Source organism: Cydia splendana, chromosome Z (genome assembly GCF_910591565.1).
Source record: "Cydia splendana chromosome Z, ilCydSple1.2, whole genome shotgun sequence".
Lineage (NCBI taxonomy): Eukaryota > Metazoa > Arthropoda > Insecta > Lepidoptera > Tortricidae > Cydia > Cydia splendana.
The window spans coordinates 34,671,096-34,815,274 of NC_085987.1; the positions used below are offsets into that span (position 1 = coordinate 34,671,096).

General features: G+C 37.0%; 2 protein-coding genes and 1 long non-coding RNA gene across 10 annotated transcripts; 2 read left to right on the forward strand and 1 right to left on the reverse strand.

Moving 5' to 3' along the window:
• Positions 1 to 2,063: 2,063 nt before the first annotated feature.
• LOC134803920 (neuralized-like protein 4) lies at positions 2,064 to 34,821 on the forward strand. Of its 3 annotated transcripts, none has more exons than XM_063776735.1 (31): positions 2,064 to 2,554; positions 2,804 to 2,905; positions 3,529 to 3,642; positions 3,801 to 3,962; positions 4,782 to 4,920; positions 5,000 to 5,066; positions 5,570 to 5,702; positions 7,147 to 7,302; positions 11,163 to 11,303; positions 12,082 to 12,169; positions 12,401 to 12,503; positions 12,728 to 12,904; positions 13,580 to 13,670; positions 14,018 to 14,135; positions 14,373 to 14,481; positions 14,873 to 15,066; positions 15,347 to 15,532; positions 15,890 to 16,014; positions 16,296 to 16,408; positions 16,996 to 17,128; positions 17,269 to 17,410; positions 17,512 to 17,690; positions 17,905 to 18,117; positions 18,635 to 18,869; positions 19,096 to 19,178; positions 23,276 to 23,431; positions 25,356 to 25,541; positions 25,699 to 26,683; positions 26,831 to 26,993; positions 27,123 to 27,182; positions 30,809 to 34,821. In XM_063776735.1, the coding sequence occupies exons 1-31, from the start codon at positions 2,402 to 2,404 to the stop codon at positions 30,909 to 30,911; spliced, it is 5,109 nt and encodes a 1,702-aa protein (XP_063632805.1). In that variant the 5' UTR covers positions 2,064 to 2,401; the 3' UTR covers positions 30,912 to 34,821. The 3 variants fall into 3 exon arrangements, with proteins under 3 accessions (XP_063632805.1, XP_063632807.1, XP_063632806.1); XM_063776737.1 differs by having other exon boundaries at positions 30,812 to 34,821; XM_063776736.1 differs by having other exon boundaries at positions 5,003 to 5,066.
• Positions 34,822 to 35,014: 193 nt separating this feature from the next.
• Positions 35,015 to 97,501, reverse strand: LOC134803933 (neprilysin-2). Of its 6 annotated transcripts, none has more exons than XM_063776758.1 (17): positions 97,258 to 97,501; positions 82,359 to 82,412; positions 62,091 to 62,227; positions 58,734 to 58,778; positions 57,139 to 57,384; positions 54,802 to 55,013; positions 53,914 to 54,090; positions 53,546 to 53,631; positions 53,236 to 53,341; positions 52,970 to 53,154; positions 52,245 to 52,334; positions 49,923 to 50,073; positions 46,204 to 46,372; positions 38,441 to 38,559; positions 37,861 to 37,992; positions 37,634 to 37,774; positions 35,015 to 37,384 (listed from the first exon to the last, which is right to left on the reverse strand). In XM_063776758.1, exons 1-17 carry the CDS (start codon positions 97,266 to 97,268, stop codon positions 37,184 to 37,186), a joined length of 2,262 nt encoding a protein of 753 aa, XP_063632828.1. In that variant the 5' UTR covers positions 97,269 to 97,501; the 3' UTR covers positions 35,015 to 37,183. The 6 variants fall into 6 exon arrangements, with proteins under 6 accessions (XP_063632828.1, XP_063632824.1, XP_063632825.1 ...); XM_063776754.1 differs by having other exon boundaries at positions 58,734 to 58,841; XM_063776755.1 differs by having other exon boundaries at positions 58,734 to 58,841; positions 97,209 to 97,501.
• Positions 97,502 to 116,933: 19,432 nt separating this feature from the next.
• On the forward strand, positions 116,934 to 117,788 carry LOC134805238 (uncharacterized). The gene is made up of 2 exons (XR_010146257.1): positions 116,934 to 117,284; positions 117,335 to 117,788. It is a non-coding gene; the product is annotated as an uncharacterized LOC134805238 (long non-coding RNA).
• Positions 117,789 to 144,179: the final 26,391 nt, after the last annotated feature.

A 144,179-nucleotide genomic window follows, 5' to 3' on the forward strand; every position in this document is an offset into this window, starting at 1 on the left:
CTATAGTTGGGTGGTTTTACTGGTTTTACGGTACTTACGTCTATTGTGCAAAGGTACTTGAATCATCGTAACTATTTGATCATGTTCATTTGTTACGTTTTGTGTCGTTCGTCCGTGCCTTGTCACTGTTAACTTGTTAACAATAGGCACTACAAAAGGTACACAATCCGTCCGCAAGTGTATTTGAACGTACACATCTTATTTCATTACGCCGTGCTTTGAAGTAGGTATGGCCATTATAATTATTGTATTGTATTGTATTTCTTTATTTCAGACTTTGTTGTCCATAGGGTTATTATTAGTACAACTATGTTAGTAACGAAGACAAAACACTTAATAATTAATATAAATTTTAAACTATAGGCCTTACATATACTTACTTATAAATATTACATCTGGACTCTAAACGAATAGAGTTCCAGTGACAGTCTGTTTTTTTTTTCTAGGTATCTTCGATGTATTAAGAAAATGTATTAGTTAATGGATATTAGGCATGCTCGTATATAAAGTACAAATAGGCTACATTTCCATGTAGGTATACTCTGGCAAGCAAACTATACTTGGTCAAGCAGATCTTGTCAGTAGAAAAAGGCGGCAAATTTGAAAAATGTAGGCGCGAATGGATATCGTCTCATAGAAAATTTGAATTTCGCGCCTTTTTCTACTGACAAGATTTGCTTGACCATCTATATGTCAGTAGAAAAAGGCGGCAAGCCAGCAATTTAAAAATATACGCGCGAAGGACCTAACTAATTTAGAATTTCGGCCAAAGAATATCATACTCACTATTTCGGCCTCCTTCTACTGCCAAAGTTGGCTTGCCAGAGTATAAAATGTAATGCCGAGTACACACATATACAGGGTGATTTCGGGGTCTTGGAGCAAGAGAGCCAGACATCATACAGAATCCAAAGATGAGCCTAATGATGTTGTTAATTATTGTTTATCACCAATAATGATGATTATTTTCCAGATGACAAGTAGGAAAAACATTTTTGCATACAATTTGGTGACCCTACTCAATGTGACGTCTTGTCGCATTCCATACAGCGTATGTCAAAAGTCATAGGGACCATAGGGTGACCATAATTACTTAGTATAACATTAATATTACTTGAAAAATAAGAATAATTAAAGTAATTATGTTTTAATCAAATACTACCATATGTTAATGTGGATCATTTACCGAGTCAGAAAAAGTGCTTCTGGGTCACGACCCAGAAATCACCCTGTATATGTGACATATGGGCCCAACACAGGCCAATCTAATAGTGTCTACAGACGACCGCACTAGACCGCGACCTTAGTGCGGTTAAAATGTCTCTTTCTCGATCTCACTTATAGCTGCGTCCTTAACGTGAAGCCCCCTTCAGACAATGCGCGTGAATCGCGGGCGAAGCCGCGATTCGCGCACGAGTGTGGAGCGGGCTTAACGTTACGCTGTGTGGCGGACCATCTTCATCTTAAGCCTCCTCCACACTCGTGCGCGAATCACGGCGCGAAGCCGCGAACGCGAGTGCGCATTCGCGGCTTCGCCCGCGATTCACGCGCATAGTCTGGAGGGGGCTTTCCACACGATCGAATGTGCGCCGGATCACACCCAGATCGCGGACCGATACGGCCGTCTGTAGAGCAAACGATATTTCTATCTCATTCCATTCATAGCTAAATCCTTATAGCTAGATATCTCGTTCTCGCTTATGGGTGTGGCGCACAAAGGTCGCGGTGGGGTGCGGTAGTCTTAATGGCTATTAAAGTTGGTCAAGCAGATCTTGTCAGTAGAAAAAGCGGTAAATTTGAAAAATGTAGGCGCGAAGGGATATCGTCTCATAGAAAATTTGAATTTCGCGCGTTTTTCTACTGACAAGATTTGCTTGACCATCTATAGATTGGCATAAGCCCACTCCACACTCGTGCGCGAATCGCGGCGCGAAGCCGCGAACCAACGCACACTCGATTCGCTGCTTACGCATGAGTGTACATTAGCGGCTTGCAACACTGTTGTTGCATAGACAAAAGAAGTATGTCATATAAGTCAAATTAGTTAAATGTCAAACATTTTCACAGTGACTAGTTTTCGTATGACTTCGTTTTAAAATTGGGAAATCATAAAATAAAACTGGTCTGTTTTGCTTCTAAAGACAAATGCAAAGATCTGTTGTGATGTGTTCTTTCTTATATATTTTCAAGAGTGTTACTAGTCCATTGTAATGAATGACAGGGGTTTTAAAAGTAATTAACACCCCACCACCATGGGGTGTGGAGTGAGAATGCGGTAATGAAGAAATTGTGTAAATAAATAAAAGAGACTATGATGTTTGGCTGTAAAGGGACTTTAAGCTCATTAAGAGCCCAAATGCTATAGTTACAGTATGTATGGCTAAAGGAGCAAGAGTAAACCATGAGATTTCATAGAAGGTGTGGTGACAGAGTCACACTTCTAAATGACAACACTACAGCTGTAAGAAATTTTGTTGAGTTCAATCATGGTTTGATACTGAGCGCAGAACCCTTGAAGGATGATGTTATGTTTGAAGTGTGTATTGATAGAAAGGTAAGGCAGCATTTCATGAGTTCTTGTGTCTGTGGTGTCTTGGTGTTCACCTACATGTGCAGTTAACGATAATTTTTTTTAGTTTACTTCTTAAGAATGTTATTTACCTGTATTTTTTTAAATGTGTATTCTAAATTAGTGTCCATATAAATATATCGAACGTCGATAAATGAGAAGTCCCTAATGACAATTCAAACTGCCACAATAATTCCGGGCTCTGGTAATAACATAACTGTTATTGTTGACTAGGTCAATGTGTGGAATGGAAGCCTTGAAATTGGAGTTACCACCCTGGACCCGGAGTTCATGGAACTGCCGGCAACAGCTACAAAATTGAGGAATACAGCTTGGGTATGACTTCGTTTTATATATTTTATAAATTGTTTGTCAGTTTGTTATGTTAGTCCTTGTAATAAACCTACCTACCTTAGCAAAATAAAGTGAAGTATAGTTGTGTTATCACTCTTTGTTTGATGGAATTAATAATTTCAATATTTATCTTAGATTTAACTATGTAAAATTTGGCATAAAGATTATATGATCTATTACTCAGAAATAATGTTAAATTTTGCTTAAGTGAATTGCAAGTGAGCCTTAAGAGTACCAGATGATTAACTATTTACATTATATTACCATATTTATTTTGTTTTTCTCCTAACAGACAGCATACTTTTACATATTATAATAATAATATTACAAAGTAATTGGTGTCATTTATTAGATCTCACAAAACAAATCTTAAAATGTATAAATTATTCATGAATTATGTACTTAGTTGGATACTTACTATTGGTTACTATCTTCATACAATAAAGTTTCTATCTTTTTTTTTAATTTAAAATAAAAGATGAAAATGATTTGTACCCAATATATTTTATAGACATAGGCTCATTCAGGCATACACATTATTATTTGAATATTTGACAGAGTAAGAAAGGTATTAAACTTATATTTGATTGCTCTTCATGTAACAGATAATGTCTGGCAGCTCAATCGTGAAGGATGGTGTGACACTTGTTAATTCCTATGGCCCCGAACTCGACACACTCAGCGAGGGAGACTGTGTTGGTGTTATGAAAACAGCCAAGGTATAATTGGTGATATTCCTGTCACACATTTTTCATAAGATATAATTTTTAAGAATATATGATTGTGATCATGAAGATACACTAAATTAGGTAATTTTTATAATTAATCTTCATTTAACACCAGATTATCAATGTTATTAAATAGTATTTTGTTACAGGGGGAGTTATTGTTTTATGTGAATAGTCGATGCCTTGGGGTGGCAGCTAAGGACCTGCCTAGTAAACTGTTTGCCGTCATAGATTTATATGGACAGTGTGTTCAAGCTTCTATCACTCATGTACATGGCATGAGGCCTATTATGGAAACGAGTATAGATCAGGTATCAAATTTTATTTCTTGATGTCAAAGCAATTTGTAATTTTTAGTTTACATCCAGGAACCCTATCATCTAGCTTACTTTGTGTATTACGTTATTACAGTAACTGTTGATTGGTGTAGTAATAATTTAATACCTATTCAACTAGGGAGCAAATAATAGTTATTTGTATTACAAGGGGGCAAAGTTGTGGTAAAGCACCGCTCATGCTAATATTGATACCTGAGCAAGCGCAAGATTCCAAAATAGAACCACAAGCATAGCAAGTGGTTCGATAAATGGATTCATGAGCGTTGCGAGGGTTTCAAAGCATGAGGAATAAACAAAATTTGCCCCTGAATGAAACACAAAATTTTTCAACCAACACAAATCAAATATTAAATGTAAAATATCAATCAAAATCAAATCAAATCCAAATGAATGTTATTAAATATTTATCATCCAAAATCATCATTTAAAAGTCAATTCTACCAGCAAACATAAAAAAACAACTCAAAATTTGCATTTAATTACTTTGCCTCACATGTGAATAAAATGCAACTTTGCTATCAGTTTTTGAAGTGCAAAGTAAGCCTTTCCGAGCTGGTATAATGAAAAATTATTTCTATAAAATATTTTGATTTGTGTTTTTAAGTAGTCACACTACAATGTATTAATTATAAACTGAAATAGATGTCATATACTAAAGAAAAAAATGACCAAACTGGCGTGGCAGAGGCTGGAATCAAACCGGTGTCTTCAGATTACGTGGCTAAAGTTTTAACCTTGAGGCTGCCCCGCCATGCCGTATTTCAGTTTATAATTGAATACCTATTGTTGCAGTTGGAAGAGGACCCCAACAATGATGACACTTTAACATCGAGTGACATGGATGTTGTGCCCCTACCTCCTGACCTGTTGCAACCTAAGCCGTCTCAAGATGTTTATGTCCCGATCACCTCCGAGGGTGCCTGTGCTCTTGGTAAGTCACTATTTTTATATGTATATGTGTTTTGTTATCAGCCTGTTGTATGTAAAACTAAAATGTGTCTTCTTTACAGTAGCACAGGATCGTTTAAGGTTTCACCCAAGATGTGGGATACTTGTAAAATTATCAGCTAATAATAAGTAAGTTTCATTACGGTTTTTTAATGGTTTATATCTGTCATTCTAAGTATAAGTTTCTTCTATGGCCGTACCTTTTGATTTTATCAAATTGTAGATATAACATAATGCAGGGGTTTACCAATGAGTTTCTACAGGGGTCCGGTTCTTAAAATAATATGACCATTGCGGTCCGTTTGTCCTTGAGTTTATTAAATAAGTAAAAAAAGCTAGCGTGCGCCATTTGGTGACTTCTGACATAATGCATGAGAAATGTTAAATATGGGTGAATGATTTATCTTGTCACTCGTTGCAATGGTTACGGTCGCCTGGGTCACTTTTTAAACCCTGGTTTTATTTATAAACCCTTTTCATATTGGGTCAGCTACTTCTTAGCATATTAGTAGAACACAGTGTAACGTTTCTTCTAACAAACTATGCTACTATTGTCGCCTGGGTGACAGGACAGAATAACAAAAAAGAGTTGATCCACCCATATACAAACATCGTGTTTGGTTGCACTACAGATCAGCAGAAAGGGCCAGGCCTTTGGATGACTACAACAATGGCGTGGTGATGACGCACCGACCACTGTATGACAACGAATTGTTTGAGATACGCATCGACAGGCTCGTCGACAAATGGAGTGGCAGCATTGAGGTAACAAACTATTCAAACTACTAGCATTCTACTCTTCTACTTTATTAAATTCTTTTCCTACCAAAACCAAATCCAATTTCTAACTTCTGAGCGTTTATTCTCTTTTTCGTCTTGGCACATAACTGGTTGCTATCCAAAATTTGCCATACGCACGAGGCACGAGTTATTACAAAATTTACGGCCATTAATAAATCAGAGATCTCTAAAATTGCAATAGTCTTACGAATCCGTCCGCCCCTACAATAGTCTGCTGCTGGTCTGAACAGTCTGGACTGAATTCGATTTATAAGCCCATGGAAAAAACCTAGAGTATGCCATACTTGTTGGCTAACTCACTTGACTGTTGAAAATTTTAATGCAATATTAAGACCTGTAACTAGGTTCAATAACTGCTGTCATCCATGATGTAATATAACATGTGATACTACCCACAAGCTCATGCTTATGAAGTGATGTATATAAAGTGTATTTGAGTAATTCCAAATAGGTACTTGGTACTCTGGTTTTAAAGTTGCTTTTCGGAAGTAGCAGAGTAAACCTTAATACAAAAAATAAGTATTTGGCAAAAATGTTACTTTTTGGTACAAGCTTTTATCGCCGACTGTACTTTTCTTTCCACAGGTAACTAAAAACCATCGCAACAATTTTAAAAACCCCAAACATAATTAGGTTGCGTTGTTTTATCACAGAGTTCCTATGGCTACCTCCTGTCCCCATCATCAGATCAGCTCGATATTAATATTGCATTGTCATCCGACTTACATATGTTGTATGTAAATTTTCAACTTCATTGGAAGTGGGTCAAAGGACCATGGGCAAATTTGTATGGGCACTGTCCCCACCCACCAACAGAAATGAAACATGTCTCATTTAATAGATCTTGGCAAACTGATGATTTTTTACTATGACGAGAATCGCCCTATGTATGGGGTTTTTTTCTGTCCCTAAGCAGTTATGTTTTCATGGCGGTGTTCCGGTTTGAAGGGTGAGACATGGCAGTGCAATTACTGGGTATTGTGGCATAAGATCTTTACGTCACATGGTCGGTAACGCGTATTACGTGATAACCATGAGTTGTTACATCCGTCTATAGGCTGCGGTGACTGTTTACCATCACGCAGCCCCGCATGCTTGTTTATCAATCAACTAGTATAATAAAAAAACAAAAACTTTCAATGAAATGAGCAAAAAATATGTTAAAAAAAACACGGTTTTCCAAGAAAACCCCATACATATGGCGATCCTCGTCATAGTAAAAAATCATCAGGTTGCTAAGATCTATTAAATGAGACATGTTTCATTTCTGTTGGTGGGTGGGGACATTTCTGCCCATGATCCTTTAACTAGCAAGATTTGACCCGTACAAACATAGTTACGTACATACTTACTTACATATGTACATTGCAAGTTTAATAAAACTAGTAAAATAAGGACTGTTGCGCAGGTCGGTGTAACATCGCACAATCCGGCAACAATCAGATTTCCATCCACCATGACGAACATGGACTCGGGTACGATCATGATGTCGGGCTGCAAGGTGCTCATGAACGGGCACGGCATGTGCATGGAGTATGGAAACTTCAATCTTGATGAACTGAGGGTAAGTTACCATACTAAGCGGGGTACTCATTAGCGAGCCGTAACTGTAACATGCGTGATACAGTAACGAGGTTCTAGTGTGTACGCGTGTTACAGTTTCGGCTCGCGACGTCGCCGGAACGCTATCACCGAGCGTACTCATTTTGCGAGCTGTAACTGTAACCAAACAGATACAGTACGAGGTTCTTGTGTGTACGCATGTTACAGTTTCGGCTCGCAACGTCGCCGGAACGCTTTCACCGAGCGTACTCATTTTGCGAGCTGTAACTGTAACCAAACAGATACAGTACGAGGTTCTTGTGTGTACGCATGTTACAGTTTCGGCTCGCAACGTCGCCGGAACGCTTTCACCGAGCGTACTCATTTTGCGAGCTGTAACTGTAACCAAACAGATACAGTACGAGGTTCTAGTGTGTCCGAGAAGGCCACTGACAAGCCGGATCTGATCCGCAGTTTTGGTTTGTAACTCCACGATGAAGTATTTCACTCTTGTGCATGTGCAGCATACATACTAGATGGCCTAGATGCCTACTCGATGATCATAAACGGCCATCGGGAAAGAAGATCCATAGAATACTTACTTAGTATACTACATAGTACACTATTTTCCCTGTAGGCATCTATCAGCAAAATACATTTATCTTCTGACCATTCACTCATGACGAAGAAATACTCGAATAATATAGTTGGTTCGCAGTGGCTAGCAACAACTGATCTTGACGTCCTCGAGCGCACTGCGAGCGCCCTTTGGTTCGCGGCAAAAACCGACAATGGTCGGATCGCTGCGAGTCGCTCGTGTAGCGTTCGTTGCAGGCTCGCGAACCACGTACACACTATGTTTTTGGTAACAGTCACAGTTACAGTAACGTGCAACGTTACGGGTTCAGAAATGAGTACGTTGTAAACGTCGGATCGCTGCGAGCCGCTCGCGTACCGCTCGCAGCATGCAGGTTTGCGAACCACGTACACACTATGTTTTTTGGTTACAGTATATGCAACGGTTACGGTTACAGCTCGCTAATGAGTACCCGGCTTAGTTTTTTATTAACGGTTTATAAAAAAACCGGGCAAGTGCGAGTCGGACTCGCGCACGAAGGGTTCCGTACCATAATGCAAAAAAAAAAAACAAAAAAAAGCAAAAAAAAAACGGTCACCCATCCAAATACTGACCACTCCCGACGTTGCTTAACTTTGGTCAAAAATCACGTTTGTTGTATGGGAGCCCCATTTAAATCTTTATTTTATTCTGTTTTTAGTATTTGTTGTTATAGCGGCAACAGAAATACATCATCTGTGAAAATTTCAACTGTCTAGCTATCACGGTTCGTGAGATACAGCCTGGTGACAGACGGACGGACGGACGGACGGACGGACGGACGGACGGACGGACGGACGGACGGACGGACAGCGAAGTCTTAGTAATAGGGTCCCGTTTTACCCTTTGGGTACGGAACCCTAAAAATTAACTGTTTATTTCTTCGAGCAACACCGGCTTCCGACACATCGGAAGGGAGGGGCCCAAGCGATATCTTACCGTACAAATCTTTCTGCCATTTTTTGCGGGGGAAAGGTGCACACAGTCGCACTTCTCACACACTTACATACAAAATCCAATCTGTAATGACGACACAAATACATAGAAAATGACACACGTCAAAGACAAATCTTGCAAACCTCGATCTCTTTTTGTGTACGCACGAGTCACAAATGTCACAACACGCACACTAACACATTTTCGTCGAAGTATTTTATTGTATTCTGACAGATGAGAAGTCGGATTTGTCGCTCGACCGATCCGCAATTTGTACTGGGCGAGCAAAATCGATAAATCCAACAATTACATGAGACTAAAATATAATAATTGTGTTTAAATGTAATTAAACGTATGATATGTAAAAAAAACATTACATGTGAAATGTAACACCTTTTTGTAAATTTGATGTCTCCGACCTCTTTTTACGACATAAAACCGAGCAATTAGGCATTTTTTCTGCTGCTGTGTTCACGCGCGCGTCTGGACTCGGTCTAGTGAAAAATCCGAGCGCAACTAGTTTTATTACCCGTGCTAGATCAGTTGATCTTGTACCTATGCAGAGGGGAAATAGTGCGAATGCCGCCTCCCTTCCGTGTGGCTCGAAGGTTTATTTCAATAAAAAAATTACATTATATAATATTAAACTTAACTACATAAGATTAACCTTAACATCAAGTCCTTGTAATGTGATAATGATAAACAATAAAATGTCTGGTACATTTATTTACAATATCCATCGATGTAGCATTTCATTAATAAACTGACTATGCTAGTGAACTGTTTCACCATACGTGATTAAAATATACTGAAGTTCCCAGAATCCAACAAAAACATATATTTTAAAAGTTATGTATACAGGGTGGAAAGGCACGACGATCCTTCCCGGAAGTATTAGGTCGTTTAAGTGATACAGAGACTATTGGTAATGGTAAGAATCGTTAATTGAGTAAAAAATAAAAATTGCAAAAATACTACTTTTTAACTGTGGTGATAACCCTATAGCATGTGCACATGACGGCTAGATTAAGGATCTCCGTCGGGAAAGCTCGGGACTTTACACTTTTTTCCGATCGTTGACAGTATCGCAATGATGTATGAATGACGCATAAATGTCAAATAAATCAAATGCATGCAAAAATATTACAAACAATTTTATTACTTTCTTAGATAATTACTATTTTCCAATATTTAATACTATCTTCTTTTCACATACGGTGTTCAAATGTACCTCCGTGTATTACAACGCCGCCGCAGCCCGTACCCGAGTATGTCGATGCACATGCGATATAGTGTATGCTCTTCGTCATTTATCCTCCGCAGAAAGCACCAATTAGCCTTTGTCTCATTTCGTCCGCAGTTTCACATTCCGTTTGGTTTGGTACACCATATCTTTTACACAGCCCCACAAATTTAAATAGCCACGAGCATCTAACATTTTTATTTGAAGAATATGACATTCAATAAGTATAGTTCAATGAAAATTTAATTTCAAACATCAGACGTCTTGTCTATTTCCTACCACGCAAGAAGGTTTGTTAGTTTGGTATTGAAGAAGTATTTATTCTTGATTTATTCTTAGTATTTAATTTTTGCAAGTTCATTTGGTGCAACTAACACAACCTACTTGTTATTTTTAATTATTTTAGATAGTTTCCAATTATTCGAAAATAATTTTGTGAAACGTGTTAAGAAACTAAAACCTTTTTATCAGTCAAGGAAACCAGAGATATTTATAAGACGATTGCGTACTTTTGAGTGGTTGTCAATGTCACCATTTGAACTGTCGTTGTAAACAATGTTGTGGTTAGTATTATTAATATTAAGGAATAACATAACTATTTCATTCAAGTATTGAACAAGTGGAACCACTAAGAAAGCAAAAATCCTGCAATGATTCTTACCGTGCTGTAAGCAGACCTAAAAATGGTTAGATGGCAACAAATTAGCATAATTTCCTGTCGAATACTGATTGTTTACAAGTAAGTTCATTGACCCTGTCACCTGTTAGGGTTAGAACAAAGTAGTTTTTTGCGTGGATGTTTAAAAGGTCATAATTTAGAAACGGTTGCCCATATTAACATAGTTTCTATGGAGAAAATATAGAGCTTAGGCTAAACTATCTCCCATTTCCGGAAAGGATCGTCATGCCTTTCCACCCTGTATGTATCAAGGAGGCGGCCCTGGATAGAGTCAAATGGAGAGAGCTACACCGACAAGACTCTAACTCTTAAATTTACGACGATGTATATGTATAGTGTATCACTATACATATACATCGTCGTCACTATAACTAAGCTAACTAATAAATATATACAATTGATGGACAGGAAGGGGATACCGTTGGTATGATGAGAAAGAGCACTGGCAAACTGCATTACTTTATCAACGGCGTGGACCAAGGCATAGCCACAGATAAAGTGGAACAACAAGTCTGGGGAGTTGTTGATCTCTATGGCATGACTGTAAAGGTATGTAGCAAAAGTAGACTCTCAGACTCCTATTTTGTTTGTTAAGGTAAGGTAGAGAAATTGCCTTAATGAGATTCACGTAGCCGTGCTAGAAAAGGTAATTCTCTTGCTTTCCCATATCTCTATTTGTTCGTAAATTTGACTAGTAAGAATTACTACTTGATTTTTTTTCTGAAATATACCTAGCGTCACTTGCACCATTCTACTAACCCAGGGTTAACCGGATAAACCTATAGTTACCATGGTTACCGGTACAATTTGACACTGGGTTAATGGTTTAACCGCATAACCCCGGGTTAGTGGGATGGTGCAAGTGGAATAATCCATCAAGTAACTCCCAGTTACACGTCTCTCATGGACCTTCTTTTCTTTTTTTAGTCCGAGGCAATTTTGGCCTTGTTCCACCTAAATCACCATTACAGGAGCGCGAGGGTCAGATTAAACTGAGCTCTTCCTGTGTACTATTAGGCCCATACGCTCTTGTTTGTGGGACCTTATTTCGCTTCTTATTTCTTATTTAAAGTATTAAACAGTAACAGATTCTATTATATAATAGCGTGATATTAATACCTGATCAAAATTATTAAAATAAACAAAAACACTTTATATCGGACATGACAGTACAACGTTCAACAAATGATTCGCTTTTAGGAATTGAAACTGACTTTCAATCTAATCTTTGCAATTGGCTAATCAAATAACATTTGCACAAAAAATAATTACCGATCGCCATCCTGGAACTGAATGAAAGCAGATGGCCTTTATTACGTTTTTACAGGTCACTATAGTGGACCCGTGTGAGGACATGGACACGACCGTTACCAACGCGCCGGTCGTGCTCGGCGCTCCCGAGCTACCTGCTCCGAGTAAGATCACTTTCCACGACTTATATCCAATATTACACACACCGTAGCCGCTGCCGTGTGCATTAATAAACTTTCCTAATATATTATTTACTCATGTATAATATATTCACTGAAAAACTAACAAGTTTATTTTGTAGACTTATTTACGGGATAGTTCAATAATACATCCAGTAATTAATTAATAATTACTTCTGTTATAATAACTTATGTTACATTTCTTCTGATTAACAGGCAGGATAAGACAAAGATTAGATGAAGATAGCCTTTTATTTCATACGCTGCGTGATTCGAATGTTATTATTATTAATGATGGTAAGACTGCTCATAGGCCTAAGTAAGTATCATTTTCTATTTATAATTAAGCTTTTCTAGAAAAAAAGAAAACTATAGAATATTTTGTTGTACGTATTTTGAAAAATATGCTGTCACTACGAAAGACACAACTAAAGTGAATGAATGAGTCATATTTAATTTTGAGTTATTTAAATTCAACTACAATGGATGTTGGTTAGAACATATATGAGGTTATTGTAAAATGTATGTTGACTTTTATTCCAGTGCTTTCGAATACTTCAATAACGGGATAGTGATGACGAATCGCACACTGAGGACGAACGAATTGTTTCAAGTGCGTCTCGACTTGGTTATCCCTAAGTGGGCCGGAAGCATTGAAATTGGGGTCACGCAGCATTCTTCAAACGATTTATTATTTCCATACAAAATGAGCAACGCAAAGTAAGTGTTTTATTATTTATTAGTAAGTAGAGTTATTTTATAGCCCATATTATATAGCCTATTGTGTCCCACTGCTGGGCAAAAGCCTCCCTCTCTTTCTTCCACGCGTACCAAGAAAAGTCTGGAACGATTTTGATAGCAAACGCAGTGCAAGTGTTATTTTAAACGTCAAACTTCTATAAATTATGACGTATTAAATAACACTTGCACTGTGTATGCTATAAAAATCGCTGCAGACTTTTTTTTGGTCTAATTCTAAAAGGAAATGATTTCACAAGAAATGTTTATATCAGATCAGTCAATGATTTTTTTAATATACTTACCTACTTATAAGAAATGGTATTGCGAACCCTGATACATTTGTACACTAGGTACTGGCCTGTTAAAAACCCCAAGCTATTAAATGTGTAAAATAAAATGTTTTTATATAGAAGAATAGTGGCATAAAACGGCCAGGATTTGAAAGAACCTTGTATCAGGTTAATTAATTTTTGCCACGTAAAATTAGAAACTCACGCAAAAGAAGCTTCCAAAAAATGTAAACATAGCTCGCATACCACTCGTCCAATGCATCATGCTGGTAAGTAAATGGATAGTGTATGACATTTTAATTTCTTTGTATAACTTTTTGTTTTTAATTTGACTGCACGAACTAAAATACTATTGTGTCCATAGATCTGGCACTTGGGCAATGACCGGAGAAGACGTAATACGAGACGGGACCACCATCATACCGCAATATGTTAGGAATCTCAACAGACTCGTGGTGAGTATTCTTATTCTTGGCCGCGTTATTATACTATTAGTAGGCCTAGCACAAGAGTGACGCGACAGTATCTCACCCTCGGACCATAAGGTCAAGTCAATGTGTCAATGTATTTTTGGAATGTTGGCTTGTATGTGAACTCGACGGTACCTAAACCGACATATCATTTGATAAAAAAAAAAATGTAATTCACTTAAAAAAAACTAAAGCTAGAAGCAGAGCTTTTTGATTTGATGATATTTTTGCCAATTGACTAAATTACAAATTATGGTTAATTGATGAACTTCAACCGGCTCCCAACCCCAGTACGAGTATGTTGTGTTAACATGGCTCCGTGTGCACCACAGGAGGGGGACACCGTGGGCGTGATGCGCAAGGACATGGGCATACTGCATTTCTTTGTGAACGGCGTGGACCAGGGGCCCGCGGCCTTCAACATCCCCGACCATGTGTTCGGGCTCGTCGGTGGGTGCCACTCATTATACTACATCAACACTTCTTACTTTTGACAACCTGTCTGGCGGGTAATAGTGTCCCCGCCTATGAAACTGATAGTCCCTGGTTCGAATCCCGGTAAGGACATTTATTTGTGTGACAAGCAGAGATATTTGTTTCTGAGTCATGGGTGTTTTCTACGTACTTATATATAAGTATGTGTGTCTTATGTGTAGCTCGTACAGTGTAGTTATATTTGGCTTGCAGACTTGTACGGGCGAGTGGCGCAGGCGACCATAGTGGAGGCGTACACGCCGCCCGCCCCTTACTCGCCGGAGTCTCCTCTCTCCACTGAGTCAAACGCTACTATTTATCCGTAAGTAGTTCGTACTATTTACTCGTAATTAAACTCGTACTCGTAGGACCTCGATATCTAAGTGCTAAATAGCTGCACTGATAAATAGCTCAGAGACTCGAGCTTAAATTCTCAAAGCAGTTTCAATATTCGTTGCCAAGGTGTAGCGGGATAGCCTTTCAAATATTGTCCCCAAAGCTTTCAGTTCGAAACTATTGATGATGCCCTGTGAGGAAAAAACATTATACAATGTTTTAACCCTCTACTACCTTCTGGAATCTCACGGCATTCCTTGTAACCCCAAAACTTTATTTTGTCAAAACATTTATTTCACAGTGTTCCACCACCTTTAAGATAAGTTGTTGGTTCGTATTTGGCAAGTAATGTTTTTAAAAATGTCATGTTCGTGCAGAGAGATGTGCTTCCATCGCCTGCACGGCCGCAACGCGCGTTTGTCCCGCAGCCGGCTGACGGCGTCGCGCGCCACCGTCTACTCGGAGTTCAACGACGCCGTGCTGTTCAGCTCGCGGCCGCTGCGCGAGTGTGACATGTTTGAGCTGCGCATCGACAAGATGGTCGACTGCTGGATCGGCAGCTTGGAGATCGGTGAGTTACAACCTACTCCTATCCGGTCCAGTACTCACCTATCCAATGATAGTGATGGCATGTGCGTCAAAAAACTATTTACCTTTTAAACCTCACACACGTGATGTACCGCATTGAAATGGTGTTGTTATCTAGTGACAAACAGCGTTGCATCAAGATAAGTGACGTTATTTCGACTACTTTAAAGAATGTATCTAAGATACGATCAAGTTTTAATAACGTTTCATATAACCGTTACTAAATAACTATTATTAATTACTAAATAACTCATAATTTTCAGGTGTAACCGCAATCCGTCCGGACGATCTCGAGGCGAACGGCGGCGTCGGCGCCATAGCGGGCACCGCGACCGACCTCAACTGGGACACGTACATCCTGAGCGGCGCCGCCATGATGAAGGACGGCGAGTGTGTCCGCAGCGGCTACCCGCTCGACCTGGACACCCTCACCGTCGGGAGCAGAGTCGGTCAGTGCCACACAACTAGTGCCTCATTTGTGTAGGTCACCTCGATCCACTCAAATGATCTTTAAGGATCTGAGTGGCAATTATCCGCTCGATTTGGACTCCCTCACCGTCGGGAGCAGAGGCGGTCAGTGCCTTGTTTGTTTAGGTCACCTCGATCCACTCAAATGATATTGGAAGATTGGGACACGTACACCCTGAGTGGCACTTATCCGCTCGACCTGTACGGATATGATGGTCGTTTTTGTCTACGTGACAGTGTGATAAAACGGTGTCCGTCACTTTCTATCCCGCGGAATTAAAAAGTGACAGTTATTTTATCACGTGTTGTCGAGTGTATAAAATGTTGGTGTTGTTCAGGCATGATGTGGCACGCGGACCGCAGCCTGCACTACTACCTGGACGGCATGGACATGGGCAAGGCGTGGTACGTGCCGCACCTTAACATCTACGCCGTCGTCGACCTCTACGGGCAGTGCACCCAGGTATGCTCCTGCCGCTTCTGTAAAACTCTTCAACGTTTCCGTACATGATAGTAAGGATATTATATGTACTGGGAACAACTGAATTATTTGCAATCTAGAGCATTCAGGCAAAGAGTAACTAACAACAACATGACACAGATATGACTACTGTTCCCACATCGCTCTATTTTTTAATCTAAGGCTAAGATAATGATAAACGCAAATTATTTTGTAGTTTTTTTTACATCCGTACGTCGTTCTTTGAAAATTATAGATGTTAAATATTTATTTATTGGGCACAGGTTACAATTCTGCAAAACGAAGAAAGAGCTTTCAATTACAACGGCTGCACCAATTCCGATAACTCGCTACTGAGCAACTCGAGAGCATTGTCGTCGCCCCCGCCGCCATATTGGTAAGTTAACAGATGAACTGGTGAAATATTGTAAAGGTGCGTCCAGGTTTGGCTGTAAACGGCTTGCTAATTGCTCGTTTGCATTTCGTAGTACGATGTGCGGTTCGCTGGATTTGGTCGCACCTATGTAGAGCCAACGAACGTAAACTATAGATTGCAGCGAACTATCTTAAAGCCAAATATGAACCAAGTTTTTACGATTATCACCAGAATTGCTTTCTAATAAACTAATAAGGATTGAAGCGAAACAGTAGTAGCATATACATGTATAATATACTAATTCAAATACAAATAAGTATTCGTTAAACTTTTTCTTATGTATTTCAGCCTGAGGTTTTTAAGTATGTATTTTTATTCCTGCTATCAAGCTTTAAATTTTGGAACAAATGTTTGTATAATGTCTATCTATAATTCTATGTTCGATGCATCGTGATTTTCAACGCTTTTTAACGTAGTTTATTTTGAAACTCTAAACCTAACTTAACTAAGCCGTCCTGAATATAATTCTATTGGACTGAGTCGATATGTACCTTCAGAGCGCGATTCTTAATCGGCAGAATACAAGTTAAACGCAACTTGTTGTGCAGGAGTTTCTCGGAGTACTGCGGCGACAACATCTGCATAATGCACGACTACTCGTTCGCGCGCCGGCTCACGCCCGACCCCACCGCCGCGCTCGTCTTCAGCTCCGCCCACTTGGCTGTCGGCGAGATATTCGAGGTACCTCACAACGTCACAACAGCCTTATAGCCGTCGACAACTAAACTTGATAGTTATACCAAGGTTACATTAATTCGCCTTCGTTAATTCACGACCGAGAATGAAAGACAAATTAAAACCTAAATGTGTTTATTGTGCAGGTGAAGATCGTGGAGTGCAAGTCGGGGTACGCGGGCAGCTTCCGCATGGGCGTGACGGACATCAATATCCTCAATGTTCACGTGAACCGCAGCCTCCCCCCAACCGTCGCTCTACTACCACACTACACTGCCTACATAGACGGTAACTTCAAACATAGTCGCCTCCAACACTAAACTTTGTCTGTATTACAGCGTTGCCGCTTTTAGATTTCAGGTCAAACTATATCAACGATTATCTTGCAGGTAAATACATGAAGTACTCGCGTCACAACGAGAAGGAGTACTCGCTGCGCTCGTTCGTGCCGTCGTTCGACTGGCTGCGGCCCGGCGATCGCGTGGGGCTCAAGAAGACCAACGACGGCCGCGTGCTCGTCTACTACAACTCCGAACTGCTCGAGACTGCCTTCGAGAACGTTCCCGATGTTAGTACTATTCGCCAGATTATTAATGTTTTACATCGAACTTAGCCAGATGTTACATTAACATTAAAACTAGTAGCTAAACATCTAAGTATATAATTTTCTACTAAATGATATATCTATATTCTTGTTCGATTTCACATATATATTACCTAATCCAGTTGTAGCCGATTCATTTTTTTCTAATACAATCAAAAATTTCATCACTGTTTTACAGAAAGTATACGTGGTGATGGAAATATTCGGTCACGTGACAAAGATCCAAGCAGTGTCCAAAGGAGCCAACGTGGGGACGGCGCTGCCTCAACACACCATTCCGAACGACGAGTACGTCAAGCCGCCGTCGCTGAGCGCCGCGGCCAAGAACGCGACCAACGCGAGCGTGGCCCAGTCGGCGCAGAACAACGCTAACAACGAAACTGCAGCACAGGTACGGAGTACGGTACTCAGCCTATATACGTCCAACTGCTGGGCACAGACCTCCTCTCATGCGCGAGAGGGCTTGGGCTATAGTCCCCACGCTAGCCCAATGCGGATTGGGGACTTCACATACACCTTTGAATTTCTTCGCAGATGTATGCTGGTTTCCTCACGATGTTTTCCTTCACCGAAAAGCTAGTGGTAAATATCAAATGATATTTCGTACATTAAGTTTCGAAAAACTCATTGGTACGAGCCAGGATTTGAACCCGCGACCTCCGGATTGAAAGTCAGACGTCATATCCACTCGGCCACCACTGCTTCGCTTCTGCTTGCTGCACGGAGAACGCTGAGTTGTTATAAACACCTCACATGCCAGTCATTTGATTAATTCAGGACATCATGCAACATGCCACAATTTTTTCGTAATATCAAAGCGATCGAATAGGTACACCTTCCTAAATAAAGTGCTTCTAAGACGTGAAGATTTTGTTACAAAAATCATTAAAAATATAATTGGTGACTAGGCCCAAGTGGAAGTGACGGAGGACACGAACGAGGAGTCGAGCCACTCGAACGATGTAGTGTCGTCGAACGTGGAGTTCCTGGCCGACGCGCTGGCCGCCAGCAACGACACGCTGACCGTGCCCACGGAGACGTCCACCCTCACCGTGGTGAGCGCCGACTCGCGCCGCCGCCGGAACCCCCTACCCTACACCTTTCATTACGTGCACGGGAAGAATATCAAGCTCTGTAGCTCAGGTAAAACGTCAGATGCTCTTAATCTGCGATTTTATTCGTTTTCATTTTATTTTAGACAAAAACAAATGAACATTCACCACAATAGATGTGAAACATGAACTGCTTCCTCGCTTGATAAAAGTATAAAAATAATTTGACATGGACATCATTGTATAAAATGTATGAAATAGCTGTTTACTTTGAGTTCTATTTGTTTCTTGTGTAATTAATTGCATGAATTTTACAGATACCGTGGCAATGCGTACATCAGGATACAAAGACGGAATCGCCATTGTCAGCCAACCACTTCGCAGGGGTCACAATTTTAGGGTATGTATATTTTCCCTGCTGATTTTCTTGCGACTGCTGTTCATTGTTTATTTATCCTCGTCCTCTTAAAAAAATATATTTGCCGTAATCGCTGTTGCAGTTTCGATCTGTAAGAGCGATTACCGAATCACTATATCAAGTTTTATCCAGGTTATTCTATATGCTGCGATGCTATGTATATGTTTATGTCACTATAACGTGTCCCATATTTTGAGCTATGCTTATTTATTCGCTACGTTGCGTTGACTTCCTGAGAAAATTTCGTAAATTGTTTTTTATTATGATGTCTTATTTCCTTAGTCAGACGTGCCTAAGTAAATGTAATGTGTTAAAACTGGTGGCGTTGTTGTCCCTTTGAAGCCATTAAGTGCGCAGTACTCTGATAAAGATCTTAATGTTCAATTGTCGACGAATGTCATTGAACCAATGACGGGTTAAGTTATCGTTATCGCAACGGCAGATGATAAAGAACACACAGTTGAAAATAAAACTAAGTAAACAGTAATGTTTGTGATCTCATTCTTCTATTTTAATGAAGTGTTTGACGCCCTTTGTATGTCGCTGCTAAACGAATGTAGGTGAATTTTACACGTATGCTAGCTTTGCGAATACATGCCAAAAAATACTTATGACATCTTCAGATATAAACGTGTTAAAATGATCAAATAGGCATATGTATGTTAAATGCATTTATTTGAATATAATCATTGTGATGCGAAAGTGGTATAACATATTGGTACAGGGAAGGGCAGCTGCGCATTTACCACACCAATGGCTTCCGTAGTATATGTGCGTATGCGAAATATGCGAATTAATAATAAACGTTGATTGATTAATATTGCATAGTGCGAGATGTATTATACCAATAACAGTACTCAATATCATGTGTGCACCTGCTTACTGCAAAATTGTATTCTAGTAATTAACGAACAGAATGTAAGCGGTACCTATTCAGCTTTATACCTGCGTGGGTGGATTCAATCCCTAAGAATAAAATTATTTGTGATTTTGAAGTAGTTACTGGCCACTGGAGGCTTGTTCGCTATTTCTTTCATATAGGTATCTAAGTATAATGAGAGCATCTAGTTCAGTTTATGATTTGCATACTAATTGTCAAATTTGATACCAAATCATTTGATAATAGTATTTATGTATGTTCGCCAAGTATTTCTCTCACACAAAGTCTCACTACAAATGAAAACTATTGCATAGCAATTGAATTATTACCAGAGGGCGGAATTGCTCATGGCAAAAATCAAACGTCAATAGAGTTGGAACGTTGAATTTTATCGACTTTTTCAGCTATCGATAAGTTCAGTCACCTTTTACATTTTATACGATGAAAATTAGTTCACAGGTGATTTGAATCCTTAGGTTGTATTATTGAAACTTAGGTAGTTTTAATAATGCAGTACTAAGTTAAGTAGTTTTAAAAATTATCGTTTTATATTGTCTTTTATTTAAATGTTATTCCGTAATGTTCATATGAAGTCTAATATTGATTGCTTATGGATTTGAGGTTTAGAGAGTTTATAGTTAATAAATAAATAAAGAAACGCTAGGTAAATATAATTTCAGTTTATTCGATAGTCGATAAAATTCAACGTTCCAACTCTATTGACGTTTGATTTTAGCCATGAGCAATTCCGATCTCTGATTAATAATCAGTGATTATTATGTTTGTACGACTTAATTAAATCTTTTATATTGAATTATTCCTAGTGTTAAGCCAACGCCTAAATGTTACTTTATTGATAATGCTAATATTCAAAATCAAAACTGAGTGTTGCAATTGCAAACAATTGATTTGAAATAGGTATAAATATAAGATTTTTGCCCTACACTTTTATTTATGGAACAAACTTAGAAATAGTCAAAATGTGTGCATTACAAGTACAAGAAACAGCCATTACTGTAATTAAATGCGAATATGTTTGACCGGTTTTCTGGATCCCACTTTTCTTAGTGTAAAATATGCTGACTTATGCGGCGTTTACTTCATCGCGATTGAATTTGCCAGGCGTAGGTATAGGCAGTATTGCATGTTCCGCTTCACATATTACATTAAACGTAAAGACACCTTCGTCATACATGACATCTTTTTATTCGGGTTCCGTACGCAAAAGTTAAAAACGGGACCCTATTAATAAGACTTCACTGTCTGTCTGTCTGCCACCAGGCTGTATCCCATGAACCGTGATGATAATGATGTATTTCTTTTGCCGCTATAACAACAAATACTAAACAGTACAGAACCCTCGGTGGGCGAGTCCGACTCGCACTTGTCCGGCTTTTTGCATTTATAGTTAAGATAATGTCCCAATAAGATACATGACGCTTTAAGGAATCCCTGCCATATTCGTCAATCGTCGCATAGCGAGTTATAATTTTGGAGAAGTCGTGTTAAAAATGCACTGCTAACCTAGCGGTAAGGTGTGCTCGATCAATCGATCTTGGATATAATGTAGGAATCATGTCTAGATATTTACCGTTTATATACCGTAAATAACTATATATATTATTGTATAACCCTGTTTTACAATGAAAAGTGTCTGTGTTAAGCGTACATATTTGCGTGTATAGGTAATAGCATGTCTGTGTACATATTTTACAGTGGGATCTTCAAAAACTAAGATGTCCCTTCTGTAGTTTTAGCACAGGAGCGCCCCGCCAGCATCTCTGCCGCAAAATAGACTACTCGTTCCTCTCTAATTAATACAGTTAGAAGAAGAGGGTAGTCTATCTCGCGTGCGAGATACTGTCGCGCCGCACCAGTGCTTAGCCCTCTATGTTTTTACGGCTCGATTTTTGTACCGATTTGTTTGATACATCGAGAGAAAATGAATAAATATCTGGGGACATCTTACACAGATCAACCTAGTCCCAAACTAAGCAAAGCTTGTACTATGGCTGCTAGGCGACAAAATACATACTTAAATAGATAAATACATACTTATATTCATAGAAAACACCCATGACTCAGGAACAAATATTTGTGTTCATCACACAAATAAATACCCTCAAATCTAGGTGCATATGGTTTTTAGTGGCTGCATAGAGCTGTAATATTTATATTGTGTAATTTATTGCATCATGCTACTAGCTTACTTTGCTAAATTGCACTCTGTTGCAAATCGTATTACGGAGTTTGCTGTTACATCATGTATCACGATGTAACAGCATGATTCATGATCTCAACAAGCGGGATCTTACGCAGCATTTGTTAGTGTAATGAAGAATATTTATTGAAATATAAAGTGTAATCAATTCCTGTTAGTAAAATATTAACAGTAATACTCGCGTGTTTTCCTAAATTTATACTTGGTGTTTTTTAGCGTTAGTAAAAAGGTAAACAATTTTGACGTGTCTTTTTGTTAAAAATTAAAAACTATTATTTATGAAAGCAAAATAATGTAAATGATCGTATATGAATTTAAATTGTTACGTATAAACTGTGTGTGTGTGTTTTTTTTTAATAAAAAGACACGATAAGATCGCTTACATTCTTACAAATGCTAAAAAAACCAAGTATAGTTAAAAAAACATAATTTATAACCTTTATTTTACTTCTCAACGTTTGCGCTGTCACGTTTGTTATGTCTGAGCGATGTTGCGGTTGAACGGTTCTTACATTTTGTCGTTTTCTCCATGAATCATCGTGTTTATCACACCACGAGACGGAACTTTCATACTATATTTTGATTGTTTTTTACCTATTGTGTATTCCCACTTCTCATGGCCGCATACGGGTAAATGCATCATTGGTGTCCCGTTGGAAACCCATTGAATACGAATAAAAAAAATCGTCAACTTATAGCCATATTTATTGCATTCGATTGTGTTGATGATGTTTATTTTAATTTGATATATGATATGACTGACGTAAAGTCGTCAGCATTTGAAAATAAAATAAAAATTTAAAACGACAATTTCGCTGCGATGCCGCTGAAAATAACATCATCGAGTGCCATACATTAGTGAAAAGGAAATGCATAGTGGTCAAAGCTACTTCTCCTTTTTTTGTGACCGAGGCAAGAAATAAATGAAGTCGGGGCTTCGTTAGGAAGCCCACAATAAGAGGAAGTGGTGTGTTACAGTTCCGCGTGGACAAGGTGGGCGGCGACTGGTCGGGCAGCATCTCGCTGGGCGCGGTGGGCGCGCTGCCCGTCGACACGCTGCCGCACTGCGCCATGCATCTCGACCCGCCCATCTGGGCCGTCACCAGCGACCTGCTGCACGACAACGGCACCTTCGTGAGTACCTAGTGTGCAGTACCGTCTTTACCATAAGGGCACACGGGGCCCGTGCCCTGGGCCCCCATCCTCAGGGGACGGAGGACAGACAGTATCTAGTAGATTGTTAACCATTCCACCCTTGGTGAACCATTTCACTCGAGATATTTTGGCGCTCGAACGAAGAGAGAGCGCCAATAGTTCGAGGGTGAGATGGTTACTTTTACCCGAGTCAATGAGAATAGATAGTATAGAGGGGTCCTGTCATAGTAAATTTTGTAGTCACAGTAAATTTACTGCCATCTATCGACACACGACCAAAACTCAAAATGAGAACGTATAAAACTATCGAAAAAATTTATATATATGGATAAATGATTTTATTATTTTCATATCATTTTGACCCATGTTCATTCACTGATACCTATGTGTTAAAATTGTTAAATATTAAACGGAGTCGTCAACGCCATCTAGCCGACCATAGGCCAAAGTTGTGTGCGCCATCTATCCGAGAATGACTTTTTCTTGATTTCCGAGGCACGTTTTTTTCTTAGACTTATTCATCTTATACGGAGTTACATATGTCTCTGCCCGAGTTAAACACTCTACTTTTCATTTCGACTATGAGAAAAGTCAAACACGAGAAATGTAGGTTTATTATTGGTAAGTATATTTCTTTAGAACAAATTATTAACAGATACCTACATAGGTAAACCACATAACTAAAGTTGGTCAAGCAGATCTTGTCACTAGAAAAAGGCGGCAAATTTGAAAAATGTAGGCGCGAAGGGATATCGTCTCATAGAAAATTTGAATTTCGCGCCTTTTTTCTACTGGCAAGATTTGCTTGACCGTCTATATAAGTCACTCGAATCACTTGAAAAATCCATGTTGAACCAGAGCAAGTAATGTCTCAACAGTTTATTTAGTACCAATACCTATTCCCGCCTTTTCCTAGTTAGTTTTTTTTCTATTTTATTATTTTCATAAAAATAAAAATATTGCTACTGCCAAAATATTTATTATTGTGTATAAAAATTATACTACTTGTATTATATATTAAAATGTATAAAATAAACATATATATTTGTTAATAAATTAATATAAATGACAATGAATGTTTATTAAAATATTATCATTACATTGCATTACATTCATTCATTCAGTTTCACTTTTTTTAAGGCGCGTATATATTAAGGCCGATTCAGACACATCCCAATTTAAGATCGGATTGTCTATGGTTTTAGATGTTTTCCGATCAAAATGTAAACGGCGCCAATTTCAGTCATGCAGAAGCTCCGAGCCGTTGCTCGAAGTAAAAATTAAAAAAAAAAATACTTTCCACCCTAGGAAATGCAATTTTCCACCCGGTTATCAGCCTATGAAAGGTGAACTTTCCGAACAGGAGAGATGAAAAGTATATTTGATTACCCATGCTAAATAGAAGATCATAGTAGAAATATGTTAGTTAAATTATTTACTTTCCAAAAGGGGCTTAAATTCTTATGTGCCCAGGGGCATAGTTTAAGACGGCCCTGCTAGTGTGTCGCAGTCCGCGTGGACAAGGTGGACGGCGGCTCTCACTGTAGGTATAGTGTATCGACACTATCGTCACTGTCGATGGTATCGATCGATTTGGTAGGTAGTTAAGTTATATTATTTTACTGGGCATTACAAAGTTATTGATTGTTAAAGAAGTGTAAAGTGTAAGAACAAATCGTGCCTTCGATTTTGACAGCCGAACTTTTAGCTATCAAAATATAGGCAGGTTTTTTGATTGTACACCTCTTATACTTTTAATTTGCTGGATATGTAAATAAACTGAAGTCATGAAAGTATTTTCGTATACCGCTATTTTTAAATGACATTAAATGATGATCATTTTTGTACCTCTATAAAATAAATGTAATGGTACTTAAACATGATGCATCTTCGTATGTTACAGAAAAAGACGCAAATGGCATCTGCGTTCGACGAGCTGACCGAGCAGTCGGTGCTGACGATCCACTTCCGCTTCAACAGCGAGCTGGTGGTGGACGTGGACGGCAGCGTCGTGGGCGTGGTGGGCGTCGTGCCGCGCGCCTTCAGCCACGTCTACCCGCTCATCGATCTCTACGGCCGCGTGCACCAGGTACACGCCTGCCATGCCACTGATCAACGTTTGCCTCCACGTGTATCGAGACAATACATCAACTTCGCGTGCCCTGATCGCCTGAACAGTTTTATGCGCTACTTTATATAATAGTTATCCAGGAGATTTTAAAGACTATATGTATGTGTACCTACAGGTATCCGTGCTGCTTCATCCGACTGTGGTGGCGAGCGGCGCCTCCCTTGACCTACCCATCATCGCGGAGAACTTGCGCGAGGAGTCGCTCGCTGAGCTCGAGCTGCTCGACGACGACGAAGACGACGATAAGATGCCCAAACTCACTCCCGAAACTCCCGAAATTCACCCTAAGCGCAAAGCCAAAGCCTACAGTCATGACAACCTCACAGGGGACTCCTCAGATCCCCTGTACTCTCAACCCGGCCCCAGCACCCATCCTGACCCGCCAACGCACAGTCTTCCAAACGAAAACGACGCCAAAAATAAGCAAATCAAATGCAGAAAAATTTGCACCAACCGCACCGTTCTTCACCAGAGCTTGATAATAACGCCCACTCCCATCGATAACAACGAGTCCGCAAATCGATGCATACAAAAAAGTCACTCTACGCATAGTTTTTGTCAACTACCGGATGAGAATAATTTAGAGGTGGACAATAAGGACACGGTCAGGCTCACGTTCAGCGCCGGGAGCCGTGTGGGCGACGAGCCGGGCGCGCCGGCCGACGAGCGCGCGCAGTGCTGCGACACCAACATCCGCCACAACGACCGCTACCCGGAGGCCAGTGACGTCGACAGCCTCGACACCGAGATCATGGACGCACTAGCGCTCGAGACCGGCAACTTGCCGGACCTCACCGAGGAGCACTCCTCTTCTATCGACGAATCTACTCGCCGCGACGACCTGTGGACGGAATCTCTCTCCCTCGAGAATCTCAATTACTTGAATCGGATACTTTGTCTGGACCAGCAGAGCTCGGAGGGGCAGAGTCTGGAGGCGGAGTGGGAGGCGCGGGGGGAGAGCTGCGAGCACCTGCACGTGGTGCTGAAGTACTGGCATTTCCTGGTGTTGCCCTATCCCGAGTTGCGGCGCGCCGTGTCCAGCGGTCAGCTGCGCTGCTACTGCCGTAACTGCCAGCCGGATGCCCCATCACCTTTGGCAGGTAAAAAATGTGATTTATATAATCTAATTATTAACTTTTGTTTCATATTGAATGCTAAATAATTAGGTACTGATTTAATGTTGTCAGATAGCAAATTACTACGAGCAAGTCTGCAAAACAGTGTATGTACTAGGGTACGTATTGCAGGATGGGTGCGCATCGAGCACGCGGAGGGCGGAGGGTCCCGCGCGTACTGGCACGCGGTGCGCGCCGTGCTGGGCTCGGCGCAGGCGTGCGACGGCGCGGGGCCGGCGCGCCGCCCGCGCTCGCTCGCGCCCGCGCCGCGCGCCAACCATCCCAACCACGATATGTAAGAAACATTTCTACTCATTCTACGCGACAAGTACGGGATGTACCACTTGAATGAATTCTATTCACTGTACTTGTTGCACAAAATACTATTTAGCCATTGACACTAATTAATCACTATTAATTCCAGATGGTTTGATGAAGAAGGAAAACCTCACCACACAGTTTTGGCTATAGAAATTGATGTAGAGTGAGTATTGCCAAATTAATGTTTATTAATTAAGTCGTCCATATATAACCCGCCTTAGCACGATCCGTCTATTTCCACTATATTTCCCTTCATCTATTTACCTTGTACGACAGACAAGTTTTCAGTGCGATTAATTCTCGTTTAGTTCAAATCAAAGTGTTATTGATTATAGAAAGAAAAATAGTGCCCAGCCGAGTTTGACGGCCTAGACAGCCATAAATAAATGGCCCTAAACGGCGTCTTGTTTTGTGGTAACTCAATTGACAATCTTTGACAAACGGAACCAAACCATAATGATGAAGCCTGCGCCATCTAAATTAGCTGTAAAATTCAAAGCACTGATTTGTCTAAGACTGTACAACTAATAATGAATCTTCGTTAAAATAATGTTCTAAAATCGTACAAGTTTACCGTTACACAGTTATTGTTGATTCTTTGGTTAAAATGATGTTCTAAATCGTAGAAGTTTATCGTTACACAGTTATTGTTATCTGAGTAATAGCAACACTGGTTAATTTGACGGACTTTAATAACGAACGTAAATATCAGCCTAACAAACCAGTGAGGAAGTGCTGCCAGCCTCTTCAGTTATTCGACTTATTTTAGTGTTATTGACCGGAGCGTAGCGAAGGTCTACGTTTCGACTGGAGCATTTTGCTTTTGTATGTCCGGATGTTCTCCTCTACAGGTCGCAATTCTTAAACGAATTTCGTGAAATTTTGTGACTGGATTCTATGTCTAAATAATTTTTTTTTGTCCGTCCGGTTTTTTGATTTTTTTTTAAATGGCGGAGTCGTGATAGCTCGCGCCTAAACAAATAGTGGTATCGGTACCATACGAGTGTTTTCTTTTTGAGATATGTTTATAGATTAAATGGCCATAAATTCAGAAAATTTATTTCGATGGTTTCGGAGGTATTGAGATATTTAATTTTAACTAATTTTAATTTGAGAAGGAGTAGCTAAATTTCGTCAACCCATCTAAGAACTATTTGGATCAGTTTGTAAACGTTCGTTTTTTTCTGTTTGCACAGAGGGTCTGGGTTCGATCCCCAGTAATTGTATGCTGGGATATTATAACTTTTTGTATTATTTTACACATACATTTCGTATTGTTTTTTTTTAATTTACTATATTTAAAGCTCTTAGCACCATGTTATTTAAAGCTCTGCTCGCGAGGTCTACAGCTCACAGAGCCACTAGTTTTAGATTTATTGACCGAAGCGTAGCGAAGGTCTACGTTTTGACTCGAGCAATTTGCTTTTGTATGTTCGGATGTTCTCCCCTACAGGTCGCAATTCTTAACCGATTCTCATGAAATTTTGTGACTAGATTCTATGACTAAATAAAATTTTTATGTCAATCCGGCTTTTGGATTTTTTTTTTAAATGGCGGAGTCGTGATACCTGGTGCCTAAACAAATAGTCGTATCGATATCATAAGAGTTTTTTCTTTATGAGACATGTTTACAGAGTTAATAGCAAAAAATGCAGAAAAAAATTATCGCTGGTTTAGGCGGTATTTACCTAGATATTTAGTTTTAGTCGAGAATAAGTAGCCGAGTTTCGTCAGCTAAGCTAAGAACTATCGTAGAGCATTTTGCAAACGTTTGCTTTTTTTATTTGCACACGGAAGGTCAGGGTTCCATCCCCAGTAATTATATGCGGGGATATAACTTTTTGTATTTTTACACTTAAATTTTGTATTTTTTTTTTTATTATTTTATTTAATAAATAAAAAAATTATATGGAAAGAAAATATATATTTTTGATATATGAATAAATTAAAAATTTCGTATTGTTGATATATCACGCGCGGGCTAAGCGATCCATTTTTACAAGCTTTTATTTAACTATCCCTAAAAAAATTAGTTTTGTTTAGGCATTTTAATTTTCTAATTTTTTCTAAACGGTCGAGTCATACATTTATTACCCGACTACGGCAACGCAAAAGGAGGGTTATGATTTTGACCTGTATGTACGTGGGTATGTATGTTCATTTGTTCCCTATTAACTTCTAAAGTACTCAATATAATTCGACAAACGATGTGTCATTCGAATCGTCTTAATCGTCCGCTGGTTATAAGCTATTGAGGTCACAACAATTTGTTCACGGCGCCCTCTAGAAGTCATAAAGTCACGAACCATAAAAATAAAAATATGTAATGATGTGTTGTATATCATTTGAAAGGGCTTAATTAGTACATTTCAAATATATACATATTGTTAGCTTTTGCACCCGGCTTTGTTTGCTTGCATCCGATAACACATTAATTTATTGGGTAGGTAATTCGAACTACGAATCTACAAGCGCTCTGGATTCTATTCGCGTGTTACCCGACTACGGCGACACAAGAAGGTTTTTGCTAAAGAAATTTGTTTGGCCGCTATACAGCGTGCTTTTTTTATAGGCTGCAATATTTTACAACGTGAATAGTTATAGAAGCCGGGCGCCATTAGCGCCCTCATTCATACCAAAACCGTCGGGCTACGCCCGACGTACGCGTTCCAAAGCCGGGCGCCTTTGGCGCCCCCATACTAATAGAGTCAGGCGTAGCTTGACGTACGTGGCACGCTGCGTGCGGTCCAAAGCCAGGCGCCTTCGGTTCTCTCATACTAAAAGCGTCGGGAGTCCTCAGTACAGAAATGCACGCAGATCACCGCATATATCGGGCTACGCGCACGCGTTCGTTCGTTGCACGCGGTCCAAAGCCGGGCGTCTTCGTCGCCTTCATACTAAAAGCGTCGGGCGTAGCCCGTCGTACCTACGATACGTGGCGCGCTATACGCGTTCCAAAGCCGTTCGGCGCCCCCATGCCAAAGCGGGCGTAGCCCGATGTATGCGGCGCTCTGCCTGCATTTCTGTACTGACGATGCCCTTGCAAGAGTAATAAAAAGTGACTTCAAATATTTATTAACGAAACCCGACTTCAGCAAATCGCGCTCTAAAATGTATTAAACAAAATAGAATTCTTATCTGAAAATATCATACAGGAAATATTATAAATGTTATCAATTTTTAATTAAAAAAATACAACCTAATATTATTTCCTATTTTTTTTATAATATATTTACAGAGATTCAGAGGATAGCTGTGGTCGTATGCCACTTTACCTTAAAGTTTATAATCGAGGCAAACGACCACGGCTATCCTCTGAATCTCTGTAAATATATAAAAAATTGCCTACTCCAGAGCCCACAGTCGCTGTGGCCGAAATCGGTCAGGAGAGCATCATCATCATTACAAGTTGGGTGCTCGAAAATGAACTTTAATTTACGATTACTCCTTACGATATTCATTTAAATTGTATGGTGTAAGGACCATTGTAATTAATTTGTATAAAATGCTTAATATAACTAACGTATTTATGCTTAATATTAACCATCGTGGACATTTTTGTAGACCAATGAAAGTCCGATATGCTCGCGAGGTCTACAGCTCACAGAGCCACTAGTTTAGTTATATTTTAGTTTTACTTTAGATAATTTATTAGTTTCAATCATAATGTTATTGATGAGATGATAGAGATGGAGATGTATTTATTTTTGTTTATAATGAATAATTCCAACTTGACAACCTAAAAGTAAACATTGCAAGATCGCTTGTTGATGTTGTGTTTTGTTTCAGAAGTCCAGACGCAACGCGAGACCGCCTATTAGCGTTCCTGATATTTCTGAAATCTCACTCTGTCCAGCACAACGACGACAACCCGCCGAGCCTCGGTGACTAAGCACGCCGATCTCCACTCTCTACTCAACATACATATTATATATGCGATATTATACATTAATTTTAAGGGGCACAAAAGGTTGTCATATAAGTATTAAATGAAACTTAACGAGACGTCAGCCGTCTGTATATTAGCGAGTAACATGTGTTAGGTATAATGTTATGGTCAAACTTCTCCATCTTACAGATTCACCTGTACACGTGCTTTACTAGTCTTATTATTTTATAAGCACTGTTGTGATCTCAGTCTACTGACTAAGTTATCTTTTATATTATTTATTATTACGGTGTTTGTATTATTCATAGTTATTTAAATAGAAATTTAAGGACTGAGGTTGCGCTCACACCGTATAAACGTGTTTAATGTCAACAAGTATTTCTGCCTGAACTGCCTACAAGCTGAAGTATTTTTTAAGAGGGGGCTTAAAGACAGGATATTGTAAAAGAACATAAAATACGGCGCACCGTGCGAAATCTAGGACGGGAGAATAGATATGGCCATTGCGCTGGTTTTTAACGTTTTACCTCAATAACTCTGAAAATATACTTATGTATATTAATATATTTTTCCTATTTTATACTTACCTACAGATAATTATGCATCTGTATCAATTCAATATAAAAAGTACATTTGCGTTAGCCCCCTCTTAAAAACGCTTCCGCTATTATAAGATGTACAAGCTTTCATGAAAGCAAGCCCCTGTTCTATAATCATTGTCCAATGAAACATATTAATGTGTTACTTTCTTTGCTATTTCGCTGTATTAAGTACTGATCCATTGTCGAGGCGTGAGGTATAAACATGAGCGTATTACATAATATTAGGTCCTTACCTATGAAATTGGCGTTTTTGTTCATAGATATAAGTCTGATCCTAGTTTTTTTTTTTTACAAAAGTACATACACAATTACAATAAAACTACAGTGCACTCAATAAACAACGATTTTACATACAATTAATTGTTATTTTTTATTGTTAAGTGTTCAGAATTAAGCCTTGAAAATAGGTCTTTTCATGTGCTGTCGGTTCGAGTATTAAAATTACTTATATTTTTCTAATGGTACCAATTTTCAAGAAATGGAGATATTGAAAACATACCTTAAAGGTGTCAAAAATTACTGGAAAAATTTTGTTTGGTTTGAATTAGCCATCAAAAAAATATCCGCAAAATTAATTGTATGGAAATTCGTGTTTCGTTGAAATTCTCCGAACAAAACGCCAATTTCATAGGTAATGACCTAATATGTAAGTACCTAGGTATATGACCGAGACTTGAGCTCCTAAGCAGGGTGTGAGCGCAACTGGCCCATAGTAAGCGGAATGAGTCAGGCGGGATGCTGTTTGATAGACAAGATTATTGTAATGTGATATTGATAATTTTACGTTGTTAGGGAACTTCCGATGTGCTGACCTCCTATGCTGGCTGGCCTTGTCTCACTCCCCTTGTTTCTTGCCTCTTCACACTTTGTGGGGTCAAATATACAGTCTCCTCAAAGCCAGTTTCAAGTCAAACAAAAAAGTCACTTTGTGTCGGAAGCTACGCTACAGGTTCGAGTCTTTAACGTATTCTCAACTTCCACATTTCTTTGAGATTATTAACTAACGTGCTTGCTTTTCTATGTTGCATCTTTTGTTAGAACATGTCTATAATACATAATAGTATAATATTACTTAAGTTCACTCGAGCTTCACTGCATTGCAAAAAACACATGAATAACCGCATTTATTATGCACCCGAATTCTCTGGTTGTTTAGTTTCTTGTGCACCTAGGACTGAGAAATATAGTATAATCAACAACAGTGTGGTATCAAGCGCGTTGATCCCATGAATGATTCAAACTTCTTCATACAATAATTGCCTGTAAAATATTCATGTATAACGTAGAGGTAGCTATAACTTAAAAATCTATTTTTAGATTGTCAAATTTTAGCCACTTCAAATCAAACTGCCGTAAGACGATTACGGTTTAGGTACGTGTCATATAAACCTTCAAGATATTTTTGCGACATCACATTTACTGTCCTGTGGGCGCAGCACGGTTCCATTTTTATCGTCTATCACTATGCGCGTCCCTTTCGCACTTACGTACTTGTTAGAACGTGACAGGCATGGTGACAAGGGATAAAAACGCGACCGTGCTAAGCCGCCTGGTTAAACTCCGTACGAGGGTCATTTTATGAGGCCTACCGGTTTTATAAATTAAAAAAGATTTTGTAGGATTTCGACACGCCGATCATTTTATTACTACGTAGCTTGGTAATATTTGCCAAAAAATGAGGCTACAAAAGAAATAACTAAATAAACAAAAGATTTCGATGAATTGAGGACCTCATCCTTTTTTAAAGTCGTTTAAAATTTACATAAAAAAAGTTCCTTATCGTTTCCGCAAGGTTTCTTAACCTTTTGACCGCCAAAGACGCCCAATATCATGAATCTAGTATTTTAACTGGATAAGGCATGATGGGTGGGGGAAATGAGCGAACGGGATAGTATTATGTATCTTTCAATAGGAGTAGCAGCGAAAGCGCTGTTATTGTTTGTCCTTGTCACAGTCTCACATTTTTTTTTATTCCCCACCTTAAATTAGTATGGGCTATGGTGGGCAACAAATAAATTCGACCAATCACAATGTCGCATTGCCTATGTTTTGTCCCTCACGGAGGCACGCGTATACCACTTCTATACGATCCTACCTTCTATGGTGCATTCCGACACGGTTCACGATGACGCGCCGCACATGTGACGGGCGTGGCGTTCATAGGAGTTCAATTTTCTTTGTAATGTAAACATATCTTTGACGTTGATTGTACAAGTATAATTATAAATATTTTATTCGGGCCAGGCAAATTTTAACCTTACATCTAGTTATGACGAAGAAAAGCTTCCTCACATTATCTTTATCTTTTAATATTATATATTTTTCTATGTTATGAAAAACCCAAAATCGTATTGTGTTGGAGTCAGTATTGTTAACGTTTATTATATTCAAAGATGTTAAAACAATTGACGTAAGTTAGGGTCGGTACAGTTGGGCTGCAACCCGAATGCAGCCCGACTGCAACTTGTATGGGAACTGCACGCAGACGTTGCAGTTGGCGTGCAGCCGGCGTGCAGTTCCCTTACAAATTTCAGTTGTGTTGCAGTTCGTCTGTATCGGCCCTTCACTAATACCGTTTCAAAATTAATACCTATGTAGGACCGGCATAATACATGAATATCCGCACTAAAAACAAAGCAATTACTAAAACATAAGAATTTGCATTTAGAGTATATTCACAATAAGGAACTCGTCATAAATATTAGAAGAGAAGAATGAGCTTATATAATAATCCTACAAAAGTAGATTGCAGCTTAATTGACTAATATACTTTGTATTTTTCAACAGAAGAAACTACATTAAACAAACAAACCTACAATTATACTTTTGAACGTCGTTATTGTATACTTTGGTTGTAAATAAATCGAATTACTTATACGCAGTGTTTAAAAGAATGAATCCAATCAAAATGTTTTCACTAGACTCCTATAATACGACGGCACGCCGTCTTAAACGTAAGTAGATGTGATAATTAAAATATCCTCTTGTGATATATTTTTATTCACTAATATACCAATATATAAATAAGACTAATGGAGTAAAGTTATAGAGAAAATAATTTAGTGTTGAGGAATTATATTTGAAAATGTGGTTAATCACAATCAGTGTACCTATACATATATTACATATGCTTTTAGAACTATCGCTTGCGCAGTGTGTCTGCTTCAGAATAGCGAATGTTTGACTGAATTTTGTCCTCCAACATTTGAGTTCTGCGTATACGGATTTAGTTCTGTATTTCAATCTCCCGGCTATGTAGTGAGCTATTTGGCATGTATAATTTATGAACAAATAAACGAATCTTACTACCACTTGTCTGTACTTATTTTACATTTTTATCTAAAAACACCACGCTTGTGACAGTTGTGACCGACACTAACTGCTCTCGATCATGACAAGGCTTTGTCAAGGCAAACATTTCTCTGCTCACTGTCAGGACACATCTAATAGCGACAGCTCTTAGCGACCAAGTTAAAAGGGGGTATATAAATTTAAAGACAGTGATTTTAAAAATGTTGTTTTATTTGTGTTTAAAGACTCACAACAATAAGTTTGTATCCAAAAGTGTAATACTTATCTACTTATGCTAAAAATTAAATTATCAGTGTTCATTTACTTACTTACCTGCTAGGAGCAAGATACTATACATACAGTAGACATAAATACAAGCCGATGTTAAGTAACTAGTTGAGTGTGCTCAGAGCATAAAAAGGTCAACCACGGCGTTGCACGAACAAGATATTTCCTTTGGCAGGATTGGTCCTTAGGACCCAAGGATGGATTTAAGAAGTGGAGCCACCCAAATTTTTGATGCAGGTGGGGGGTGGGGGGGTTTTAAGCGTCGGCGACATCTGATGTTAATAATTGTTTAAGTTTAGGTTCTATCTCAAGTTTAGTATAATTTTCAAGTAAATCAAAGATGTAGACATAGATTTCATCTAAATCGGTTCAGCCGTTATTGATTCCCCATACAATCTTACACCATCCTTTTCACTTTTAAGAGATTTTTTTTTTGAATAAAAGCTATCCTATGTTCTTCCCCGAGACTCAAAATATCTCTATAGCAAATTTTATCTAAATCGGTTCAGCGGTTATTGAATCCCCATACAAATTTCCACCTCCCTTTTCACACCCTTAAAGGATGATTTTTGAGATTTAAAGTAGGCTATGTTATTCCCTGGAACTCAAACTATCTCTGTACCAAATTTTAACTAAATTGGTTTAGCGGTTTAAGCGTGAAGAGGAATTTAAAAAAAAGTATTTTTTTCATATTTTATGTGTTTTTACTTCTGAATGGTGTCATTATGATATCAGAGATGAATTCGGCATCCCCGATTTATACGAAAACTATACCAAACTTGGCCTAGTAGCTTAAATGATATAGACATCAAGATCAAGTTGAGAGCCCCCCCCCCCCCCCCCCCCCCTAAATATTTACATCAAAAATCTCGGTGGCTCCACTTCTTAAATCCATCCTTGGGTCCTAAGGACCAATCCTGCCAAAGGAAATCTCTTGTTCACGCAACGCCGTATTTTAGGCCCAGCACCATCCGCTAAACTATGAGTTTCCGTACAAATCGGCTGTCTTATCCTCGAAAATTGTAATAAATTAGACAACAAATATACCTATTAGAAACTAATAATTATGTCCTTGTAGTTTTAGTGGAACGTGGGTAGGTGCAGTTGGATCAAATAGATAGTGACGGGCAGAGTGGCCAAATACATATATCGGAACACATCCTTATATATTAATTAAGAAGTATTTTTAAGTTACACTCTATTATGAGACCGTAATTATATTTTATAAATTTACCGAGCAGCAATTAATGTACTGGAAACATTAAAATACACGATGACATGACATTACGACATACTGAAAACAATCTCATATCCCGCATTGTATATTTTATTGTGTACTTATGTATTTTATTTTATTACATTGCGGGCCGAATTATTTTGTATGGTTAAAATTTTCATTGTATTTCTAAGCGAAATCTATTTCAATATCTACTTCTTAGGTCCTATGCTAACCACCGTATACATTTTCGCCCGTATTTAATTTACACACCGTATTTGTCCAGTCGGGCCATTGCCATCTATTTGATGCTGACTGTCCATAAGTGGTATGCAGGTATATAAATTTAAACAATTTAATTTACTGGAACTAAATTCTAGACTTTAATTTATTTGTACCTACTTAAATGTACAAGCTTAGAATGTAATTCTACTTATACAACGTACCCATCGACTGACGATTTCGCGCTCGCTCAGTGTAACATTTGATCCTATTTTATAAACACACAATTTGATTAAAAGTCATATGACATAGATATATTTACAAAGGTTTAACTATATAATTGAATACTCAGGTCTCCATCTAAATTTGACAAACATACCACACTACTACCTTTCGCACTATAGTGATTCTACGTCGGCCATCGAGCTAGTACGTTGACAGTACAGACAGATTACTGAACACGTGTTAATCAGGTGCAATGTACTGCGAGAAAACTTTCACGTAGAAGCAACGAACGTTGCTTAAAAATCGGCACGCGGCGTTTTCGTTGAGCTGTGAGGTGTGGTTTTAAAGTGGTAAGACGATGCACGTGCGTGCTCACGATCGAGGGACAGGCCAGCCCAATGTCGATTCAGCCACCTGAGCACCTCCGAGGACTACCAAACTTTGCATTTGTTGACCGGGTTCATCGGGGAGCCGAGCGGGCACTTGAAGTCCTTGGCGAACTCCTCCATGTTGGACATGGGCCCGATGACGCGGAAGCGGCCGGGCGCGTGGAAGCCGGTCGTGATGCGCACCTTGATCGCCTCGTTGCGGTACACCGCGCACCACGTGTTGGCTGCGCTCAGCCAGAACAACTGCGAACATACGGACACACGTCATTAGTTATCTATCGCTTGCATTGAGAGGACTCATTCTGTTTTAATGATACTCTGTATCCGTGTCATGATTAGGCACCTACAATCCGCAATTCCGTCATCAAATAGATTTTGTAGTAATAGTCGAAGTGACTAAATATATTGCAACACCCTTTTATGTCATAGAAATAATGGTGTGTTGCGTTATTTTTGGCCCCGTTGGCTTCACTTATCTGATGCTGCTAGTACCTGTCGAGGAGTGTATTTTTCGAGGCCAGGTAGCCGTTGCTCTTCGCCGTGACGATGAGTCCAGGCCTGGTACGCATAGTACGCCTCCTTGATACCACCGTTGTCAGCGATGTTCTCTCCTTGAGTGTTAACGCCGTTAAGCTGCACATTAAAACATGGTCAGTCACTTATACCTACAATATAGAGGGCATCAATATAAAGATGAACGGTGCAGAGCCCTTATGTACCTTCATTCCGACTTCCTTGACTGTGTAGTTGGAGTACTGGTCTATGATGCACTTGGCTTTCTCCAGATACTCCTGTTTGGTCGACTCCTGCCACCAGTCAATTAAGTTGCCGTTCTTGTCAAACTGCCGTCCCTGTCAAGCAAGTTTAATATGTTATATAAACAGGTTTATATAGGCAGTTAAATAAAACAAAAAAAAATTACGTAAACTTGCAGTTTCTCAAAAATATTATACTCAGGTGTTCAAAATAAGATTTTAAAACGGATTAGCCTCCAGCTAGCGAACTAGCTAAATTTAGCCTAGTGGCCCATTTCGCTAGTTGAAAGCTAACTTTTCCGATGGATATGACGTGGACAGCCATACATACCTATCTATTAGTATCTATACTCGTACCTATTTGGTGTTCTGCCTAAAGGCCGCTTAACACGTTGGGTTTATGAAACGTTACAAGTGTTAGAACTTTAGAATACAGTACATTTGCACCAAAGCCTACATGAACTTAGTTTGTAAACCCTTTTTGGTATTGATGCCAAGGGAAAATACCTTGAACTGTGCAAACGGATACTAATTTCCATGTTACCTGGTCGTCGAAGCCGTGCGTGATCTCGTGGCCGATAACGAATCCTATAGCGCCATAGTTCATGTATGCGGGGCGCTTGGCCGAGAAGAACGCGCCTTGTAGGATACCGGCAGGGAACTCTGCAGCAAGAAATTAAAATTTTTAGTGATTTATTGAACACAATCATAGTGTATATGTCGCAGTCAAAAGTGTGAACTGGTCAAAAGAACTTTTAACCGACAAAAACAGGCAAAACTGCTTTTGACTGAGCATGTTGGTCAAAAGTAGTTTTACTTGAAAATCATTGGTTAATAGTAATTGTGATTGTTACTATCAGTCAAAAGTACTCCCATAAATAGGTAGGTTTAGGGTTATTTTTTTTTTGCTACGGCCTAAAAACGAAACTGTTCCCAGAGATAGATAGGTTAGGGTTATTTTCTTTTTGCTACGCCCTAAAAACGAAACTGCTGCCGAATAGGTATGATTTTCAGGTAAAACTACTTTTGACCAACATGCTCAGTCAAAAACAGTTTTGCCTGTTTTTGTCGGTTAAAAGTTCTTTTGACCAGTTCACACTTTTGACTGCAACATATACATTACGGGCGAATATCTAAAAACGGTGGTTAGCATAATAGTATATTGACATGAATTTTGCTTAGAAATACAATGAAAATATTAAACATATAAAATAATTCGGCCCGCAATGTACCTAAAGCAACACAAATTACGAGATCGGAGCTTTTTAAAGTAACTGTCAACGCTTATTTGTTGGCAGTTGCTATAAAAAAACTCGTATCTAGTAATGTCACATATGTCATGTTATGTCTAGTAATGTTTGCAGTATATTGCTGATCGGTAAATTAAAAAAAAAAAAATACGGGGTTTATAGACCGGGAGATAGTGACACATTTTACTGGGTCATTTGTACCAGTATGGCGGTTCGTCAGGGGTCTAAGCATGTAATGAAGGAAAGAAAATGCTATGACCATAGCGCTGGTACCGGCGGCCCAATCGCGTGGGCGTTAGTCGAACGTGTCGGATAAAATACGAGTGTCGAACGATTTGTTCCACAAATATCCTCGTATTTTCCGATAGTCCATAAAAAAGAAGTAGGCGGTAGCGTAATGCCATACTTCTCCGGTGTGACTTACAGCCCGCCATACTGAGGCGAACACGTTAATTAAAAAAAAACAATTCAACCATTTGTGCCAAGCTAATTTTTGCACAGGTGATCATCGTCGAGCAGCCATTCATGGACATCACCATGCCATACTCTTCGGACGGTTCCAAATGCCCGCCATACCGCCGCAAGGAAGTTATTTTTTTTTTGCTAAACGATTTGTACCAGTATTGCATTTAAATTTTTGGAGAGTATTTGATAAAATGTGACCGTTATTATAATTGCCATACTTATAGTAGGGGGAAAAAGTGCTGCCATACTTGAAAAACTTATTTAATCGACACGTTTCAAAAATACGACTATACAATACGTAAAATATTTTTTTACAGCATAGCATCATCATATTCTGTTTGATTGGATACAATTATACCTAAAAAAAATTATTCCGGATTATAACTACGGGGCGGACGACTGTGAGACTTAAGCCAAGACTTAAAAAATAAAAAAAAATTTGACGATTTGTACCAGTATGGCATTTGGATTTTTGGAAATTAGATGATGCAATGTGACCATTATTGTATTTGCCATACTTCTAATAGGGGGAAAAAGGGGCACCATACTTGAAAAAGTTGATATTTCGACGGGTTTTCAAAGTACAAGACATAAAATCATTTGTTACAGTATGGCATCTTTGTATCCGGATCGTTTGGGTAAAATTCTACCTAAAAAAAAATATCCCATACTGTTACCATGGGGCGGAAGATTGTCACACTCAAGCAAGATATGAATTAAAAAAAAATGGAACGAATTGTTACAGTATGGCATTTTAAATTTACGAACGTTGGAAAAAAACGTTTGGGAAAATTACACCGTACTTATGGTGAAGTGCCAAGGTGGTGCCACCCTCGAAAAATTTATTTTCTACAGGGTTTTTTTAGTGTTGAAAAATTAGCCTATACCGTAACCAGGGGGCTGGAGCTTCCACACTCGCTCTATGTCGACAACCAATACAATATTGAAACCATTTTTCGAAGTAGCCCATGATGCTGAAGTTCGCAACGTTGCAATGCAAGAAAAATATTGATTTTTATTCACGATTTAGTTCTGTTTTTAATTATCCACATTTTTCGAGTCGATATTTTTTTCTGAGTGCAAAAATCGATCGTTTTATCATTCACAATGAAATTCTGAATTAAAATAAAGAGCTTAAGCGAAGCAAAATAAATTCGTTGCATTCCAACGATGCAAACTTCAACGTCATAAATAGCCCACCTGTAATATCGTGAAGGGTATACATGTGAGTATTACCAATTCAATACGAACTTTTCTACCTCAAAATAGTTATAATTCAATATTAATTAATGGGACAGCTTTTTAGAAGACTGATTATTTAAAATAAGCATTTAAATACAATACAATTAAATTGTGAATTAAAATAAAGAGCTTTGGCGAAGCAAAATAAATTCGTTGCATTCCAACGATGCAAACTTCAACGTCATAAATAGCCCACCTGTAATACCGTGAAGGGTATACATTAGGGTGGTTCAAAAAACATTTTTTTTTATTTTCCTACGGGGCACCCCCTTATTTTGTTACACTTATTATGCTGATAAAATACACCAAGTTTCGTAATTTTATCTCAACTACAAGGGGGTGCTACAACACTTTGAAATTTTTCAAAGTTGTATGAAATCCAAAAAAAAAAGTTTTTATTATTCAGAATTTTATTTAAGTATCTGGTTTCACACTATTTGCACATGTGATTTATACGTTTTTAAGTAGAAAATCATTTTTATTTCTATTTTTTATAATTTTTCAAAAGTAAGATTTTTTAGAATTTCGCCTAAAAAAGTCATAAAAACTAGAAATAATTTTTTTTTTACTTAATAACTTTTAAATCACACTTTCAACTAATGTGAAAACCACTACTTACATAAAAATCTAAAAAAAAATAAAAATCTTACTTTTGAAAAATTATAAAAAATAGAAATAAAAATGTTTTTCTACTTAAAAACTTATAAATCACATGTGCAAATAGTGTGAAACCAGATACTTAAATAAAATTCTGAATAATAAATACTTTTTTTTTGGATATCATACAACTTTGAAAAATTTCAAAGTGTTGTAGCACCCCCTTGTAGTTGAGATAAGATTACAAAACTTGGCGTATTTTGTCAACATAACAAGTGTAACAAAATGAGGGGGTGCCGCTTCTTCTAACTAGAGTTTGAATTTTTCCCATACAAACGTGAACCACCCTAGTATACATGTGAGTATTACCAATTCAATACGAACTTTTCTACCTCAAAATAGTTATAATTCAATATTAATTAATGGGACAGCTTTTTAGAAGACTGATTATTTAAAATAAGCATTTAAATATTGTATTTTTAATTAGTAGTAAGTTATTTACTTATGTGCATTCTTCCGCCGATAATATATTTACTATTAATAAAACGTTTCATTTTACTGGCAACACAGTGGTAGATTTGATGTAATTTAATGGTGAATGGAGGTTTACAGCAAGATGAGCCGAGATCTCTATGATTCGAGAAATCGTTCCAGCGGTGGTAGCCGTACAATATTATTCAACATAATATCGCTCCTTGAGAAACACAGTGTCATTAAGCGAAAAACGTGTTTTTTGGGTACAGAGCTTTAAAATTTTCGAAATCTTCAAACGTCTAAAACTGCCGTACAAGAGATAAAAGAAAGAGTTTTTTGCTATATTTTGTTAGATTTTAAACTAATCTTGTGAGTGATTTGAGTAAACTGTGTTTTTTTTGTTTAATTTCTAAGATAATTCAATTAAAAGAAAATTGTAATGTCACTATTCCGTTTAGTTTTGCTTAATGTCACATGACGACTTCGCAATATTGATTCAATTTATGGAACAGTGACACTATATCCAGTTATTTGATATAACTTAACGTTTATTTCAAAGAAAAAGCGCAAATAGAATCATTTTACATGGATGTTAATTAATATTTACTAAAGTAAGCGACTTTCAGTCTTAAAAAATTAGCAAATAAGACTAGTTTTTCTTTAAAACTAGAGTATTCTTAGCTTGTTTCGTTTGGCTATATTTTTACGATCAAAAATTACCAAAGTAAATAAACAAAGGGGAGGATAATAATTGGGGGATGCGATGTAAGAGGCCCGAATGTCATGTAACGGACCCCAGACCAGCCTCTCCTGCACGTGGTCACCCTGTGGAATACCAAAGAAGCCTCTGGCGATCCACCAACCCGCACTGAACCAGCATGGTGGGCTTATGGCCCAATCTCATTTGACATGTACGACTCCTCGTTACGGCGCTAAGTACCCTGTAAAAGTGGTGCTAAGAATCCCCGGGCGGAAGATACCCACGTCATCATCATCCTGCTAGGCCTTGTTCTCATTTACTTGGGGTCGGCCTTCCCTGTTCTTTTCCTCCATTCTGCACGATTGAGTGCAACGTCGGCGTCTATATTGAGGTCTTTCAGGTTTCGCTGAACCGTCGTCAGCCAGGTGGCAGGTGGTCTTCGACGTCCTCGCTTCGTCGTTGAAATATCGAGCGCTACCTTAACCATGTAGTCTACAGGACGCCTCTGTACATGACCGTACCACCTCAGACGTTTTTCCGTTAGCTTTTCTGTTATTGGCGCTACTTTGAAACTACCCGGCGGAAGATACCCACACGCTTTGTCGTCAAAAAGAAGTGGCAGGACAACATTGTCGGATTATCAAATTACTCCGACAAGGTGGCTGTGTTGACGTTAAGCATATCCCAAATCCCAAAGCTATATACCTACCTTAACCGCAATCAAAGCCTACGCATCAACATCTACACATTGCGATGATAAGATTGAAGAGTATTACGAGATTATGACCCTCTAAATAAATCTACTGATGAAAAGCAGAAAACATGGACCATTGTCCTTGGTGAAGTCAGATCAAGCACACATACATACTTGGACCACATATGGCCTTGGCAGCAGAAACGACCGTAGTTCTAGGTGTATTCCATTTGCCTTTGGTCGAAACATGAACGTAGATAAGTAATTCCTCCTTTCTCAAAAAAACTTCAAAGTCGCTGGACCTGGACTTCGCCTGGCGGAATATCACACACGAAATTGACTACTCATATAATAATATTTTCATCTGACAAAAGTTTAATTATATTTATTTATGTAGGTATTAGGTACATCAATAGGTTTAAATTTAGTTCCGATCACAGACCCGTGAGAGCAAAAATAAAGTTTAAGACTTCAATCCACCGTAAGCAATTAATTCATAAATAGGCAAAATACCTAAACAGAAACACACTCTTATTTGTAACGACGATCAGTTTAACTTAGAAAGTAATTTTGACACCTTACAAGAAGAGATACCACAAATACACATTCAGAAGTTCAAATTCAAAATAACAACATTATAAATACTTTAGAAACAGTCAGTAGCAAAATTAAACCAACCCGGAAAAACAACAAAAAACTCACAAGCGACACATTACGTTATTAGAACTAGCTCTTCTGAAGGAGGTACGAATTCTCCATCATCATAAGTATTAACTTTATTAACAGTTTCAACTAAAACAGTAGTATTAACTTTATTAAAATAGCTTTAAACTTTTTTGTCATTCAAGACACATTGAGACATTTTCTACTGTAAGGGAACAATAGTTTTATGGGTAATTAATAGGTAAGTACCTACCTAGTGATAATAATAATTAATGTGTGTTTTGTGTCACCTTGTCAGAAATAAAATTGGAACATAACAGACATCACAAAAATAACTTGCTAATTTTGATGAATGAAAAAGTATCACACAACACATAAATAATGTTATATTATAATTAATAAATATGGGAATCTTACACATACCAACCTAGTTCCACAGTTAGATCAATAGGGCTCGTAATGTGGCTATATCTATCTAATTATAAATAGTCGTCTAGTAGGTACCCATAATACAACTCTATTATGAACCTTATAGAAAAAATACAACACAGTGACATTAAACAACGAGTGACATTCCTTAACCACACCGTTATAAGCGTTCTGTACCAGTTGTAGTGGCTTTAAGCTTAAAACGACATTTTTCACTTAAGCATGCCAACTGTCGCTATGGTAAACTAAGCTAGCATATTGACACTACACAGATAATGACGATCGACCTGCTAAAACTTCTGTCAGCTTCTTAAAATCACAATGTCACTTAAAGTAAAAGAACAGTACGTTTTTATTTTTAGTCAGCATTATGGCTTTAAGTTTTAAGCAAAACCGTCATTACAGGTATAATGTCACTTTACTTATTTCAAAACGTTATAATATTCTATTAAATTCAAAAGTACAAGTGTCCTTAAAGGGAAAAGTACGATATTGCTTTAAATTGAGTTTTGATTTTGATACCATATTATAAGTTTAAAGTGACATAGTACGTATAGATACACTATTTCTTATGTAAATTGACGTACTTACCATTGAATCTCATAGAAAACCGTCACTAAGCAAAAAAATACAATTTACTTCCCTTTAATGACATTGTTCCTATGAGACAGGCACCTATTCCCTCTATTCGCCATAACGACATTAGCGCCCTCTGGCGGTTCTAATAGAGCTAGGGCGATAGGTGTCTTCGTATTGCGTGCGTTACGATCATACGAGCTAGATGGCGTTATTAACTCAAAAACCCCATTTTTTGGATAATGACGTTATGTTTCTCAAGGAGCGATATATAGTTATACATAAGACAAGATTGCCGCCACCTACGTCTTTGAAATTTTGGATTTATATTCGGTAAAACTTCAACTTTCAGGAAAAATTAGTGCCATACTGGTACAAATCGTCAAAAATACGAATACAATCTTACAATTAAAAAAAAATATTGTGCACATTTGCCACCTCCTACAGGTATGGCATTATGAGATTTCTATTTATGATCACACAGAAAGTGTTGAAAAAAAAATTCAAGATGGTACAAATCGTTTAGCAATAAAAAAAAAATTAACTCCCTTGCGGCGGGCGGTATGGCGGGCATTTGGAACCATCCGAAAAGTATGGCATGGTAATGTCCATGAATGGCTGCTCGACGATGATCACCTGTGCAAAAATTAGCTTGGCACAAATGGTTGAATTGTTTTTTTTTTAATTAACGTGTTCGCCTCAGTATGGCGGGCTGTAAGTCACACCGGAGAAGTATGGCATTACGCTACCGCCTACTTCTTTTTTATGGACTATCGGAAAATACGAGGATATTTGTGGAACAAATCGTTCGACACTCGTATTTTATCCGACACGTTCGACTAACGCCCACGCGATTGGGCCGCCGGTACCAGCGCTATGGTCATAGCATTTTCTTTCCTTCATTACATGCTTAGACCCCTGACGAACCGCCATACTGGTACAAATGACCCAGTAAAATGTGTCACTATCTCCCGGTCTATTAATAAGGTGTAACTTAAAAAACTTATTAATTATTGATGTCACGGTCCAGCATCAGCAGTGGAAATTAGCAAATTCATTAATTGCCTTTTAATTGGTGTAAGCAATTCAGCATATTATGCTCAAAATATTGCCATTAGACTTGATCCAGGCGCTATAATACTTACTTTAGCCGCTATTACTTATTCCACGCAGACGAAGACGCGGGCAAAAGCTAGTAAATAATAAATGGTACTCACGGATGCTGTTCTCAATGGAGGAGTAGAAAGCATTGACGATGGCGGGGCGGCCGTGGGTGACCCAGTCGGTCTTGTTGACGGGCTCGCGTAGCTTGCCGAACAGGTACTCCGTTCCGAACAGGGTCAGATTCAGCACCGACTCCATTAGCTTGTCCGACGTCATCTCTAACTGAGAACACAAGTGCAAGCATACGTAGAGAATAGGGGCAGCAAGGGCAAGCAGTTGTTATAAATAAAGATAATAAATAAACTATCCAAAGCCGGCCGCCATCATAATACAGGGTTTATGATGTGTGTAGATAAAATCCTAATTAATGAACTACCTAGCACGCGAGTGACTGGATTGACACTTAATTCTTAATTAAATAAACAATAAATTTAGACTAATGAGTTAATGACTTAAGTGTACCTAATGCTCTAAATCACTCCATGATTTGAAATGAATTTAAACACTCATAAGTAAACAGGTTAAAATGCGCCAAACCGCGTGTAAACAACAAATAAATAGACATAAAATAAAGAAAAGTTTACGTTTCATTCTCTGTATAAGGCGGGTATAGTCATGACAGTAAACAAGTTGAAATACTAGGTAAATATAATTTTATAGCTATTAAATAAACGAAAACTCTATACGTTCTCTTCGCGCTAAAACCGCTGAACCGAGTTATATGATATTTGGCATGAAATAGTTTACTAATTAGTAAACTATTTCATGCCAAATAGTAGTAGTAATAGTAGTAGTAGTAGTGTAGTAGTACGGGGAAGTGTTCAATACAGTTATAATCACCGATATCATCATTATACACAGGAGACGTCACGGGCAAAAGCTACTATGGGGAACTAAGGTGTGCACAAGAAGAATGTTTAATGATAATATGTATAACTTATTAGTTACGGCAAGGCCTGCTTTATAAAATGGCAAGCATATAATTTAAATAAATTATATTATTATGCAGAAAGAGGAAAGCAGGACAGAAGTTCTTATTTAAACATATCTTTATTTATGGCCGCTTCGCTACTTCTACTACTTCCTTAATTTTGAAGCTACCGACATCAGTTTCTACGTAAGCGCTTAAGTATATGTAAGTATATTCCGTCCATCGAGCAATACATAACACGTTCGATCGTGTAAATGCCCTTGTAATGACTTCATTGCAAATGCAAACCGTATTAAGTATGGGTTCTAAACTGTGTGTTAGCGTGGCTGCTTGCGGCCTTGTTATTATTTATGGGCCATCCCTTCAAGTCGTTAGGCCGGCACTTGTCTCATACATTTTAGATTGTATGGGGCTCCGACCAACGGCGCTAGGCTATGAATTATAACCTGCATTGGCTGCTGTAAGTTCAAGGTTCCCGGTTACCATGAGGTAGGTAAATGTTGTTTACAATCCGTTCACTAAAAGTTGTGTCGTCATCAATTGCAGTATGCGAAGGCACTAGGTACTGCATTATTTAGAGTTCAAGCAAGGTTTTGTAATAATAAATGTTAGAACGGAAGGCCCCAGAGTAAAGGTTTATTTGAAGGCAACTGTTTCATAGGTTGGTCAAAAGTTTGTGAACAAACATTTTCTTTACATATCACCCTATTTATTACACGTCGTGAAATATTCGGAAGATTTATTTTATCGTATAGCCCTTTAAAAATAGTTCTAGTTAATGTTGTTCGCATGAGTATGCCAGTAACTACATTATCTCACAACACATGAATTAAATGGAAAAGCGCGTGATAGCGCGTCCCTAAGCATACTTACTCATAAAATGTCGCGGCATATCGAAATATGATGTGGCTGGTCATACCTACGTGATGAGGGTCGTGACACGGCGCGGCGACACGCAACATGAGATGTTGCGAATTGCGAATATATATCACAACAACCTATTTTTCTGTATTTTCACATGAAAATATTTTTGTCATTTTCATGTCACTTCCATTCCCTAATAATTAGTCTCATTACTGTGTTATTAACGTAGATAAGTAGGCTGATATTAATAAATATACTTAATTATTATAATTGTGTTATGCGTGTTTGCTACGAAAGGTCGTACCGTATTGTTGGAGATTCGAGCACACCCACCTACAGTCGTTTTTAACCCCCGACGCAAAAGAGGGGTCTTATAGGCTATTATTAGGCTATATTATTAGGCTGATCAAAGACATGTTGCTAGACTGCAGACTTTTGTCGACGATGCTTGACACCTTTAATTATTCACACGTTTATGTTTAACTTTATTTAGACCTTCGCGACAACTGACTCACCTCAGTAACCTTCTTGTAGTGAATAGCTATCAATGGGAATCTCTTATTTGACTAAATTTAAAAAATAAATAAAATTTGGAGGTAATGAAGAATCTTTTACACTGTTTCAGCAATTAAATTTATTTATTGAATATCTCAAAAACCGTAAGAGTTAAAACACTAGTTTCTTAGTGAAATTAACTTTATTTAACCTGAAGAATCTCACCTTAAAATTAACGGAAATAAAAAAAAACACGGTGTATAATTAGGGGTGAACTGAAAACCAGCGCTGTGACAGCTATAGTCTGTAACACAGCAAATTCTGAGTACATCCCTATTGTCATACTATTGTTTGTCTATAACATAAGTATACGAGTACGATATTAGACTTAAGAAATTATGTTAATTTAATTGTTGCTAGTTCAACATGTCTTTTTGTTTGTTTTGCTTTTATCGTCTTTGTATTCTTGTATGTGTGTGGCAATAAATAATTCTTATTCTTATATGTTTGACGCCAATGTCTGTCTGCCTGTCTGTGGCATCGTAACTTTTCAACGGATGTCTACTGATTTCGAATCGTTTTTGTTACGTACAAGTGCAGAGTTTCCTTACGGTGGTGCTTAGACTGGTTAGCTATGATTGATCGAAATCGATCAAGCAGTTTGAAGAGTATCAGCTCTTTTCCAAAATTATGTCAGGTATGTTTGACATAAAATGGATTAGGTATTTGGAATACCTGTAGCGTACGTCTTTAAAATCTATATATTTTAATTTAATAATTTAACGTACGTGGCATTAAGCATTGAGCGTAGTAAGTGACATTTGATTTGCTTTGCGGTTTGTCGATTCTCACTGTATGCGCTTGTTATGGTACCTTATAACCGGATTGGTTGCTTCGTAGACTTGGGGCCCTGACCCCGTTGGAGACGGAAACAAACTCTTTTGAGGAAAAGTTGAGTCTGTACGGCATAATATGTAGATAATAGGACTTTAGAATTTCGCCTGTCTAAGAAAACCTATATTTGAGGGGAAAGGTCTCGTAGAAGCTCTCTTTCAGGTTTGCTTTAAGATTTCTGTTTGCGCGCCCAATGAGTGAAAACCATGCTGCTGGAGCATTCCATGAAATTGTCTACCGTTGTCCCGTACGAACGCGAATTTTCTGGAGATTTACAGGTATAGGAGTTTCTTTTTCTGTGACAAATGGTCAAAAATATGCACAGAAAAATAATCATTTGATTCAAAAGTTATAAGCCGAAATAAAAGTTCAAATACACGAAACAAAATGCGTTTGTACGGGACAGCCCGTGGAATGCTCCTGCTCGGGCCGATTAAAGGATGACTCACGCTAGACCGGGTCGTGCCCGGACCGAGGCGTCCGACATGTGTTTTTCTATGACGGTTGACGATGATCACATGGTGCTTTCCATAGAAAACGAAGCTCACCGGCCACGTCCGTAGAAGTAATACAAGTAGTGATACTTACTCCACCGTAAAAGTTAATAAGCTTCTCGTCGTCGAGCATCTCGCTGGGGTAGGCGATGTGCGAGGCCATGGCGTCGGCCTTGTCGAGAGCGGCGCGGCGCGTGCGCTCGTCCATCCACTCCACCTCCTCCAGAGTCTGGCGGAACTGTTGCCTGGACCAACCAACACACGTCAACGACCAACTAACCAGTTAACGTGAAGTAGGTTTAAATAAAGTAAAATAGGGGCTGGTAGTATTAACTTCATGTCATGAAAACTACTAAATGAATGAGATTGTTTATTGTTTTTATGGTATTTGAACTATTTGAAGGCACGAGTATATACCTCAACTCTATGGGACTCGATACACGACTTAGGTACAGTCGCCATCAGATATATCGGAGCGGCCAAGGTGCTCACAAATATCGGAACACGCCTCTATTGTCAGGGCGTTAGAGCGCGTGTTCAGATATTGTGAACACCTTGGCCGCTCCGATATATCTGATGGCGACTGTACATACATTGTTTGCAAATTATTACTTAACCCTTTACCAGGCTGACATTTCAAAAATGACAATCAAATGTCAGTCTTACTCATCGAAAATAGAGCATATGTTTGAAGTGCCGTATGTGGGAAATATGTATCCCTTAGGGCCACTTGCACCATTGACTAACCCGGGGTTAACCGTTTAAACCTGGAGTTACCATGGTTATCAGTACGATTTGACACTGGTTTAACGGTTCAACGGGTTAACCCCGGGTTAATGGGATGGTGCAAGTGGCCCTTAGCCTGGTAAAGGGTTAACTTACGTGGTTGTTAAGGACTTCATTTAAGTACCTATCCTCGCTCGTATGTCCTTTTTGAATAAATACCTACATAACACGACACTTTCAATGGTAGAGTATATGCATATAAACGAATCTACATATTTGAGTGCAATTTGAATTAATTCATTGAAGTAAACATGCTACAATTAACTTGTGGCGAACCTTTTTCGGTTGGCTTACCTCCGCCTGCGAAAGCAGGCCGCTAAGTCAATGATATACCTAGGTGTCACTGTAATTGTCTAATGTTGATATTCTTGCAATGTCAGAATAAATATATATTATTTATTTATTTATTGAGACTCCTATTTTAGGATTAAAGAAATAATGAATCACGTAAAATTAAAGTGGCGGCCTGCTTTCGCAGGCGGAGGTAAGCCAACCGAAAAAGGTTCGCCACAAACTGTCAGAAATATAACCAAAAATTAATAAAATATAATTGCCATCAGAACTGTCTACTGTGTCTACATTATCACCTGGTACCCTCGCCCACACTGGGAACTGTCCATCGGTGGACCTTATTACAGAAGGCATAACGTCCACCGATGGACAGTTAAGGCCTGTGCACACCGACTGCGTGTGCGTGACGTGCACGTGTGCGTGCGGCGTTGTAGTATACAGATCCTTATGAGAGACGGCACACCGCTTGCGAGACGTGTGCGTGTGCGGCTCTAACATTTTAGCGTACGCGCACGTGCACGTCACGCACACGCAAGCCGGTGTGCACAGGCCTTTAAGAGTGTTGCTGTTTTTAATTACAATTGAATAATAATTAAATTCAAATTATGTATTAACATCAATTTACCTAATAATATTATATTACAATACAATACAAATACTCTTTATTGCACACCTAAAGAAAACAAAACAATACAAAAATAGTTATTTAAGATACAAGTGCCGAAAAGAGGAAATTCGACACTACACTAGTCACTACGGAGGCACTAGTGCGGGAAAGTAAGACCATATATACCTATACTGTAATAGTACATTGTGTATTAAGGGCGGGAAATAAGAAATTACGAACGAGTGTCAATTTTAAGCCCGACGCGAAGCGAGGGCTTAAAATGTTCACGAGTTCGGAATTTCTTTACCGCCCGTGGCACACACAATGTTTTTCATCACACTTGTAAGGAAAAAAAGGAGAATTAATAAAAACAAACTTCTGTATAAAACACTTTTCCGCCCTAGGGCGAAAATTTCAATTTCCCGCCCGCAAGCCCTACGTGTAAATAAGTGTTTTTCATCACACTTGCTCGGAAAAGATTTTTTCCGCCCTAGGGCGAAAAATTCAATTTCCCGCCCGCAAGCCCTACGTGTAAATACATCTTTTCCGAGCAAGTGTGATGAAAAATATATTAGGTAATGAAAACGACATGGATAATGAATATATTTAATATTGTTGTGCTAACTGCTAACCCATCGTAACCAATTCGTCCCATTCCTATTTCGGTCGAATAATATGTGACTAAACAGGACTGAAACCATTACCTAAGTAAGACATAAGATGTAAACTCACCTAATGTCATTCACCATTTCAAGAGCGTTGGCCTTCGAGTTTTCATTGAAATATTTTCGGATATATAGAGCTCCCACAGCAATTGACATACTAAAACAAAAACAATTAGCATATTAATAAATTCTTGTAGCTTGTAAAAAAAAAACAACGGGTTGCACTCCGGGAGTGCCGGCAGAAGTGAAAACTCAATGACATTGTAACAGTTTTTCGATCAGTTCATGTGTCCGTCTTACGTCTTACGAATATTACGGTCACGTGACCTCTCGCGAGTTTAACATTTTTTCCCCATCACAAAAAGTGGTCAGCGCCGCTAAAGAAGTTTTCACTTCAAAAAAACAATACATGTCAACCACGAACTAGGGGACCTGGTAACCAATGTGTACGTATAATATGTGTCTCAGCAGCCAAGCTGGTGGAAATCGAATCCTAGATAAAAGGTTTTGACAGACAGACGGACGGATGGACAACAAAGTGATCCTATAAGGGTTTCCTTTTGAGGTACGGAACCCTAAACATAACTCAAATAATGCAATAACCCCATATTGGCATTTATCCCGGTCGGCCTTGACTTTATGGACTTTGCGGGCAAACTAAAAACAAGTTAATAAATGATTTGTACGAAGAAAATGATCCATATCGAGTATTACCATCGTTAGTGTTTTTTTGATACGACTTGTAAAAAAACTGCTTGTTACAACCATCGTCATAAGTATTGTGGATGTTACCTGACGCTGGTGGTGTCGGCGCACTCCTTCCAGCGGCTCTCGCGCTCGGTCTTCCCCGACAGCGCCGTCACGTACGTCAGCTGGCGCCGACGCAGCGCCTCCGTCAGGTACGACACGGACGCCCCCGCCACACGCCACATCACGTAATTCGCCTGGACACGCTTTGGGGTAGTTTCCAGGAGATTCTGAAATTAGTTTAAAAAATTATCTAAGTATGATTACTTTACTCGGATAATGTTACAGTAATTTGCAAAATAAATACAAACCTCGAGTTCCGAGAAGTATTTGGGCACATTGACTATAGCAATTTCGTCTAATCCGACCTGCGTATGAGGCGCTAGAAGATTGTTTATATATTCCAGCCAAGGGATCCTAAACAAAAGAATACGGGTCAAGTAAATGCAACATTACAAATACAAATACAAATACAAATATTTATTAATAACACCAAAGTTACAGGTCAAAATGTCTAAATAGGTACAATTTCAATGTCGCAGTATATCATTTCATATAGTACATTATGCTATGGATTATAATATTTATAACGCAATATAAATGTGTTTAAATATAACTTACCTAGGGAATTTTTCTTGCATCTGGGCAATGGTCATAGGATTGTAAAGGCTAGTAGCGTTACGCCGTTTTTCAAGAGGCAGGGATATCTGCAAATAGAATATTGAGATGTGTATGTGTCGTGTACGTGAAGAGAATTGTGTGTGAAGGACGCAATTCGATGTAAGTACATGTTAATAAAGAAATTGGGTCACATATCAAGAGTGAATCTCATACCTACACATCGTAATGACACCATTATATCTTTTACGGTCTTCAATTTTTAGCACGACATAAATGTGTTTTGGCAACTTGTGATCGTAAACCCACCGGTCGGCGAATCATAAAGCAGTCGTATGTAAAACCCGAGTCGGCGGGTGGCGGGTGCTTACGTTAGCGAGTTTCATCTCGAACTGCAGCGAGTCTTTGAGCTCGGTAGTCGCGCGCGCGCGGTCCGCGCCCAGCAGCACGGCGATGTCCACCATGTAGTCATAGTACGCCTGCACCAGCTTGTCGCTCATCCCGCGGTTCAAGTACTCCCGGCTGAGTCCGAGCGACGCTTGGTCCAACTGTTGATAAATATGCGCGCTCATGTTATTATTACCCTCGCCTGTTTGGATTGGACAGTCCTAAAGAAACATTACATTAGTACGGAATTTCCTGTCAACCTGTCTGTATTGATAATGACATATTTCGTTCGCAATAACAATGGCAGTAGCGAGGCATAAATTCGCAATAAGCAGCTTATAATTAAGTAATCGATATGGAGGCAGCCTGGATGACGATGAATAGGGATTGGGAGAGGCAATAAGGTAGGTATATTTATTTGAAATGCAAGGCTCCTGAAACAATCAACTCAATAATGTTAGTCTACTAATTAGGTATTATTAGTTTTATGTATATACTTATTTGCATTAAAAATATTTGCGTTATGTAGCCCCAGATGACGAAATTGAAAAATAAAAACACAATCAATCTACTTTATAGAACGGCACTGTACTGGAACGTTAGTATTAGGTAAGTTAAGATCGAACTACTTAATGGAAAGTGGAGCGGTTTCGGAATGTGATGCATGATTCCAGAATTTATGCTGGAAGGAAAACTAGCCAGGTGCTTGATGTGGCTATTGTTAAGTTAATTGGCCATCGGTATTTATATACTAAAATAAAATATATCTCAAGGTGTATCGATATCGACCGTGAGTAATTGTAAAAATTATGTATTAGCATTACAAGGTTAGGTATATTGAAGCATCCTGTACATATAACATATAACCTTACATCGATGATTCTCTTAGTTGAGTTCTTGACGTCGACTCCGATGGAGAAGTCAAAGAAATAGTCGACGGAGTAGCCCGCGGCCCGGAACTTGTAGACGGACTTCTCCCAGGAGAACGCGTTCTCGTTCCAGGATGGCCCGTCCAGCACCGGCCAGCCGCCCAGCCGCCGCAGCATCTCCAGCAGAGGCGCCGTGCCGCGCGTCTCGATCGAACCTGCAACACGTTCACCAGGTGACTACCCAATCACTCTCAACGGAAACTAACGCTGCTGAAAATTGTATGGTATTGTTTTACTACTGACCAGAAATAGAGTCTATAGTATGAATAAGTGCTATATTTCTAGCATTTCATATTATACTTTTAAAACTGTAATGATTAATAGGTAAATATGGCCGTCTGAATAAAATTGTCAAAAAAGCCGTACAACGTTGAGCGTTGGTAGCCTAGGTAATGCACTAAGGTAAAAGGCAGCAAAAACGAAGGTAAAAGTACCTACAAAATGTTACGTTTGTCCCTGCTCTCCCCTATGTTTTCAGAGTAATTGAGATAAAGGAATGAAACCCGCGTGGTGACCATTTCTTCCATCGCAAGTATTGCGCGGGGCGCCGTATGTTTTCTCCCCTTCAAATTTGGCTTGCGCCTCCTCTTATTATTATAAAAAGTACCCCCATTTCGAGATCATGTTTGACCCCACTACACGGCCAAAGATAAAAGCCAGGTGATGGATGGTGTGGCTGTCGTTAGAATGAGTTGTCTTGTAGTGAGGAGAGGGTGTGGAAATGTATCCGCTCTGATATTTGTTCATCCATCACTTACGTCACTTGGTTGTGCAAAATTGCGGAAGCAGCAACATTTTATTTTCGCTTTCACTCACAATTATAGAACAAACTTAAGTAAAATTTAGCAACAATGTTGAATAATAGGAACAGCTAAGTACGTCTACTAAATATTCTGTGTTCAAGAGCACAGTTTAAACAGTTCATTAGTTCAAAATGGTATTCTCTTATTATATTGCAGTCGAGCGAAACATGGCAACATAATGTAGGTCAAACTAGCAGTTCGGAACAACATGGCTCGTGTCGCGGAGGCGTGAGTACCATGCTAATTCGATTAAAAGTTTAATACATTGTTAAACGTGTTTTCGCAACTGTCACGCGCGGTTACCACCGTTGAAAATAAAACTAAGGTAGCTATTAAGTAACCCTAGTAACTATTAGGTAACCCTTAATCAAACATTTTGTTATGTTTTGAATGGCCCAAAATATCGTTCTCGTGGCCTGTTTTAGGCTCAGTTATTACAATATTTTTACGAACAAGCAAAACGATTGGAAAACTTTAAGCCGACTACAGATGTTTTCGCAATAAGAGTCCCCTTTTATAGACAGCAAAGTAATGTACCCCGTCACCCAGGCCCGGGCATGTACAAAAACGATACGATTGTAACTTACTTAAATACTTACATACCAAAGTGATTTATGAACCACCAAGTCGATGGCAAATAAGCGTACAGGTTTCCTGTTGGTAAGCAGACACCTAGCCTATGGGTCTTTAAATAGGTATAGGTATACCAATTGATAAAAGGTCTATCATAATTACGTAGTTAATATTTTCCATATATTTTAACACAGATATCAATACTCGCTAAGTTAATAATAATTGAACAGTTGTTATACTCGTATTCAAAATAACACTGCTATCATATATCAAATAATATTTCTCAAATATGTTTACCCTTATTTTTAAGAAAAAGCATTTTGAAGTTCTCTTTGCATACTTACGTTCATCTTATCGTTTTTAAGACATAGGGTCTTGTGTTATTCGAAGAAGGTAATTGAAAACAAGCGTCCGGTGCTAGAAGCTAGATCTAGACAATTAATATCTTACCTGTATCGTTGTGTTATGAATATGAGTAGGTATACTAGGTAACAACTCATTTTAATTTAATCATCTAGGTAGTAAAAAGTTGATTGAAATTTTGATAAGGTAGGAGAATAGCTCTGATTTTTTTCATCATCTGATTACCCAATGTCCGGTTACAAGAACACTGTACCTACGCCATAAAATACATAGATAGGTACCAGTGAGATACCTACCTATCGTCACCAGATAATGTGTGTGAAAACGACGGGTCATACGGTGAATCGTAACATACTTAAGTGCCGGTATGAAAGCAGCATTTACAACCTAAAGGATGCCAGTAATTGTTTTTAATGGTTACAGTAAAACAATGACAACGGAACCCAAGATGTTGTCGTCACAACAAGCTTTGTTACGTTCCGTATGTGGTTGTTTAGCTGGCTCTCGTTGCATTACAAGTCGGGTGGAACACGTGACTCACTTCTGTTCATGCAGGCCTGGTACAAGGTCTTGGCGAGCACGAAGGGGCGCGGCTCTTGGGGCGCCACGGGCTCGTCGAGCAGCGCCCGGATCTGCTCCTGCAGCTGGTCGGTGATGATGGAGAAGGTGTTGACGGAGGTCTTGTCGTCGGGGATGCGAGTGCTCTTCAGGAAAGACCCGCACGAGAACTGGTAGAAGTCGTCGCACGGGTCTACTTTTTCGTCCATGTTCAATAGCAGTTTTGACGCTGTATATGATACGTATTTGTTAGATATTTAAAAGAATAACAATTATAAATAATAAAATATATTAATTTGTTTGACCTATAAATTATAAATAAAAAAGTCGCAAAGCGTATAAAAAGATCAGCAACAGTTTGTACATAATTACCGTTTCAGCTAGCACAGCTTGTCGTTGTGGTATATAATTTATTTATTTATTCATTTATATTTACCTACATATTCCAAAAATAAGAAAAAGAATGTCGAAATTAAATTTGTATCATGCCGACTTTGCTTTCATTCCTTTCCATTATAGGTTCAAATCCTTGTGTAAAAATATAATAATTGTACGCAATATATTAATTGAAAACATTAATTTCCCATTCGTGTACCTAACATACCTAAGTGCAGGTAAGTGCAAGTTCTATACTACCTACTACTAGGTACTATACGCCATAGTCTAATAAAACATGGTCTTCCATTCCCAGAGTGACACGGGCCTACGTCACAACAACATGGCCGCTATATATAGCGCTATCGCATATTATCATATAGCGCTGTCGCATGATGACGTAGGCCCGTGTCAGTTAGGTGACCTAGAAAAGACGGGAATGGAGTACCAGGCGGAGTATATTATTATACCATGCTATACGCGGAATATGTAACTACTCAGTACCTATAGGTATGTTGACTCGAACCAAGCTAACTTTACACAGACTTGTTAATGACATGACAAAGGGGCTGTCCATAAATTACGTCATCGATTTTTGACGATTTTTGACCCCCCCCCTATAATCATCCAAAAATCATGCTTCAAATGACCCCTTTTCCTCCTACTTCATGCTACCGTCATCCGATGTCCAGACCCCCCCCCCCCCCTAATTTGAAATGACGTAATTTATGAATAGCCCCAAAGCATGAAAGTGTCATCATAAACGACAGATTTCGTTCAATTTTCTAGGTAAATATTATATTTGTGGCACTATCACACTTTGTCACATCATAATCGGGGCAGAGTTAGCTTAGACGAACTGTATTCCTATGGTTAAGGACGAATGTATTAAGAACCTTTTGTATGGAAACTGTTTAGTAGTAGGAAGGTACAGCGAGCTGCAAAATATGTATAATAAAATTAATTCATTTGTAAAGTGTTCATAAAATGATGCAGCTGGGTGTACTTAATTATATATAGTCTGGCAAACCAATTTCGTCAGTAGCAGTAGAATATAAATAAAAACTTTTTATATTTATTGCTTTTTGGGGCGATAATACTAGTGTAAAGTATGATTCTCTCTGCCTATGTTCTAGTGACAAGAGGTTATTGCCAAACTATATAATATGCTGTAGTTTTTAATAAAGTATATGCAAGTCTCACCTGTGTGGACGCACCCCGGCTGGCTGCAGATCTTCTCGTCGGACCCTTTGGAATTGGTGGCAGGCGGCATGGATTCAGAAAATCTCAGTTCACTAGTTTGTGGCATGTCTAAAATGCAGATATATATATGACAAGTGAATGCATGACAAGATACAAGCTCTAAGAGACAAAAACATACAGCCAAGGAAACTAATGTCATGTTAAGGGTAGGATAAATATTTAATTTGATATATGTTTAAGCAAAATGAATTATTTTATTCATAGGTATGTGGTAATCATGACGCAAGATGTACTTCAAGGAGGTAAAGATACAAATAATCTGCAATTATTAAATTCTATGTATATGGCTGTCCTCAAAATACAAGCAATTCCACACAATGTACCGTTTTTTTTTAAGGCCTTATGTTGTACCTAGGTACATAGGTATATATAAAGGTACCTAAATAAGATCCTTAAAATGATTTGATGTCGAGCATGTGGCTTCGTTCACAGGCGTTTTACGCATTTCTTGTCATGTGAGCGTGTGACGTGGTTTTTATGAGATTGTATTAAGGAAGCTGTTGAAAACAACCACAACATGCGGGACTGTTTCATGGGTAAAATGTAGTTAGATCACATAGATAGAAGGCCCGGCAGATAGATAGATGGTGTTGACCCGACGTAACTATTATTATATAAATTTATAACGTTTAGGTATATCTTACTCGCTCAAACATTTCGCTTATTTCGTTTTGGGAGATATATCTTTCTTACTTCCTTATTAGTAGTTGGAAAATTATCTATGAAAATAATTATATTATACATCAGGGAAGTTGACTGTAGTGCAAGAAATAAAGCCCAAGTAAATAATTGGAAAAACGTAGACCGCATTAATTTCGTGCCACTATTTTTATTTAATTAATCGGAGACTAATACAATGGGAAATTAATATAAAGGTGACGTATCACATTTCCGTGTTTCTAGCCGCAGTTTTTACGGTGTTGCACGTTCCGTGGACTGTGTCCCAACGACAGGTGCGTAAGAGTAGCACTGCAATCGGAAATACCTAATAGCCGGCTCGTGAACGGCAACGAATTATGCGGTCAACTGGTCAATGGTTACATTTCAAATTCTCATACACTAGTTAAAATACATACAATCCCATTAAGCTATTGTTGACACTCTGGTTCTATTTCTCAAGAGTGTGGCAATAAAAATTAAATAACTAAATGTAATGGCATTGCCACAAGTTTTGTTATTGAAAATTAAACTTTTGCAACTCGAAGTTTCGTCATATTCCGTGATCCACCGCTGAATTATGTACCTATAGGTACTTATTTTAACTGTACCTCATAACTACACTTAGGTTTTTATTCGTATCCAACGCTATACTTATCTACTTATATATTTAAAAAATATACGGAACTAGAAATATTCTTATTTAAATTCTGGTTATTTTACTTTCATTTAGTTTTTCCTTTTATAAAATAATATAGATAGCTATAGCTCGACATATACTAAAGGCGTGAAGGCTCCGCAAGGCGAATCTCGCGCATCGAAGTGCGAATTTCAATCACGTCTGAGTTTTCTTCGCGCTTCCGCACTCGCCGTACACCTGACGAGATGACGACCTCGTCGCGCCAACTACCAGAAATCTAATCATTTCCACTTATTTTATTACGTTACGTTGCCTGCCTCACTAGCATTTCAAACTTGTTTGATGCGACAGAAAGAGTACAGATTTTCTAAGATGGCTACATTGCCTACGTATGAGAAAACTGTTGTATAGGTAGGTACTCGTTATTTTGCTAGTTATTTTAATGAAATGGTACAATATATTATATAAGCACGGTTACGATTTTAGTTTCTTCATTACTAAACACAGCGTTACTCATAATGGGCCAAGTTAACCACTAAGGGTTACGAGTAGGTACCGAACCTACGGGTGATCAGTTAATAGTTCTATTAGACTGACAAGCAAAACTAGGTGGGTACCTATATTAAGAGGAGATACACTGTTTTTCCTCACGAGTTCATCTGAAATATGCTAATTGCGATGTAAATGAAAAAAAATGTTCCAACAATGTTTTTATTTAACTGGTTCCCGTGAATTACGCATGATATTATGACCTATGTGTAATCAGAGCGTATATGCTAATTTTGATAACGAACTGATGATACCACAAAATGTTAGGTACAAACTATTTTTAAATACCTGTCGTTCAATTTAAATAATCACGATTATTTAGCAGTGGCGCTAGTGTGCACATTGATGGGCTCTTAAAGTTTTACATGGATTACTCCTGACAAACACACCTAGAATCATTTCTTTAATATTTTTTTTTACGTACTGTAAATAAAGGTAAGGTTAAATGCCAGATGATTTTCTACCACCAATTGGTACGTAATCCAAGATTGACGGGAGCTCATTCTGTGGCGAACTTTGCTTGCGGGTGTGGCACGAGCCCTAGAGAAGCCGCATCCGGCCTTTCCGATCCCGGATATGAGGAAGTTTCCGCTATGAACTACCTTGGGGAATGAAATTCTCTCGCTACATAAATAGGTATTAAGCAACGTCTGCAAAATAATGCATGTGAATAACATATTATTAGATTATTACTTCCCTTGGCTTAGCCCATATACGCCCAACCAACTGGTAACCAAAGGGTAACCATGGTATCTCCAGAATTAACCGGTTAACCCGGGGTTAGTGGAATGGTGCAAGTGGCGCTTAAATCTATAGACATATTGCGTCAAAGTCATAAATGTTTATGTTTCTCCGTGTATATCTTGTCCCGTTATTTCGAGTGGCAATAGAATAACCCTAAAGACTCACTGAGGCAGCCATGCAGTTCTGATTGTAACTTTTAAGTGACTTCATATTTAAGTACGTCAAAATTTCTCTAATTAGGCATTCTACCTGCATCTGTTGATATTGTATAGCTACCACGATACAATAAAGCCTAATGAATGTTAAAATAAATTTCGTCACGCCACCATTTTAGTGAAATTGTAAAATCTTTATAGTCAAAATGAGTATGTATATATTTACAACATCCTGATCTTAAGATAGGTACTGTTCAACATTCGGACTAGGATACGCCGGGCCGCTTAGACTTGCATATATGTATGTACATGATATACGAAACTGCAGGCATTCGGAAAGCGGAAAATTAATTGCATGTCACTATGAAGTGTTGCCTGCCGAACTTGTCGAACTGCATCGGACGTTGTGTGAAACGCTTTATGTCAATTTTGAGTAGGTAGCCATGCTGTAGAAAGTTTCATTTTCAGCTTGATTGAGGTATAGGTATGCTGAGTTAGTTAATATAGATGTACTGAAGTGAAAATGGCTATGAATGGGTAGAGGTGTCTTACCGGGCTGGGCAGGCGTGGGGCGGAGCAGCAGCGATAGCACGAAGGCCACGCAGAAGGCGACGGCCAGAGCGCTGGTCACGCCGGCAACCAACAGCAGGCGTTTCTCCATCTTGCTCCGCTGGCCCCAAAATGATGGTCTGTTAACAAACGGCAATTAACTGAAATATATGTCGTATACGAAAGAAAAAATAACGCAAAAAGACACAAACCAAATGAAGTATCTAAAAAAACACATAAAGAAAAACTGAACAAAATACCAATCAAAATATGTACCTGGTCTAATAAAATAATTGTATGCTTACATGTAATATAGTATCCCCATTATGTTATGTTTAACAGGAGAGCTTTAAGTGATACCTATTTAGTTGTCCCTTAGCAATTTTCTAAATATAAATTGCATGCTTACATGTATTTATAGTACATATCCCCATTAGAGTGTTAGTAGGTCTACACAAAATAAGGTTATTGGTGTTCTAGGGTAGGTACTGTTAAGAAGTACTTATTCCGAAAAGTAGTACAAGTATTATTTAAAGTATCATTTATTTAAGTACGAACCAATGATAACTCTTTATGGTTTAATTATACAGCTACGAGTAGTCTTCGTTGGAGACTATGAAATAATTCGATTACGGTAGACTAGGCGCTGTCTGATCTCTAAACGCATAACATGATTCGGATCCACCACTTCCACCAGCCATTCCTTTACTCAACTCAAGTATAATAAGAACGGGTGTAAGTGGCAAAAATTATTTTATTTATATTACTTGAATATGAAGCTCGAAAGCTTCATAAACAGCGTGGGCTTTCTGTAAATGAACGTTATTCTTTGAAGGAGAAAATTGCTTCCAAATTCGCTTTGGTAACCCGATTTTCGTATACCTGCAATTTTCCTTAGTGTTAAACGAAAATAGTCGCTAGGGAGGCTTCATCCATTCTTACGCGGGTCTAAAGAAAACTCTCGTATTACAAATACGCGTGTCGGGAATAGAAAATATACTCGTATTTAAAGGCTCCAAGCTTTGTACGCTATCATGGCGATCGCGATGAATTCGAATATTGAACCGTTACTACCTATTTTATTTTATGGATATAATTATGTCAGTAGCTACCGATGTTATGCAGGGTTTGGTATGATCGCTCAATTGCCTTTAATGCCTTTTGCTATTACATATATGTATAGGGAGCTTAGTCTTATCGAGTGATACTTAGCAATATAATGCTTTTAACGTAATATTAAGCAATATAATGCTTTAAAAGCATTCTATCATTCATCCGCGCCTTGTCACGTATATTTAGGGTAAAATAAGATTGATCGGCTTACAGAAATTACTACGAATTTTAAAGCGTTTTAAAGGTGAGGTTTATAGGGTTTGTATGTGAAGCGTCATTTTGTATTTAAAATCTTCCATTCCATTTGAAACTTTATGTTGACTAATCAGAATTGCATTTGTCTTGGCAAGTTTTTATTCGCGGGCGGCTATAGATTATTTAAATATATAATAGACACCGTGTGGATTAATAGCGTACCTAAACTGAGAGCGGTGCAGGAGTTGCCTAGTAATTATAAAAATATCCAGTATACACTGTACATTCTACTTGTTATGTGATTTTCATATCTTAGAGGACACGTGTCAATAGTTACTAGTTGCTTCTGCCCGTGCAGTGACTTGCCCAAGTAAGTGGGGTGACACTGGATCTTTCGGGCACTCTCGGCTCCATTCGTCTCAGCGTTGCTATGAGTCAATGGTTGGCAGAACTTGACGTTCCTTTGCGCACGCACCGCACAACCACAGATATAATATTACTAAAATTACTTGAAATCTGTCAACCCTAAATAGCCGAAAGGGATTGTGCCATACGTTAGAAAGGAATAACATGATTCGTTTCTGAATCGCTGTCAAACTTCGGTTTCGTAGGGAGTGTCATATCTGTACGGTAGTACTATTATATATTCTGTGTCCAAGTACCGAACGTCGCTGCACCTGTTGTGACAACAATAAAGTAACACACACAATAATAAAATATTGGCATCCAATAAAAATGTTGGAGATTATTGACAGTAAACAATTAATAAGCTTTGTTTACTAGGTCTAAAGTAAACCTTCATGTTAGGTTGTTTTTCTTGGATTCTAAAGCTATCTCAGTGATCAGATTGCCATTGATATGTCGGCGGCAGATCGTAAAACCGGGCATTTCGAGATATTCCTAGGCATATCATGAAACGCCGCCATTTCATGATCTGACTAAGATTTGCCCAGGCATATCACGATCTGCCTTATAAATAAAATAGGCGGCAGATCGATCAGAGCAATGCATTCGTTGATATTCCTAGCTTCATACCGGGCGCATCGTAAAATAATTGTATTTTTTGCCACTGGAGGCGCTGCATTCTATGTGGCGTTTTGAGCAGCATGCGTAGGTAGCTATAAAATATTTTTATTTTAGTAAAAATCGTACGCTGCCCAAAAACGTACTATTATGTAGTCTGTCAAGCCATTTCAATGGTTTTCATTTGCTAAAATTTAGGACACCCTACTTATTCGATATGCCTAAATTTAATGTTGAGGTTTGCACTATGTGCCTGGTGGTCGCTAGGCAGTTCATGAAATGTCGGCGTTCCATGATCTGCCTAGGAATATCACCTCTTGAGGTTTGCACGATATGGTTGGTGTTCTCTAGGCAGATCATGAAATGCCGGCGTTTCATGATCTGCCTAGGAAAATCACCCCGTGAGGTTTGCACGATATGGCTGGTGTTCGCTAGGCAGATCATGAAATGCCGGCGTTTCATGATCTGCCTAGGAATATCACACCCTACTTAGTTGATATGCCTAAACATCGCCAAACGTTGAGGTTTGAACGATATAGCTGGTAGTCGTTAGTCAGATCATGAAATGGCGGCGTTTCATGATATGCCTAGGAATATCTCGATATGCCCGATTTTACGATCTGCCGCCGACAGATAGATTATAACCAGAGATGGATTCTTTAAGTTGAACGCGGTCGCCACGTCTTTTTCAACCGTATTTATTGCCGCTGTTCAGCTGTGTGATTTCCTGATGAAGTGTTATTTATCTATGAGTAACGTAATAATTGTACGTAATAGCTAAAATGGCTTGTGTCATTGTCGTACCAGGGTGTAAGTACTGTCGCCAGGCCGAAGCACTCAAAAAGATATGATAATGTCTTAGCTGTTTTAAAATCTTTATAAGTCACCTTTTATATCTAGGTATGTACTTCTAGCAATCAAGTTTAAATTAATTAATAGAGTTAACGAAAAAGGTTATTTAATTGAGTATTAAATTGTAACAAATTTTAACTTATTATCGGTTGCAAATATAAACATTTTTATCTCAATTTATTTGTAATGCTGAACGCCAAAACAGGCGTTGTTATACGTACAGGGTCTATTAAAATACGCGCTAAATAAAATGGTTCCGAGCAGTGCAAAGTTAAAACAAAGTCAATAAAAATGTAGGTAGTTGTTGTTACGCATTACGCTGTACGCTGATGAGTAGGTATCTTAACTCACAGGAATTTTATTGGACGAAAGCCAACTCTTTGTCAACATCGTTTCTCTGCCATTGAGTACTTTTCCCCTTTAACTAAATATTCATTTTAAACAAGGGAAAGGCTAAGAGAAAAATATATTATTGAAGAAATACTCTAAGTGATTTGTCTAACTCAGTTTGTGTTTAATATAAGGTACAGTCAGCAGCAGAAGTTGCTAAGCGGGCCAGGTGTTCAAAATGATCTTGACGCGACTTTATTGTTAAGAGAATAAGAGCGTGTCAAGGTAATTTTGAACACTTCGCCCGCCTAGCAACTTCTGCTGCTGATTGTATGTAGTTTACTCGACAACTTCAAAATGGTGAAAAATAGAGATATACCAACTTCAAAATGGTGAAAAATAGAGATACAACTCCTAAAAATACGTGTGATACCTTATTGGATTAGGAATGATGTATGTAAAAATGTATTTGAAGCATTTATTAGCACAAATAATTTCAAAAGTTATAGACAAAACAAAGGCGGAAAAAGTAATATATTTCTTTTTTCACCAATATCTCAAAAAGTATTAATATTTAAGAAATCTAAATAATATTTTATTAAAGAGGAGGAAATTTCCAGTATATAAGTCCCTACTTGCAGAACTATATCTCCATTATTTATACTTTTTATTCAATGCTGAACACAGCCGCCTCCGCGCCTCATTTTCGGGATACGCATTATGAAAAAGCGAGTAGATATACCTACGTAAGATTAAATATTCCTTTAAAAATTTAAACAAAAAATGTTGGTGTATTTTAAACATATCAAAAAAGGTAATACACCATTTTTTTTCAAATTTTAAATGCATATTTAAAACCTTTATAATTCCCTAAAACCCTAGGGAACGTACTCGCTTTTTCACGGCGCACGCGTATCCCAAAAATGAGAATCTCAAAATATCTCGAATGTGTAAATTCATGTAGATTTTTCATACATTTTGAACTGTGCAGCCCCCACAGACAATAGATGGCCAAGTCGTACAAAACATAAGTACAGTCAGCAGCAGATATACCTGAGCGGGCAAGGTGTCCAAGTCTAAGTTGTCATTTTCCCGTAGGCTTTCAGTTCGTCACATATATCTTAACTTCTGAGATTTGCTTCTGAGAGGCATGAGTAGATAGCAAATGACTCAACCTATCTGCCGTTTTAATTTGGCAAACGATGTACCAAACACCCTGTATACGAGTATGTTAATATATTTATTTAGCCCGCTTATTGTACTAAAATATACTATATAGTACTAAAATACGATGCTCCGAATCGATCAAAGAACGAAGGAGAAAATAATTGAATTGAAACGTAACACGTTCACTGTCCCAATCTGACATGTAAACCTTATGGCTTTGTAATAGAGGCTAACCGTGGCCCCACGTGAGGAGCACGGGCAGTAAAGGTGTTAAACATATCCAACTATGACTCCTCTCTTTATTTTGTTGGTTGGACTCATGATCCGCAAGAACGGTGCCTCCTCTTAAAAAATAGATAAAATAGCGATAAAAACATCACTGCCATGCATATACGTAATACTAATATGTATGCTAACTGTTGACCATAGAAATGGAGAATTTTGTTTTTACAACTTAGCAGAGAGGATAGAGTATACGGAGTTATATCTTTGGACTTATTGTTAGTATAACCTAGCAGTAAACATCAAATGGCATTCCGCACAGGAGTAATCTAAGGAACGCCAACTGCGGGTTCAAACCTACAACGTCCTGTTAGAAAGTCGTACATACGCTACATGTGACATATCTTCAAAAATTATATATACTAATGCGAAATTAACATAAAACCAGAAGACACAAATTAATAGTAGAAAAAAAACAAAAAAAAAAAAAACGCTGTAATCTCTAGGTGCGTGCGACTGAGATTTGAACCCACGGTCTCTGCTTTGAAAAGCAAACGCCTGTTACTGAAACCACAACGTGCCTTGACAATTGGTTCTAAATTCGGCTTCAGTTAGCTTTCTCTATGTGTCATTCGTTTAGACGATTCTGCTAAAAGAAATAGTTTACAGTAAGTTGACCGAGAGGCCCCTATCAAATGGTTGAAAAGCAAAACGTAAGATAGATGTATGTGATGACAAGACTGTGAAATTAGCATAGCATAGCTATTATTCATTCAATATTCGACCATACTTGTATGCTTTTTAACGTCTATTATTCCATATTGTTCAGATATATTTGACACGTTGACCGCTTAGATACCAGTGGTTTTTTGGCAGCTAAGGTATCAATGACTTGTTGAAAGTGTAGAAATTAATGAATAGCGACTGTTAAGATATTTGTGACACGTTGAGCGCTCACAAGTAAATACTACCATAACAGTCAACAACTTTTTGACAGTTTAAACGTTTACCTCTCTTTGAGCACCTGAAGTGTATAGCGACTTCTGCTGCTGACTGTACATACTCTTAAATTCAATGGGCAGAACTGGTTTTAGGAAAAGTACTTATTTACCTAGTTACATTCCTTAATATTAGACATATAATGATATAAATATGTACCTACATACTTTGATTCCTCGGTTTTAGACTTAGGTATAGGGAGAAAATATTCGACATAATAGGCGAGAAGTTGTTAGACAAAATCAATATTTTGTCAATTCAATCAAGAAAAATGAAAAGTGCGTGCTACGGTGATCGCTGTTATTGTTTTTGTTTGTTTCGATTTAATTTTGTAAGCGTAAATATTCATTTTTGTAGGCGATACGACGGTCGAAGAGGACAAGACGGGGTACTTAACAATCTGGAAAGGGCCGTCAAGCTAGCCCAACCATAGCGGGTACATATCAGATTCTTAAAAAATCAGGGGATTTAGAAAATCACTTTCCAAGCCACTCGCACTTCAATTAAGAGAATTACTACTACTCTCTGTCCGTTTATGGACCAATGTTAATTGCCACCCGTGCTTCTATTGCCAATTTGGATACACATTTAGTAGGTAATGAAATGTACCACCGACCAACTGTCTTGTGTGACAATTCTTCAGTTGTAAAATAAATGAAAACTATAAGTAAGTGAGAAAACCGGGAAAGGATAGGGTTTACCCAAATAAATCAAACACTAGTAAACAACGTGCAAAAGATAACAATTTTGTAACAAAACGAAAACGTGTAGGTTTGTCTTTCATGTATTCATTCGTCGGTCATGTCTAATACCCCCGCCATAATTTGCTCCTCGCTCTGCTTTTTGCGCTGCCGCGATGTCGCCCTCTCTGGCCACGCACTGGGTTTTTTGTCTGTGCAACGCAATGGACGTAGAAACTGTGGCAGCGTGCATTTTTAGTATTGGGTCCTTACCTATGAAATTGGCGTTTTTGTTCATAGATATAAGTCTGATCCTAGTTTTTTTTTTTTTACAAAAGTACATACACAATTACAATAAAACTACAGTGCACTCAATAAACAACGATTTTACATACAATTAATTGTTATTTTTTATTGTTAAGTGTTCAGAATTAAGCCTTGAAAATAGGTCTTTTCATGTGCTGTCGGTTCGAGTATTAAAATTACTTATATTTTTCTAATGGTACCAATTTTCAAGAAATGGAGATATTGAAAACATACCTTAAAGGTGTCAAAAATTACTGGAAAAATTTTGTTTGGTTTGAATTAGCCATCAAAAAAATATCCGCAAAATTAATTGTATGGAAATTCGTGTTTCGTTGAAATTCTCCGAACAAAACGCCAATTTCATAGGTAATGACCTAATATTATAGCGAATTACATCCACGCGCGCGAAAATGATAAGACTGTCGTGGACTTTTAGAATTTAGAGGATACGGGAAAATCCGGGAGCTGGAACCGATACTGCGGTGCGGTGCTAAAAGAAATTTATACTCGCAGATGACTACTTACCCCGTTCGTCCGTTGACCCTGTCCACAAAATCTAAAGCAGTTTCTTGTTATATTGCGGCGAAGCGATATGTATTTAACTTTGTAGGATTGTAGTCAAAACTCGAGTCACAAAAACCGATAAAATGCTCCCTATTTCTATGGGCATGACGAGTAACGTTCCCACACTATACGACTTTGCCTACCTTCCTCGCTAATTCCCCTGCCACTCGACGAGTGTGTGGCAGGGGTACCTATAGCGGTCTACTCACTAAAAGTCTAAGAAAAATGTTTAATATTACGCAAATAACAGTTTTCATTATTAAATATATGTACCTTTAACGGTCCACGGACACAAAACAAGACAAGACAAATCAATAAGTTAAGATCGCTTGTGCAAAATACTTAGAAGGTAACTTTTGTTGTAACTTACAAAATTCCATTCACGGCACGCTTGACCCCCATTTTATCGAATCAATTTTGGAACTTTTCGCAATACTCTAGACAAGATTTGCTTTATAACTTGTTTCAGGTTATTGACAGAGGAAACTAGCTATATACCTACAAGAGGTTGTGCCTAAATAGAAGAAAGAATGGATGTTATGGATGGAAGGAGTACCGAAGTAAAACACTGCTGTTTTCGTTTAATATACACATTCATAAAGTTATTTGTACACATCGGTAACTCGTGGCATTTAGGTAGCACTTAAAAGATTAGTTTAATTAATTTCCTTTTTTTAGTGGTTTCTTTTTCTCAACTCGTATAGGAAGAACATTGTCACATCACTAGTCTGTGCCTGCTACCTAAATGCCACGAGTTACCGATGTGTGCTCATCACTAATCTTTTAAGTGCTACCTAAATGCCACGAGTTACCGATGTGTGCTCATCACTAATATTTTAAGTGCTACCTAAATTCCACGAGTTACCGATGTGTAGTTATTTGTCTTTGCTGTTATCTTTATCTACTTATGAAGGTATTTGAGGAGCCTTAATTTTTAACAAAATACCTTCCAGTTTATAATTTTGGACTTTATAGTACACAGCTGTTGTTATCCTTTGTCAGTTTATATAAGTATATTTGAAGAATAAACTTATATAAACTGAAGTTTATATAAGTATACTGTGAGTTAAGATGTGACTGTGAGGAAGCGGGTCTACTAGCGCAACAAGCAAATTATGTCTGACCGCGCCGTGAGGGAATTACGCAAAGGTAATTATCCTCAGTCTAGATTCGAGTAGGGATAGATTTAAAATAAGAATAAGTGCTGTAGTTATATAGATAAGAATGAGACATTCAAAGTGTTTAGTTAGGAAATGGGTCGCAGTTTGCTAACCAAACACGTAATGCAACTCGCATTCATGAAAGTGAAAAGCAGACGTATGCCGCCTCGATCACAGAGCGTGATTTTTATGTGCCGCTTGCCCGCTTCTTTCCTATAGGTAGGTAAGTTCTGCATACGCGCATGTATTAGACAGTGCCGATTCTGCAAGTTTTTCTTGACTGGCACACTGTCGTAGTCGGCCTTGTCCTCACTACTTCAATCGTTTTTAATGCATAAAGCGTATGTGACGCGCATAAGGTAAAGGTAAATTTAAAAATCCGCTTGAATCCGCTAAGGACTTGGGCATCGGACATACTATTAGGTATTACACATATGTATTACATACTACAATAGGCCTGATGACAAATTTTGAAATCCCTTTTATTATTGTCGGTACACTTGTATTGGTTCCGAAAAACACAATATTTCAGCTATACTCATAAGATTTAACATAAATAATTGCATTTTATTATAGCTAGTTTAAAACTCGCGCGAAAACGCCTCGCACGACATTTGTGACGTCACCATTTAGTTGGTGGTAGGGTGGTAGACATTGTTTACATACTTAGAGTTACGAATTTCCCTTGAATCCGAATGATATTGTTAATTCAGCACTATATATTACGATTAGGGATGATAAATACACTACAAAAATGTATCACAATAACTCATTTTACACAAAAACTCTCACACTGTTGCAATTTAAGATGAATTATTTAGATACATGTAAATTTTGAGTGAAAATCACCGAGCGCCGGTTTTACTTTTTAATTTTTAATTTTTTCTAGTTACGACAGCTAACATGGCAATGATAGTTCCATTCAGCCAAATAATTAAAAAAGATTGTTGGTGAAATATCGTATTATTTAGCATTTTATTTAGACAATAACAAATAGATATCTACTTTATATCGTGTAATAATATTTTTTGGACGTAATAAATGTTTAGTGGCGAAATAACATTTTTTTTGCACCTTCGAACTCTTTGGTGAGAACGTATGGATTTCGGTCAATGAGGTTGTCTATGTTGCTCTAAGAAATATGTTATGGATTGATGACGTCACTGTTTAGAACGCTTCTGATTGGCGTTTCAGTAATAATGGCCGATTGGAGAATTTTGCACTTTTATTTTATTGAATATATTAATAATCCTCCAGTTTATACCGAGATCGGGCCATTTTTTAGAATCATATTAATATATATATGTTTCTTTGAAACCATTATTTCCATGATTCTTTGTTACTTGCAACAGGCCTATTATTTCAGTGAACGACGATCTTGCTTCGAACGTGAAAACGAATAGGACAGTCTAAATGTATTGTTATAATTATTGTCGTATAAAGAAAAACTCTATTCCCAATTTACCTACTGGCAGTATTTTTTAAATATTTTAAGCAAGAATTTGGTATCACGTAAATTCCTAGGTCAGGTCAGAACCCTAAAAAACATGAAATATTTGTCTTTTTCTCATTCTCAAATAAATATTTCAATTTACAAAAGTTTTAAACTGAGCAGAAGTTTACAAGTTATAGGCAATAACTAAATAAAAAAACGAATGATTAAGTATCGGACCGGAATAACCTTCGATCTTGACCACTGGTTTTGAAGGAAACAGTGATATTAAAACGAATTTTCCTGTTATAAGATGTTACCTTAAGTTGACCTTACGTATAATAAAGTAACTTGCTCATTTCCTGCCAGATATTACGATTACTTACGAGACTCATTCCTCCTTTAAGATTAAATAAATTGTTTAACCCCATTTTCCTGTAAAAACCTTCGAATATGTCGCTTCGATAAAACTGTCACACAGTTGCCTCCTCGACCCAAGTAGCGTATTTTAATTCTACTTTGTATTTATACACTTCATAGAAGTTATGTTATAATAAAATTATATCCTTTTCAACAACTGTTGCATGTCTAGTCTTTTACGCAAGTGGATACGAGGTTAATTAAATAATTGCTATATAGCGGTGTATGTTTAAATCTTACTACTAATAGTTTCTTGGCTTTAGATACGGGTATGTTCCCATCCGTAAGAAAGCATAATACTTGGATTTTTAAGGTATCTACAGAAAAACCGGCCAAGAGCATATAAGGCATGGCCTTGGAGCATGCTCTGTGTAGGGTTCCGTAGTTATAGTTACCATTCTGACACAATAGGCTGCCTTTAACGGGGGCTGGTATTGTATCACGTACATTACAAGCGATTTCCGATTGAGCTGAAAATTTGGATAAGTACCTACATATGTATGACGGGTGACAACAACAAAATTATGGTGCCATCGAGCTGATTTGATGATGGAGACAGGAGGGTCAGGAGGTGGCCATAAGAACTCTGTGATGAAACAGAAACAACGCTACCTAATTGTGTGTGGGGTTTTTAGAATTTTCTCGATGAGTATTATATTACATAGTTGCCTGTGGTAAGAAAAATACAGTCAGCGAGAAAAGCTTCTAACTAAAATGTTTTTTTTTGCCAAAACTTATTTCTTATCGAGTCAACTTTAATCCTTTTAAAGTTTTGGTTGGAATTTGCCCTAGAATAGTTATTTGTACAACAAGAGATCAAAGTTTGATATTTCTTCGAGTGCTTATTTTGAGTCCCGTGCAAGCGAAAGATTCTATAATAGATATAATCTAATTTCGAAACCTTGAGCGTAGTAAGGGACTCAAACGCGCACGAGATGTAAATAACTTTGATCTCGTGTAGTACACAAAATTTTTCACCCGTGCAGTGAGAACATACCTATTAGACAACTTGAAAAATGTAATCCTTCTTCATCACTTAATACCTATGCACTCATGTTTTCTTAAGATATACAACAATTAAGTTTAATTACCGCAATCGAACACAAAAACAAAACTTAATAATAAATTTCAGTAAAATAATATGGAAATAACGAACATCAACTGACACTTCAATCGACTACTTTTTTTTTTGTAAAAAAATCTTTGTAAGATACGGTCCGAATTGCGGATACGTACTATTTGTCAACTATGGTAGAAATTCTTAAAAGTAAAATAATTAATTTTGCGTGATAATCTGTGTATTTTTGAGTTCATTATTTTAATTGTACAATAAAATACCTAAAATATAGTATTTTATCAGTTTTTATCAAATCTTAGACTTTATTTTTATTAATTAATTATTAAGAATTCATACTCGTACGTGGTTTGGAACGATGCGGTCTGAAGTTTTCGGGGGTCTATTATAAACCGTCAATATACCGTTGAATGTCGTTTTAAATATTTTTGTCTGTTTATTTTTGCTAACAGTGTGAAAGGGACAGAGATAATAGAACCCAAGTATTTCGAACTTGTATTAGACCCCGCATGTTGAAATGACATTTGACTATAAAGGTCACTTGAATGTCATTTTGTCTCACTCAGTGAGCAAAATCGCATTTTGCTCACTGTTTTTAAGAAGCAAAGTACCCTTGTTCGAGCTGCTGAGGTGAAAAATATAATTTCTATAGGGGTTAAACATACCTACATACATTACGGCGTGACAGCTAGTAAAGGAAAATATAATGCACAATAGCAAATAATAAAACCCAGCGAAGCGTAAGTAGCTCTAAGGAAAAAACTTGTGGCACCTGGGGCGCGACTCTGACTCGCACTTGGCCAATTTTACTAATTGCAATCGAACGAAATGCAGTGATGTGTTGTAAAGTCGCGCGGCGGACGGCGCGGCGGGAGCCGCAACAAACCCGTCTCGCAGCTCTCGAGGTTTAGATGTTATGCAACCATTCACACCTTCAGCATTGTCGGCTAAAGGTCTTAATGTCATCTGACCGGTTCGACAAAGGTTCAATGTCTCGGACGGGTGACGGGTCAGCGAACTTTTTGACCGTCCGCTTCCACAAAAACATGTAATAACTCATTTAATACTAGAACCGGTATTAAATGCCCATACCCATACTACGTAATAACAAGAACCAGTAATTAATAGCGTTATCAGAACCCAATAGGAATTTTTATTTTTATATAGAGGTATAGGTACCTTACGTCCACACATCCTTAATTTTGGTAGATAGATAAATCGTTTATTTAACTGTTGCAACAACACCAAAACTAACACAGGCTATTAAATTATAAAAGTCGACAAGTAATGAAACCTGAAACCTAAGTATAATGAAAACAAATGAAAAACAAAACTAAATCAAAAGACAATTAAACAAAATTAAATGAAAATAATCCATCTAAATTAGTGGATCAGCTCGTCAGAGAGCCTCAAAAGTATGTGGATTACTATTAGAGGTACATACACTTTTGACACATTGTTTTATCCGATAAATTTGTTGATACTGATTGTACTCGTACAGGGTGTCCGGTGACAGATTTCTGATTTTCCAGAAACTAAAATATATAAACCAAATCTATTTGTTTTCATAAAAAGAAGATGGATGCGGATTTTATTTTTTGCAACTTACATTTTTCTACCGAGCTTTCCATCAGTTTAGTTGACGGTGCATCACAATAAGGGAAAGTTACGCCCAGGAGCCCGTTTTCTTATTTTAATTTCTTGTTCTGAAATTCATAAATCAACGTTGGGATCTTGCAGTACTGAAAAAAAGCTGTATTTAGGGTTCCGTACCACAAAAGGAAAAAACAGGGTCACTTTGTTTTCCGTCCGTCTGCCTTTCTGTTTGTCAAGACCCTTTATCTTGGGAACGCGTAAAGGTATCGAGTTTAAATTAAAGCCATATCTACAGTCCCTTGAAGCTGTAAAAAAATCAAGCTTCTTAGTTAACGCGAATAAACGATACGGCCATGAATTTCGACACTCAAGGGAATTCCTGTTGATCTAGAAGTATGAAACTTGGCAAGTAATTATTAGACTACAAGTACCTACAGGGAAAAATGTGGAAACTATAAATTTGTAAAAGAAAATAAGTTGAGTTTGTACGGAACCCTCGGTGGGCGAGTCCGATTCCCACTTGTCCGGTTTTTTAGATACGCCTCACTAGCATGTGTACGCTGCTTAGATGGCCAACGATCCATTGTCACTACTCAATCCGCAACACTCACGAAACTAAAAAAAACTCCTGCGTCTCCATAGCCCTACGGATTCGACAATTATTCGGATTTGAAATCGGGAATCAGCCACCGGACACCCTGTATAAGAATCGGAATTAACTACTTACCTCTGGTTTGAAACTAGGTAAACGAGCTAGACAGTTATTAAAGCATTAGTTAACGAGATAAAGGAAAGCGATCGCGGTCAGGCCGCACAAATAGGGGTTACCAGACGTCAGGAATCTTCCTGACATGTCAGGAATTTTCGCCGTTTGTCAGGAATGCGGCCGGAATACGAAAATGTCAGGAATTTTAGTGAATTAACAGACTTTTTTTATCATGTACCTAAAAAGGTACATTATTGAAATTTACTTAGGTACAGTCAACTGTAAAAATATGGGTGTACAAATCATCTCAAAACTATGTCCCATAACTCTTATGTCAGTGAATTAAGAACTATGGGACATATTATTGAGTAAGTTGTCTACACCCATATTTTTATTTCAGCCAGGAATTTTGTCATGAAATTCCAAAATTGGGTCTGGTAACCCTACGCACAAAGGATCATGTCGGTGGGCGAGAGATGGCGCGGCAGTAACGGTGAGCCGCAGGCGCAGCGCAGGACCGGCTCAAGGAAGGACTAACGTAACAGTATGGGATCAACCGTTATCTGTGATTGCAGTTACGTGTCAGGCTTATGAGGTCGGCGACCCCGACGATTATCCTCAGTACATCTAATGAAAACATCACTTATGACATGCTAATGTATTCTAACGTTGCCAGATTTTTATATGAATAAATCAGGATTGTATCTGTATTATATGCAAATTTAATGCAAAGCAAGGGGCAGGTTTGCCGAAACCAAATATGAAGTAGGTATTTGCCCCGAATATTAAATGTGTGTATGTAGCAACTCATTAGCATCGACTACAATTCATCGAAAATTTAAAACAGACGTCTCATTTGTAAATATCCATTTGTCATTTCAGTTAGTATAGTCAGCGAATAAGTGTTAAACTGTAAGATATTTTTTCTACGGAAATAAGTTGTTTGAAGTGTTAAAAATACCTACACGATATTTTTTTAATGAATTTTAAAATACTAAAAAAATATATTGAATAGATACGTATATTCGCTTTTGGCGCCGCGCGCGCAACCCGAAAATGACGCGATGAGGGCTATTTTCAGCGTTAAATTATAATTATAAATAATAGAGTTAAGAGTTCCTCGAGTTAAGAATTTTGTATTGGAAATTTCCTCCTTAAATGTCAAATATCTGGGAGACCGAGCTTTGCTCGGAAAACATATAAAAACTCAAAAATGCGCGTTTTCCCAGAGATAACACCTAGCTAGATCGATTTATCGCCCCCGAAAACCCCCATATACCAAAATTTCATCGTTAGAGCCGTTTCCGAGATTGAGAAATACAAATAAATAAATAAACAAAAATTGGTCGTTTAAAGGTATTAGATAGATAGACATTTATTTTATATTGGACAAATCAAAATACTTTTTTTCTTTTTACCTTATTCAGTTGTTTATAACTTTTGAATTTTTTATTAGCTAATAAACGCTGTATTTTTAAAAGGAGCAGTATTTCTTATTTTCACCATTTTGAAATTGCCCACTAGACACTAAGCTAATTCTTCTTTTAACTGTAATAATTAGTTTAAACATCTTACCCTAAAAATATTTATGGTCCTTACCTATGAAATTGGCGTTTTTGTTCATAGATATAAGTCTGATCCTAGTTTTTTTTTTTTACAAAAGTACATACACAATTACAATAAAACTACAGTGCACTCAATAAACAACGATTTTACATACAATTAATTGTTATTTTTTATTGTTAAGTGTTCAGAATTAAGCCTTGAAAATAGGTCTTTTCATGTGCTGTCGGTTCGAGTATTAAAATTACTTATATTTTTCTAATGGTACCAATTTTCAAGAAATGGAGATATTGAAAACATACCTTAAAGGTGTCAAAAATTACTGGAAAAAATTTGTTTGGTTTGAATTAGCCATCAAAAAAATATCCGCAAAATTAATTGTATGGAAATTCGTGTTTCGTTGAAATTCTCCGAACAAAACGCCAATTTCATAGGTAATGACCTAATAATTGTTTATACTACGTCAGTAACAACAAGTATGCCTAGTAGGAACCTATGCCTAACCTTAATGACCTATAGCGGCCCGACGTCCAAGGAAAATTAATTAGAATTAATGGAAGAAAATATTAGAAAATATAATTGGATTTGTTTTATTTTAAAATTGAACAAAACAAAACAATAGCAACTCCGTTCCATGTATTGATTTAAATTTCATTGGAGGTAATTGTACTAGTATTATGACTCTGAGTCTCAAGAGGATACAGATCACAGTTTGCCTGATGGTAACCGGTTACCTTAGCCTATAGGTACTAGAGGCTTACAACTCCAGGGGTGTCACAGAACGTACGTACCTACCTACTCATAGTGCCTAGGTATATAGCACACAATACATATTAGTTACCTTACAGACTCACAGCTGTAGTGCCTACTTATACGTCTAGACTTGAGTAACTATTTACATACTAAATATGGAATAGATAGACAGAACTTAGTAATTCCTAAAGTACCTGCCTAATACTTAGTACCTAACGCGACGTAGTCTTTTGTTTTGAACGACCAAATCAACATCAAGTAAACTAGCACGTTCAGACATTTCAGCACGTTAACTATGACGCCACATGTTTATTTATCTTATAAGGCATATCAACATGCTAACTTGGCAGCAAGTAGAGATCGAAGCAGCGTGTATGCTGAATATTTACAATGGTCGAAGGTCGCGATGATAGTTATCGAGCTGCTTGGCTGATTCCCTCTTTAAACTACGGCCCTTTGTTCTACGGCCACAGGCGTGCATACATTATAGTAATATCATGAGATAACCTTTTATTGCTTATACCTACTTGAGAATGCAATTGTTTATAGTACTTAAAAGTACTGATGATTCATTATTATTTTTCAAATTAATATATTTAATATGGGTGAAACTCAATAATCCGAAAATACAGAGTCAATCAATTTTCTAGGCCAAGACGCATAACGTTGAGGTGAATCAAATTGAATTTGCAATGTAACCTTTAAGATTTAATAATTCGGAAATATTCGCAAATGTATATCAAAATCTATTAGAAATTAAGTAATTGAATATGTAGAATAATAATTATTATTTATTAAGTAGTCAAGTAGCGGATTAGCTTAAAATAAAAAGCGGCCAAGTGCGAGTCGGACTCGCCCATGAAGGGCTCCGTAGCAGCAAGTAACATACCTAATAAAATCGCGGTTTACGATTTATGACGTATTAAAAACAAACTACTTACTAGATCTCGTTCAAACCAATTTTGAACGGGGGGGGGGGGGGGGGGGGCACATTTTACCACTTTGGAAGTGTCTCTCGCGCAAACTATTAGAAACTATTTCAGTTTAGAAAAAAAATATACTCAATATAATTTTTGAAGACCTATCCATAGATACCAGTTTAGAAAAAAATTGTATTAGAAACCTCAATATCATTTTTGAAGACCTATCCATAGATACCCCACACGTATGTATGGGTTTGATGAAAAAAAATATTTCGAGTTTCAGTTCTAAGTATGGGGAACCCCCAAAATTTATGGTTTTACAGATTTATCTCTAATTGGAAAAGTATTCCAGGGTGGCTGATACTTTTGGTGCGTTGTTCCATTCGTTAGTATTGATGCTGACTGTACTATAACATTATATCGATAAAATATACTATTCTGTTGATATGTACGGATATATATGAATACGCTCAACACATTTATTAACATAAATTAATACTTATTCACTTGTTATAAATGTTTTTTTCTATTTAGTATAACTATCTCTTTTATTTCTCTTATTTAAATATATACTTATTAGTATTTTATGTCAAGCACTTTCATTCTACGAACTTGTTTTATTAAGTAAGAATATCTCTGTGTAGGTATTATTTTCCAACTAACATACTTATAACAGCAGTTATCGGCTCTATTCGGCTTTAAGACGAAAACGGACGGGCACGCGAAACTGCCTTTCCATACAAATGTAGGTAGTCCCCATTTTCCTCTACGTCTGTACCTACCTACAGAGAAGCGGTCGTCCATTGTCCTATTAGATTGTGTAAAATGTACATTTAAACCGTTGATGTACCAAATATTTTCCATATTAAATTACAGGATAATACACGCGTATGAATACATACCTACGCGTGTATTATTATGTAAACGTATATTGTATGAAATTCCGGGATAATAATAATCCCGGAATTTCATACAATATACGTTTACACAGCTTTAATTGTATTTAAAAAGTACCTAGTAATTGTAGTGCATTAATTCCAAATGCATTGGTAGGTAGATTACGGTTGACTGGCAGAAAATAATACTTTAAGCCTAAGGCATTCATTCCATTTCTTTTAAAGTACCTACATTAGTGCAATAAAATCTTTTTACTTCCCTTTTGGTTCATCTATACGGCTACCACTAGTTTGACACTGACATATTCGCTAGTGTGTGCGTAACTTACTTTCTTTGCATCTCACTCGTACTCGCATATTAGTGTCATGTCAGCGCTGTATAGAAAGTAAGTTACACAGACGTTAGCAAATATATCAGTTCAGTATAACAATGCATGCTAAGGCAGTCGTGGTAAAGCTACTGTATTAGTTAGGTACCTAAATCTATTAGAGTATTTTGTTTTTAGGTTATTACTGTACAGTACCGCCGACTTTAACAATGTTAAAGTCGGCGGCGGTGTCGTCGGTAGAGTGATTAGTGCTGTGGCGTTTTCGGCTTTCGAGAACGTTCTTCATTTTGTGTGGCAGATATATTCAAGCGAGAACATTTACCAAAACGGAATAAGTTCTAGGGAAGAGAACGGCAAGGTCTACTCTCAGCACGGATACGCTATTTCAACGTTTACGGATGTGTTTACCTAATAGTTCCCTGTTTTGGAGGTGCTAATGTATTATAGGTACTTAGGTATAAATAAAATACGGTGCCGCGGAGAGGAGAATGTTTCATAAGTACATACCAACTTAGGTAGGCTTAGGTAGGTATGGATAGAAAATGGTACCTACGATACAATCCACGTCAACAATAACAATGTCGTCAGCTTAGGATTTATATTACTTATTACAAAACAGAATCATCAAGATTAATCCATTATTGGCGGAGTACATGTTAACATACAATAAAAATACAGACGATTTGATACCCTCCTTTTTTTGAAGTAGGTTGAAAAATGCCATCTCATAGGTATCTAATATATAATGCACATGCGCAGATTTTAAGTAGGTAAGTCCGATACTTCCATAGCAAAGATTTTTATTTTTTTCATCAAGTCATGCGAACTACCGGATCGTAAATTTTTTGCGAGTTAAGTTGATTCATTAAAAAAAATTAAAGTTTCCTTTTATTAATTTCACGGTGTTAAAGGAAATACGAAATAGGCGATTGGTCATAAACTATGGCCATCTATTTTATCCACAGTAAAAATGAGGTACCTAACTGTAAATAAATAAGATTTAGGTAGGTAAAAAACACTAGGCTCCGCCTGTCTCGTAGGTAACCCAGACGCAAATGAGTTTATATATAGGAAGAGGAACTATTAAATATTTATATTTTATAATATTTTACGAAATAGCCGTTCTGTTTGTTTAATTGTTTAAAATAAAACTAACTATCAAAACTAAATTAAACGAATTAAACTAAACTGACCAATCAGTATGCGACTCGATCGATTAATTTTTGCAAGTGAATGTGTGATTGTGGGTGTGTATATGTTTGTGTATACGTATGTGTGTGTGAGAAGAGAGAAAGTGGATGTTGATCAACTTTTAGCAGTTCTTCTATATCCTCGTAAGAATGGGAGCTAAGTAATGAAAAGATCTTTTTCTGAACTTCCTCTAACGGTCAATTTTTTGATGAAGAATTTAGTACAGAGATTGTTATAGAGTATTATAGACAAAAGGATGGATGAAGTTAGGCAGACGTTTTTTTATTGTAGCTAAGAGCACATTGCTAGTAGATAAGGAACAATTACGATTTGTTTAATAATAATAAAATTAATTAATGTTAATGCATGTTAATATTTACTTAACAACGCAAGCGCATTGGCTCACACTCTGAGTATGATGTGATAGTAGTGGAATATGATCTTTGAGATATTAGTACTGCACCTCCGCATCTACGCCAATCAGAAAAAAATATTGCTTTTGCTTTATCAATACTGTACTGACCAGTACGACAGGAAGCGGTTAACATGAGTGTGCAATTTATAATTAGTATTTCCCATGAGGAAACAATCCTATTTGCACAAGGGGAGTTTTGGCATTATGGGAAAGTTCGGGCTCGACGGATACAGGTCGGATAGCTACAGTTACTTTATGTGCACGAACAGAGAAGTAAGGGAGACAAGACAGGTTGATTCGAGTGTGTCCTTGTAAAATACTATTCTAATTAAATAAAAAATACAGTTTCTTTCTAACTTACTTGACGTTGTTTCTCATGTTGTTGAAATTTGTAGCAATGTATTCTCCGTCCGCACTGCAACAAAAAACTCTATTTAGCACAATATAAGAAGAGTACTAGTGTACTAGTAAAGTTAGTACGTACTGTAATAGTCGAATAATTTTCTGATGGAAAGTGTTTCTATAGAGCGTAGTCTGTTCAATAAACTATTCTTACAACTACTCAATAGTAGCAATATTAGACTCGATGACCAACCGATACCTATGTTTGTCGTGGGGCTAAAAAATAAACATAAAGAATAATTAACCATCAGAGAAATTACTTAATACCTTTTTTTAACTCATTCAGTAAAATGTACGATATCAGTTCACGGCGAAATAAGCAATTAAAAGATAGGTAGGTATATGAGATGCCTACAGATTTGCAGTTCAATCTTGAATAGGTACTCAATACTATTTAACTCACAAAGAACCTCAACTAAGGAAATTGCAGCCTAGATTGTAACCCGGCTACATCGGATATTGTTCAAGGAACCTTTCTGTTGGTCTTAGAGACAATTGTGCCTATAGGTCACTGCGATTGATGCAATATCCACGTATTTCAGGTAGGTAATACCTCCAATGGAAACAATAGGTGTACATAATTGGGGCGCATTGGTAACGCGTGACGGGTAAGTATATAGGTAAGGGTAAGTACTTATAGATATACTATCGCTGTGCCGTAATAAGTAAGTAGTACCTAGATTAAAAATTGTTATGATAGATCTGACGGCAACATAGAACCTACTAAGTTACGAGTAAACCATTATAGGGATCCGCATCAAGCTCGGCCGAATTTCATCTTGGCATATGGTATACAAACGGAGTTTCGTTCACATTTTAAAACTACTTGTTGGATTGTAATGAAACTTTGCACATACAATATCTTCTTACTTATAATTATTTAGGTAACTACAAACAAAATTTTAGCATTAAAATTAAATTCTAGCAACTGCAAGGTAAGTGACCAGATCCAGGGCAATGAGATGGCTGATATATCAGCATGTGATGCAAAATGAGCTGTTTCCTACTTTACTCCAGCTAACGCGTTCGTGAGCACTTTCCGAGAATGTCAAAACGCTTACGCGCTGTTAGCGGGTTAATTGCGTAATTCTTTTGATGGTCTACTCAGCTTTGAAATGTTTAAACTTAATTCAGTCTTACTATATTACAAATGACATTTTACTGCTAATCTATAGCCAAGTAATAATCATCTAAGGCAGTTCTAGTGCTAAACAACTAAAAGTAGGTAGGGATTATTTACGCAAACAAAACAAATCATAAAGACACTTGAATCACAACCTCTTATTCTCAGACTATTGTAGGTAGTTTGATTATCGATTTACCACGTAACATGTAAATATCAATCTGTTTATTTCTTATTCAATAAATATTGAAGCGCTTATAAGCATTTAGCTGCCCAAATAATGCCCGATGTTACTTTTCCAGTCTTATTTTATACCTTTAAGTTAGTATCCATTTAAAACATGAAAACACGATACTTGAAATTTGGTAAAAAAATAAAACTAAAACTATAAGCGGATATATATATTCCACATTGCGCAATCTTCGTTTTTAACTTTTGCGTTCTGTGCCATTTCTGTGCAATAAAAACCAGCACAAAACGCAACGACAAAAAACGAATGGTAGTTGCTCGACTAATTGATCCCACATTAGTTAGCATGATATTAACTAAATCTTCAACAAGGTTTAGTTTAAATTATAGCTACAATGCCGCACAAAAACTAGCTTACTTTAGGCAAAGATATATGGATTTAGTAAGATGTGTAAAATCTAAGACAATTTCGTGCTTCGAATTTGTCAGGTAACTGGACGAGATTGCGCTGTACAGCTCCATACATTTTGTAAAACATATTTTACAAAATATACAGGTTGGAAAATTTCTGGAGACTGAGCTGAAAGGATAGTTTTATCTAATAGAGCTATTATAATCATTAAGCCGGATTAAAAAGTAAAAAAGTGGAAATCCTACAAAGTTATTTACATTTTTGTCATTCTTCGGATCTACTTGCTAGGGTTAAAACATACAGGAGGGCGATTTTTGAATTTCGATCGCTCGATTTCGTCACTCGAAATTCGGTGGAAAACGGCGAAATGCTAATTTCGCCGTTAAGAATAATAGAAATTTGGAATCGAGTGGTATTGACCACTCGTTTTCAATTCTATTAGTAGAATTTAAATGACTAGTAGTGGAGATATTATTGAACGAAATACACGAAATCGAGCGGTCGAAATTCAAAAATCGGCCCCCAGATTGTTGCACTAATGTTTAACAAACTGTATCTCAAAAACGGTTATAAATATGAACGTGATTAATAAGTGAAAAATAAAGCCTAAACAATTCCCCAATGCTGAATGATCGGGCTATTTTACGATCGGCCGCCGACATATATACTAATACAGCCTATGAGTTGCTAGTAGTACGTATATAAATACGGTGTTATGATTTCGTTGAGTAAAAGCGGTGGTGAAATCGCCTGGTCGTGTCCAGTTTTCCCGTCCGCCGGGATAACGCGAGCGAACCGACCGGCGGAACTCACCTCGACTATTTTGCTTGAAATGGTATTCGAAGGCTGGAAACGTCGAACTTTGTTACCAGTGGAATTGACAATAACAACGCTAATTTCCGCTGCTGCAACTGTGCAACAGCAATGCTGCCGCAGTCGGAATCGGACCCCAGACGGTGTTGTTCTTTAATTTTTATGCCTTATACACCGTCATTTCCTTGTATTATGTTTTGCTCTTGTGATAATGGTAAAGTTATAAATAGCTGTGAGCTGACAAGCATTAAATAGCGCTATCTACAATAACGGTTATTCTTACTTGTCTCTGACGAACCTTACAAATTCACTCTTTTAAATGTTTTAGTATAATGTGTAAGAGGGTCACCCTGAGAGTATGCCCTATGCAGATAGACAACTGTTCAATTATTGTGGTACCTTTACCGATACAAGCAAATAATGCATGCATATTTAATCGGACAGAAACTACGAGCGAATCTACGTATATGCATTGAAGCAGCGAAAACAAATACTTAACGAAAATATAAAGTATTAAACCGACTCAATCTCTTCAGTAGGTAGCCACTATCAATGCTTTTATAGTCAGAATGGAAACAAATCAATATTCAATAACCATAAACGTCATTCAATTGAGTTTTAATCGAACAGATGGTACTCCACGTCTTGGCCGTGACGCAGTCCCGGTGATCATTGCTGAAATAAGGTCGGTAAGACGCGGCGGCGTCTACAGACGGCAACAACAGGCCTCTGCTAGAGGCCGGTGCGAACTGTTTTCGTGCTATGGTTTCGGTGAAATAATAGCCGCTATTTTTGTTTTTGATGTACATATCATTCTTTCACGGTGGAACAAACTATCAACGTCAAGCGATTAAATGGACAATAATTTTAGCTTATTTTAATATATTCATTCTACTTAACCTTGACCTTGTTTTTCCCAAATTTGCATATCAAATTCAGTAAATAGTTTTACAAGGGGACAAAGTTGTTGTTTAACCCCTCGTGCTAATATTGATAACCGAGCAAGGGAAAGATTCCAAAATTGAACGGAGATTTAATTCCTAAGTTGCGAGGTTTCCAAGGCACGAGGGTTAAACAAACATTGCCACTGAGTGAAACACAAAATTTATCACAACACCAACGTGAGGAAAATATAAACTATAGGTAAGACGTTACAAATCAAATCAAAATGAACGCTATAAAATATTTCTACATCATTTAAAAGCCGTAATAAGGAATCAACTCAAAATTTGCATCAACTTAACTACTATGCCTCTCTTTCTCATCTGTTTTTGATGGATAAAGAGAGCCTTTACGAGCTGGTGAACCAAAGTTTCATATTGGTAAATATAAACAATCAGCTTTAAAAGTAGGTATTTTTGTTATAATGTATGAATTTTCACCGACTTACGAGGGCGTGTAAAGCCAGGCAATTAGAAAGGAATAAAAATTACGACGCGCCGCGCGAAACTTGCGGCGGAAGATTAGACGGGTTTTCATGTTTTACCGCAATAACTCTGAAAGTTATACGCTGGTCAAATCCCTCGGCTATATCACTAGCTATTTTTATACTAAAATTATACTGCTATGGAATACAGGGTAACGATATACAATTGAAAATTCGTGATTTTTTTCTGTCGAGCCAACTTTAGTCTTTTAAAGTTTTTCTTGGAATCTGCTCGGACATATAGTCTAGTTTCCTTTTTTCATTGCATTTGCCCTTCACTAAAACTTGTAAAAATTTAAAATATAAACTACTACTTTGCGGTAGCCCCCTCTAACCCGTTCAGCACTAATCACGACACGTTGTCATTTTGCCTCAACGAAGCATCTATGCTACATACCGGGAAACCCATGTTATCGGCTACGACGTAGCGCTACGACCGTAGCTCAGCGGGGAATGTGTTAACAGTAATTACCTGTGTGCGTAAGTACAATTTTCGAAGTAACAGGTAAATCATCAAAGGGAAAGAATTAAATTGATTAAAATCACTTTGTAGACTTCACGCCCTCCCAAAGTAATATATACCTATATATACACGCCCAAAGTATGTATATCCTACTCGCACCTAAATAATATGAAGTCTTGCAACTGAAGAACAAACGTGATCGTGTTACGTTCACAAAATAATGTTTTTGTTGTCAAAACAGCAACATGGATTGTCGATGTGTTAAAGATTAAGACAAAATGTCTATGTTTGTGAAACAAATTCTCTTACCTAATATTAATCTCAAGATGGCTAAGGCTGTAAATAATATGAGTATGTCCTGTTTTACGATTTTAAATCGATATGTATATATTTATTAGCACATTTATTATGAATACTACGTGCAGAATTCTCACTAAAAATACGATGTTTGACAATCTCACAATTCATGTTGTCGCCGTAACGCATGACACTTTCCCTTTCTCATTCGCTGGACTGTGCCTTAATTAGGTCGCCTGCCATTTATGCTCGTACCGGGATTCGATCTCAGCCACTCAATACCTAGTTATCAGTTTCATTTATGGTATCTTAATAGGTCCATAAAAAAGGAAATTAGGATGCACGTTTTAGGAAAATTAGTTTTCAAGTAAATACAGCCAGTACGATGTAGTCTTGATCTGAGTGTGCTTGAACAATGTGTGATATGTGGTGGCATTAACTACCTACTTATTTGAAATAACCATGAAGACATTTTCGTTCGTTTCTCGGACAATCAATATTCGAACTAACATGGAGTATCACTATGCATACCGATTTGTGTTAATACCTATTTTTTTTAACTCATTTCCTAAACGAATTACGCCATTTCGTTACCATAAATGTGCCACCGGAACCGGATTACCGGTAGGTTTTATTTTTTCGACTACTACATTCGCGCAGCTGCAGCCTGCTTGTAACGTTGTTGAATAAATAATTAAATAACAATAAAATAAATAATAAATAAACGTCGGACTTAGTGCGCATCAACATCACTGTAATGCGCAATAATAGGTACACTATTCCGGTTTTTAATCTCATGAATCTCATGATGCCTCGTGGCATTGTAAGTGGCGATCATTTCCATCAATAGGAAACTTGTAGCCAGTCGATAAACTAGCTTGCAGCCAACAGGTTTTTTAGGGTTCCGTAGACAGCTAGGAAACCTTATAGTTTCGCCATGTCCGTTTGTCTGTCTGTCCGTCTGCCTGTCCGCGGCTTAGCTCACTGACGGTTAGTGCTAGAAAACTGAAATTTGGCATGGCTATACAAATCAAACACGCCGGTATAGTGGCAAAAAAAGAAGAAAAACATTTGGACACCTATATGTAAAATGGGCATAAGTATATTTATTTTTTCCGCTAAACCATACGATATGGGGTGTCGTTGGATAGGTCTTTCAAAACGAATAGGGGTTCTTCTAAAACCAATTTTTACTAAAAGTAATGTTTTCACAATGAAAAATAAAACCCCAACCCTCAAACTTTTCAACCATAGGTCCAAAATTAATGAAAAAAATCATGTCAAAAATCTTTATTAAAGATTTTTGAGTTAACGCAACAAGTCTCCCCTTCTTAGTACGGTCAGCCAATCGACTCTATCATCTGATTGATAGAGTCGAAAAGTGGTAGACCACTTTCTTGGCTGCCACCTAAACAAAAAGACGTAAATACAAGTGCTGCAAAGACACTTCCTTTTGCTTGTTATGTACTTACATATGCACAGCCGGTATTATGACGGACAGGTAGCTACGGAAATAATCATAATCTTTGATTCTCATATTTCATATGTATGTAATTAGATGCATAAATATTTTATGATGGTGTTTATTCCAATTATTACGGTCATACATTAACAAAACCAAAATGGGAATTAATAGCGTACAAATTACCTCAGACGTTTCAAGCGCATTATACTTAATGGATAAAATAAAGAAAACACACGCAGCTGTAGGTAGATGTTTGGATTGTTGATTCTTAGATCTTTAGGGACAATGAGAGAATATAAATATTATACAGCAGTGAATTTAAGCTGATTTTCCGGTTAGAGACCGCACAAGCCTAACGAATCTTAATGAGATAACTGGCCTGACATAAAATTATTTCCAGTTTAAAACAGAATTTTCTAAGAAAAAATATAATCAACGGATAGCAACGGAATATTTAAATACTATAAAAAAAAGAGTAGTTGAAGCTGGTAATTTACTTACAGTCTTCTCTATCAGATATGATTTACAGTCCTTGTTTTGCATCTACTTTTCTTTGTACGATGGCAGTATAATTATTCGTTATATGCAAGTGTCTAATACACCTGTTATTTGATTTACCGAGAAAAGGGGGTCCAAGTGGGTACCTACGTACAATACGTTAAAACAAATAATTTCTTATATTGAGGGGTAGGTAATATTTTTCTCATTGGTTGTTTTGTTGTAACTTCAATCGTTTTCCTAAAAACAATGAAATTGAGATTAAAGTGGGGGAAAGAGGGGGAAACACTTGACAAGTAGTTTGAGCTATGCCCTGCATCAAAGTGCTTTTCAATTAATAATATATTTAAAAAAAAAATGTGATGATGGTATTTGCTAGTGATTTTTATTGATTCTCTATTTATTAATTCTCTATATACTTATGGAGAAAGTTTTTATTATGACAATGTTTATTTTTCCTCATAACGAGTGAGGTATTACCTATACAAACCCCTCCGATTGGCCCGCTCTAGAGCCTGCATCACTCGGCTTTAACATTAGAATGTATTCTCCATATGAATGTCCCATTTCAGATTTCGTTTTGTTCGGTCTAAGCTCGGGATTCCCTAGAGTCTAACCGCAATCAATATGAGCAGGATTTATTATTTACCCTCCCTCGTATTTTGCTTGCAGGTACCTACATAACATCATATAGTGTTTCGTAAGACTAGATTTAGGGAAATATACCTAGAATCACAAATTACATAGGTACTTATCAATTTTGTGGGTACTATTTACTAAAAGATTATTAGCCATTTTTTGAATCGTCTACATCATATACATACTGAATCTCATAATGTCAAACATTACCTACTATAAATTAAAATACATATTGGGTTGTTTGACTTACTACTTTTTATAGTTAAAACTAATAGAAGGTGACCGAAGAGCTGGCGGCTACCTCGCACAACGTATCAGCATTGCGATACAGCGAGGAAATGCCGCCAGCATCCTTGGTACAATGCCTCAAGGGCCTATTTTAGATTTAAGCTAGTTATTAATTTCGTTTAGTAGTACCACTGTATATATATTGTATGTAAATAAATGTTATAAACACATAGAAGCTTTGTTCAGATACTTGTGAACACCATGGCCACTCCGATATATCTGATGGCGACTATATAATAAAGCTATGTAAGCTCTACTTTCAGTATGGTTAACGTGTGTAGTATACATATATTATAAACATTTTCCTGTTCAAATTACAAATCAAGACTATTTAGAAATGGTTGTTGTACATGCCAGCAAGATGTTGCTTTAATAGGACACTGCTGTTTTTACTGCCGACGTCCACGCGCATTTTACGATGATGGGATGGATTGCTCTCGGAAAATATAGACATTTTTATAGTCGAGTAGAGGTGTAAATATGACGCAGGCAAGCCAGGAGCTATGGAGCGTAGTCGTAAGGTCGAGCATCAACGGAAGAGTGTCTCGACTCGGATCGCCGCACTTGACATTATCAGAATCAAGGAACTTTATCTCAACGATCAAATATCAGGCAAACTACATTAAAACCGGCCAAGTGCAAGCCAGACTCGCGCACCAAGTTTTGCATTACGCAAAAAACGGCAATAAAATCATGTTTGTTGTATGGGAGCCCTACTTAAATATTTATTTTATTTTGTTTTTAGTAGTTTGTTGTTATAGCGGCAACAGAAATACATCATCTGTGAAAATTTCAACTGTGTCTGATGACAGACAGACGGACGGACGGACGGACGGACGGACAGACGGACACACGGACAGCGGAGTCTTAGTAATAGGGTCCCGGTTTTACCCTTTGGGCACGGAACCCTAAAAAGGGGTTAACTAACTTATGTTTTGTTACGGCACTTGACTAGTACTCAGTAATAATGAGCATTATTAACCAGCTTTTCTTGGTAGCAAACCTGCACCACGACTGCTTGACTGTGATTGTTAGCCTTTCTACCTAATCATTTAAATTTTCAGTAGGTAGTGGGCGTTTCAAAAGGCTTTTAGTAATAGCTTAATAATCAGTATTTTTTTCACCCGTACGTGAAAAATCATAATGAAAATTACCATATCCTTAATATGGTTAATTCTTATGAAAAATGTGTCAAACTACAGTTTCACATTTTTACCCCATTCATTTTACGGACCGCTATTAGGTATGACCAATTGGAAATAATTTATCATAGCAGAATTTGTTAAAATATTTTTCACAGGTTATATACAATGACAGCTGTCATCGCCATACAACTTATAACCTTAAAACGCAAAAGCCAGAAAAAAAAAAGAAAAAAAAAACGCATAATTGTATTGACATGACAACCGTCACCGTACCCAAGCTGTATACGTATGTGAAAAATTGTAACGGGTATTCTTAGTTAGTGTTATACATACTAGTAGGTATAGTTGTTCGCTTGTTTTCATTGTTTTATTTTGCTACAAATAAACGCTACGCTTCTATTCTATTCTATATTCGAGGTCGATCGTAGAATCAGCCAGATTATGAATTTCCTAGGCATATCATGAAACGCCGCCATTTCATGCTGCGGCTAACGACCGACCACCTGACCGTTTAACGATTTGCCTGGCGACGTTTAGTCATAACGAATATGCGTAGTGTAGGGCGTACGTATTAAGAATATCGACGAGAAAATTCTCTATCTGCCGTGTTATTTATAAGGCACATGATATTCCTGGGCAAATCTTAGGCGTATCATAAAATGGCGCAGTTTCTCGGCTTGCTGTTGGGGAGCAACAACCCCACGAGTGTTCCTGGGGAGTTCTGTCACTCGGAAGGTGGGTGGGTGTTACAGGATTCTCGGCCTCTGGATTGTCTTTGCCGGCCGTCCAGAGTGAAGACGCGAGAGCTGCGTTCTCGAGGGTAGATAGGGTAGATGTGGAAACGTAAACCTAGGTGGCGAGTTGGCTATATGTTTAAAGTCCTTTGACACCTCTCCACCCTCAGCCCTCAGACCGGTGTTGCCTTTGAGCCATTCTAGATGTCACTTTTTGTAGGCGCCCATCTTGCGGGGCGAGTCACCGTCTACCGGAAATAAAATTGTATACCTACCGTTTTATTAGACAGGCTTCCGGTTTTTTTTATCCCATATCCCAGTATCCAGTTCAACGCTTACCTAGTTCATTTTAGATCCCATCAACTTTCAATAGTACCTGGCGGGTGCTGCCTCTGCGTGCGTCTCATGACACGGGCACGGGCAGCATTCGCTCGATATACCCCTTACATTTCATTTTAGTGGCAAAGGGATCTTTACGTTGGCTTCAGCTCCGCGCATGGCTCCCATATGACCGGAGCACAATTGTTCCGTGATGGAAAAGACTAATAATTGAATATAACACACCATATAAAACTAGCTTCAGTACCCGCGACTAATGAATTAGGAGTATAATACATAGTTAGGTATCGACAAATTGCCCTTACCAAAACCCTTTACCAGGCGAACGGATATATTCCTCCCACATCTTATATCGGTTACCGTAGTCAGGTTTTAACTCCAAACCTCCTACAAAATATTTTGTCAATCCCTGAAAATAGTATTTTATGATCTTCATTCACAACACGCTTCTAAATCGCGTAATATATCTTTGGCAGCCGTTTAAATTCACTTGAACTCTAATTTCAGTAAACTACGGAGAAATTCGAACACTTTCCTTAATTTCTATGAAACAGAAGTACATAGGTCGAACAATTTTTTGATATTTTGTAGATTTTGAGTGTTGAAAGGTAATGTAATCGTAAACATTGCTAAATATTCATGCATTATTGTGTATGACCAGAATTAGGATATGGGTTGACATTATCCCATGGCCTTATTAGAGTTTAACTGTGCGGGAGCTATTCTTCCCATGGCCCAGTAAATTGTCTTGTCATTCATAAAAACTCACGTAAGTAATAAAACTGTTTTTGTGTTCAACCTAGAGCGATTCAGTGATTGATATAATGTTTCGTAGTAGATTTGGAGTTAAACCTTGACTATGATAACCGATATAAGATGTGGGAGGAATATATCCCTTCGCCTGATCAAGAATATAATAAAACAAAATCGAGTATGACAGTTAATTACTTAGACAGGCGATGGGATAACCGTAACCCACATTTTTAGGAACATCTCCGACTTTCGTAAATACATTTTTTACAAGGCGTTCAATACGGCTGTAACAGTATATGCAGTACGTATGGAGACACGCTAGTTCCTAGCGGCCTGGTAAAGTGTTAAATATTTTTTATGAAATACGGAATACGGAAACTACCTGTCTTCTATAAAGCCTTTGTGTACCTATACTACTCCTATGTATGTAGGTATGTCTGTTATCTACATATAATGTCCCTAAACTACGAATGTTGTCACGTTTAGCGTTTTGCTCACGTGTAATTCATCACAAGAGACTGTGCATGTTATTGTACCTAACTCGCCGAGAAAATCACAACTAGTTTTGTCTACTCTCGTGGAGGATTAGCTCGCCCACGCTCGCTCGGCAAGTCGGCAGTTATAGGAATTCATTTGCAGATAATTGCACAGAACAAAGCTTGTTACTTCATGGTGAAATTAGTGTAAAAAATATTAGAATGTTACTATGGACTTAATAGTTCGTCTAAGTAGACTTTGACGTGACAAAGTATTGAAAATGGAATTAACGTGTTTTACACGCGTTTTTGTAGTCAAGATGTTTCTAAACAATTTATTTTATCTTAATGTAGTAAACTAGCCTATTGTGATATAAAAATAGGCGATAAAACAATAAATACCTACTCGTAGTAAATAGTCGCAAGAGCTACATGCTGCACTTCAGAGGTCAGATAGTTGTACAAACATAAGAGCAGTGTGAGCTAATGTATTTAAAGTCCAGAGACATTTCGGTTCCGTTAATTTAGAATTAAAAAGGATTGATAAATAATTTTTGATTTCTGTAAAATAAACGGCTTGTAACTAATATTACTTATTTATGTAAGTACCAAATATGATAATTAAAAATAACTATCCATAGATTTATGGCAAAAACAGAATTGAAGTAGGTAAGATGTATGTACCTACAGTGTCGACGGTCACTCCAATCATATCGTAGCCAGGGCCAGGGCCAGGGCACATGCAAGGCCCGCTTCGCAAACGTTAAAAGAAGCGTACCTAAAGGAAAATACAATTTTAGATAAAAAGCCTTCGGGGGCTTCTTACTTCGTCGTTTTTAATTCATTAACAGAATTCTTATAAAGATTTCTTTGAGGTTGGTAAATATCTAAAAGAAAAATAACAAAATGCATGGAAAATCTATTAAGTTCAAAGGTATACGCTATACCTATCCTCGCCAGTATCCGGAAGACTTCATCTTCAACTGTAATTAATCTTTATAAACACCCCGAAGCCTGGGCTTCGAAGTAGCAGCTGAAATGCTACCGGAATACCTAGTTACTAAGATGAGAGAGAAAAGGATGACTCACGTTAGACCGGGCCGTGTCAGGGCCGGAGCTTCCGGCGCTTACTTTTCTATAACATGACAGGCGATCACGTGACGCTTTCCTTAGAAAACGATGCGCCTGAAGCTCCGGCCCGGACACGGCACGGTCTAACGTGAGTCATCCTTAAATATCTTCATAAACACTGATGTGTTAGCCAAGTCTTTTGACATATGTAACATTAAGATGAGTTTTAATTTTATTAATATATGTAGATATTTAAAATCAAAATTAATAAGACCGAGCCACTTCATCTTCATTTACAAAAAGTGATCCAATTTCATTATTCATCAGTGTAGTTTTTAGAAATATAAACGGTGTGACATCAACATGTAATTTTTTTATACTTTTCCGTCAAGCTCGGTGATAAAAATTACCGTAGCTAAAAGCAAAACCTACGAGTTAGGGAATGCAATCTCGCACCAAGATTGGCGATTCGAGATCTCGCACGAAAAATCTGACTCGAGATTGGGTGTTACGAGATCTCGATCGTCAGACTTTCGAGATCGAGATTAATCTCGACTAGATCGAGATTTGACAAATTAATTTAAAATATGTTATTTTTATCAAAAATCCCTAAAAATTCGGTATATACTACTTATTTAGAGTATGTTATGCTATATTTTGGAAATTAAAACAACTAATTAAATCAACATTTAATAAAAAAATCCACTTTTATTAAAAAAAATAACAAGAAATATTTGCATTTAAGTAAGAAAAAATGGTAATAATTATTTTAAATTATAATTGTAAGCAGAGGCACTAACATGCGTAGTTGATATTTTTGACAAGCACTGAGCAATTTATAAAAAATAAAGGGTAAGCAAGTAAAAATCATGTAAATAATTGTGGGTACGCTTAGTTCGTCCATTTCTGTGCTTTTATCGTCAGCTAAAGCCGCCACACACAAAAGCACTGCCTGAACATCATGAATCTAAGGTCAAAAAGATTACTCAAAACATAGTTATTCACACGGATCAATCTTTCAATCTCGTTCGAGATCTCGAAAATATTAATCAAGATCTCGACCGAGATTGCCAAAATCGAGACTTCCTATCAACGAGATTGAATCTCGAAAATTCGTGCGAGATCTCGAAATTGCAAGATCGAGATTGCATTCCCTACTACGAGTTAAATAATTACTCCGCACACTATCCATACCTATATCTTATAATACCTAGGGTTGAAAAAACCCGGAAAAGTTCCTGTTTTTTTCTAAAAACCATGTTTTTTAATTTTAATTCGAAAAAAAAAACAATGTCACTTAGTTTATATATATTAGGTACCGAAAAAAACGAAATAATCGGAAATAAACGGAAAAAAGGCACTTTGAAAAGAACTTGTGATTTTTTCCATTTATATTTAATCCATAGTTTAGGTAAGTAACTACACCTGCTTAGTCGTGTGTTTTGTTATCTAAAATTCTAAATGCAGGCTGGCGATCGTTTGTGAAAATGTCTATTGACTTCGACGCTGTCGTTAGTTTAAAAAAGTTTCATTTCTTTCCCAAAAAAACTAAAAATATGAAAAAAACGAAACTTTCAAAACGTCCTGAAAAATCCGATTTGTTTTTTTCAAGAATTTTCAACCCTAATAATACCTATGTATGAGTAGTTAGAGATAGGGACCTACGTATTTATGTATAAACATGTATTAGTGATCAAATCAATGTTTTTGAGTAAAATAAGAATTGTTCATCATCACCGTTGATAAAGGTATCCGTCTACACAATCCACACGATCCATTCGAACGAAAGTTTTTGATAGCATGGCTTTTGTAACATGAAATAGTTAGCTAACTGCTTTGTCTCAAAATCGGTTCAGTGACGCCCAAATCGCCCAATTAATCAGTAAGTAACAAACAGATAAGTATAACAATATTTAGGCATAACGAATATAATACGGTTATCAGTTAAAATATACGTAAGTGTGTATGTAAGTTTATTCGGTCACAAAGGCAAAACATGAAGAATATTGTTGATATTTATTTGGTTCCTTACTATTAATTACTTGCTTGGATAGATAATAAAGTAGGTACAGTATCATTTCGTCATCTGCTACGTAATTCGAATTTAAGTGATATCGTACATGAAGTAAACTAATTAAGGCTTAGTAACATAGAGCTCACACCTCTCACTTCAGTAGTACTATAGCTATACTTGCCTAATCATCCTAGGTTTGCCTCTCAAATCTCTTAATTCTTAAGGCAATTGACTGATAAGGGAATTGGAAGTTATTATGGTTTACTGGTAGTAGGCTTGGCTGCGTGCGACTGATTTGTATTGTGTTAAGTGAATTAAAATTAAATATGTACTTGATTTAGTAACAAAATTAAGTTACTTTCTATTAGAAATCCACCGCGCAACTTCTTTACCAACCGCCTGTCATAAGTGGTGGACCCATAGTTAAACAATTAAGTCGAAGAAATACTGCAGGGCTGACGTAGATGAAAATAGATGTAAGTAATAATTATATAATTACTATATAAAAGACACCTTCTCAGACATTGTCAGTTAGTTAATTTTCTATTGTCTTAGACATCAAATAACTAAAAGTAGCTATAACTCAAAAACAACTCGTAAATCGCAAAGCACAACGTCAAAACACTTAGCACTTCCAAATAAAACCGCAGATTTATGAACTTACCTCATTGAAGTAGTGTCCGTTTGTTTATTTTTGTTGTTAGAACACTTACGCGGGCGACATGCGGCGACGGGCGAGCGCGGCGCGAGTGGCGGGCGGCGCGACCGAGCGACGTTCACAGTCTGCGCCTTGCGTGATGAGACTGAGCGGTCAGGGAAACTACCGCCGGTTGAGGAAAGCGCGGACCGAACTCTGTCTAGGAGGCGGCTCCGAGCTCACCTGCCTGCTTGCGAGAGTTGCGAGTAGTCGAGGAAGCGGCCGCTGCTGCGCTGTCGACTGCGGCCGACTGAGTCACGCGCAAACCACACCATCACTTTTATATGCCGAGCCCCTTCTCGGGCTTGTTACTTACACAGGTTTGCTTTTCCCCATGAGAGCCTGTGGGACCAGGAATGTGCAACAGCGACTTGTGAGCCGGAGCCTCCGTTATTACCGCTCCCAGCTCTCTCGTCGCAGTCTTCTTACAATTTCCTGTCACTATTGCAAAATGTAATACTTAAACTATCCTTACCACTACTTGCCTATATTCATATTTATAAACAGGTACGGAACAACTGGAACAAGTACTTACCAACTTTACGACAGATGTTTGTAGGTACAGTAAATGTATGCAGGTACTTATCTAGACTTTATTCCCTGTCAACATTTTTCCAATACCTACAAACGTGTGGGAAGGGAACAATGCGCTAGAGGTTGTTGTTTAAGTGTACGCGACAATGTTTTCTTAAACGATCGCAAACATAAAGTACTCATTTGCAAAGCTCAGTTTAAAGTCGAAATAAGTTACTTCTTACTAGTTTACTCAATGCTTGTCAAAACTTGCCCAATAGGGTATTTGACAGTATTTAAAACTAGTAGTTCGCCCCGAACTGAGAACTCGCGGTTTGCCAAAAATTATATAGAGCGATTGACTTTGTTGCACCTACTTACTCGTAGGTATAGTTCGACATAAAATAGTAGAAAATAATTTTCACCAAAAAACAAAACGGCTTCTATGGGGGCCGGTGAAAGATTATTGTACATAGATGGTGTACTATGTAGAAAAGGAGGTAAAACCACCCACTTTTCTAGTAGGTAGCATTTCGTTTCTGTAAGGCTTTAGTAAAGTTTTAGCCTCACGAACCCACTTCTCTGATAGCAGTTCGGTTCTGTGAGGATTGCAGTTCGAACCTAACCAAAACCACTTTTCTAGTAGCATTTCGTTTCTGTAAGGCTCGGAGTTCTAACCTAACCTAACCCACTTTTTTCGGTTCTGTGAGGATCGCAGTTCAAACCTAACCTAACCCACTTAACGGTGCGTGCGGTCCGGTGTACGGGGGTTCGAGCGGGAGGGGCTAGTAAGTTTGGCATCATTATACTTTATACCTACATTTTATGGTAGGTTTGATGATAATGGTTTATTTAGCTTAGGTATCAGTGGTTTTCCGGGTCAAGGTCCGAGTCTGGGTCCGAGTCCGGGTCCGGGTCCAGTTCCGGGTCCAGGACCAGGTCCAGGTCGAGGTCCAGGCCTAGGTCTTGGTCCAGGTCCAAGTCCGGGTTCAGGTCCAGATAAGAGCCCGGATCCGGGTCAGGTCTGGCTCCAGGGTCAGCTCCGTCAAAATCGAAATTCTAAATTGCTAAACGCGTAATCATTGAAGAGTTCTGTTCTGATCATCAGCAGCAGTTCCACTTCATCAAATGCGACAGTTTTTAATGTAAATTCTTGATTTTCTGATGAAAATACACAAATCTCTATAAGCATGCCTTTAAGATTTGAGGAGATCCCTCGATTCCTCATCATACCATCATCAGACCTCGAGCTTGACATTAATGTGGCTTAAAAACTTAACTTGCTTAACAAACATAACGAAGAGGACAAATCGCCAAACGTGAACTATGCTTCGTTGAAGATTTCCGTTCTGATCATCATCAGCAGTTCCGCTTGATCAAATGTCACTTTCTTTAATGTATATGCTTGATTTGTTGATAAAACACATAAATCACTATATGTATGCCTTTAAGATTTGAGGAGTTCCCTCGATTCCTCATGGATCCCATTATCAGAACTGGGTTTTGACAAATACGGGACCAATCTGTAAGTATCCTCTAATTTTGCGATTCGGACAAATACATACAATCAACAAAATTATTTTCAAAATCGGTCCAGTAATGACGGAGAGATATGGAGTAACAAACATAAAAAAAATCACAATCAAATCTCCTCCTTTTGAGATTTGGAAGTCGGTTAATAAATGAGGGCGCCACTTTCTACGTAGCTGTCACATTTTTGACGTAAAATGCTTACACATGGCAACAATTTATAGTCTGTCAAGCCATTTCCGTCAGTAGAAAAAAGCGGCTAAAATATGTAGGCGCGAAGGGTTATCGTCCCATAGAAAATTTAAATATTGCGCCTTATTCTACTGACAAACTTGTTTGACCGACTATAGCAGGGGTCTCCAAACTTTTTTACCTGAGGGCCATATTGCGCCTCAGAAACTTTCGCGCGGGCTACCGTCGTGTCTGTGGTTGCTGATGTTAGGGCTGAACCCCTGGAGCCTGGCTCCTCGCTTTGGGTGTCGGCGGGCCGGATTGGAACGCGTCGCGGGCCGGATTTGGCCCGCGGGCCGGGGTTTGGAGACCCCTGGTCTATAGTATGGAAATTTTAGAGTTCCATTTTATTTAATTTCTACTATTTTATGTCCCATTATAGGCGGCAATGGATCAAAAATCGCGTGGATATATTACAAGGTCTGTGGAGCCCTTAACTGATACTGTATCTGTGGTAAGCCGAAATATTTCCTGTCCATGTCAAATACCTATATTATGTTTATTTTTATCTTGCTAATTATTTCAAAATGGTATGAAAATGGTAAATTTAAAAATGATATTATAAAGGTGCAAGCCGAGCACTTTCATTTGATACCAAACTCGACCATACTTTCTTGCAAAAAGATGACCAGAATAGCAAGACCCCTCACAAATAGCTTTTTAGCCTTCTAAGCTCTTCTAGCTCAATAACCCCTTGATCGAGCCTGCTCATAATTTAATGACTAAAATATAATGCCCTCAACTACACGCTTACCCAATTTCATTTAAATTAGAACAAATTTACTTAAGTTCTTGAGTATCAAACTATCCTCTGATAGTTCAGCTTAAAAACATCGAAATGCCGGGACGTGCCCCTAGCCAGTCGAATGTAAGAACTTCGTTCGCTTCGCTCGCTCGTTCGATAAATTATTTTACACCATGCACGAAATAAAGCACCAGAAGATTAATAGGATAACGTGGACAGCATTTATTTTTAGACACAATTTCTATTTTAAAACCCGTATAAAACTATAAAGAGTAGGTAATTTGATTGTGACGTCACATAAATTCCATATAAATCATATAAATTCCATAGTAGCCATATTAGTGTAGGTTGAGTAAGGAACACAAATGTATGGAACAGCATGCACTTTAGTCTCAGGCGATGCCGCTTGGCACGATTGTTCCTTAAGTCAAACAAAGTTGATCTGGCCCGGTAGCCGGGAGATCGTACCATGCAGACCCCCCAAAAAGAGGGGGTGAAAGGGTCGGTTCCCCAGGTCCAATCTATGCTATATTCCTTTCAGTCTTAGCAACTAGGGCAAGTTATATATCATTTTCGTATTATTTAGGGACGGGGAATTCATTTTCGAAATAATTATTATACTTACCTTTCCATACAAAAAAATATATTTTTGTACAAAAAATTAAAATTAAAAAATTTTGTGACAATTTTGTATGTTACAATCACAGTGTGGCGATTTGCACTAAATAAAAAATTGGACGATGTATCCCATGTATTCTTTATTCAGAAAAATATCACTTTATAGTAGGCATTTATACACAACATAGACAGATCAAAACAAGAAACTGATTTGACTAGTAGTCAAATACCCTATTGTGTTTATTGGCAGCAGGTTGTGCAAAAATGTAACAATAACATTCCATAACAACTGAAACAAAAAAAAAAGTAAAAAAAACCGGACAAGTGCGAGTCGGACTCGCCCACCGAGGGTTCCGTACTTTTTAGTATTTGTTGTTATAGCGGCAACAGAAATACTTACATCATCTGTGAAAATTTCAACTGTCTAGCTATCACGGTTCGTGAGATACAGCCTGGTGACAGACGGACGGACGGACGGACGGACAGCGGAGTCTTAGTAATAGGGTCCCGTTTTACCCTTTGGGTACGGAACCCTAGAAAGCAGCTAAATGCACAAGTCACCAGACATCATCCTTCATTCCCGTTTTCGCACTTTCGTTTCGGCGCCGGTGTTAGAGGGAGTATTGATATACTACAGGTGCCTTATGTAAGCCGCTACCACTTTTCTCAATATTCCTAAAATATACTTTTTTTCTTGTTTATTTATACTTATGTTTATTTAAGTACATATATATATATAGCATGTGAGAAATATTTATTGAAACATTAAGCAAATAAATATAAATATTGTATAAAAACTTATAAACTAAAAGTAACTAAATTATAGTAAGTATCCTAAATTGATAAAAATAAAACATACCTAAACTAAAAATATATGTATGCTATGACCAACTATACTTTTCTCGTTAAAATTTACTTGGCAAAGTCGTAATTTATGGTGGATCAAAAATTAAAAAGTTAAACATTGCAGGCTCGATTTACGCGACAAGAACAACAACAATAACTATACCTACATTATTAGTCGCGGACCAATTTTTTTAAAAGTTATAGCGCCGATGTGAAAAGTATTGTCAGCTCAACCATGACTTTGCTGTCGGAAAATCGTAAAGATTTTTTTTTGACGAGAAATAAATTTCACGATTTTTAAAGGTAAGTAGTTGAAGTGATATATTTAGGTAAGTAGGTACATTATAATTTAACGCTGACTGTCATAATTGATAGTCATAACACTCATAACAGAGCTTTTATCATTTTTGTAACACATTTGAGAATAAGCATTGACTATTATTGACTCGGCTCGGCTCGGCTCGGCTCGACTGTATTTAATGAAATTGGTTGGCATCGTAATAAATTATATTAAACGAACTTACAAGGTCAAAATTAATACTAAGCCTACAAATTCCCCGCCTCGACAATAATGTACTTTCAGATTCGAACTCCATAGGACATATTAGCTTATAGAGTTAGACCAAGAAAAGTCTGCAACTGCAGTGTTATTTATACGTTATAATTTCATAGAAGTTTGACGTTTAAAATAACACTTGCACTGAGTGTGCTATAAAAATCGTTGCAGTCTTTTCTTTGTCCAACTCTATCAACGTTTGGTACAGTCAGTTCAATTGTATCTAATTTATACTTTTTACTAGTTCTGCAAAGAGCGTTCTCGTTAGATAAATAAATGAAAAACATTTATAAATTTCACATAAGCGATATAAGTAAGTATTACTCATTTTCTATTTATTCGACCCTATCTATTTTGCATGATCCACAAAAAACTACCCATGTAGGTACTACAGTGTGACCAACTTAGAGGTATACAACTTTTTTTTTGCCACCCGTTTGTTTTGGCGGCTAATATGACAGTTGTTGCATGAAAATTACTTTTCTCAAACATGCAATGAAATATTGATGTTATGTTCCTTATAATAGGCTGCGAAGTATGACGTTTCAGGTGCGGCTAGGACAAAAGGTCGTTAATGGAATTTCATACACATCTTGCAGGCCTAGGCCGGCAAAGTCCTCTTTTTTAATTTTCATTTCACAGATATTTGTGACACAGCATCGTGGCATTGATCCATTAAAAAAAACTAGAGGCAGTATTTGCTTTATGGTTCGTAATGACACTCTGCCACTACGCCTATAAAAAAAAACAATAAACAATGTTTGCTATAATTTGCAGTTTTATTTGTATAAAATCAACATGAACTTAATAAATAATACATTATATAATTTTATAATTATAAATTTAACTACACAAATAATGAACATTTAAAATATTTCATCTAAACGTTAGCGGTAAAAAGGTGTACTCAAACACGCGTAGTTATATTTTTTTAATTGTAATGGAGGTAAAGTTGAAAAATATTCATTCTGTTTTATTGGATTTATGGTGCGTTGTTGATTTTTTGACTTTAATATGAGTTCCGACGAAATAATGAAATTAATATTAATTGTAATCGTAGGTGTTGGAATTGGCAGCGTAAGCAGAATTGTTTTTAATAACTTGCTGCCTCTGCCGCCAAGTCAAAGACGAAGTATGTATATGGTTGCTTATGGCAATTTGATTATTTGAGAAACGAAAGAAAAGGCTTACAGTTTATTAGAAACAGTTTTGTGGCATATTTTAAATGAATGTAACTACAAATTCGTCAACACTGTGGAAATTATACTTATTTACTCCATGCATAAAGCAACGATGTATGTGAAACATGATATCAACATGAAAGACTATGTAAACTTAAGTGACGAAAACGACAGTCAGACGGATAGAAGGCGAAAAAATCAAAGATACATGAAAATATACGGGTAGTAAAAATACACGACTCGTGTAAAACATACGCGTGATAATGATATAGGTACGTGTTGGTTATATTTTGGGTGTAGTTTACTTTTAGTTTTTTCTATAAATAAAACTTGGGTTTCGTGGATTTTTTATTTTATTTATTTCATTGCATGTTTGAGAAAAGCACTATACATACCTCGGCGGGAAATGGGGTTGCCCGCGCTCAGACCTATATGTCTTCGGCCGGCAACCCCTTTCGTCCCGGCCTCTGTTGTGTAGATACGGCAATCTCGTTATGGAGCGTTTTTTTAATTATTAAAACGTTCTTAGAAACATTAAAAATAATGATTCCCGGTCGATTAATTTCGAGAAACGGTGAGATTGTTTGGCCCCCAAGATCGCCTGATTTAACAGCTCCACCCTTTTTTCACCCTTGGGGCTATCCAAAGGGACGTGTCTATGCTAACAGGCCAATGAACCTTCAGCAATTAAAACAAAATATTCGAGACACAGTCACTGAGATAACGCAGGAAATGTGTGAAAATTTGATGAAAAACGCAATGAAAAGGGTTCACATCTGCCATTGCTGCTAGAGGTGGACATTCGTCTGACATTATTTTCGATAGGTATTTAATTGCCGGCCCTAAATACTATTTTTAACAAGAAATACTTAACCACACAGGCACACACATACTACACGATTCTTATACATGTCGCCAATAGCGACTAAAAATTCAAGTGAGTGAAACCGTTGTCGTATAAACAATTTAAGAAATACTTAATCATTTTTATAGTTCATAGAATAAAATTACTTACCTACATTAATTACATAGAATAAAAAACTAAAGTGTATAAGTAGGTACTATTGCAGCCGTCTGTAATAGTACATTATTGTCGAGGCTCGGAAGTAGCTACTTGCAGGCTGAGGATTCGTTTTAAACGGACGACCTTGGGAGTCCGTTTAATTGAATCCGAAGCCAGCAAGTAGCCTTCCAGCCGAGTCATATATAGTGCTTTTCTCAAAAATGGTGCAAGAAATATAAATATCATATAAATATTTTACAAAAGCAACTTTCTTACGTACTTATATATTTTCACAGAAAAAAGTAGAAACAATTGAAAAAATTAGCTTTGCCGCCTTTTTATTTTTTTAATAAGCCGAAAATACGCCAACGCCAACCTATTTGAGACAGCTAAATAGTCGCGGTACTAATCATCTGTTTGGCTGTTTAATGGGCCTGTGCCTTCATTTGATATGGCCATTTCAACTTTTAAAAAGTTTGGAACTCGACAAATAATGGAATTTGTATGCAACATTGCAGTCCCAAAATCGAGACTACAATGTTTTTAACTTTTTAATTTTTGACTGGCCATAGACTACGCGCTTCGCAACCTATTTTTTAAACGGCAAAGTCGACTTTGCCGTCCATTTTTGAGAAATAATTATATAATATCTGGGAGACCGAGCTTTTATTTATTTATTTATTTTTGCTTTGCTCGGAAAACATATAAAAACTCGAAAAATCGCGTTTTTCCAGAGGTAAGACTTAGCTAGATCGATTTTTCGGCGCCGAAAACCTCCATATAGCTAATTTCATCGAAATCGTTAGAGCCGTTTCCGAGATCCCCGACATATTATTATAATATTATATATACATATAAAAATATACAAGAATTGCTCGTTTAAAGGTATTAACATTTCAAACATCCGTCCGCCAAAAGTATTATCATTTCTTGACAGGTTAATAGGCATCGAAGGCAGAAACCTTCGGCGTTTAGTCGCGATTGAAAATAGTGTAAATTTTTTTAAACGGCTATTAAATTAATCGAATTAATTATTTTTAAACGTACTTAAACAAAAATATTTAATTCTAAATGTCAGTATTTTAAAAGTAAAACTCTCTTATGTCTTGACTTTAAACCTTAGTTAGTGTACGTAACGTACAAATCATGTACAAATAGCCATACATTTGACGTGCGGCTCCCAATAAGTGAAAGTGACATAATTAAAATTATGGATTGTGTTTATTATTGATCAATTTCGGAACTTTTAGTATATTCGTTTGGACGTGGTTTGGACGCCGCCGCCGGCCTACGACCGTAACCTCTGGTATTATTCGGACTGTCCTTTGCCAATACTCAGCGCTGACCATTGTTTTATGATTCTTACCCAATCTAATCGGAAACCACGCCACGGCCTCTGTCACTCGAACGTAGGCTCATGGACATGTGCGTATACTTCCAGTTCTCAGTGTTCATGAGAATACGTTGCTCAGACCTGGTCTTTGACGGAAGCTCTGAAGTCCAAACTCAGGGTTTGCCAGAGAGCTATGGAGCGCAGCATATTAGGTGTAAAATTAAGGGATAGAGTCCGAAACACCACGCTGCGCTTTAAGGCTCAAATAATAGACGTAGCTCGGAAAGCGGCTTAGTTGAAATGGGACTGGGCTGGTCATGTCTGCCGTATGCCGAATGACTTGTGGGCCAAGATAACCATGGAGTAGGTGCCCCCCACAAGTCAAACCGGGGATCCGTCAGACCTCGGTGATGGCGTGATAAATTGGACTCCTTTTTGAGAGGCTGGCTAGACGTAGCGCAAAACCGGGACGAATGGAGGAAGTGGGAGGAGGTCTTTGCCCAGCAGTGGGCCACAATAGACTCACAATAAAATAAAATAGTAAATGTGCGTCTGTATTGACTAAAAACATATTTTTCAGACCATTCGTTTTAAAGTAACAATCGTAAAGGTAAGTATTTGATCCCTTTAGTTTTGCTAAAAAAATAATCTCGGAAGAGTAAGTAAACCTAACAAGAACCACAAAGAGGATACGAGAGGTATTAATAAAATTAAATTAACTACGTACAATCGTACATAAACGAATATTTCGCCCACCCGGCGGCTTAATATATAAACATAAAATTAACCATAGAAACTCACATAAGATAAGTTTAAGGATACAGAACATAATGCCATTATTTACATTGCATAAAACATTATCAACATTAGGATAAACTGTGGAAATACATAGTATGAATACTAGAAATAAACATAAGCTCGCAATGCCCCTTATTCGGTCCGGTAAAAAAAACATTAATGGGTGTAAGGTTTTATTATAAAGATTCTAACGACATGGCTAAATTGTCTGTTGGTGCACGGAGCGGGCGTACGCACGCGGCACGCGGGAGTCATTGTATTGTAGGTAAAATTCGTCGCGCGCTTCCGCGCCAGTTAGCATTGCTCATACTATGTATTTTTCATTTACTCGCTCACCCGCTTCGTGCAACCGCGCCGGCGAGCTGACACCCTTAATAAATAATTAACTATTAATATATTTAATAATGAGGAAATTGATATTTCAATGTAAGTATACATTATATAATATATAAACATAGGTACATATGTATTTAGAGAATAGAACAAACTGAGAAAGTGTCATTATAAATGTCAGATTTTCTAAAATATACAACGCCATTCATATCAGAAGCATTACAATTAAAACCTACCTTTCCAACATAATTTACATAATCATCAAGCCTAATTCAATACATTGTGCATTAGGTACAAAATCGTTACATAATTAATAATCATTAGGAATCCCTATGATGTCGGGCCATAACTCTGGCGTTGGTATTTCAACAGGAGGATCTTCTTCGGTTGTAGACTAAGACCAAAAGTATACAATAATTAACAATAACTTAATATCTATTAAATTACTAATAACCTATCATCAGTAGACTCATCATTATCATCATAATTAGTATAATTTATAAAATGGAAGCTATATAGCCTTTGATCTTTGATGTTTTAATTCTAGGTGGAAGTCATCATTCTCTTGCCCTTGTCCCATTCACTTGGGGTCGGCGCAGCATGTCTTTCTCTTCCACACCTCTCTGTCGCCCGTCATTTCATCATCACACATTCTAGGTGGAAGTAATAAGGATAAAACCTCAGACAACAATTTGCTTGTTTTTTGCCTAGGAACTGTAGGAACAGCTTTATAACTATCAATAAAGGGATCAGTTGTGATCAATAAAATATTAATTGTCTCTATTCGTAGTGATGCGTGGTAAGAGATAATTGGATAATGTCGACAGTTCGACACTATGAACTAATAAATTGCGAACAGTAAAAAATAAATAAACGAACTTACGAACAGCAAGCGGTATACATATACATATACGTATACATATATGTATCTATATGTACATATGTGTAACTATATGAATATATATGTATATTGGTCTCTAGTGCCAGTTTTTTGAAAGCGTCTATATTGGTATCGGTACCTATAATATTCCGAAGATATAGCTCGAAGTAAGAAGAAATTGAAACCTCATGTTCAGCTAAAGCTATAATACGTTCATCATTTTAGTATTGCCTGTGTGTAAATTGTGATTTACCCTATGTAAATTATAACACTAATTTAGCAGTGAAAATGGATGTTTGATTTTTTGAGTGAACAATTATGTAATACATATATTAATTTCGGGCAAATAGAAAAAAATCATATTCAATTCAAAATTACAGGTGCTTAACTATGTACAAATTTACGGCAATTCACTCGCATACCTACTTAAAGATTTGCGTCCCATTTCTTTTTTGTCTTGGAAGCTATTATTTGCTCACATCTAATCCAACCATCTGCTCACTTCTTTCCAGTTAAGTTTACGTTCAGGCCAAGCAAGAGAATAAATATACTCTAAGAAAATTTTAACAGTCTAGGTACCTATTACGATTCTTAAGTTACAGTTCGCTGATAGACAGACTGAAATACGGTGGGTCGGATAGCGTAAGCCTAGTAAGGATTTCGATTGACATCCTTAAGGAGCCCACTGATTACCAGTCCGCCGGACGATATCGGCCTGTCAGTTAAACGCAAAATTTAACAGCTCCGAATAACTGACAGGCTGATATCGTCCGGTAAACTGGTAGGCTGTGGGCCCCTTTCGGGGATGGAACTCTAAAAAGCCGTGTTCAAATACCTACTCTTTCTAATATTTGAATTTGTAGGTATTGGAATTCTCGATGTCGCGAGTCGCGACTGACCGGTTTTTCTGTTTGCAAAATATCCGGTGATAGATCAGTATACAATGGCACCGTTATAAACTTTGTTTAGGAATAAATTACAACTGTTCAATAAACGGTTTCGGCTCCGTTGATAAGTTTTTTGACCTTAAAGTAAGCATACCTAATATCAATGGTAACTAGGTACAATACTCGTAATTATATGGATACATTTTACCTCATGCAATAACGAATGCAACAATTAAGCTATTAATAAACTGGTAATATACCAATTACTTTCCAAAATTAAACCACTTCATCTTTTATTCAATGACGTTAATAAAATTATCGTCATGTCATATACACCTACGAGGGCCGATCTGAAAGTTCTTAGCTGCTCCGGCTGTAGTCATGCGATTTAAATATTATTTATACCATTGTGAGGGATCTTAGTGTGTATGTTTTTACGCTCACTGTTCAACTCTCTCATTATCAACCGCAGAATCCACGTCTGGTAGTAATCACTTCCCTCTTACCCATATTTTTATATATTAGTACAAAAATATATCAGTACAAAAAATAAAAATAAATAATTTTACAAGAAATTATCCATTTAAATATAATAATATGCTGCTGAAAAAACCATCCCAATAAAAAGTACCTAGTGGTGGATAATTTATTCTATCCCTATCTTGGTGGGATTTAAGGTGACAGTCCATTTCCAACGACAGCAGCACTACCATTCATTTTACTATGGAAATTGACAATAACACCGACGCGTTCGTACTTAGTAGTGCAGAGTGCGGTCAGAAATGGAATGTTACCTTTAGAATGAATTACTTGACTTAAGATCCTATGTCCCCTAGATGGGGCAGAGGGCGTCCACAGTGACTCTCCATGTAGATCGATCTTGAGCTTCTCGCTTCATTTCGCTCCAAGACTTCCCGATCTTCTTCGCCTCGTCTAACACCGTACGCCGCCAGATTTGTCTGGGACGGCCACGCTTTCTCTTTCCTTGGGGGTTCCAATCTAAGGCCTGTTTAGGTATATGGTCGGGCCCCCTCCGGAGTGTGTGTCCAATCCAGTTCCACTTACGGCGCTTGATCTGCTGGTCGATCGGGATTTCGTGGCAACGTTCTCGGAAGTTCTCATTCAAGATGGTCTCGGGCCAGTAAATACCGAGAATTCGACGAAGACATCAGTTAACGAAGACTTGAAGCTGGTTGGAAATGCCCTTTGTAACCTTCCAAGTTTCGTTCCTTTAGAATGCATGCTTGTAAGCAAAGAAAAGTTAGCAGAGATTTAGAGAAAAAAAGTAACGTGAACATCTGTAACTGTACCCTTTTCATGCAAATAAATGATTTAGGATTTATGAAAGCTATTTACTGCCAAGAAATCACTGAAAACAACTATTTAAGAATTACTTATTTAGAACATAAATGACACAGGTTTAGTAAATCCTTAAGCCCTAATATGTCACCATCAATATTACGTTAAAACATTAGCAGGTTTAGATCGGCATTTAAAAACATTTTTATGAGCATTTAGCAGAGCATGGATCGTTTGGCTCCACCTTCCGTGCCTGAGCATCGTATGATTCGAAAATCAATTCATCAACTCGTCATCTTCCTCGCGTTGTCCCGGCCTTTACCCACGGCTCATAGGAGCCTGGGGTCCGCTTTGCAACGAATCCCAAGAATTGGCGAAGGCACTAGTTTTTACGAATGCGACTGCCATCTGACCTTCCAATCCAGAGGGTAAACTAGGCCTTATTGGGATTATAATTGACAAATTGGCATGATTTATTTTATACAACGACGATGTACTATTCTGATAGTAGGTAACATGCGTGTTCAACATTTGTCCTGATTCTCTATAAAGAAAAAACCTTATTGTAATTCGACAAGATCTTAATTGTAGATACATTTTCAGGTGTTAAAAAGCTTCCAAGAGAAATTTGCGACACAGCAGACATCCTGCTCTTCTTCGATAAGTTGTTTGAATCTGTCAATAGTAATTTTAGTGAACCTAAAAAAGGGACAATCGACCTATGCGCTGTAACACCCAGGTCACCGCACCGCAAATTGTGGATAAAGAACCAAAAGTCCTAAAAACCATGAAATATGTCACCAAAAATGGGTAATTTAGAAAAGTAGTTCCATTAATTTAACTAGTTGAAACAAAACTATCGTGCTTTCCAAGCCATCACAAAATACTTGCTCTCTCACCTAGATTAATTGAAAAGAACCACGTTGGTCTGTGGATTGAACTCAGTGCTGCTGTAGAACTTTAATGAGAATCCCATAGAAAACTTTTTTGGCGCAATTAGGGCTTATGGTGCGAGAAATACAAAACCAATTGTGTAAAGCCCTAATGATTAATATTTTGACCTCACCTCATTCCATCGGGTCAAATTGTGAGAAAGACGATAATTACACACACACAGTCAAACTGATTGTTTAGTTTTGCGGGGCAATACTATTTTTTAAGAATATCTCTGTATTTTAATAAATAAAAAATAAAAATTGTCTTCAGTCTTTCAGATTTTTTTAACTAGGAAAATAGCAGTTCCTGACTTAAATGGTTTGACTGTAGACAATGCTCATTTAATGATGGAGATTATAGACACAGAATTTTTTATTAAAACTCAAAAAGAGAAATCTGCAGCAGTGGCATACAGCAGATGGCTAATAAAATTATCAAAAAAGAAAATATACAAAATGGCCCCAAATGCAAGTCTGACTTTGAAAGTGACAACTTACAAGCATTTCACGATTACATTAAAATAAGTGAATAGAGGCATGACAAAACTTGGCTTTTATATCCAACGAGACGACTTTCGATATTTTTTTTCCAAATGGAGAATATTACTCTTAAAGTTTTAAAGTCCTCCTGCCACATAAGAAGGCTCACCGAGTACATATAATTAATGGCAGCAATGAATTTAAAATTTTCTTTCTTGACATGTGAAAAACATCGCGAGGAGTTGGCAAAGTTTATGTTAAAACGAAGCATCATATTTTTTATCAATAATTGGTGTAGACAAATAAATGAGATTTTAATGGGAAAAACCACATTTTGGGACCAGAGAGAGAGCGTGAGTCATCCTTAATGCTGAATAAAAGATTACACAATGTGTACGGCAGAGTCCACAATGGAATGCGCGTAGCGATTATTTCCGAAAATATTTTCTTTATCAAGAAATGCAAACACACTAACAGACGCAGGATCTACCAGTGATCCCGCTTCTACAAGCGAATCTCGCTCAGGTGCGAGCACACCTTTCAAAAAACTTGTCCATTGAATGCAAATAAAGAACTTGAACTTGAATCTTCACAACAACTAGAAAAAACTTCTCTATCACCAGCCAGTTCAAACCAATTTGTTGCTGAATTTGAAAAGTTATTAGGCATGGAAGAACTCAAAACAATTTAAAGACAGCGATGAAATAAAAGATACAAATTTATTTTATTTTTGGAAAATGGTACATGGTTACAACAACGACGAGATTAGAATCAGTGATTCTAACTACTCTACTGCACGCTAAACAATATAGAAGCCAATATTTTGAATTAGGTGTTGTTGAGGATGATGGATTTGTAATACTAAAATCTCACGTAATGTTGGGGTCACTTAACCCAGTAACTGAACATAATGCGAATTGCTATGAAAATTCTTTCAGATCACCATCAGAAGTTGGCGAGCCTGTTGAGAATGAAGTAGAATTTCTTACGTTTAAAAAAAATTACATCTTTATTGAATAACACTTCCACTAACTAGGTAGCAGCAGCTTATACACCCGTTCAGAATGAAATTTGACTCCATCACAGGAAACTTTGTTTGTAAAATCTCCGCTCAAACATATTGACCAATTGCATTACTCCACCAGCTCAACACTCCTGTGAAGCAACTGACGAGGTACTACCTGCAGGCAGTGTATCGTTTTTAAATACTGACTCACAATGCACAAGCAAAGCAGTCAGTAACAGACTCATTCATAATCACTTCTAGTAACCCAAAGAAAGCACAGTTTCCAATTCCTTTCAAAAACGCACTACTGCTATGGCCTGAAGAAGATACAACTAAAATAAACAAAACAAAACAAAAAGGAAAAAACAATCGGTTTAAACGGTTGCTACTACTACGTAGTACCTGGAATATCAGCGAGGCCAAGAACAATAAAAAATAAGTAAATTGAGAAAGCTGAACTGCGAAAGAAAGAACGTGCAGGCTAAATCTAAATTGACGGCTAAATCAAATAAAAGTAAAGGTAGAAATTCTGAAAAGCAGAAAGCTAAAACTAAAGGTAATAAAACGCGCCAATCTGAAGAACAATTGTTGGAGTCTAAAATATAACGGAAGAGATAAAAGACCCACGTTGTAACCACTGGAACAGCGGGTGAAAAGGTGAAGTAAGTTTCATATTAAAATATTCGTCGCGGTACTAATAGTCGTCGCAAAGTAAAATAAGGAGAAAGGACAATTTTAAGCAATTTTTACAAAAAATAACCCATTGAAAAAAATATGAGCCATCGAGTTTCCGATAAAAGCAGTAAACTAGTTCAAGGACTGAAGTTATACATACTAGAAAATAAGGGATGAAATGCTTGTACAAGTCTGTAATTACGGTTACAAAATAGCGCATTTTACTAGGTATACACCACGCCTAGTAATACCACTTAGTAAGAAATTTATTTACAAAAATAAGGGAATGACTAATAAATTATTATTTGCAATAATATTTTTGAGATTTGTTGAGTTGGATTAATGCTGGCGAAACATTTTGTTATCTAATAGTACCTAACTCCTTAAATTATACCTATACCATAGAGCTTAACTTACCAAGAAGCTGCTAGTTATTTACAGTTTTTCAAATTAAGTACGAACGTCTGTCCGGCTTTTGTTCTTCCGATAAACATTGCATTATTCATATATTTAGGTATGTAATTCACTACAGTACTTCTTTGTTTTAGATAATTTTATTTTTGCTCTTTTAACTTTTGGTTAAACGTTGTCCGGCTGCTGATAATGATAATGGTCAACAGGGGATATTATTGTTAGATACTTATACATATACCTAAATATACCACAGATGCCACAAGAGTATTAATCCTCCAAAAGCGTGCGATCCGTTTACTGGCTGGAGCTTAAGCCAATGCACCATTGTAAGGAACTTTTTAAAAATAATGGCATAATGACGCATTATTCACTATACATGTTTCAAGTTCTGATGTTCGTGAGAAAAAACTTGTCTATGTTCAAACGTGACGAAGTCATGGGCAAACAAATCCGATCGACGGGAACACTGCGTCGCATGGCACTTTTATGTAAGAATCCGCGAGTAATGGGCCCAACTTATTACGAACGTCTACCCGCCGAATTAAGAACTGAAATATCTGACGAAGCATTCGAACGTCAACTGAGGAACTTTTTATTGAATAACCCATTATATTCAGTGGACGAATACATGGAATTAAAATTGAAATAACTGTTTGACATTATACTTAGCTTATGTAAAATTGATTTTATTTGACATTCGTTCTGAACTTATTACCTATGATTACCGCTCTTAGTTTTAGTATGACGATCATTATGAGATATTAGACATGTATTCTGTTATTTATTGAGTTTTTTTTTTTTTCAATTTGACGATAGTTCTCAAATTTCTTTTTAAATTATAAATTTGTAATTTGATTATCATTGCTGACATTGTATAATTACGTTTGCATGCTAAATTATTAACGATCATAATGTAAATTCATATAGATTAGCGTAAGAATAATTTATATTGTAATTTATCATTATGAAATAAATAAACTAAACTATTGTGTATCTCTTGGATAAAATTCTCTTTGGTGGTAACTAGTGGGAATTTTATTCTCAGTTGTTACCACCAAAATATATTTATACTGACAAAAATACCTCATTAATAATATAAATATACCTACATAGGTTAGGTAATCTTTACATCGACTGTCGATTTAGTAAACTGCACTAAAACTGACCCGCCCTTAAAAAAATTGTTTAGGTATTTTTATATAACAATACCATACATAGGCTCTCCACCTTAATACATATGTGCAAACTTTGCCTCTGTTTCAGGAACTGTAAATGAATTGGAAAAATATCAAAGGAAACATGTTAAATACATTTTATATAGGCTTGATAAAAAAATTAAAAACGAATGTCCATGTTTCAACAAACTGTTCTCAGCTTTTCGGTAGTTAGTGTACACGTTGCAGGCATGTATTTGAGAAACTATTTGGAAATCAGAAAAAATAAAAGTAGAATCTTAATTGATAATTATGCTGCCAGTGCAAAATATCGATAGAACGGGGGTACATAAGTATATTTTTAACTTAGTATTAATATATATATAGTATTAGTACTTATTTATAACTTATAACTGTATTGTTTATCCACAAACAACAAACCGAACAGTATTGGAGTAGCTATTTGAAATGCATCAACCAAGTGTCGACGGTATCGAAAAATAAATTGAATCATCGAGTCGGGTCTGCCGGGTTGCGAGAAGGCAAAGTCCCAGATTAATTGGCTCTGTTTATTTTGCTGTTTTATTGACTGGTGACCTTCCTGCCCGAGGGGATTTCTTGCAATTTCTCCCGGGATGTTTACTTCAACTAAAGTTATTAGAGTGAAATACTAATAGGCTAATCAGATTACATCTAAAAAAAGCGTTTTGAGGAGTTAATTCCCAGCAAGCTGGAAATAGTTTTAATACCTTCATTTGGTCCTAAATGCGTGTAATTTGAGTTTGCTTAATATGAAGAGGTGTGCATAAATTTTGGGAGCCTTGGGAGATACATTTTTCCTTGGATTGCCAAACCACTCGATGTAGAAGGAACCCACCATCAATTTCAATGGCACTACCAGTAAGGTTTTGTGGATCAAACAATGGTGAAAAGGAGTTTTAGAATTTTTAACATGATTACCTATACCAAAAATAAATAAATTCAAACGTTTTTTACAAACGTTGACTACGTATTCATATTAAGGCACCTTACCGAAATTTTCCGTCTGACGTTCCTACCATTTTCGAGCTACATACGAAAAACTGTAAAAGAGATTTATGCACACCTCCTGGGATTGCGCAAACTCGGATTACAAGCATTTAGGACCAAATGAAGGTATTAAAATTATTTCCAGCTTGCTGGGAATAAATTTTTCGAATAAATCTAATTTGACTGGTCTATAACTAATTAAATAAATAAATAAATAAATAAATAAATAAATAAATATTGGGGACATCTTACACAGATCAAACCTAGCCCCAAACTAAGCAAAGCTTGTACTATGGGTACTAGGCGACGATATACATACTTGCTAATTGCTATTTTATTACTTAGTAGGCACCTACAGGTTCACGAAGACAAACTACAACATAATTAAAAAATCATGTACCTACTCAGTCAAGAAATAAAAAGAATAAAAAGAAATATTTTGAGATTGAGCAATATTTTTACCAAAGTAGGTAGGTAATACGTAGGAGGCTAACGCAAAATTGTAGTTTTTATATTGAATTTACACATTTATATCAAGGGCAAATGCAATGAAAAAAAAACAATTAGAAACTAGACTAAGACTTACATTTGCGAGGGCAGACTAAGCAAAACCCAGACTAGTCCCCATTTTCCTCTTCGGTTGTTCACTATCCTCTTAAGCCCACGGCTATGTACTGACTGTACACCACTCCGCTGCACCAAAAATGCTATAAAATTTTCGTTTTTTTTTTTGCGGCGGAGCTGATAATGACAATGTGGACTAATTGTTTCACAATGGTATTTTTTTTTTCTGAAAACCTTACACAAATTATTATCTTAAACCAAATCGCAAAATGTTATAAAAGTTATTGTTATTTAATAAAAAAAATTTTTTCGCCGCAAAAATAATTTTGGTGTTGTGTCCCGAATCCGTTTTTTTTTTAATGATTTCTATAGTAGAACCATAACATCCATTAGAACTAAAACTTCACAAACTTTTACTCGTTATTAGTCTACGTATATTATAAGAAAATAAAAGTGAAGATTAGTACATGAATTGATACTCTAAACTAAGCATTAATAGTTGTCCTGGTAAAATAGTAAATTGTGGTGGTAAATATTGAAAATGAATTTTATGGCCGAACGAAACGCAACAAGGCTAACAAACGTGGAGTAACCCATGGTCTAATAAAACATGGTCTTCCATTCCCAGAGTGACACGGGCCTACGTCACAATAACATTGCCACTTTATTTCAACATAACATGTTAAAGCCTGACAACAGTTTATTTGACCCTCGCCATTTTGCGGATTTTCAATGGTACTAATTTCTTTTACTGGCAACAAGTACTCTTTGACAACGAACGTTGGATGTCATCGAATGTAACCGATGTAAACAAACAAAAAATATCCACGAATATATTCAAATATAAACGGTTTTATTACAAAAATGCAAAAAAAAAATTCCAAAGATGCGAAAAAATTTTGTAGTGAATGCAATCAAATACTTACAGCTTAAAAAAGACGAAGGATTACATAGCATTCCAATAAACAATGTTTTAAAGTTGGTTGTTGACATGACCGGTATTGACATTTTATAGTGCGGTTGTATAGAACTGGTTAGTTGTTTGGTTTAAACTTTAATATTTCCTTTAATATTTCATTTAAGGTTTATGTAGATCGACGATAAAAAATATTTCTTAAAATAATGAGACGGTCTTGACTTTGCCCCCTGTACAAAACTAAGCCCCACACAAAAAGAGAATTCAAATAGACGACTTCGATAAATGTGCCATAAGGCATAAAATCCATGAATTTTATACCGTGCGAAAACAAGTTCCGAGTATCAAAACTCTGCTCACTGCTTTGAAAAAAGACATTGGATTTACAGGCAGCAGAGAGTACTTACGAAAACTGATGCACAGTATGGGATTCAAATATAAAAAAATGCAGAAACCAACGGTCAATATTGATGGAGCGTTCCGATATTGTGGTTTGGCGTGAAAGTTATTTGGATCAAATACAAGAAGCAAGGGATAAAAATATGCCTATGGTTTATTTGGACGAGACCTACATTCATACTTCTCTGAACCACGCCAAATGTTGGCAGAGCGAAAATGAACCTGGAGTATCGAAAGCCGTTTCAACAGGGAAACGACATATTATTGTTCATGCCGGTGGACCATCCGGATTTGTTCCTAATGCACTTCTGGTATATAATGATAAAGAAAAAAAAGCAGATTACCATGATTCGATGAATAAAAATAATTTTAAGAAATGGGTTACGCAGAAATTAATTCCCAATCTAAGTGAACCCACATGTATAGTTATGGATAATGCCCGATACCATTCCTTTCGCATTAATAAACCACCAACATCTGGCGACAGAAAGCATGTCATTGCAGAGTGGCTGCGTTCGAATAAAATTTCATTTCCACAAAAAGCATCCAAAGCTAGATTGGTGGAGATTTTGAGATGTCACAAACCTGAACCAATATATGAAATAGACACGATTCTCTCCACATACGGACACAAAGTGATAAGATTACCGCCATATCACTGTGATTTAAACCCTATTGAGATGATTTGGGGCATTGTAAAAGCTAAAGTGGCAACTAAAAATGTGTCTATCGATAATAAGGCTTTTCTAAAGCTTGTTGAAGATAGTTTTCAGGTATAAAACTTATTTTAATGTTTAGAACTTAGTTAAGTTATGTAAATTATTTTGAATTCAGTCTATGTCATTAATGATTTAAATTATTATCGTATAGGAAGTAACTAAAGAAAATTGGAGCAATTGCTGTGACAATGTTAAAAAAATTTAAGACGATTATAGGAATAAAGGTCCTATAATCGAATTGGAGACTGAACGTTTTATAATCGAGGTTGGTGGTCCTGAAAGCGACACAACATCTGATGAAAATCAGACTTCGTCAAAATCAGAAAACGAAGAATACATAAATATTGAATATTTAGAATCAGATTTTGACGAATAGGTAAATGAATTCTCTGTAAGCAATGTTTTGACATTATACGAGTATCAACATGAAGCCAATGCCCACTACCCCGACTATACATGACGTACGCACATTATTGCCATACGTAAGCTGTTTGCAGCGACACTATCTCAGGGTTAAATAAACTGTTGTCAGGCTTTACATGGGTACATTATACCTATGGTTAATAAGTTAAAATATTTCTTTATAATTTTATAATTTTCATTTATATGTATTTTAGCTTAAATTTTACAATAACACGTCATTTTTAATTACTCGTTAGCAATATCTTCCGATTCACGAAAGAAATTTCAGACTTTCGGGTAATTCTGTTTATACTACTGGCAACACAGGATAGCGCTGTGCACATTTGACAATTCGGATCTAGATAACTTCATGCCCTGACCGTCATCCTTGTCGAACGCGTGTTAATTGTTATTTCCTTCTCGCTCAGTGTCAGCAGTCGCAGTGTTTTCCAAACTTTTCACGTCGTAAGCTTGGTAATTAATGTGTAACTGTGAATTAGTTTTTTAAACGTTTGTCTTGTATAGATAAATAAAGTTTAATTTAATACATTAGATTTGTTTTATTTTACTACGTTTCTACATGAATAACTTAAAATTAATGCCGTTAAAATAATTTTCACCGTTGGTTTAAATTCTCCCACATTTCAAAGTTTGAGAACCTGTAAACAGCATGATGACGTAGGCGCGTGTCAGTTAGGTCATACGCGAATCTCGGAATGGAGTACCAGGCGGAGTATATTATTATACCATGGAGTAACCTGTTAATTCAGGTCTGCTCCGGCACTGAGCGATGATGCACGTGTCGTATGACGCTAGATCTGTCCAGCAAATGCGTAAGTATCTAATTTTGGTGTATTAAAATAATTTAATGCAATTTTGGTGGTGTATCTAACTAATGACAGTAATGACCGAAAAGTAGTTGTTTTTGTGTGAACTGTATTTAAAGCATGTTTATAGTTTCTTTTTTAAAATATAAACTTGAAACTGAAGTGAGTGATACGGTTTACTTTTAAATATACTTTTATGCAATGGTTCTAATTTTGGTGCATCAATTTTGGTGGTTTTGGTGGTAATTTGAAAACCACCAAAATTGCTTAATGCCACCAAAATTGATACTTATGAGCCATAACTAAGTAATTTTGTATTTGCTGTCATATATTTATATTTTGTATTTACAGCATTAATGACTAAGTGCATTGATTACCAGAAAAAAAAATACTTTACAATAAAAAAAATTCACTTTTTGTAATTGCACTGACGTTAACCTACATTATTTGATCGTGTAATGTTTTCATCTACCCTCAACTGGCTTAAGGAGCCATTTGAGGGTAGATTTCGTTTACTTTTATTGAAATACCTAAAGATACAGACAAAGATATGGCCAGTAAATCTAATTTTGGTGGCAACCAAATTATGAAAATCATAATATCTCTAAAACTACTATGTATAATGAAAGGCCATTACTACACAATATCGATTGTGACTATAGTTACGTATTATCGATACATAATTTAGACATAAACTACAAAAATAAAAAATCCCACCAAAATTAGGTAAATTTTGGACCTGTTGAAATTCACCCATATGTAGGAAAGATCCGGCTCAATATAACGTAGCCATCGCCTCCTAGCGAATGAAACCTCTCACACACTCACTCCCACAAAACAACACACCGTACTCTACAATCGTCCGCTCCCGGAGACTTCTCAACTATTACTTAGTATTTGCACCTGACTGCGACTTGATTGCCGACAAACAACATAAGCTTTATAAAGATTTTTTACGTTTTTGTGAATCAACATAGTCATCATCACTATAGCTTAATTATTGTCATATTCATCATATAATTTTATTACTATAGATTTACTATAACATATTAAATTTTATAGCGCACTGGCGCTAGCTGTAATGCTGTAAAATTATCCCTGAATCAATATCAATCAATCAAATAACTAAAACTGACCAAAATAAATAGAAAAAAGTTAATGAAATAAACGTTTTTAAGGTGGATGTACTTGCGAAATCATGCTAGAGATTTTTTTCATTATTTTTGTATATGTGTATGTGTAGCGCACATAGTAATTTTTACAATCCAAGAGAACAATTCAACGAGTTCGGACTATTCGGAGTGCGAGTGTGAATGAAAATATAATAACCGCAGTCCTATTAGAGTCTGTGCGAAACGAGAAGAGTCGTGAAATGTATGGGGCCCAATACATACCACGACTCTTCTCTTTCGGAACAGACTCTAACTGTAGTCGTTTCATAACTAAATCAAAACATATGCCGTGCATGTTTGCATAACTACCTACAGATAAAAAATGCTATATGACTCAAGAAATTGTAACTTTACCGTAATTAATGTCATTACAAAATATAAGACAAATTTTATGAGCTTTCCAAAACCATAACTTTTATTGGTGTATAATAATGATGAATTTTGTTCAGTTCGGTCACTGCGCAGGATAAAAAGCATCTCAGTCAATAACGGAGCAAACCTCAAATCTTGAAGGTGATTTCGAACTAAACCAACAATTTTAAGCAAACGCTTTAAACTTAAACTTTAAACAACACGTCGGCGACACGGACGTACTAAATAGCCGTCATATCAGTTTGACATTTGAAAATTAAACTAATGACAAATAGATAGCTTTCGTTGTCAGATCACGGAACTTGAAAAGGCTCAGGACCGCTTCGGCCTCAGTTTCATTTCGGCAACTTCTTAAGTAGTTCTCATTCGCATTTGGTCTACTGTTCCGATTCGCCAGCATTCCTATATCGTCACTTTCTTATCTCGCCCGCTTTCTTACGTGGGCCACTGTAGTAACTTGGTTATATTCCTAATTAGACTACAGTGCCGATTCGTCAACACTCCTAATTCGTCCATAGTGCTTACTCGTCAACATTCCTATTTAGACCACAGTGCCAACTCGTCAACTACATAGCAGCCCTAATAGTACATCATCATTATCATCAAAGTTATCTTTATGGTTAAGGACAAGTGTGACAACAGCAAATACTAATTGTAACTGCCGCATACTAGCTGGAAAATAGCACTTAAGAAGATATGAAGTGCACATTGACATTAATTTTATCTATGATTCAATGACACACATAAGTCAATTCAGTCAGTCGCTGAATCAAAAACTTCCAACAGTAAAATGTCGAATTTATATATTACTAAATCTCAGAGAGGCCGTGATTTGCTTGTTGTAGGCAATAAATACACGTACACTAAAAGTTCAGAGAATGTAAATTCTTCAAGGTGGAGATGCACAAATAGATGGGAATGTTCAGCGTCATTAACTTTAGATCGAGATCAAAAAAGAATTATGCGTGAAAGCCTACATATGTGTCGTCCAGATAAAACAAAATTAAAGGTGCGACAAATGATTGCAACTGCCAGAGAAGAAGTTTGCCAGAATTTAAAGTCTGTACAAGCAGTCTACGAAGAGATAGTGGAAAAAACGAAACACGACATTTCTCCGCAGCATGTTCCACCATATATGTCCGTAAAAAGCAGTTTATATAGAATGCGTAAAAAATATCTGGAAACTGATAAACTTATCTTTAGACATTTAAGCGAGGTAAAAGTGCCAAAAGGAATGGATAGCAAGTTTCACGTGATAGAGGATGGTGATGATGACAAAATTATCATCTTTTGTTCATTTCTTTCAAAAACCATTATAGAAACGAAAGTAAATGGTTCCTATTTCGGGGACGGTACGTTCAAATCTGCCCCAAAGCCCTTTTCTCAACTGTACATCATTCATTTAGACTATTGTTCGGACGAGAAACGCGTGTATATATTTCCAATAATATTCGCAATGTTGCCCAACAAAAGGCAAGATACGTACATACGCTTGTTTCATTTAATTAAAAATGAACTTGGCATTTCCATTGGTAGTTTTAAATGTGACTATGAAATTGCACAGTTTAATGCAGCTCGAGCAGTATTTCCGGACGCCGTGATCACAGGGTGCTACTACCACTTCAATAGAGCTGTGTGGAAGTGGGCTGATAAAAAAAAGGTCACGTCAACACCTGAAGGAAGAAAGGTAACACGATGGTGTGCGAATTTTGTTTTACTTCCACCAAACTTCATGCCAGAAGCTTGGGATGCTATAATACGCGAAGCACCAAATACCACAGAATGTAATATTTTCAAAAAATATTTTCTTGACCAATGGTATAAAAAAAGTCACAATTTCTTGAGTTGCTCTAACGATATCCACCGGACGACCAATTCAGCAGAAGGCTACCATCGGAGACTAAATTCAAAGTTGCATGGCAGTGAAAAACCAATTTTTTTTTTATCTGCAAGCTGATAATGCAAGAGGCCAGTCATTTTGACTGCAAAATTATGAGGAGTGCATTTGGGCCGTTTCCAAAAAATAGGAGCAGTAAAGACATTTACTTCGATAAAAAAATAATGTCATTGCGGAGGAAACTCACGGTGACAGAGATATCTGCTATAGATTACCTAAAAAAAATGGTATACATTAAGATGGCGTGTTAACTGATGGTGTTGACCCTTTTGTGCCTTTCGGGGAAGGAGTTCAGATTCTACTTGTGTCTGTTTCACAGCACGTCTGTTTCTTACTTTACCGGATTCTTGGCTGGATTCTTCTTTGGTCGGTTTCTAATCAGGTCATTTTGTTAGGTTGTCAAATAACAGACCTATTAAGATTCTGATAATCAAATAAGAATTTGATAATCTAATAAAATGACATGCTTAGAAACCGACCAAAGAAGAATCCAACCAACTAAGAATCCGGTAAAGTAAGAAGACGTGGTGCGAAACTGACACAAGTAGAAACTGACCTCCTTCGCCGAAAGGCTTCTGTGTATGAAGTAGGTTTGTACGTATTATTATTTAAATATTGAAGGATTATTTATTTTCATAAGAAATTTAGCTAAGAAAAGTTCTTTTTTTAAGTTTAAAGCGTAATTTTTTTAAATTATGTAATTTACTCTAGTAAATTACACTTTTTCAAAACCTGCGTTGTAATTGTAAAATATAAACAAGTGTACAGTGTTGTCGTGTTTTTTTCTATATAGAGCGATTTTCGATATAGATGTCGGATTCTTTCTGGAAAGATTAGCATGGAAAGGCTCGCTTTTTAAAACGTAACTTTGGAGTACACTCAGTACCGTTAGAATGTATTTCTGTTTTTCATTTAAGTCTGAATTGTTTTGTTGCATAAGTATTATTAAAAAAATACACTAATTATTTTATACTCTGATCGTAGTTAATTATTTTATGGTGCTCCCACACTGGCTGTTATAAATGTTATATAACACAGTGTAACAAGGATAGCGTTATAAATGTAACATTGTTAAGATGAACAGGGAGAGTTAATGTTATATAACATTTATAACTATGTGTGGGAGCACCATACGGCCTTCTGGAATGTTCTATCTACTACAGAAATATAACTTTAACGTGCACTTGGTCACGATATTTGCTTCTAGCGACTACTACAAATAAAAACCATTCATCAAATTAGACAACATTTATATTTGTAATGACAAAAAAACTGAACGCACTATACTCTAATACCAACTTAAACATAATACATTTGCATACTGCTCCTGTGTTCTTTAAAACATGGGGTTATTTACACTCGATATTGTAAAATGTATGAAATTCAAAGCTTGCTTGAATATATTACTATATCCAAAGCATAGAGTTATATATTTGACAGAGGGAATGTCACTTAAGACAAACTGTGACACTGCAATGGCGGACGGTTTGAAAGTGTGCGTGTAGACGAGTGATACCATGTAACACAAATTCTCCCCTAATGGTGAAACAATTATTTTCAATATCGTCCTTGTTTTCAAATATTGTTTAAAGTAGGACAGTTTTACGTTAGACAATAAAATTGTGTGTACCTAACTGATTTTATAGGTCTTGAAAATGCGCATTACCTGCAAATTACTTTGTGCAAATATTATTTTCAATACCTAATGATATTTAACTTGTAACACATCTGGTTTTAAACAAAAAATAAATATAAGGTAAATGTACTAGTGCTCGACATGTTAATGCCCAATAGATGACACCTTGCTGTCACCTATATTGACAATGGTTTAAGTTTCAAGATGACATGTACTGGACTGGGACCGCGTCGAGCACCATGAGTATGTTTACCTTACATAACAAATAAACGTTAACTATCAAACATTATTCATGTAAACGTCTTTAATCTCCTTATTATCGGGAAATTACCATACCGACCTAGTTTGAAATGCAAAATCATTAATTTAGCTATTTACCTAAATATCCTAAATTATCTCTTTTATATACATTATGATTTAATAAGAAGGGCATTAATTACCCTACTTTCGGGAAATTACCCTATTCAACTTACTGGTCACACTCCTGTTTCGCATTTATAAACAATGAAATATGGAGATTTTATGTACTATACCGTGATAATTGATAAAATTAGCTATGAAAAGTTATTCCGTCACTTTTTTTCTTTCGATCGGTACAATTCTTGCAGGATTTAACTACGCATGCCGGCATATTTTACATTTTTCTTGGACATATTTACTTCACTGACGTTTCGATCCGTCTGACGGCAAATTGGTGGATGAGGGCATTGAGATAACTGTCAATGTGTGTGTGTTACGCGTAAATACTAGGAAATTGGTGGATGATGGAATCACAGTTTTTGTCTTAGCAAAACTACGTCCGTAGTATTCTAGGTCCATGATCCAAAGTATGTGTTTCGTCAAAATCATGGTAGACTGGGCCTTCTCTCAATGTGATCCAATGGTTTTCTTGTAAATGTTCTTGACATACTAGGCTCTCCGAAGGTAAATATATGTTGTGGTTACATAACAAATTCAGTCTTATAAAATTATTAACCTTTGAGAGGTGAGTAATTGAGCATCCTATAAAGATGCAGCTATTTCTGTCAGTATAGACTCGCACCAGATCTAGGTGGTGGGAAGTATTTTGTTCCGTATTTTCTTGTTTGGGATAGCCTACAAAAGCCCTCTCTCCACTCATGTTAAATATTATCTTTATTTGATTTACGTTAGTTGATACAAATGTACGCTGACACTGTTGACATTTACCATAGGTATTATAAAATGTTAGTAAAAAAAATAGTTCTTTTATATGGCCAGGATCTCCAGTCAAATCACATTACCACAGAGTTCTTATAGTTCGAATCCCGGTAAGGGCATTTATTTGTGTGACGAACACGGGTATTTTCTATTTATTTACGTATGTATATTATATATCGATATATTTATATATAATTACAACGATTTGTCTAAGTACCCGCAACACAAGCCTTCTTGAGCTTACTGCGAGACTTAGTCAATCTGTGTAAGAATGTCGAAATAGAGTCGAAAAGTGGTAGACCACTTTTTTGGCTGACTGTACCCTACTATGTACGGCAGCGATAACAAAACGAGTTCATCTGGTCTGATCGGTAGGACAAAGCGGAATTATGATTTTCGGTAGTCCGATCAATCGGATCAATCGGAAAAAAAGTTCATGTGGTCCGACCGGTAGGACAAAACCGGTAGGACCACGTGGCCAGAGGGGTTGGTATAGTTGTTTTCAGTATTCATTTATCAATTTCATCGTATCAATTTACGCCCTATTATCAAGCACATACGAGTATATTGATCGAATGGTGCAACAGTTTATCGAAACCAATGATTTCCATCCTGTAATCGAAATTCAAACATTTGCTTCGATAACAAGTACATTATATCGCCTATTCCACTTATCCCTACCGCGATATCCCCCCAGTGGCGATACGTGGAATATTTTTATGCACACCGGATGAGAATAAAATTAAAGTTACACAACTGATAAACAACATTAAGCACCATTAGGCAGAGTACTCTCGATGCCTTGAGAGTACAATACAATAATGCATTTAGGATACTGTTGACTGTTGAGTCTGCCGCGCCCGCGCTTCTGCATCAGGTAGGTATATTCGCGGAGGCTCGAATCAGGCCATAATGCGTAAGCGTACTGCCATACTAATGGGGCGGTTGAGCGGTAGCTCCCAACAGTTTGCTACATGTGCTGGCCGGGAGGCTAGACTGCCCGTTCCAACACCACTGGATGCTGTTGCACGTACAGTAAAGCGGTAGTGTTTGAAAAGTAGCAGTATTCGTTATGTTAAATAATTAAATTTTGTATTATTATTTCTAATTTAATGTGTCCTTACTAAAATTATTTTATTGTATTACTAACAAATAATATGGGCTTATGTCTGAAATAAATTATTGAAATTAAAATTAAGCGGGAATTGGTATTCAGTATTCATTTATCAATTTCATCGTATCAATTTACGCCCTATTATCGAGCACATACGAGTATATTGATCGAATGGTGCAACAGTTTATCGTAACCAATGATTTCCATCCTGTAATCGAAATTCAAACATTTGCTTCGATAACAAGTACATTATATCGCCTATTCCACTTATCCCTACAGCGATATCCCCCCAGTGGGGATACGTGGAATATTTTTCCATCTATTTCTACTAGTAGGGATACTTTTCCTTCTATCCCTACTAATTGATGCCAATTGGATTTTTTTCCGCATATCCCTACCATTTTCCCCCTGGTAGGGATAAATGGATTTTTATCCACCCGTACCTACCTACTGTTTTCCTCCCTGGGGGGACAGGTGGAATTATTTCTATGTACACTCATTGGTTTCCCCCCCGGTGGGGATAGGTGGATTTTTTTTCACTTATCCCTACTACCTGGCTATTTGGTAGGGATCCATGGAAACTTTTCCAATCATCTTAACCTCATTGTATTTTGGTAGGGATACATGGAAACTTTTCCAATCATCTTAACCTGATTGTATTTTGGCAGGGATACATGGAAACTTTTCCAATCATCTTAACCTGATTGTATTTTGGCAGGGATACATGGAAACTTTTCCAATCATCTTAACCTGATTGTATTTTGGCAGGGATACATGGAAACTTTTCCAATCATCTTAACCTGATTGTATTTTGGCAGGGATACATGGAAACTTTTCCAATCATATTAACCTGATTGTATTTTGGCAGGGATACATGGAAACTTTTCCAATCATCTTAACCTGATTGTATTTTGGCAGGGATACATGGAAACTTTTCCAATCATCTTAACCTGATTGTATTTTGGCAGGGATACATGGAAACTTTTCCAATCATCTTAACCTGATTGTATTTTGGCAGGGATACATGGAAACTTTTCCAATCATCTTAACCTGATTGTATTTTGGCAGGGATACATGGAAACTTTTCCAATCATCTTAACCTGATTGTATTTTGGCAGGGATACATGGAAACTTTTCCAATCATCTTAACCTGATTGTATTTTGGCAGGGATACATGGAAACTTTTCCAATCATCTTAACCTGATTGTATTTTGGCAGGGATACATGGAAACTTTTCCAATCATCTTAACCTGATTGTATTTTGGCAGGGATACATGGAAACTTTTCCAATCATCTTAACCTGATTGTATTTTGGCAGGGATACATGGAAACTTTTCCAATCATCTTAACCTGATTGTATTTTGGTAGGGATACATGGAAGTTTTAGCTCAGATCACTTTAAATTTATCAATGTGTATTCTTCCCTATTTCAATTTCATTCAGGCATAAATTTGAATGCTCTGAGACTGATCTCGGAGCATCACGGAGGATTGTTACTCCGCGGCATCGAGGAGCACGATAATCCTTCTGGGTGATCTGCGCTGCGTTCCGGCGGTTTGCGCAGGCCTTAAACAGCTAATAGGTAGCAGGGCGAGTGGATGAAATTCCATATACAGGGTGTAATCGTTAAGTGTGGCCAGGCGATAATTCCGTAAATATAACAGATATCAGAAAACTTCAAATTGATATCGAAAGTGCGTTACCCAATGAGTAAAATTACATTAATAACTTTTTTTAAATAAACGTAGAAATATCCCAAACATTAACTTCAAACCCTCCCATACATTTAGTACGACGACTCACCCCTAGAGATAAAACTGCTTGAGATTCATTATTTGCGATAATAAACTGTAATAAAATAATAAAACTACCGTTTATGAAATAATAAATCTAACATTTACTTTTTAATCACAACGCAAATTTTAAGAAAAGTCCATTTAGAAACATTTAAGAGAGTCCGTCAATGTATCGCACAAGAAGGGCGTCACTTCGAGCAATTACTGTAAACAAAAAATGTACTTCCTTAAAAAATAAGTTAAATGTTAGATTTTTAATACTTTATTGAATGTAGTTACTGGTGCATACAAACTTGATATACATAACTAGAAAAAAAAAACATAATTAAATAACTAACCTACAAAACTTAAAAACTAAATCTAAAAATAAATAAAACTAAACTTAAAATAAAAAAAATTACAAAATATCCCCCTGCGGAATGGTGCCGTAGATGCTGGCAGCATTTCCTCGCTGTATCGCAATACTTATTCTTTGTGCGAGGAAGCTGCCAGATCTACGGTCACCAGTGGCGTCAGCTATCCTTTTTGATAGTTCCTTAAAAAGGGTAGACGCGTTCGGACCCCACGGGCCAAGGGTCTCGACACCAAAAGGTACGAAATCGTATTCGGGGCCGAGACCCCTATATTTGGTCTTTTTTAATGTTAGATTTATTTCATAAACGGTAGTTTTATTATTTTATTACAGTTTACTATCGCAAATAATGAATCTCAAGCAGTTTTATCTCTTACGACACCGACGGCGTTCTTTGAGGGGTGAATCGTCGTACTAAATGTATGGGAGGTGGGAGGGTTTGAAGTTAATGTTTGGGATATTTCTGCTTTTATGTAAAAAAGTCATTGATGTAATTTTACGCACTTTCGATATCAATTTGAAGTTTTCTGATACCTGTTATATTTACGGAATTATCGCCTGGCCACACTTAACGATTACACCCTGTATATCCCTACGACCGCTCGATTTCGTGTATTTCGTTCAATAATATCTCCAGTATCCGGCATTTAAATTCTACTAAAAGGATTGAAAACGAGTGGTCAATACCACTCGATTTCCAATTTGTATCGCTCGTATTTCAAAAATTAGCATTTCTCTGTTTTCCACCGATTTTCGAGTGACGAAATCGAGCGCTCGAATTTCTTAAATCGGCCCCCAGACGACTGTAAACGTATATAGACTGGTCTTATTTTTGTAAAATTCGATTTCGACTGGCAAATCATATTACTTTTTGGCAACAGGGTTTTTTAACCTAATTAGACCCCGCTGAATCCGATTTTTCCGGTTGCTTGATCGAATTCTTGACCGGAAGTGAGATATTTAATATTAAAGGTCCCTTTTTTTAGTTTTTCGTAAATAACTCTTAAACGGTGGCTCATAGCCAAAAATGTTCTACTAGATAAGTAATCTGCATATAATTACCTACAAGAAAATTTCCGTACAATTTTTCGCTAGGAACAATATTTAAAGAGATATTAACGCCGGAAAGTTAATTATAATCACTTCGAACTTCAATCTTAATTTGAATAAGATGATAATTTTACTCTATTATCCTGCTTGTGTGTTACTTGGGTAAGGAAAACGTAAGGAGTAAAATTGTACAGTGCCTCCACCGGGCACCTAAAGAACTCAATTTTTTAACTCTTACCAAGAGTCACAAACGGTACAAACGTTTTTACTTGATTGTTGGTGTAGTTTTCGATACGGTACGGATTAACTTATTTTGTACAAAAACTCTCACACGGTTGTAATTTAAGATGAACTACTAGTTCGCCCCGAACTGAGAACTCGCGGTTTGCCAAAAATTATATAGAGCGATTGACTTTGTTGCACCTACTTACTCGTATAGTTCGACATAAAATAGTAGAAAATAATTTTCAAGAAAAAAAAACCGATTTCTATGGTGGCCGGTGAAAGATTATTGTACATAGATGGTGCACTATGTAGAAAAGGAGGTAAAACCACCCACTTTTCTAGTAGGTAGCATTTCGCTTCTGTAAGAGGGTCGCAGTTTTAGCCTCACGAACCCACTTCTCTAATAGCAGTTCGGTTCTGTGAGGATTGCAGTTCGAACCTAACCAAAACCACTTTTCTAGTAGCATTTCGTTTATGTAAGGCTCGCAGTTCAAACCTAAGCTAACCCACTTAACGGCGCGTGCGGTGCGGTGTACGGGGGTTTGAGCGGGAGGGGCTAGTACGTTTGGCATCATTATACTTTATACCTACATTTTATGATAGGTAATCATAGTGGTTTATTTAGTTTAGGTTATCAGTGGTTTTCCGGGTCAAGGTCCGAGTCCGGGTCCGGGTCCAGTTCCGGGTCCAGGTCGAAGTCCAGGTCTAGGTCTTGGTCCAGGTCCAAGTCCAAGTCCAGGTCCAGGTCCAAGTCCAAGTCCAGGTCCAGGTCCGGGTTCAGGTCCAGAAAGAGCCCGGATCCAGGTCCAGGTCTGGGTCCAGGGCCAGCTCCGTCAAAATCGAAATTCGAAATCGCCAAACGGGTACTATGCGTCTTTGAAGAGTTCCGTTCTGATCATCATCAGCAGTTCCACTTCATCAAATGCGACAGTTTTGAATGTAAATGCTTGATTTTCTGATGAAAAAACAAAAATCTCTATACGCATGCCTTTAAGATTTGAGGAGTTCCCTCGATTCCTCATGGCTCCCATCATCAGAACTCGAGCTTGACAAAAATGTGGCTTAAAAACGTAACTTGCTTAACAAACATAACGAAGAGGACAAATCGCCAAACGTGAACTATGCGTCGTTGAAGAGTTCCGTTCTGATCATCATCAGCAGTTCCACTTCATCAAATGCGTCAGTTTTTAATGAAAATGCTTGATTTTCTGATGAAAATACAAAAATCTCTAAACGCATGCCTTTGAGATTTGAGGAGTTCCCTCGATTCCTCATGGATCCCATCATCAGAACTCGAGCTTGACAAATATGTGTCTTAAAAACTTAACTTGCTTAACAAACATAACGAAGAGGACAAATCGCCAATCGTGTACTATGCGTCGTTGAAGAGTTCCGTTCTGATCATCATCAGCAGTTCCACTTCATCAAATGTCACTTTTTTTTATGTATATGCTTGATTTGTTGATAAAACACATAAATCACTATATGTATGCCTTTAAGATTTGAGGACTTCCCTCGATTCCTCATAGATCCCATCATCAGAACTGGGTTTTGACAAAAACGGGACCAATCTGTATGCATAAGTATACATACAATCAAAAAAATAATTTTCAGAATCGGTCCAGTAATGACGGAGATATGGAGTAATAAACATTAAATGCATTAAAAATTTGGAAGTCGGTTATTAAATGAGGGCGCCACTTTCTACGTAGCTGTCACATTTTTGACGTAAAATGCTTACACATGGCAACAATTTATAGTCTGTCAAGTCATTTCCGTCAGTAGAAAAAAGTGGCTAAAAAATGTAGGCGCGAAGGGTTATCGTCCCATAGAAAATTTGAATATTGCGCCTTTTTCTACTGACAAACTTGTTTGATCGACTATAGTACGGCAATTTCAGAGTTCCATTTTATTTAATTTCTACTATTTTATGTCCCACTATAGGCGGCAATGGATCAAAAATCGCGTGGATATATTACAAGGTCTGTGGAGCCCTTAACTGAAACTGTATCTGTGGTAAGCCGAAATATTTCCTGTCAAATGTCAAATACCTATATTATGTTTATTTTTATCTTGCTAAATATTTCAAAATGGTAAATTTAATAACGATATTATAAAAGTGCAACCGAGCACTTTCATTTGATACCAAACTCTACCATACTTTCTTGCAAAAAGATGACCAGAATAGCAAGACCCCTCACAAATAGCCTTTTAGCCTTCTAAGCTCTTCTAGCTAAATAACCCCTTAATCGAGCCTGCTCATAATTTAATGACTAAAATATAATGCCCTCAACTACACGTTTACCCAATTTCATTTAAATTAGAACAAATTTACTTAAGTTCTTGAGTATCAAACTATCCTCTGATAGCTCAGCTTAAAAACATCGAAATGCCGGGACGTGCTCCTAGCCAGCCGCGTATCCCAAAGTCGAATGTAAGAACTTCGTTCGCTTCGCTCGCTCGTTCGATTATTTAGATACTTGTAAATTATGAGTGAAAATACCGAGCGCCGGTTTTACTTTTTAATTTTTCATTTTTTCTGTTTACGACAGCCAACATGGCACTAGTTCCATTCAGCCAAATAATTAAAAAAGTTTTTTTGTGAAATGTCGTATTATTTACCATTTTATTTATAAAATAACATAATAATATTTACTGTATTTCGTGTAATAATATTTTTTGTACGTAATAAATTTTTAATGGCGAAATAAAAAATATATATAATTTTTTTAAACATCCGAACTCTTTGGTACATACTTAATGGTATACCAACATACATACTTAAAAGAAGTCATAAGATTAATCTTAAAACAATGAATTTGAAGACGCTGGTAATTAGGATTGTTCATTTTTTTTAAATGTTCTATTTCGAAAACCATTTCGAGATATGAGGTTTTCAAACAGTTTCCGACATTTGCTGCGATATAATAATTGAGGATTGAAGATATTTCAACAAATATCCTTATGACCTTAGTTTGACCTTTCTCGTTGGCTGAATGTAAAGTCATCGCATAATAAAAGTTATCGGACCATAGTAAATCAATCCGTCACTCACGTAATTGTCAAAGTTATCATTGTCATAATGAAATTTTTCAGTTAAACCGCTGCGCTGGTTTGTTATGATTTGATTTATAATTGATACCTAAACAGTAGTTTTCGTTGCTTAATATATCAAAGACCTTGTTCCTACGTGTGGGAATGATTCACAAAAATAATTGTTCGAATCCGCGAAGACCTACGACGTGAAACATGGTGCCGTGAATTGAACTTGGAATACCTACCTACTTACACACAGTATTGCTGTGAGGATCACGCCGATGTAAGTATAAAATTAATAATATTAATTTAATAATTTATTACTACAATTATTTAAAAGCTCACTTTGTAGGTAGGGTCGCGGGGACCTATGTGTTTTCTGTGGTAATGTAGCCAGAGTATATAAAGGCAAACCGTTAAACAGAGATGGTGCCTACTAGAAAGAAACACTATACAAGAATACATAGTCATACTCAAAATTCAGCCTGAAACTGCTTTAAAAAGATATAATTTCTAATTTCCAGGTACATGTTGCAGTTCAAGCTGCTGATATCATGGTGGACAAGACTTAAGTTAATAGTTGTGAATAATAAAACGTGTTTTTGTTTACCTACTTTTTTATTAATTTAGGAAATATATGTATTCCCAAAAAAAAGTAACTATACATATATTATATGTATGTTCATCATGTTCTGCACGAGCAGCTGACAATGATGGCTTCTTGTTGACGAACCAGAAGAGAAGTGTATGGTTTGTTATTTACTCTGTTCCCAGGCATTATTTACTGTCGTAAAGTATTATGACGATTAATATGACGTTCGTTTCGATACAAAATGCTCAACTTTGTTCAGGGCCCAAGTGCCTTAACAAAATCAATCTCCTTCGTACATTACGTATCCCACAGCCGTATCTAAATAGGAATCACATGATGACCTGAAATTATAGGATATAATTAGCAAAATTGGCATGTACCTAATATAGTACAATATCCAAACAATGGTGACAAGCCGGTAGAACCCACTGGGTGCTACCTTAGCAATGGACGCTTATAACGATTTTATGAATCCAATCATCTTACGAATCGAATCAGTTAAAAAATATATGATGTAACTTACATTTGTATTTTTGCTCCCCTGATTTCAGCCAAGTTATGGTTGGAGTTGGATGCTATATGGATACATACTCCAATAAAACTAAGTTATATTATATAACTTAGGCAGATTTCTGGAATCAGCTTTCTCGAATTTATAGCGTAGGTATTTTGAAATTATTGATTTAGGGATTCAAAATAAACGAGTTTTCCAGACGATATTATTTATAGAAACGCGTGACACTGACATTGTAGACAGGTGACATTACAATCAATTGACAATTACAACTATTTTTTTAATGTTTGTTATAGCTTGTGCTTTATCAAATCAGCCACTACATGTAATTTACGAGAAGTCGTATCTCATATTTTCAATAAATTATAAATATTCAACCGAGCCGTGAATTAATAAATCATTCAAATTGGTATCTTAAATTAACCTATATTTTCAGAAAATAAAATAAAAATGGGGGTCTAAAAAAAATGAACAATCCTAATTCAGAAAACATTTGGTAAAAGCCCAAGACGACTTTATCAGCTAAGCTTGATTAAAGTCATAAAAATAATAGAACTAAATATAAATAAAATGCTGAAAAATATAAAATGTCGATTTTGGATGGCGCAAGTAAAAAAAGAATGGTTTTCGTATTTAGAGTTGAAATTGAACGCTTTTCAATATATCTAGGCTCTTCCATTCCAACGTCAACGTCGATAGGCTGCCACAGTATGACTAATAAAAATAAAGAGAAGTAAGAAAAATATTGTCATCACTTAATATTATCAAAACAATACCGTATATCTGTCGTAGTCAGATCGTATAATCCGCCGTATTACATTACGGCTAGCCGTTATCAAAAACAGGGGCGTTTTGAAATGCGGCGGTTCGACGATTAGCCGGATTGTCATTGCGATACGTTCTTCAATAAGGCGGCCAACGTTTAGCCGCATCGTACTACTATTTTAGATTGTAGAGTGACCAGTTCTTTCGGTCGCCTACGTAACCGGAGTTTGACAATGTTTGCAATTTAATTTATTTTTACCATGGTCCCACCGCACTACATGTGTTTATTTTCCAAAACATTTCCTTCGCAACTTAAATAGACGGAGCCCCGCAAGCGGGGCTCCTATTTCTGGGCGGTTTGCCCTTCGGGCATCTGAAGCTACCTAACGAAACTAACCTACTTACCTACCTACGCTTTTTTCCCCAAAGTGTAATGTTTTCACGGACGTCTCACTAAATCAATAGGTAGGTAGGTTAGGTTCGTTAGGTAGCTTCAGATGCCCGAAGGGCAAACCGCTCAGAAATAGGAGCCCCGCGAAGCGGGGCTCCGTCTAGTTAAGTTGCGAAAGAAATGTTTTTTGAAAAGAAACAGTCCGACGAACTCCAGATTTGATGGACACCCCAGCGTTTGTCAGGCAGCGCCACGGGTGTTAAAAATGGGAACTAAAAACTGTCAAAGCGGCGGCTAATGACTCGCTGTATTACATTACGGCTAGCCGTGTTGAAGAACGTATGGCGCCGAATACATTCCGGCGGATTCTCATTCAGCCGCATTCAATCCGGCTAATCGTTAAACCGCCGCATTTCAAAACGCCCCTGTTTTTGAAAACGGCTAGCCGTAATGTAATACGGCGGATTATACGATCCGACTGCGACATATCTACCACAAAAGAATAGATCATGGCCACAGCTCATTGAGAAAGGGTTCTACGATAGTGAGCAGAGAGATTGATTTCTTACCGTATTTTCTACTATTTATTATATTATTTTTCAGGTTCCTGATATAAAATGAGATACATAGTGGCATAATACTTCCTCGAGAAATTCCAATCACTCCAAGAAGAAAGGCTCAAATTCACAGTTGTATGCGAAGATTGCAACCAGTCATATGAGCATATCACGGTCGTGACAATTTGATGAACGTATAGTCAGTCAACACCGCGTCGACGTAATAGCACTCGAAGCTTTGTAGGTACTGTATAGATTATGCAGGCGATCATTTCAGCCTCTGAATAATAAAATTTAAATAACTATTTAGATTATCGATCTAACTGTCGTAGAGACTAATAGATTTGCATCACAATCACGAGGAAAGAACTGGACTGACATTACATCTATTGAGCTGAAGGCTTATATAGGTACCTATTTTAATATTTTTAATACAAATGAGACGCTTTCAAAGTGTAACTGGTTGTTTACATATCAACGATATTTCAAACGCCTACCTGCCTAAACGAGGTAAGCAACAATAATTATGATAAGCTGTATAAAATACGTTCGCTCCTCGATGCGATAAATTTAGCTTGTCAAAACAATGCCACTAATTCGAATTCGCTGTCTAGGTATAGATGAATCTATGATAAAATTCAAAGGACGATCTACAATAAAACAATACATGCCCATGAAACCCATGAAGAGGGGATAAAGCCTGGGCTAGGGCTACAGTACAGTGCGACTGGTTATTTGTATCTGTTTCAGATATAATACCGGAAAGGAACAAAATACGACTCAAGGTCTTGGCAACTCAGTTGTGGTGACACCATGGCATATGAACATTAATTAACCAAGCATGCAAAACCAGGAAACATGTAAGTGTAATCATTATGCAATTTTTCAAAGCAATGCTGGAGGATGCAGAAGATGCTATTATTGGCATTGGGGAAAGTAAGAAGAAAGAAAGCAGTATAGTCAACGACGTAATAATAATGGACACACAAATGCAATTAGTTAACGGTGATATCTCAGTAGCCTCTTTTGTAGAAACATTGTGATAGTAATATCCCTATAATAGATGTCTGGCTTAATATAAATATTTTTAATTTTAATACAAATGTGTAAAGGCCCCAAAATACCCATAAATATTATTAGTTGATTGTTTATTTGATAGTTGATTGTATATTATGGACAAAACCGATCCAAATTAATCGTATCCATTTAGTTATACTGCTCAGTATAAATATTAAGAAGTTTTTGTTCTATTTGTTATATCGTATAACTAATAGTACAACTAGGTGGATAAACCCTTGAATGTGACTGTAGGAAATCTTGATCTACGGTAAAATAACCATCGCCCGCTTGTAATAAGTAGTTGAAGACCAACGCTAATGAATGCGAAGGCAATACATTCTGGATGCTTTACGCCAACGGAACGATTGCGGAAATGCTTGAGGTTCACCCTAGAACAATTAGGAATTGCCTACATGATATGAATTTATATCACAGGCGGCCTGCGAAAAAAATTGCCTTGACAGTGGATCATGAAATTAGTCAGACGTCACTTCTTCCGCCAATATTTAAAATATTACTGGACGTCTACAGCTTTTATTGACTAAATGACATTTTCGAGTTTTCAAACGGAAAGATTAATTACATTTGTGGCGGTTCGATCGAACCCGGTACACAGAAGACCACGTCGTGGAGAAACATGCATATGGTTGAATTAGATACTGCAAACAGATGTTGAAGAACTCGTGAATTTGCCACCTAGAGACAATGTTGACATATTGGATGAAAGTGTGTTTCCGACTTCACGAACTTATTATCCACAACACGAAGTTCCTCGAATTGATTTTGTACAAGACAACGCAACTATTCACACCGCAATAATTGCGCAAAACTGGTTCAGGCATAAGCAAGTATATAAAGGTATTCCCTGGCCGGTGAAAAGTGCTGATTTGACCCCTTTAGATAACCTTTGGGGCATAAGGGCCCAAAGATGGAACAATCAGAACGATAGGACTCGCAAACAGCTCGCAAAGCACTTATTTATCAATCACTGTCATATAATCATATTTAATCATTGAAATATTTAATGTAATGACATGGCGTGTGGTCAGTTCAGTGTTCAACTAGAGAAAAAAGGCCTGCATCGTATCATTTGTCTAGATAAGGTTTTACAGTAACATCCTGGCACCTATTCTTTTTTTTTTTTTTTTTTTTGAAAATGAATTAAAATATGGACGTCTGTCATTTAACTCTAATTTGTTCGACAATATTTATTATTGTATTTCAAATTATCTACACGTTATTCTAAGTAATAAATTGTAATTTCATAATGGATTATATTATTATACATATTATGGCCTATGGCAATAGCGATGATGAATATAGGCTGTGATCATGCTGCTGATGCTTGAAGGTACTTTTCTAATGCTTTTCTATCAAGTATTAATAATATTCAAACATTTTATTTACAGAAAAAAATGTCTGTTTATGGTAGCTCCTGTACAAAAAAAAATATTTTTTAATTTTTTTCGCATTTAATCCTGTGATGTGGGGCGTCGTTGGATAGATCTTTCAAAATGAATATGTGTCACCATGAACCATTTTTTGATTAAGTGAATATTTTCGGAAATATTCGCATCGAAAGAAAAATAATTATGATATCTTCGAGAAACAGTTTTTATTGTTAAGATAATGTATTTTATAATAATTCAGCATTTATTACTTATGTTTTTAATCGAATTTATCAAAAAGACAATAATTTCAATGAAATTACCCATAATTTCGTATAAATCTGTCTTAATTTCGTACTCGTAACACCCGAAACGAACCTTAGTAACACCCGAAACAAGTAATTTATTTTATTAAAATTAATTAAAAAGTGATACTAAGTGTTACTTCAGTGTTTCAGTAGACTATAAGAACTATTATTATTTGACATAAATAAAACTGGAGGTTACTTGAGAAAATTCGCTAAATTATGCATTTTGGTACTGATGGTCAGAAGCTATAGGCCAATTCGTGTAACGCCCGAAACAGCAACTTTTTAGTGATTCTCTCGTTATTGCTCTTATACTTTTTATTATGTGTGTACAGGAAAAGAAAATATTATCAAAGTAGTAGATGAATCAATAGTTATAACCTCCTAGTTCCTGTTACAATATCGAATAAAACCTTATTTTATGAGTTCAAGTGTAACAACCGAAACGGTGGAATGACCCGAGTATGATTTCTAAAGACTTGTCAAAATTAAAAGATGTTTAAAATTGTGAAAAAAGCGAGTTTTCATGTTTGGCTTTATCATGCAGTAGTGCGTATTTAATCAGGGTAAAGTTACGCGAATACAATCCAAAAAATAACGCATATAATTAGTCTAATACCTTTAAACGAGCAATTCCAGTTTCGGGGATATATTATATTTCGGGGATCTCGGAAACGGCTCTAACGATTTCGATGAAATTTGCTATATAGGGGCTTTAGGGGTCAAAAAATCGATCTAGCTAGGTCTAATCTCTGGGAAAACGCGCATTTTTGAGTTTTTATGTTTTCCGAGCAAAGCTCGGTCCCCCAGATATTTAATGTTAAGAAATGTTATATTGGACATTCCGTTAACCGTTAATTGTTTTTCGCAGAATATTTATATTTGTTTGTTGTATATTAGGTGTTTGTTGTACAATTTGATTAATTGATGTTAGTATATCGGGGATGTGATGATATTGGCTGCCCAAGCTGCTGCTTTTGCTGCAGACCTGACTCAGATTATTGATGGGACTAGAAGTAGTGGCAGTGGCACTGTATTTGTGCGTTCAAAATTCTTTCTTATTTGGTCATTATTTTGGATGTAATTTCTGACTTGTTTCTGATCGTCTCTTCAATGTACAGTCACCTGCAATAATATGTTACTCTGCGAAGGCTGCAAAAATATCGGACACTATCTTATTTGTAGAGCCATAAGAGCGTGTCACATATTTTTGCGGCCTTCGAAGAGTAACATTATTGCAGGTGACTGTACCCTTCCGCTAGTTTATCTGATTTCCAACCAACATGTCTTTGCACAGTGGTTATTAGATTCGCTACGGAGTCAGCGAGAAGGGTGGTTGTCGGAAGCAATGGCCGTATAGTTACTTATGCCTTAATAGCCAAACATTTAGCATCAGGTGCTTCCATTAAAAATCATGTTCTCCAGCCAAAACCTTTTGACTTTTTGCTTTGGTAGCCGCCGACCTGTCTTTTAATAAATGTTGTGAGGTTTGTATAGTTTTTGATATTAATGTCATATTTAATTTGGATTGTATTGAGCGTAATAGGTATACATATATGCCCTACAACGTAGGCTTCTTAGTTTTAGATTGCTCATTGAATATACAGTGGAACCTGGATAATTGCAATCTCAAGGGACCGGCCATTTTTTGTCAATTAACCAGGTTTTTCATTTAAGCAGGTCGTGTCAATTAACGAGGTTCAAAAAATCGTTGTGTCAATTATAGAGGTTTTCATTAATAGAGGTTGCGTTCTGACAAATTTCTTTTATGGAGGTGCAAATAACCATTGAAAGTAGATTTACACGCTTACGTTCTGGGTTTCTGGTCTATATATAGCTTCTATACTTGCACTTTTACACTACATTAATTACTACTTTATTTTCTTATTAATCATTTGGGTTTAAAAAATTCCCTTGAATTGTAGAAGAAAGTTTTATTGGAATGTAAAAAGCATACTTTGTTTTTGATTTAATAAAAAATATTTCACCTACTACAGGCTGTGATAGATACCCAATAAATAAATTGAATTCTGGATGAAGATATAAATAAAATGATCATTGCTATTAAAATATTGTTTCTGCTGTCTACAACTACATTATTTCAATTACAGAGGTAATAAGTAAGACTCGTTTCAATAATAGAGGTAAAAAGGAGAGCAAAAATAACGGATTTTTTTAGCACAGTGTCAATTATAGAGGTCTTAGTTGCGACGTGGTCAATTACAGAGGCAAAATTACGAAAAGCCCTAAAATCTAAATTGCAATTATAGAGGTTCCAAAATTTCAATTATAGAGGCCTTTTGGTCTCAAGGGACCGGGACCGGACTTTTGGTTGCAATTATTGAGGTTTTCCATTTATCCAGGTGCCAATTAACCAGGTTTCACTGTATACGCTAAATACACTCTTTCAGAAAAGGTGTTTCATGCATTTTGGCTGTCCTTTCACAGGATGAACGTGTCGTAAGTCCCGTTTTATTCGTCCCTTCACTTAGCAGGAAGCAAATTGTTCATTATTAAGTTAGCTTCTTTTATTCTAAAGGAGGCTGTGTGCCGTGTATTTCTATGTCGTTTTCGTCGCTGAACTCATTATGTTTATTATTAAAATAACAAACGATAAGTTAGTGTACAACGAATTAAATTTGCCGCCTTTTGTTTTGCATATTTATTAAATAAATTCCATAGACACAAACCATACAGTACGCGCATGCGCAAATGAACGCGCACCGCGAAGCGCCCTTTGGCGCCGCGCGCCGCTAAGCGACATCGAGCATGCGATTATTTTACGTATTTGTACGGTTGAACGAATGGTTTTACACAAGTTTAATATGATTGGCAGAATGCAACTTTAACTTGGTCATTTAATTTAGGTATATGCAATCGTTCCAGACCAGTTCTTTATTATTTATTATATAGGTATTGGTTTTTGTATATTGTTCCGTCCATATCGCTCACCATTGTAAGCATGGTCGAGGTGCCACTGCCAGCCAGATAGGGGCCCGCGTCGTCTCCGGTGGCACCTTGACCGCTGGCGAAGTAGATGACCTAAACTAACAGGTCTTCAATCACATGCGCTTAGTCTTGCGCGTTGGTCTTGTATTTGTGCATAGTCCAACGCTTTGAAGAACTTCGCTTTACGACATTCTTTGTAGTCTTTACTTCTTGAGATGTTACGAGATGTGACGCTCAAATTACATTCAGATTCAGATCGTTTAATACGGTGTAAATGTACATGTCATAAACATACAAAAATAAAAATATAAACACACACACACACCTAAAACTAATTAAACCTAAACTATATACACATCAATTAATTAAAAGAACAAAAAAAAGCATTACGCAAAATTATTAACGACAAAATGAATTCTTAAAATAATTATATTAATTAATGTTCTTAAAATTCATTAACACTATAAAAGGCAATAACAGTTTTGAATGATTCACGGTTAGTTTCACTAGACTTAATATCAACCGGGATATGGACCGTGTTACCCGTGAACAAGATGAATGTAACTGCGTCGAAATATCGGGAGCTCGAAAACAATACAAAAGGTAATCACGGTCCATATCCCGTCGGTCGTTCATATCATCGTCGGACCATATTCGGGTTCAAAGTTGCTAGAGTTACATGTTTCTGTCTCTTAGTTTGTAATGTAATGAATTGTCAGCTGATGATGCTATATTGACTATGGTTTTACTTTCTCTTGTATCTCTTTTATTTCTCCTGCTTTAGGCGATTTATCTATTTTTCTTGTTGCAAGACCCTTTATAAAATTTCCTTACCTCTGCCTAAATCTGCCTATAATGTAATAATATGTTTAAAAAACCATATTATTACATTATAGGCAGAGGTGGATATAGATTTAGGCAGAGGTGGGGATAATCACCTATGATTAAAATTGTGTTAGATCAAATTAATATATTTGTAGTAGTTATCTTATATTACAAGATTAAGATACATGAGATATAGCTACATTGGCTGTTCTCTGTATATAAGTTCGAGTTCAATTTCTTTTAACGCTTAAAAGTAAATTTTGTGTCAAGATAGGTAAATGTTTCGTACAGAAAAGAACTTACTGCCGTAAGCATTGTCAAATTTACAAACATAAGTAAGTACCAACACTGTTAAAACTTTTAGTCCGATGGCCCTAAACGTAACGTCACCATTGTATTTACGTCAAACGAGAATTTGGTATAATTTAATTTAAACGCTTTGGAATAATTTAATATTACTGTACAGGAAAACCAAAATAATAAATAAAACAAATGTATACACTTCCTTACACGTTTTTGATTTAGACCTCACTTTGTGCACATCATTTGTCCAATAAATGTTTAATGTTTTGCATTAAATTATACGTTTTGTTCACGAAGAAGCCGTGTACCGACTCCTTATGCCATTATATTTTTAATTTGCTATTATTCTCTACAAATCGACACTAAAAGTATCAAAAAATCGAAATATGGAGTTCCGTTTGAGCAAGACGCAATATAATTTAGTCTTTGACAGTAATTTAATTATTTAGTCTGTTCGAGAAACGGAAAACGGTTAAAAATAGAGATAATACTCCTAAAAATACGTGTGATACCTCATTAGATTCGTAATGATGTCTAGAAAAATGTATTCGAAGCTTATATTAGCACACAAAAAATTACAAAAGTTATTAACAAAAAAGGGAGAAAAAAGTAGATTTTTCTTATTTCCTAAATATCTCAAAAAGTATTAATATTTAAGAAACCGAAATTAAAATAATATAAGAGGAGGATAGTTCCAATAAAAAAGTCCCAACTTGCAAAAGTGTATATCCATTATATATACTGTTTATTCAACGCTGAAAATAGGTATCTGCGCGTGATTTTGGGTATAGGTCCGCGGCTTCAAAAGCAAGTACGTCACATTGAATATTTTTTTAAGTGTATTAATTGTCGATGTAAAAAATTGAATAAATTATGACGTATTCTGAACACTTTAGAGAATCTATTTCCGTTAGAAAAAAACTTAAAGATTATTTTTCAACATGTAAGGCAATTGTTTATCAACAAAATTTTCTCGAACTTCTTTCTTCATTGTAAACAAAAAAAGAGGATAAATAATGATCTTCAAATCTTTTTGCTTCATGGAGTCCTTCTTATATATATACTTAACAAGATCACGCCATAAAGGTAAAAAAAAAATTAATACTTCGTTCATAAAATATTTTTGTTAACAAAAAATAATTAAATATTGTTGTTTTTTTATTTATTATCATATTACCGTTTATT

Coding starts and splice junctions, on each gene's coding strand:
- LOC134803920 (XM_063776735.1), top strand. CDS start 2,402: ATGAGATTTCATAGAAGGTGTGGTGACAGAGTCACACTTCTAAATGAC. Junction 16,015..16,295: donor TCTACGGGCAGTGCACCCAG/GTATGCTCCTGC, acceptor TATTGGGCACAG/GTTACAATTCTGCAAAACGA. Junction 26,994..27,122: donor AACCATCCCAACCACGATAT/GTAAGAAACATT, acceptor TATTAATTCCAG/ATGGTTTGATGAAGAAGGAA.
- LOC134803933 (XM_063776754.1), bottom strand. Junction 54,091..54,801: donor CAACTAAGAGAATCATCGAT/GTAAGGTTATAT, acceptor ATTTATCAACAG/TTGGACCAAGCGTCGCTCGG. Junction 53,342..53,545: donor ATGCAAGAAAAATTCCCTAG/GTAAGTTATATT, acceptor TCTTTTGTTTAG/GATCCCTTGGCTGGAATATA.